Genomic DNA, 121,292 nt, shown 5'->3' with positions numbered 1-121,292 from the left:
AGGATTTAATCATTTTAGACAGACCAGGTGGTTGTTGTTTGGTTAACCCTGTGTCACATAAGCATCACGCAGACTCAGGTGAGTGCTGTTCGTGACAGTTATATCCTTTTTATTTGTTATATCAAGCCACAATATTACACTATGGCTATAATGTCCAGATTTTGATGTTCTATAGACATTTTATCCATCTATTTTTTGATTGTGACATGCTCAAGTATATGATGATTTTTTACTCAATAAGAACAAAGTAACTACATTTACGGACATCCTCCAATTTGTTCAGTTCATCTGCATTATGCTTTGTATGCTATTGAGCCATCTTGCAATGTTTTGTATATGAAGATCAATTTATTGTATACATGTTTTATTATTTATTTATATGCTGTGAATGTGACCATATCTTTTAGGTTTGGTATTTAACTCATTCCCAATTGTATTTCATTTATCAAAGTGGTATTGTATTTATTTACCGGCTAACATTTAAATAAATCTAATATTGGTGATTCTGCGCAGATCATTTGCTTGTTTTGATCTATCTGCTGCATTTGATACCAACTTTATTTATTTTTATTCTAATAGCCGTTTTTGTCTACACATTAGCACCAGAGATTTAATTGTTCTACCCAAATCCAGACAACAATTGTATAGCCATTTCTAGTGTATGTCAAGCCACAGTCAGTCGAGGGAGGGACCTTAACCATCTTGGAACCTCGTCTATGTTACGCCATTTAACGAGAGTTCATGGCAAAGTGTTGGAAAAGCTGAAAGTTCTTCCCAAAAAATACAAGCACTCCATCATCAGCTAAGACCCTCCGGTCACTGACATCCCGACCGCTACAAAATACACCCACCACACCACACCACACCATCCTCATCAATATCCTCAGTAGCGCTCGGAGTTAGCCCGGCATCCCACTTAAGGCTAGATGACTCCTGCACTATTATTGATTCCTCTGAAGAAAGCGTTAGTCCCACTGCTACTGCTGTTGCTGCTGCTGGGGGTGAATCGTCATCCCAGAGGCAGGTCAAGAAAATGAGCAGTCCTACATTTCAGCAATTAACTGTGAAACAATCATTTGCGAGGGGAAGCAAATATGACAGCAGTCACCCAGTCGCCAAGCGAATCACAGACGCCATGGCCGCAATGTTAGTGTTAGATCTGCGTCCAATCTCCACAATAAACGCAGCTGGTTTTTCACAGTTAATTGAGGTTTTGTGTCCGCGTTACAGAATTCGATCGCGACACCATTTCTCCCGTAAAGCAATTCCACAACTATACCAAAAAGTGTGTAAAAATGTAGAGATTGCCGTGAAAAATGCCATTCTGCCCACTGTCCACTTAACCACAGATATGTGGACAAGTGGAAGTGGCCAAACCAAAGACTATATAAATGTGACAGCCCACTGGGTTGGTCATTCACCTTCACCAGCAGGAACAGCAGCAGCATGTACACCACTACGTAACATTGTCACAGGCAGGCCACTCTTTGTATCACCGGCTTCACTAACAGGCATACAGCTGACAATTTGTTACGCAAACTGAGAGATGTGATTGATGCATGGTTTATACCACTTGGACTCTCCCCAGGGTATGTAATTTCTGATAATGCCAACAATATAGTGCGAGCATTACAGCTGGGTGATTTCCAACACATTCCCTGTTTTGCTCACACCATCAACTTGGTGGTGCAGAGCTTCCTACAAAATAACCGTGAGGTGCAGGAAATGCTTTTGGTGGCCTGTAAAATTTCAGGCCATTTCAGGCATTCAGCCACAGCATGTAGGAGATTACAGCAGCTCCAAGAGCAGTTTAACTTGCCCTGCCACCAACTTAAGCAAGAGGTTGTAACTAGGTGGAATTCCACCCTGTACATGCTTCAGAGGATGGAGGAACAGCGCAAAGCCATCCAAGCATATTGCACAAGCCATGACATTGGGAAAGGAGGGGGGATGTATTTCACTCTTGCACAGTGGGGAATCCTTTCAGTGCTGTGCAAGGTGCTGAAACCATTTGAAGTTGTGACGTGTGAGGTGAGTGCAGACTCTGCTAGTTTGAGCCAAGTCATTCCTTTAATTAGACTATTGGAAAAGCAGCTTGAGAAAATGAAGGAGGAGCTGAAAGCAAGCAATTCAGCAAAGTATGCTGGCCTTGTTGATCAAGTACTTCATTCGCTTCACAATGATCCTCGAGTTATTAAGATTTTGAACTCGGATCAGTATGTTTTGGCCACTGTGCTTGATCCAAGGTTTAAGACCTACTTTGAGTCTTTACTTGTAAATGAGCAAGATGTGAACTTTTGCAAGGAGCTATTGCTCAGCAAGTTGGCCGCTGAACTGGGCCTCGGCTTCACGATGGGTACTCCTTCACTTTCTCAAGCTGCTGCTGCTCGTAAAAAATTAAATTTCCCAAAAGAAGCAGGGAAGACGCAGGGGGCAGACCAGAACAATTTAACATCTGGGCTGGTTTGAAGGATTTTTCTAAAAAAATGTGTCACTTTGCCCATAACTCCATCCAATACGAGTATAAACATGCAAAGGATGGTGGAGGATTACTTTCAAGAGGTAGTTGATATGGAAATGTCAGACAGTCCCTTTCCATACTGGGAAGAAAAGCAGGCCATTTGGAAACCCATGTACAAACTTGCTTTGCAATACTTAAGCTGCCCACCCTCCAGTGTGTACTCTGAATGAGTGTTCAGCACAGCAGGGAACTTAGTTAGTGATCGCCGTAGAAGGTTATGTCCCAAAAATGTGGAGAAAATGATGTTTATAAAAATTAACTACATCTTCCACGAGGAAGGCCTTCACCATGCAAGACATCCAAGCACTGACTGTTCTCTAATGGCGGATTCAAGCGGCGATGAATTGATAGTCTGTGATGATGATGTACACACTGATGAGGGTGAGGATGAAGCTGAAGATGATGACGATAACATCTTTTTAAAACTTTCTATGTAAGTGTAGGGTGCAATCTACCCCCAAAGAGGAAAGGGACTTGTGGCATTTCCATATCACGTAGCGTCTTGAAAGGCTGCTGTTTGGGCAATTTATCCTTAAGGGTAGGGCGTCATAGACAGAGTGACCCCAAACTGGCTTTGTCCATTTCTCTTAATATTGTACAGTCTATAACGGCTGAATTTTTTTGTATTTTCGACAAGTTGAGGGGGGTCCTAGAGAGCCAGAAACCAAACTGGCTTTGTCCATTTCTTTATATATTTAACTATAAGTGTGGGGTGTAATATACATCCAAAGACGATGGCTGCATTGCCAATATATAAAAATGGAGAGAAAAAAAAAATCTGTTTTGTGTGTACAATAAATGAAAGCCTACCTACCAGGAATTAAACTGTTTTTTGGATGATTTATTACCTCTACAATTAGATTACTAATCTTTGAAACAGTTGGAGCACTAAAGTGGGTTATTTTAGGCCCAAAAACATTGATTTTACAACAAAATAGCAAAACAAAACCAAACAAAACCAAAACCAAAACACGAAATGGCGGTTTTGCAAAACCAAAACCAAAACACGACGGTAATCCAGATCCAAAACCGAATCCAAAACCAAAACATGGGGGTCAGTGACCATCTCTATGGGAGAGGTTAAAGGGGTTTACGATGGCCTGGGGTTTATGATGGCCTGGGGTTAGAGTGTTCTTGGAGGCTAACATAGGTAGGCGTGGGATGCCCCTATCTTGGTGATACATTCGGGGGAATGATTTGGGTTGCTGTAAATCCATGGACCTGATGTTATTGCTGCAATCTGACCTAGCTTGTGTCCATACCTTCTGGCCTGCCCTTCTCGCGTTTCTTCCCTGAAGGGCGTGGTGCAGTTGTGATCTGGAAGATAGTTTGTCCCATGTTGTCCCGGTTCATGTGCTCTTTAGGTGGCTGGCGGATGAAGTACCCACCCGTGCCCGTCCCTCTATAGGCCGGTTGAAGTTCACTTGAGCGATGAGGGCACTGGCTTTGTTTGTAGAAGACATGTAGGAGTGTAGCATAGGGAAGTGTAGGTATGGTGGCGGGCCACGGCTCTTAGAGTTCCGGGCGTGGCCGAAAAATGCAGTACAGTCGGCGGCCAGTGGTTGGGGCGCACATTACGGTAGAGGGCACGCTGAACCCGCCTCTCTTCGAGTGAATCGGCTATAGTCTTGGTACAGGTACCGCCCATGTGGGTTGCCCTGTGGTTGCTTTCTGTCTAGCCCAGAGGATGGGCAGGCTCTTTAAACCCGGGACGCGGTGTCCTGCTAAGGTGCACCTGGGGTGTGATTGGTTGTCCCCCACTTGAACCCAGGGATTTTATTGGTTGTCCCCCAGTTGATGAGGTCCCAATGGTTAAAGCTGGGACAGTTGGGTTTTCACTGGCAGACGTCCAACTGACTGCTGTCTTCTTCATCACCATATTTAAATAAATGATTTAAATTTGCCACACCCCGGTCTTGTGTCAGTTATTTAAGGTTATAGTTAAATAAGTGTAAGTGTAAGAAAGTAAAGGAAGTCATGATATCAGCCATTAAGCCTTTTAAGAATTGCTAACCGTTGTTAAGGAAACAAAGCTTTTCTCTACATTACTGGAAAGGATTTTGCACGGGTTACCAAGGATTCACATATCGTATTTTTTACATCTAAGTTTATTATAGTAGTGGGTTTTAATTAAATTTAATTAAGTCACTACCACTAATTTTCTACTCCTACTTAAGCTAGTTTTAACTCCTGACAGGTCATTGCTTCCACTGCAACCCCACTCTTGACACACATATTACCCAGATTAGCTTTTTTGTTAAAGATCATTCTTATTTTCTTGAAGTGTCTCTTTTGCATTGGAGCCATTCATGGACACTGTATGGATGTATATGTGTACTGCATGTAAAGAAGAGACTTGTTTGGAAGCAATGCAAGGAGATGCCTATGTGGGAGTGGCTGGGAGAGAATGGAGCTGGCCAGGTAATGAGACAAGTAGGTGTAGAATCCTCAGGCCACGTTTGTACTGCACCAGGCACTTGCTTGGTGGGATACCAGAGGATGAGGTGATAAAGTTTTATCGCCTATCCTCCACTGCAATTTACAATATTTATGAGAAAGGTAACATGAGTACAGCGCAAATGCAATAATATATCTATATCATCATCACCATTTATTTATATAGCGTCACTAATTCTGCAGCATTGTACAGAGAACTCACTAACATAAGTCCCTGCCCCATTTGGGCTTACAGTCTGAATTCCCTAACACACACACACACAGACTAGGGTCAATTTGTTAGCAGCCAATTAACCTACTTTATGTTTTTGAAGTGTGGGAGGAAGCTGGAGCACCCGGAAGAAACCCCATGCAAACACGGTGGGAACATACCAACTCCTCACAGATAAGGCCATGGTTGAGAATTGAACTCATGACCCCTGTGCTGTAAGGCAGAAGTGCTAACCACTTAGCCACAGTGTTGCCCATCTCTCTCCACATTTTGATAAATTAACAGGACAGATTTTGGACCTGGCAAAGAATACATGTATAGATGGAAATATGATGGCTGATAATTTATGCTATGGGAGTTAGAGAACCATAAAGGGGTAAGTAGTGCAGCGGTAGTGGCTTCTGTGTCAGGTAGCATATCTTATGCAAAAGTAGTATATGGGGGCAAAAATAATAAAGCACACCACAACTTTTAACTCAGCCTCAACCATCAGTAACTGGGCAACCCTTAAAGCGTAGGAATGTAGTGCAAATGAAATACATTGGTAAAGAATCACCCCCAAGTCGCACAGATTTCTTAAGTTTGCTATTCTCGCATTTTGGTTTCAGAGCAATAGACTTATTTGCATGTATCCACCCTGTAAATACCCTAGAGTACGATATAAGTTTTATGTCATATCAGGGGCTTCAGAACTTCTGGACAAAATGGGCCGGGCTAAAGGGTATCGCCCCATGGTTAAACTTCTAAGCCATCCCAGTAACCCGGCAAGAGAGGGCTAAGATCACAATATTGGTTCGCAATGAGTCTATTCCAGTGGCAGATCTGACATATTGGCTGCATCGTTATGCAGATATAATATCTCCTTTAGAGAAAGTTCCTGGCCCCAGCTGCCATGTCTGGTCGTCAGCCGTGGTCCATCTGCGATGCATGGAGGCTGGCCCAAGGCACATTCCATCTGCGGCATTTATAGGTCATGATCGCTTTCAATGCTTTTAAACTGGCTAGCCGAGGATGTGCCATCGCTGCGGTGGCTTCCGTCACCTCAGCATGAACTGCCCCACCATAAAGTGTGGGCGCTGCGGGGGGCTGGGCCACGAGGCCAAGTCCTGTACGATCATTCGGTGTAACCTGTGTGGATTGGATGGCCATCCATTCAGTCGGTGCCCCCAGGCCTTTCACAACAGTTCTGAAATATCGGATAGGGAACTTGTTCAGTTGGGAGATCAGATGGAAGAAGAGAATAGTGTACCAATAGGCGCTCCCCTTCTTCCCTCAGTATCTGGTCCTGCCTTGGAATTGGCTCAGCTAGACCACACAGCAGCTATTCCATCAGGTCAGGCAAGTGAGGAAAATTTTGAATTTCAGAAGAGAAAGCATAAGAAGGGTGGCACGAGGAAAGAGAAAAACGATGAGCTACTGTTGGTTAATCGCTACTTGGGATTTTCAAGTGATGAGGAGATGGCGGGGGATGTTCTAAGGGATGACGTGGGCAACTTGGTCTTTAGGTCTAGGAGTGAGAGGAGCAGAAAAAGATCAAAAATGTTAGTTCCCTGTGAGCCACAAATAAAATACATGAAGCCTAAAGATAAGAAGGTTAAGAAGGGTAAGGAGTCATCGGAGGTAGTTTCAGGGAAAGAATTTCTTAAAGTCCCGCCAGATTCTGGTTCTAGCTCTTTATATATAGAAGAGTTGTCCCCGCCCCTCCTTGTAACCTCTTCCCCTCTTGTATCTTCGAGTCTTCCTTCCCCCTCTGTTCCCTCTTCCCAAAGTTTTACTACCTCTTTGGATGCATCTGTTTCCACTCTTGACCCGACTCTAATCCCTCCCCCATCAGCACCGGATCCAACCTCTGGTACTCCAGTACTAGGGCCTCTTGTTTCTTCAGGTCAGGTCCCATTTTGTACATCAGTTGGTGATTTAAGCTCTCCCCCTGGGGGTAAGAAAGTTATAGATTCATCTGGTTTAGATTTGGGTAAAAGTATTAACCTTTCTTCCAAGGGGAAGGTAGAATCGGCCCCAGCATCAGAGAAGGCTAACCTTGTTGGTGAGGAAGTTCTCCTTTCGGATGAGGAATCCATCCCAGTTGGGGTCAGTGTAAAAAGGTGGGGTTCATCTGATGAGGACTCAACCAGGCAAGTGAAGAAGAAGTAATCAGGGTCCTACTTGTATAACTCTGAATGATGGCTTCCCAGCCCATAAGATTTGCCACCATTAATGTGGCATCCATTCTGTCCGAACGTGCTCGTTACATGGCCTTTCATTTTTTCAGCACGGTTGAGGCAGATTTTTATTTTTGCAAGAGACCAGAATAGGTCAGTTAGCTGACCTACATAAAGTCAAAAGAGAGTGGAGGCGTGGGCCTTCATACTGGCCTCTTGCGGCCAAGCCGTACAGTGGGGTGGTGGTCCTTTTTACCGACATGATAACTGTCCAACGAGTTATAGAGCTCCAGGTAGGTAGATGTATGGTTTTGGATGTCAACCTGAGAGGACACGACCTGAAATTGATCAATATCTATGGTCCACAAACCAAATGAGAAAGGAAGTGTGTTTTCAGGGAGATAAAGCCATATCTTTTTTCAGCCCGGCAGATAGTCTTTGGTGGTGATTTTAACAACATTATTAAGACCAAAGACGTTCAAGGGCTTCTCTGGGCTATGACTCCATTTTTCTAGTAAGTATGGCAAGACAGGCGGGTCTGGTGGATGTGCATGTTCGCCATTTTCCAGAACTCATGGGTTTCACTTATTATAGAGGTAGCTGGAGGTCTAAAATAGATAGGTTTTTTGTTAAGGAGAGCTCGAAAACTTTGGCTCCTGAGCTACAGTCAGTAGAGTTCTCTGACCATATTTACCTCAGTGTATCCTTGAATGCCTCAGAGACTTTTCAGAAAGGTAGGGGCCTTTGGCGCCTGAACTCTAAGCTCCTAGAGGAGATAAGACAGTCCTTTAGAGACTTCTTTGAATCCTAATTGATGCTTTTGGAGGCAGGGTGGAGTAGGTCAGAGTGGTGGGAGATATTTAAAAAGAGTACCCGGGGTTTCTTTCGAGACCTGGTAGCTAGAAATAACTTGCTAAGAGAAAATACCTATTCAGCATTAAGAAGGAAACTGGGATTCCTGATCTCTGAAAGGGAGATGGTGGGGAAATCTCCCGAGTGAAGGCTCAGATGAGAGAGGTGCAATATGAACGGTTTGCTTAATTGGTTCTGGAGAGGGATTACGGGAAGTACCACTTGCCCGACCCTTACCTTAACTGCAGGAAATTGGGAGATATGAAAGAGGTGAGGGGCCTGTACGATGCTGGGGGTGTCCTCAGAGAAAACAGGGAGGGCATCCTTGGTGTTGTGCAGTCTTTCTACTCTATACCATTTCCTGAGGGAGACACCTGGTCTTGAAGATCTCTGCAGTTTGCTTGAGTCTTTGGGCTGTGAGATAACGGTGGATGAAGTCAGAATGGCCATAGACGAGTTGTCTGAAAAGAAATCTCCAGACCCGGATGGCTTAACCTCCGAGTTCTTTAAGATCTCTGTGGACATTTTGGCTCCACGCCTCGTGGAGGTTTTTAATGAGAGACTGGAAAGAGGTTTACTACCTCCCTCCATGAGGGTTTCCGCACTTATTTTGCTGTCCATAGGGAAGGATCAGTTGCGTATTGAGAACTGGCGCCCCATAGCCCTTCTCAATGCCAACAGAAAGATTTTGGCAAAGTTGCTTTTTAATAGACTGATGCAGATCTCCGGTCAAATGCTTTCCCCCCCTCACAGCATTGCACTGTGAAAGGCCAAAGTACCTTCAGTGCTGTCCTGGGGGTCCGGGGGGCGAGAAGTGGGGAAAGTATCTTTAATCTCTGGATCAGTCGAAGGCCTTTGACAGGGTGGATCATGAGTACCTGTGGGCTCTACTTCTGAGGTCTTCTAGTGCGGGTGGTGAATTAGCTTTGTACTATTTACTGGCAGGCCGAGAGCTTCCCTCTTGTGAATGGTTGGGTAGGTCCATCCTTTGTGGTCAACTCTGGAGTAAGGCAGGGTTGCCCCCTGAGCCCCTTCTTGTATGTGTTTGCAATAGATCCTTTTATTCGAAGGATTGAAGGCGGCTCAATAGGAGGGGTGCTGTTGGGTCCAGAGTGTCCTTTTGAAGGTGGTGGCCTACGTGGACGATGTCACTGTCGGCTTGTCGAGTCCTGCGGAAGCAATGGAGGTAGCAACTCTGGTCTGCAGGTACTCCGAGGCCAGTGGCTCGAAAGTAAACCAGGAAGAGAGTGAAGTTTTCTAGATGGGGGAGGAAGGTGGTCAGTTCGACCTTCCGGACAGCCTTCCCCGGGCCAGTAGTAAGATCAAAATTTTAGGAAATCAATTCGGACCTGGTGATTATGTCAAACAAAACTGGGAGATAAAACTGGAGGAAGCATTTCGGAAAGTGGAGAGCTGGAGGAGGTGGAAGCTTTCTCTTAGGTAAAGAGTAGACCTTGTGAAGACCTACCTGATCCCGGAGTTTCTGTATATTAGCTACGTGTGCCTTTTGCCACAGTCTTTATGGTCTAGGTTTTATGCAGTTTTCTTCTTTTTACTTTGGGGGTATAGGCTGAACCTGATCAAGCGAACTGTGACCTACAGATCGAGGAGGGATGGTGGACTGGGCATGGTTAACCCAGTGCTGTTCTTTCTAACAACTTTTTTAAAGTTGCACCTCAATAGTCTCTTTCTTGAGACTCCTCCTCAATGGGTAGGTGGCCTTAGGGTCTGGGTGCATCCCTTTCTTAATGTTTGGATGGAAGGTGGAAGGGTGAGGACCTTTCGGGTCTGTCATGGGTTTCTCCCAACCTATGCATCTCTAGGATTGAAAGTGACAAGGAGTTGGGGCCTGGAGGTGGGGGAAGTCTGGAACTTCTCTAGAAGGGAGTTGGAGAGGAGAGTCCTGCACTTTCATTTCACTGAGAGACTACCCAGATGATATATGCTCAGAAGGTCTTTCCCTGGTTAATTCCTGGAGAGTTCCTCTGAAGTTTTGTGACATTGCCTTTCTCTCTTTCCATGGGAGACTCTATGTAAGAGGGAATCTGAAGTATAGAAGTGCCGATGATCATGGTTGTCCACGGGAGTAGTGTCAGGGGAAGGAGGAGACTATGGACCACTTCTTGCTTGAGTGCCCCTTTAACATAGAAATTTACAGGAGAGTTTCCAGGTCTTTGGCCATCCCTTGCCTTTCGGGGCTCAGTTACCCTGAATGGGTCTATGGTGCATTCAAGGATAGGTGGCGGGTTTATGATTTTGGCACCCTTTTTTTAGTTAGCTTAGTTACTAGATACTTCACTTGGTTTGTTGTGATGTTTGGTGGTTGGGGGTGGTTTGAAGTGTTTCTTTGTGTGGTTTTTGATGTGGCTTTAAATAATGTATTATATTTGTTTTGGTTTGGTTTGTTTTGGTTTATTTGGTGTTGGCACCCTTCTGATTTTATGTTGTGCTTTTATCCTGTTATTTATTATGGACTAATGCTGGACTTTACGGGATATTTCCCATAATATTTATGTTCTTTTAATTTTGGGTGTCTCATCGTGTATTGGTTGGTTATGTTAGTTTGCAAGCTTTAAATAAACAATATTTCCAGCCTCATTCTGGTTTCAGCAGCTGTTGTGTGCAGTAGCATTTTTCAGAGCTCCTGAAAACCAGTGATCCCTGGGACAACACCCAGGGAAGCATGGAGGATCCTGGTTGAGGATTGTAGGAGACTCCCCAGGCTTAGGGGCCTAGTCCAGGCCCAAGCCAAGCAAACCAAGATCATGCTGGATTTTTAGCCGGGAGAAGGCAGTAAACATTTGATACTTAGCCTGTGGAAGATAAGGTACCTCCGGATAAAGATTTGAGTGGAGAAGTAGTTACTAAATCTGCTACAAAATCAGGTATATCCACCCTGTCTTTACAGCCTATGCAAAGTTTGAATGCAGCAAAACAAGATCATGCTGGGATTTCAATGGAAGTAAAGCAGGGGAATTGTTGTGGTTTGAATGTGGAAGATAAAGATCCTGCTAAGGGAAAATTAGGGTCTGGAAAGAGCATGAGAGACGCTGATGAGACTGTGTGTTCCCCTTCATTATCTGTGTTGCTTTTGAGCAAAGTGGAAGGAACAATGGGCAGTGAAAAGCAGCTTGTTAGTAAAACTCAGTCTGCAGTGTTTGACAGTGATATGGCTGGTGAGGGGTTAACCAGTCAGCCTGTGTGTAATAAAGGTTATCCCGACTGCACCATGTACTATGTCAGTAATGGAAATTCCCCAGGCTCCTGAGGCAGCCCCTGTGGCAGGAGTGTCAGACATTGCAGATGTTAGAAAAAAATTGGCTATTCACCATGAAGTGGTCACTGCAAAAGTGGAATAACCAGTTTCTGGACAAAGTGAAGCAGTGCAAGCCTTACCTGACAAAAAGCAATCCAGTGCTGGCAGAGAATCTTCTCCGATAAAGAGTGTGGTGCTGCGGCAGTCGTGGATAATATTAAACTAAGTGCTTCAGATGTCTATCTTCCAGAGTCAGAGCCCAGCGGTGTTGAGGAGGCAACAGTAAATGAACAAATCCAAAAACTGGAATATGAAATATTAAAGCTAAAAAGGCAAATCCTGCAGAAAAAGAGAAAGAGGAATAATGCTTATAGTAGAGACCGAGCTGCTATCTCCTTAGAGATTGAGATATGGATGCAACTCTCAAAAGGAACGAACAGCGGCTACAAGCTTTATTTTCAAGTATGCAAACTGTGGCATCCGAGGAATCTATGTCTGAAAGAGAGGACTCCTCGGTAACCTTGCCTGTCAATTTGCCAGCCTCAGAGACTGTTACAAACTCTGTGTTTCTGTATGATAATATCAGGGTCTTGGAGGGAGAACCACCAGTGAAGGAACCGGTGGGGACTGCAGGTGGTGTGGGGGAGAGCGTAGGTGTGACCACAGTTACTGTGGCCAAGCCGGGATTCACTATCCCCAAGTCATTTCCGGCAGAAACTGGAAGTCCCGCTCCCGGTATCCTGAGCGCGGCTATGGCAGATAATGCCGTTCTGAGTCCTCCTTGTGTAAGCCTGTTATGCATGGTATGCTTAAGCACAATTGGTGGAAGTGGTGTTATAATTATCTATTTATATATCTATAAAGACAATACACTCTCTCTGGTTTATCTATTCTCCTGCTCTAAGTTATGGAGCCCTTCAAGACTAAAGTTTGAAAATTCAGGACCTTAACATTGATGTGTTTTGCTGGTTCATACATCGGGTACACATAAATATTATCACCTTTTGTATAAGGGAACATTTCCAAAATACTACACTATTAGGCGCCCTGTTCCTTCTTCTTTCTTGTAAACTCTAATTAAATATTTTTCTATTATATTTATTTTTACCCTTATATTTATTTATTTCATATTTTCTTTTATTTTTTTCTATTTTCTTTTGATTGTTCTTTTTTATTTCTATTTATTTTCCTGCTATTTTATTTTCTATTTTTTTATGCTTATCTTTTTTTATTCTTCATGCTTTATATATATATATATATTCATTTTCTCTAGGTTTTATTTTTATCTCTATTTTTAGTTGATATATTTTCACTTATATTTATAGATTTGAATATTCTACAAGTGGTCAAGTGCACATCCTTTTTACAGACCTTAATTTACTCCATTTCTCATTACAGACCAACTCCCTGCACATTGCCCCAGACCGAGAACACAACTGCGCCATGGAAATCCCCCTGAATAATATTTTAAGTTAGACACGAGCTGGAACTCTTATCATCTTCACCTAGGCTGCAGTCCACACACCTTATCCAATTACAGCACAGGCAATTCGAACCATTGAAAATTGCACTTTGAGAATGGGGATGTCAAAGGAAGAATAGATGGACAGCCATTGGAGAGGGTTGGGATCTGTGCATTATATATGCAGCAGTAGCCGTTATCTTTGCGTAATATACAGCAGAAATTGGGTGGAGCGCTGTGCAACATATGTCCAGTAATGGAGGAAGTTTTATCTCTGTACAATATTTGGTCACAACATTTTAAGATGCAGGTTTGGTGGTTCCCTGTGCAATATTCACTGTGAGTTCTCTAAGCAGTATATATAGCTATCAGTTTAAGGGGATCTCTGTGTACTAAATGTCCCACAATTGGAAGTGAGTTCTGTGCTATATACAGCCATCAATTTAGGGGGGATGTCTGTGTGTTACTTTGAAAGAAATTGGGTGGATTTCTGTGTAATGTACAACCAGTAAATGGACAATGGTGAATTCTTTGCACTATGGCTTGAAACTGAAGGGGGGGGGGGGGGTTTCTGTGCAATAAAAGGCTAGCGACTGTTTTTTTTGGGAGGAGGGTGGTCTCAACCAGTACACTGCACTAATTTAAACACATTCAATTTTTTATTATTATTTTGTTATTTTTGCTTAGATAATGCATAATTTGCTGGGCTCTTGCAATGGTTGCTTAAAGGACACACTGCCAGTCACCTTGCTACTTCTATAATGACTGCAGGATAAATAGCAGATGACAGGGTTATAATTTTACTCTCTCCTGCAGTAGGAAATCATGGAGACTGGCAAGAGGAAGAGAACCATGAGTAATCTTTGAGCCAGGAGTTGAGGTGAGATCCTTCTCACTGCTATTCTAGAATGGTGCCACCCAAGACAAAGTTCTAAGTTTGTTTCATAACTACAAATGTTTAGGATATCATTGGTGTGTGTCTGTTCAGGAGCTATATTGTGCATGAACTGTGTCTTATATACACTGCACATTGGAATTGCAGAATCTGATATTATTTCAGTACACTACAGTTTTAAGTGATGATTATTTCCTTCAATTAAATAGTCTTATCAAACCATGTGTGTCAGTATATTTGATGATAGCTTCAACATACAAGCTTGTCCAGAAAGAGAAGAGATGTTAATTTTACATGGTAGCTCTCTTGTTAGGAATTCACAGGGATATGATTGTTGTAATAAAAACAATATGGAGGTGATTGCACGTGACTATATTTAATGCAATTTAACACAAGTACATTGGATATTGCACTAATCAAAAGAAAATTGGTGAAAGTACAGGTTCTGAGGTAATGCAGGAAAATAACAGTCTTTGTGGAAATGCAAGAATTTAACAATGTGTCTGTGGCAATGTTGGAATATAACACAGTATTTATTTTGAAATCACTGCAGATTGAACAATGATAATTACCACAGTCCATGTCTCAGGATACTGTGTAGAGTTATATGAATAGCATGCAGCTGTTCCACTCGTTAGTGGCAGTTGCTGTGGATCATCACCCGCTACCTATCCAGTGTACTGCCGCTGATCACCGCTTACCTGTTCCACTCATTAGTGGTAATTGCTGTGGATCCTCATCCGCTACCTATCCAGTGTACTGTCGCTGATCTCCACTTACCTGCTCCACTTGTTAGTGGTAACTTTCGTGGATCATCGCTCCCTCCTCTCTAGTGTGCTGCCACAGATCGTCATTAACCTGCTCCACTTGTTATTGGTTCTACCGCAGATTCCTGCTCTCTACTTCTTCAAGTATATTGCCTCCCAGCATCATCTCATCCTGCCCCTAGTACTACTTGGGTACTACCCTCATCTCTCGTGCCAGTTCTCTATAACGTCTCACTGGGAACTTCCCTAGAGGGCCGCGACCTGAAGGGTGGAAGCTGCAAAGCCCAAATTCCCTTGCGGGGATCCCTGGTGAAAACCTTCCAATCTGTTAGACTTCACGCCTCTGGGGGGGGAGTCTAGCCAATCCCAGTCAAGACCAGCAGGATCTCACTCATCCTAGCGGATCCCTGACATTCACTTCTGGTTTTTCGTCCAGACTGTTACCTTAGCAATGTTTGGGACACTTTCAGTGTTAGCGCCGCGTCCCAGCATATGGGCAGTTTGGCTCATGCGCAAGTAGCATAATTACACTCAGCCTCTTCGGTCAATAGGAGGTGTGTTGATCTGTTAATTAGGCTACACATGGTGGTTATTGTGGCTGTGTGTGTGTGTCCTGATCTCTGACTGGATGACTTCTGTATATAAGGCAGGGAGAGTTTAGCCTCCCTGCCTGTTGTAGCACTTATTTAGAGATGTGTTGCTGACCATCTACCCTGCACCTCCTAGACACTTGGCTATCTGTGACCTGATTTCCCTGTTGTGACCTTGACATTTTATCTGGACCCTGCTTGTTTGCCTGTGCCTTTTGACCTCTTGCCTGTTTCCTGAATTTCTCCATGTTTGTTTCCCACCCTGTACCTTGACCTTCCTGCTTTCTACGGACCGCGACCTAGGCCTTTGCCTGGTTTAATCCTCCAGTATTACAATTTCCAACCCTGCGTGGCGGATATCTTGATAACTTCAACTAACAGAGTTAAGTCCTTTGGGTATCTGAGTACCTCTGAACACATCTTGTTCTATGGGAAAGGCTGCTGCTAAAGGTGCAGACCTCTACTAGTCCAGATATAAAATCTTGTCAACAGTTTCATTTTTTCTTATATTTATCTGGGGGTATGTTTCTATCAACAGTGTGACACTATGTTAGGTTCTCTTATTTATCATGGTTGATTAATTAATTTATTGTAGCACTTTTCCTAAATGGGCATTAGATGGCATACATATTTATTTACTTGATTAAAATGTATTTGTTTATTGTCTTTTTATTCCTATATTTTATCTGGTAGTTCCTTGAATCAATTTCACCAGAGAGATATATTTGTTCCCAGAATGAAGACTTTAAAATGTGTCCTTCTGATTATGTTTCACCTTATTTCTTTGAATCTGTTTGTACTACCCAAATATGGTGGTTTTATACAGTGGTGCCATTGTTAAATCATTTTTTTACTAAGATTTCCTTCAATTTTTAGCAATTCAATCAGACCCAGCCTTCAGCCTCTTTAGCTTGTTAACAAGAAAAAAGAGGAGGGAGGAAACAAAAATATATTTTTAATAATTATTATTTATTTTAATAATGAATGTATGAATTGTTTCAATTTTCAAAGAGAACAAGAAGTAAGGTATAATTTACCCAGTAGAGCGCCAAATTAATATACTGTAGTGAAATTCTGAAGGTATTGTGTTGTTCTTTAGTTTGTTAGTGTGCCATTTGAAATCTACTACTAGCTTGCGCTTAATGTTTCTTATGCTGATTTTATTAAGGCTGCAATCCTTTTCTTAGATTATCTCATTTCTTTTTAGAAATTCACTAAGACCTAAATTTCAGCCTCGTTAGTTTGTTGATGTGCCATGAAATTATAATTCTAGCATGTATCAAGTTCTCTTTAGTCTGATTTGATTGAGGCTGCCTTCATATAATTTCTGCTTCTTCCTTTAATAATGATAGCAAAGGTCTGAGTGATGTTTTACTCACATCATCAGTCTCCTAGTTCATTGTCATAAGTTTAAGGAAATTGCAACATACACCGATCAGACATAATATTAAAACCACTCAAAAGTGAAGTGAATAGCATTGATTATCTTGTTACATTGGCACCTGCCAGGGGGTAGGATATATAAGGCAGAATGTGAACAGTCAGTACTTGAAGTTGATGTGTTGGAAGATAGAAAAATGGGCAAGCGTAAGGATTTTTATGACATTGACAAGGGCCAAAATGTGATGGCTAGAAGACTGGGTCAGACTATCTCAAAAACGGCTGGACTTGTGGGATGTTCCTGGTATGCGGTGGTTTGTACCTACCAAAAGTGGTTTAAAGAGGGAAAGCCAGTGAACCAGAGACAGTTTCTTGTGTGCCCAAGACAAATTTATGCACGTGGGGAGCGAAGGCTAACCCGTCTGATCCAATACCACAGAAGAGTTATTATAGCGCAAAATTGCTGAAAAAGTTAATGCTGACTATGATAAAAAAGTGTCAGAACACACAGTGCATCGCAGATTTCTGTGTAACTCCAGACCAGTCAGAGTGACCTGTTCACTGCAAAAAGTGCCTACAATGGACATGTGAGCACCAGAACTGGACCAAGGAGTAATGAAAGAAGGTGGCCTTGCCTGATAGTTTACATTTTCACCAACATCATGTGGATGGTCAGGTGCATGTGCATCATTTACCTGGGGAAGAAATGGCACCAGGATGCACTATGGAAAAAGGCAAGTCGGCAGAGGCACTGTGATGGTCTGGCCAATGTTCAGCTAGGTAACCTTGGGTCCCGACATTCATGTGAATGTAATTTAACATGTACCATCTACCTTGTTGAAGACCAAGTAAACCCTTTCATGACTTCAGTACTCCCTGATGGCAGTGGCCTCTTTCAGCAGGATAATGCACCTTCCACAATGCAAAAATGGTTCAGGAATGGATTAAGAAACATAACAAAGAGTTCAAGATGTTGACTTGGACTCCAAATTCCCCAGATCTCAATCCAATTAACCATCTGAGGAATGTGCTGGGAAAAAAAGTTCGACCCATGGAGTGCCCACCTTGCAGCTTGAAGGATTTAAAGGATCTGTCACTAATGTCTTGGTGCCAGATAACACAGGACACCCTTAGAGGTCTTGTGGAGTCCATCTCTCCATGGGTCAGTGCTGTTTTGGTAGCATGAGAGGGACCTACACAATATTAGGCAGGCTGTTTGAATGTTGCGGTTGATCGATATATTTTCCTTGATGATCAACAACAGAACAGAACAGAACTCGTTTTTCTTCTTATTTTTCCGTAAATATATTGTCAATTATTCGTACCTAATTAAATGTATTTTGAATTATCAACTGGTAAAAGTATTCACATACAAGGACATACATTGCCTTGAAAAAGTCAACAGATTTTTCTATCTTACAAATGACAATTACACGGTTTGTTCCAGACAGTATTTTTATTGCAAACCAGTAGACTCTTAAAGTTAAATTTTAAACTCATAGTTCATTATTTGTCTGCACCTTTTTTTAATAAAAACTGAAATATGACACTTGCATAAGTATTCGACCCCATGTACTGTGGAAGCGCCAAGATTACAGATACAAGATATTGCCCTAACAGTTAACTTTTATTTAGCCTCTAACTGTAAACCATTTTAAAAGGTCTGCTTTTATGAATCAAAGAACCTCTAACCCAAATAACATTGAACAAACTGTGAATCTGAAGGAATGATATGAAAATGAAGACCAAAGCGCATTCTAAGAAAATTAAAAATACATTTATAGGCATGCACAAATAGGAAAGAAAACTACAAAATAATATCCAAGTGCTTGAATTTCCCAGGTAACACTGTTGGATTAATTGTGAGGAAATGGAAGCTGCATCTTACGACCCAGGCACTGCCTAGAAAAGGCAGTCCCACAAAACTCAGAATCAGAGCAAGCAGGAGACTTATGAGCGAAGCCACAGAGAGGCCAATTATCATTTTGAAGGACTTACAGAGTTCAGTTGTTGAGACTGGATTGAAGGTGCACCAGTCAACAATATCAAAGCGCTCTGCATATAACTGGGTGACTAAAAAGCCATTACTGATGAGAAATCACCTCAAAGCACATCTTAAGTTTGACAGAAAACATCAGAGGGGTCCAGCTTAAAAGTGGGATAAGGTTTTGTGGTCAGATGAGAATTTTTTTTCAGCTTTTTGGCTCCAATTCAAAATGCTATGTGTGGCGCAAACCTAACACCGCCCGTTTCTCAGCAAGCACCATTCCAACAGTGAAGTAAGGGGGTGGCAGCGTCATGTTATAAGGATGTTTTTCCTCAGCGAGGACTAGGCATCTTGTTAAAATTGAAGGTCGGAAGAATGGAGCAAAATACAAGGAGATATTGAAAGAAAATCTGCTTCAGTCTGCTAGAAAGTAAAGCCTGGGAGAAGGTTCACCTTGCAGTGGGACAATGATCCCAAGCACAAGGCCAAAGCAACATTGATGAGGATTAAAAAAAAGTTAAATTTAATACAATGGCCAAGTCAAAGTCCAGGGGATAAATGTATTAACCTCGGATTCTAGCAAATCAAGTCTTGCCTTTAAACACATTGCCACTTTAAATTTTGCCAGCAACGTTGCTGAATATCAGCAATTTGCTAGAATCAGAGATTAATACATCTACCACAAGGTCTCAATTCAATTTGGAATATGCGGCACTGATTGAAAGTCCACAAGTGTCAACCAACCAACCTGGAGCAAATCTGCAAATAGAAAAGGTCAAAAAGTGGACAAAAATCACCCCCAAATTGTGAAAACGTGGTAGAAAATTACCCCAACAGACAAAGTTATTCTACCAAGTAGAGTCTGCAAGGTTTGAATACTTAATGTAAGTGAAAAAATAAATAAATCTGCAGACAAATAATGAATTATGAGTTTGAAAATGTACTTTAAGAGCCTACTGGTTTGGAATAAAAATTATGTGTGGGACAATAAGTGTGTCATTTGTAATACAGACAAATCTTTTCTTTTGACTTTTAGAATGTTGCATACATTTGCAAGCCGCTGTATCCAGTGTGAATAAAACTGGTTTTCGTTATGACCTTATGTTGCACATACGCTTGTGCGTATACAGGAGACTGCTCTTTCTGTCTAAGCACAGCAAGTACCGTGTAGGCATTTCATTCTTGTACCCAGATTCAAATGGAAACATCTCAAGAAACGCTTGAATTTGAATACGGTCGCAAATACACTCAAGTTCTGTGCTCTTTTTTTAAAACACAATTTACGCGCAATTTGCATTGGGTCTTGAATCCGGCCCTATTTTGCAAAACCAGGTATCAGGAACCAGGAGACAACAAGTTGGGAAGCCAGGTATCAGGAACCAGGATACTGCTGAATACAGAGCCAGGAACTGATTGATGCAAGGCCAAAATCACAGACATGACACAGGAAGCTAGCATGTAATGCTATCACTGACAATGAGTGCAGGACAGCTGAGAGCTTATAAAGTGCAGCCTTCCAATCAACCCTCAGAGAGAGTAATACCTGCACTGTATGACAGATCAGGGATACATTACTCCCCTTCTTTTGCCTCCCTCATTCCTTCTTCAACCCTTCCCCCCCCCCCATTTTTCTCCTCTGCAGACAGGTAGGTCCAGGGAATATTTCAGAATTAGTAAGTGCTGTCACTGTCTTTGGGGATATTGAAGTCTGTGGGGGTGTATATGTGGTGTATTAATGCCATGTGGGGTTTGGTTTGTGGTGTTGTATTTGGGAGGTAGAGTATGTGGTTCTGTTCATTAGTTGTAGGGGCTGGTAATATAATGTGGGTTTAGTGGGACTATTAAAATATTGTATATTGTAGCAGCTTTTAATGCAATGTGGGATCTGTATGAAATGTGGGGACTATTTAATGTTGGTGTTTATTAAAGGAAATATACCTATTTTTAAAAACTTGCAATTACTTTGAAATTGGGACTGATTGAAGGAAAATATACTTCCTTATTAAGTGTAATTGCTATTAAATGAATGTTGGAGCTTGTTGAAGGAGGTGCCTATTTATTAAACATGAATGCTATTAATTTAATGTCTGTGCTCCTTAGGAAGGATAATTTCTAATTATTAAATGTGGTTACTATTGATATAATACCACGGCTGGTTAGGGGAAGAATGTTTACTCGTTCCTCAGCATTCCAAAACTAAATAGTATCTGTTCATTTCCCAAAGAGGGCCCCAACATTTCAGGATCTGGACAAACAGTTACAAAGCTGAAGACACTAGCAGCAGGAAGTGAAAGCTACAAGAAGATGTAGGAGAAAGCAGCATACCCAGCCAACTGTCCGATTTTGGGCCATTGTCCTGCACTGTCAGGAACCTTGTCCCAATTGCAGGGACAGTTGTGAGGTATGTCCAGTTTCACACTACTCTACTGCTAATGGAGGAGCTGCATGTACCCAATTCACTCCTGCTTTGTAGTGCATACAATATAGACCAAGAACAGTCATGTGCTGCACCAACCTCTATTTCAGCAGCTTGAGCTTCTCCAATCAGGATTGAGCACATATGCTCAGTGAGCAATTGACTGTAGGGGTAGATTGTCAGCAGTTACATTGCATTAAGGACCTGTATGCAGACAATTATTTATTTTATTGAATCTAGCCACAAATTCCACCATTTTGCTTCAGCAAACCTGATGTTGATTTGCATGACAGCCACTATACATTTTACTGCACATTTGATAGCCTACCCTTCCTTAATCTTATATAGTGCTCACATGGACGCACCCTCAACACTCCACACTTTAGACCAGGCCTGTCCAACCTGCGGCCCTCCAGGTGTTGTAGTTTCACAAGTCCCAACATGCCCTTCCAGCTATCAACTGGTTGTCTACTGGCAAAGCATGCTGGGGCTTGTAGTTTCACAACACCTGGAGGGCCGCAGGTTGGACAGGCCTGCTTTAGACACCATTCAGTTTTGTCTAGTTATTTTCCTCCCACTTCACCAAAATTCTATCTTGCTTTGCAGATATCCACATACGCTTAAAACATATAATAATGGTGGTGTTGCTATTACCACATAAGTGTGGTAAATACAAATAAGCAGGAAATGAGACTGTTCTCTCAACTCTTGAAGCATGTGCCCTTGTGCTGATCTAAAGCCAATACAGTTTAAAAATGTAAGACCTTTAGAAGAACCATAACACAACATGTCAGTGGAAGAGACATTCACACTCACAAATATCTAAACCGCATGTGGTTTGGCCAAATTGCATCACAAAATGGGATGAAAAATATTTGACTTTACTCATTTCATAATGTAGAATAATGTAGCATAGTGCAAGCAGTTATAGTGCTATGTAACACTACAAGTGCCAGCATGCACTGAAAGCCCATGACTATTATTGAGTGCCTCTGCTTGTAGAACTACAAGAGTCAGCATGTACATGGCCAACAGTACATGCTAGCATTTATAGTAAAGATGGGCTCGGTTTTCGGGAAACCGAGCCCATCCGAACTTAGGGTATCTGAGCCGGCTCGGTACCATTGCGAGCGTTCAGCCATGGAAAAGAGGCAAAACGTCATCATTGTATCTTCAGGTCTCGCGAGACTTTCATTCTATAAATAACGCCCGCAATGGAGATCCAACGCCATTTCACAGAGAGACACTGAAGGGGTAGCCGGGTTATTAGCAGTCTCCAGTGCAGTTAGGCAGCATTATTAATGCAAGTAAAAGAGAAGTGTTGGCAGTGTTCTTCCAAGTCTTCAGTCACATTGTACTGTGCCAGAGCTCACCCAGAAAAAGGAGAGGTGGTGCTCTTTGCTTTATGAAAATGTAATAGGCTGGCATTGTTGTTCACAGGGCTCACAGAGAAACAGAAGGGTTAACAACAGTGTTCTTGTCATTCTTCAGTTTCAGTGTCATTGCCTACACAGAAATAATAGGGAAAGGAGGGACATAATAGAAACTTTTAAATATATAATTATTAAAGGTTTTTTAACAAGTTACAGGAGGGTAACATTCTTCAAAGGAAGAAAAGTACTAGAACACGATATGTACTGAGGGAAGTAGATTCAGAGGAAATTGGGAGAAAAAACTAGCTAGCTTCCTTCTCTCAGCTACATCCCAGCACTGCAATTTACAGTCACCATTCTCATCCTCATCAGTGTGTACATCATTGTTGCTCACACAATATTAATTATTACTAGGGATGTGCACCGGCGACTTTTCATGTCTCGTGTTTTGGATTCGGATTTTCTTGATGTTTTGGGTTCGGATTTGTTTCGCAAAACCCCTGCCGAAAGGTTTTGGTTCGGATTTAAGGTTTTGGATTCTGATTTTTTTTGAAAAAAGCATAAAAAGTTCAAAAATCAAGTTTTTGGGCTTATTTTCACTCCTACGCTATTATTAACCTCAATAACATTCAATAACAATCATTTCCACTAATTTACAGTGTATTCTGAACACCTCACAATATTGTTATTAGTCCAAAACGTTGCAACGAGGTATCTTTCTGGACTGCGTAGTGGAGTGGTCCCCATGATATAATAAGAAAACCATCAACTGGTCTTAATCGCACCACAAAATGTACCTGGACTGCGTTGAGGAGTGGTCACCACAATATAATTTAAAAACCCTGAACTTGTATGATTCGCACCAAAAAAGGTACCTGGACTGCGTAAAGGAGTGGTCACCACAATATAATTTAAAAACCCTGAACTTGTATGATTCGCACCAAAAAATGTACCTGGACTGCGTAGAGGAGTGGTCACCACAATATAATTTAAAAACCCTGAACTTGTATGATTCGCACCAAAAAATGTATCTGGACTGCGTAGAGGAGTGGTCACCACAATATAATAAGAAAACCATCAACTGGTCTGAATCGCACCAAAAAATTTACCTGGACTGCGTAGAGGAGTGGTCACCACAATATAATTTAAAAACCCTGAACTTGTATGAATCACACCAAAAAATGTACCTGGACTGCCTAGAGGAGTGGTCACCACAATATAATTTAAAAACCCTGAACATGTATGAATCGCACCAATAAATGTATCTGGACTGCGTAGAGGAGTGGTCACCACAATATAATAAGAAAACCATCAACTGGTCTGAATCGCACCAAAAAATGTACCTGGACTGCGAAGAGGAGTGGTCACCACAATATAATTTAAAAACCCTGAACTTGTATGAATCGCACCAAAAAATGTACCTGGACTGCGAAGAGGAGTGGTCACCACAATATAATAAGAAAACCATCAGCTGGTCTGAATCGCACCAAAAAATGTACCTGGACTGCGAAGAGGAGTGGTCACCACAATATAATTTAAAAACCCTGAACTTGTATGATTCGCACCAAAAAATGTACCTGGACTGCGTAGAGGAGTGGTCACCACAATATAATAAGAAAACCATCAACTGGTCTGAATCGCACCAAAAAATGTACCTGGACTGCGTAGAGGAGTGGTCACCACAATATAATAAGAAAACCATCAACTGGTCTGAATCGCACCAAAAAATGTACCTGGACTGCGTAGAGGAGTGGTCACCACAATATAATAAGAAAACCATCAACTGGTCTGAATCGCACCAAAAAATGTACCTGGACTGCGTAGAGGAGTGGTCACCACAATATAATAAGAAAACCATCAACTGGTCTGAATCGCACCAAAAAATGTACCTGGACTGCGTAGAGGAGTGGTCACCACAATATAATTAATAAAAAACCCTCCACGGGTCTGAATTCCCAAAAAAAAAATTCTGGACTGCGTAGTGGGGTGACCCCGGTACCCAATTTGATACCGGGGCCACAATATAATAAATACACCCTGCCTCAACTGGTCAGAATTCCACCAAACAAGTATCTGGACTGCGTAGTGGGGCGGACCCGGTACTAAATTTGGTACCGGGGCCACAATACCTCCTCCAAGTTCCAAGTGTAGTGTTTATAACATATTAACACTACACTAATTCTAGCACGTCAATACCTCTTGTTTTAAATAATGACAGGGCATTTAACTTTTGATTTAATTTTTTGAATTTGTTGACATTTTCTTTTACTTTTTGAACATGGCAAACGACTGTTGAATGGTCACAAAAAAAGAGTTGCAAGATGGAATTGTCCTTGGGCCCTCCCACCCACCCTTATGTTGTTGAAATAGGACATGCACACTATAACAAACCAATCATTTCAGCGACAGGGCCTACCAAACAACTGTGGCTGAAATGATTGGTTTGTTTGGGCCCCCACACCAAAAAAACAATTCATCTCTCCCTGTACAAACTAAACAGGCTCTACTGAGGAAAGATGTCGTCCTCATCCTCAACCTCTGATTCCTCTCCCCCTACAGTGTGTACTTCCTCCTCCTCACACATTATCAATTCGTCCCCGCTGGACTCCACAACCACAGGTCCCTCTGTACTATCTGGAGGGCAGTGCTGTACTTCATTGAGGAATTGATTATTCATTTTTATAAACATCATTTTTTCAACGTTGTGAGGAAGCAACCTCCTTTGCCGCTCACTGACCAGGTTCCCCGCTGCACTAAAAACTCTTTCCGAGTACACACTGGAAGGGGGACAACTAAAGTAAAATAGAGCCAGTTTGTACAGGGGCTTCCAAACTGCCTTTTTTTCCTGCCAGTAACAATATGGACTGTCTGACATGTCTATTTGGATGGTGTCAGCAAAATAATCCTCCACTATTTTTTCAATTGTGACAGCATCCAATGCAGCGACAGTAGACATGTCTGCAATGGTTGGCAGGTCCTTCAGTCCGGACCAGATGTTATCAGCATCCCCGCCAGCGGCTCTTTTAGGAAAACTGAGCTGTTTCCTTGCAGCCATAGATGTGGAAGAAAATGAGGGTGGAGCTGTTAGCATGTCACGGTCCTTTTCAGAGGACAATCTCCTGACCAGCAGGTCTTTGCACCGCTGCAGACTTGTGTCCGCCGGAAACAGAGACAAAACATATGCTTTAAACCGAGGATCAAGCACGGTGGCCAGAATGTATTCCTCTGACTTTAAAAGAGTGACCACCCTCGGATCCTGGCAAAGCGTACGAAGGGCTTCATCCACAAGAGCTACATGCTTTGTTGGATCGCAATGCTTTAACAGCTCCTCCCTCACTTTCTCCAGCTGCTTCTGCAACAGCCTGATCAGGGGAATGACCTGACTCAAGCTGGCAGTGTCGGAACTGACTTCTCGTGTGGCAAGTTCAAACGGCTGGAGAACCTTGCACAACACGGAAATCAGTCTCCACTGTGCTTGACTCAGGCGCATCCCCACTCCTTTGCCTATGTCGTAGGTGGCTGTTTAGGCCTGAATGGCCTTTTGCTGCTCCTCCATCCTCTGCAGCATATAGAGGGTGGAGTTCCAGCGCGTCACAACCTCTTGTTTGAGGTGATGGCAGGGCAGGTTCATGGTTTTTTGATGTGCCTCTAGTCTGCGGTAGGCACTGGCTGAATGCCGAAAGTGTCCAGCAATTTTGCGCGCCACCGCAAGCATCTCCTGCACACCCCTGTCACTCTTGAGGTAATGCTGCACCACCAAATTAATGGTGTGGGCAAAACATGGGACGTGCTGGAAATTGCCCATATTTAATGCCCGCACAATGTTACTGGCATTGTCTGACACCACAAATCCCCATGAGAGTCTAAGTGGGGTAAGCCACTGTGAGATAATTTCCCTCAGTTTCTCTAATATGTTGTCAGCGTTGTGCCTCTTATTAAAGCCTGTAATACACAATGTTGCCTGCCTTTGCACGAGCAGCCATTATGTAGATGCTGCTACTGATGCAGCTGTTGCTGTTGCTGCGGAAGGGGATGCATCTACCCAGTGGGCTGTCACAGTCATATAGTCCTTCGTTTACCCAGAACCACTTGTCCACATGTCCGTGGTTAAGTGGACAGTGGGTACAACCGCATTTTTTAGAGCACTGATGACACTTGATCGTACTTCTCTGTACATTTTTGGTATCGCCTGCCTAGTGAAGTTGAATCTCGACGGGATTTGGTACCGTGGACACAATACCTCCATCAACCCTCTAAATCCCACTCCACTGATGGCGGACACCGGGCGCATGTCTAACACCAACATTGCAGTTACAGCCGCAGTTATACGCTTTGCAATAGGGTGACTACTATCGTATTATTTTATTTCTATATATGTATATTTGTATTTGGGTAACTTTGCTTAAGATTTATTGATATCTGGAATGTTGTTCCGTCGTTGTTTTGTATTTGTGTTTGAATATTTTTTTATATATTTTTTTATATACTCACCATAATTTCAAACAGAAACCTTTTTAAAAAGTGTATTTTTTAAATATTGTATTTTTTGTATTTTTGTATTTTTATATGCATATGGTATGTGTGTCCTCAGAAGGAATGATGTAGGATCGCACAGAACCTTTTCAAATAATCCTGAATTAAATCTATAACAGCAATTTTAGCTGCTTTTATTCCCCTCGAGCTAATAAGAATTTATATCAGGACATTTTTTTTTTCCTGTTAATAAAGTTGATTGTTTATAATTTCCGTATACCGGAAGTTACTAGGGTTTTGGAGAATATCCAAGCCTCGTTTTTAGAATATCAGGAAGTAGTTTGGGAATTTCTACGGCACACGCATACACCGGAAGTGACGAGCGTTTGGAGATACGCGTATACCGGAAGTGACGAGTGCTTTTGGATCACATCCAAGCCTCGTTTATGATAGAGAAGGAAGCAGGGTGGAGTTCACTATGTGGTACGTGACATAAACAGGGATATATATAGAGGCGATATGACACTATTATCCTACCTTGAAAAAGACTCTGACCTAGAGTCGAAACGCGTTGGAAGGATAAGTGTGAGCGGGATTCTGACACATCAGGGACTGATACTGTGGAGGAAATTTCCATGTGAATATCCTGAATCTATCTGGTATGAGTACACACATTACCATTTGGGGATATCCTTGATGTTTTATATGTACAGGTCTCTGTTTGGAGATAATATTAAAAATGGTGTTTTTATGATAATGCACCAGATTGGTTTTTATTTCTTTTTATCTGGCACATCATGCTATTACTCTGTGGAGGAATTTGAAAGCGGTACACAGAAAGGATCACTTGAGATGCTTTATTAAAGCCAACATCTTGTAAGCATATACCTTTGGGGGAGATGGTGTATTAAAGTCACAAGAATAACGGTGGTATTCCTTCGTTTCCATCACGAGGTTGAAGAATTCATTCTACATTCTTTTTCCGGGAACTTTGTGGACTTTTACATGTTTATTTATAACAATCTGCACTATCATTTCTCCATTTATCTTATGTTTCCATGAGTCTGATGTTCAGACTATAGGAACTCTAATTGAGGAGAGAGATAAGGGTCATCCAGTGAAGGGAGTATAGGAGTCCCTATCTCCTGTGAGATGTGAAAAGGTGCGCGCTAAGTATATGTTAATTATATTTATGTATTTTGTGGTCATGGCAAACGACTGTTGGACGGTCAATTGTTTTGTGAAAGACTTAGCGGTCTTACGACTTCCCCCCAGCAGCAGTGGCAGTAGTAGGCGTACCGCTGCAGGATTCCTCGGATGAATCCCGTATTGAAGAGGACTCAGTCTGGCTGCTGACTTGGGCTGCAGGACTGAATCTGATAGAGATCGTGGAGGAAGTTGACGAGGAGGGTGTTGCTGGTGTGTATCCAACTGGACCACGGGATTTAGGTGTCCCTGTACCGATGACGGTCCTAGCCTCAGTTCCTGAACTAACCACTGAACTATGAAGGTTATTCAGGTGACGTATAAGGGAGGATGTCCCTAGGTGGGCAAGATCCTTACCCCTGCTTATTTGAGCTTTACATAAGCTACATATGGCCATACATTGGTTGTCCGGATTTGGATAAAAATAACTCCAGACCGAAGAGGTGCATTTTTTGGTCTTCTGACCAGGCATGACGATGGGCTTTTTCATCCCATGGACATCAGCTGTTTCCTCCCCTGGTGCCTCATTTTCAATAACCACATCACCATCCTCATCAAGTTCCTCCACAGCGCCAGCTACATCATCAATAGCCTCCTCCCGAGCCACCTCTTCCCGTACAGTGATGGGAAAGTCAGGCTTGACAACCACCAACACCCTTGGACTCGCCTTGGGGATTTGTGATAATTTCTCTTTAGAAGGCAGAGTTGTTTGCTGTTTTGTTGCTGACAGCATAACTCTCTTCAATTTTTTGTAGGGGGGGGAGGAGGAGGAGGGCTAAGATCCTTGGGTGAAGCTGAACCACTAGTCATGAACACGGGCCAGGGCCTAAGACGTTCCTTGCCACTCCGTGTCGTAAATGGCATATTGGCAACTTTACGTTTCTCCGCAGATGATTTTAAGTTTCTCTTTTTGCTACTTTTTGAGAACTTGGGCTTTTTGGATTTTACATGCCCTGTACTAGGAGATTGGGCATCGGGCTTGCCAGACGACGTTGATGGCATTTCATAGTCTATGTCATGACTAGTGGCAGCAGCTTCAGCATTAGGAGGAAGTGGGTCTTGATCTTTCCCTACTTTATCCTCCAAATTTTTGGTCTCCATTATATGTAGCACAAGATACTGCAGAATGTGTGAACTTGGTAATATTGCAGTACCAATGGACTTATACTGCTGGATTGGTTTTGCAAATTTTGTTATAATTCCTTTTTTTTTTTTTTTTTTATAATTTTTTTTTAATTTTTTAAACACTTGGGAATAATGGGGAAATAACTATGCCCTTAGAAGCACAGAGCACAGGACACAGCACAGGGCCCAGCAGCACCACTGAACTCAAAATTGACAGAGCACAGCACACAGCACCACTGGACTGATACTGCAGAATGCGTGAACTTTGTAATATTGCAGTACCACTGGACTTTTACTGCTGAATGTGTGAACTTGGTAATATTTCAGTACCAATGGGCTTATACTGCAGGATTGGTTTTGCAAATTTGGTTGTAATTAATTTTTTTTTAAATAATTTTTTTGTATTTTTTTTTATAACTTTTTTTAATTTTTTAAACACTTGGGAATAATGGGGAAATAACTATGCCCTTAGAAGCACAGAGCACAGGACACAGCACCACTGGACTGAACAGGACACAGCACAGGACCCAGCAGCACCACTGAACTCAAAATTGACAGAACACAGCACACAGCACCACTGGACTGATACTGCAGAACACAGCACAGCACAGCACAGAACTAAACAGCACAGCACGAGATCTACCAGGACAGAGGACCACCTAACACACCCTCCCTCTACCCTGATCAATGACCGAGTTAAGATGGCGGCGACTAGCGGGGAATTTATAGGATCCGAGTATCGCGAGATCCGACAGCGGGATTATGGCTCCGAGCCTCGGTTTCAAGTTTTCATTTGGCGCCAATACCCGGATCTGTCTCGGATCCGACTCGGATCGGCAACATTCAAATCCCCGTGCGCTCATCTCTAATTATTACATGCTGTAAGACTATATTACAGAAGTACTTTGATGTACTTGCCAGCAAAGGACTTTCTCATGGAATTTGTAGTACATATTAAGCCAAAGCTGTCATGGTTTTGGGTCAATTATTTTAGACTAGAGCAGATGTTGAAATGTTGTGCAGACTTAGGTATCACCACAACCGGGTCTCTTGGTAAAGCTAATTTTTTTCTAGCTGCAGTCACAATAGAAACTGAAGGAGTATACCTTGTGGTGTCATGTACCACTTGAGCTGTCAACTGGCTGACCAAAAACTCATTGCATCTCTTGAGATTTGTGTCATTTGGAAATAAATATAACACATAACTCTTAAACCTAGGGTCAAGCACAGTCGCCAAACTGTAGTGATCCGATTTAAAAATGTTGATAACGCTTAGATCCTGGCAAAGCGAATAAAGTACTTGATCTATCAGTCTGATATTCACAATTTTTTTTCCAAAAGTCTAATTAAGGGAATCAAGGTAGCTGTGCTGAACTCACTTTACAGTAAACTTTTTATATTACTTTCAAGACCGTAAATAACACTGAAATTATTCTCCACTGCGCTGGACTAAAATACATTCCCCCTTTTTTGCCATGAGGTGTAGATTAAGCGTGGCTTGCCTGTCGCTGTTCCTCCATCCACTTAAGCATACAAAGGGTGGAATTCCACCTTTTTTACACCTCTTGCTTCAGTTGGTGACAGGCAAATTGTAATATTGTGGTAGCAGCTGCAATCTCCTACATGCTGTTGGAGAATGGCGGTAAAGTCCAGAAATTTTTCCAGCCACAGACAGCATCTCCTGCACGTCCCTGTCATCATCCTCATCTACAGCAGCTAATTATATAGTGCCAGTAATTGCGCTGCGCTGTACAGAGCAGATGAGAACTAAGCAGAAACCATTATAAGTTATGTTAGTTATGTAGATAGTTATATGATATAGTTATAAGTTATGTTAGCTCACATCAGTCCCTACCCCATTTGGAGCTTACAGTCTAAAATCCTAACATAGACACACACACACGCAGTCAGTTAACTGATTGGTATGTTTTAGGACGGTGGAAGAACACCGCAAAGACACCGTGCTGCAAGGTATTGCATCGTCATGACTGACCTTACAAGAAGATGCCTCAAGGAAAGTTGCAGAACTAGCACTCATACAGAAAGACCTGACTCTTTCCTTGCCACTGCATGTGTAATGGCATGTTGGCAATTTAATTTTGTTCTGTAGTTAACTTTGCCTTGATTACAGGTGTTTTTTAATTTACCAAGGTAATTTGTGTTTTCACTCACTTTAAAAACACTATGCACCTCAGTCTTTAACATAGGCTTTAGCAGATGACGTTGAGGAATTTCTATCATCATGACTGGTGCCAGCAGCTGCTTGGTGCTCCTGGTCTGCTCTCGATTAATGTGAATCCATATCGATGACACAGTACAATGTCAGTACACTTTAAAGAACACTGCCAGGCCTATTAATAATGCTATGGCACAATACAATGTGAGTGGAGACTTTGAAAAATAAATTCAAGGCCGATTACTTCTGTTGAAACACTGAACACTGGCAACTATTTGGGGGTGAGCTATGGCACAGTCTTTTGGGCGAAAGTATATGAAAATCATATTGTGACCTGTGAGGTGCTAAAAATTGACTGGAAATTAGTGTTATGGTTAATAATAATAATGTAGGTACAAAATAATAGCTAAATTATGTAATTTTAGCCCAAAAAGAGATATTTTGGCAAAAAAAGCAGAACAAAACCAAAACACGCGAGGGCGGTTTTGGCAAAACCAAAACCCGAAGATAATCCAGATCTAAAACCAAAACCAAAACACGGGGGTCAGTGAGCATCTCTAATTTATAGTATAACATTTGTGACACTACAAGTGTAGTGTAAAGAATAATTCCCCAAACCTAAATCTATAAATAGTATTGTCCCCTTTCATAATATTATAAATATTATTGACCACATTAAAAAAACAAAACAAATAATGATACTCCCAGCAATGAAAAAATCCCTTTTGCCACCTTAAAAAAATGCACTCATCATAAATACTTTCCGAACATCTTCATTCTGTCTTGGTTCAACATAATCCAGTGGCAAATAAAAAAAAACCCCATAAAACAAAGAAAAAAAAAGAAAAGAAAAAAAAGAGATATAATAGACACACAGCTCATGGGGATCGCCCGACATGGACTGAATTAAGCTCCAGGCATGCTAGGCTACTTAATAGCCAGACGTCCAATCAGGAGCAGTCAATTATCTTGGACTTTGAAAGTAGAAGGGAGAGTATTTTCCCATTTTTTTTTATTTATTTTTTTTTAAAAAAAAAAAACACAACAAAAACAAATCAAAACATACAATCTAACCAGAAAGATAGCCCAAACCACATTCTGGTTAATCTATGTCACCTACCAGAACCATATCTGATAACCCTGCTATTTTGCAAACCGCACATTCATAAATCACACGGTTTGTATACTTGCTCTTTAAAACAATTGGGCTGATGGTTTCCAGTTTACAAACACGCAAGTGTTTGTGCAGATTAGCCTTTAGTAAATCCTACGTTTTCAAAACGGCACATAAACTCATCACAAAACGTGGTTCTGCAAAACCAGTTTGGCAAATGTACACCTTTATCTTTTATGCAATAAAGCTTATGATGCATCACTTTGCACAGTTCTTCTCATGTAATGATGAAACCGGAAAAATGTTCAGTATCACACATATTATCTGTGATAAAAACCCCTCTGTACACATAGCTACTGTTTGCATTAGACCAAAACACATATAACATTGGCATTATTGGGATTATTTAATATAAGCTATGTTCTGATGTCTTAGGAAACAGTTAAAATGAACACAAAATGTATTATTATTATCTCTAAAATATAGACATACAGAGTAAAAAAAAATATTTGATTAATACATTGAAAGCACTAAAATATATAACATTCTCATTATTTGTGTATTATTGACAGTTCAACAGTTTTTAGGTATGTTATACTAGGGTGTTAATTTCCATTGCAATAACTTTTCAGATGAGGGATGTGCAGTTCTCACCACCTTTGATATGTGCATACAGACAGATGTGTGTTTCTCATGTGTTGGACTGGATTCCATTCAACTTAATGCACAAGATCCTTCTCAGCACATATAAAACCCATTAAAAACACACCTGCATTTTATTTCCATTTACAACGTCTTCAGAAGTACTCATTTTAACTTCCTGAGGTTTTTCCGAATACATACAGATAGTTGCAGTAATTGAATTGTGTTATAAAATCCCAAATTTTAGATTAATTTACTGTTAAGATACTTTTCTTATTAATGTGTTTTTTCAATTACGCAATTAAGAAAATGTGGAAAATACTTCAAATTTGTAGTGAATCTTCAAACACTTGTAAAAAGCTCCAGTTTTGCTATTTGATTAACCATATATGCACCATATAGTAGAGCTTTGTTACATTTCAGTCTTTTAGCCAAACTGCTGCAAGCAAAATCACAAAGCAAAAAAAACAGAGCACAAGCGTTGTCAATGGTGATTTAGGATCATGTTTTGCCACTCGTGTTCTTAGGGGCTTTTCAATGCGTTCCCATTGGGTCAAAATAGCTTCTCGAGCTCCAGACCACTTACTTGGACCAGTCAGACGGTACTGATAAGAATTGCAGGGTCCAAAAAAAACTTTGAATGCCAAAAGTGGGTCTGTCAAGAACAACTGGAATATGTTTGGTTTCACGCCTATATCTGAGGCTAGATCATCCAGGTATGTAATGTAATCTGTACGTCGAAAATTATTTTCAGCTGTTGCAAACCTTAATGGATAACAGAAAGTAATATCAAAATTTAAATGAACAAAATTTATTCCTAGCATAGTTGTCAACAAACATAATGCTGTTTAGGCAAACCCTCATGCACTAGTGATGTGATTGCAGAACTTGTAAGCAGAGAATATGAATAGATGGTAAGAATAGTTTCAGCATGCAGAATAAGAGGAATTATACTGTGCAACTGGTCAATAATGAACACTAGGCACAATCTGTAAAACCTGCCATTGTCTCTGGACATTGGGGACTGTTGGTGACTAAATTCCATCTATGTGCTTGACCTGACTTCTACTTCATATCATTTCTTAGTATGCACCTTGCTCACACTTGCATACATATTTATATACTGTTTTTATTATTTTCTTGATATTCTACAGTAGATGGTATATTATACTGCTCAATATTCATTTTTATGTGAGAAAAAAGTCTCCACCGCAAAATGGGAATTTCCGATTGTGAATAAAACATTTTTAATTTTATGACATTTGTCTTTTGTAAGCATTATGCAGCATTATAGTTTTTCTAAGAATAGATTGTGTGTAGGGTCCTCATCTCTTACATCCTGAAATCAAGGACCCTGGGCCACCCTCTTTCCAAAACAATGACCTAAAACCTCAGCAGTTTTCTTGTTGGAGAATGGCATCAATTGGGTCTGCATACCTTCTGAGTAAGTTGGTATTCAGCAAATTACAGTAGCACACTAATGTACAGACTTTAGTTGCTTGTGTTATTCTGAAAACTGTTTATACATTTGTTTCTAATTTTAGTATAGGTCACAGGATTTTCAACCAATTTAATTAGTGTGGCCAGAAATGGAAAACTATATTTGGAAAGTGGAGGAGCCGGGTCCTGCCATTGCCACCTAATACCTGTAATGTGATTGTCGCCCTTTTAAGAGACGTCAATCCACACTGACGCAATTTTCTGCTGTCTGGGTATATAGAACGCATGTCAGATATGTTGCCTGTCACATTTTTGAGCAAGTGTGTATTTTCTACATGTTGCTCTCCAGTTTGCGCCATTTTCCTGTCTGTGTATCTGTTGTTGCGTTTTTAGTCTTCGGAATCATGTACCCCACCCATTCAATAATAAAAAATGATTGTCTCTACCTAAAAACGTACAAATATCCATGCAGAACAGCTGCTAACACCTAACCACTGAACCTCAAATCATCCAATTTCTCCCTTCCCATTTAAGTAATCTTCTTTTATGGAACCATAGAGACACTCAAACTAAGTTATGCCCAAGACCAACTAGATCAACAATACTAATTAAAAACTCACTCTTAGCAACAAAATATTAAATCCATATACCATTATATGCAAAGAAATGTATAAGATAGAGACTACATTTAACTTTAGCTGTTGAGAGCCAACATGTACAATTTCTTCACTTTGCATGGATATCATTTACAAAATGTAAATGATATCCATGCAAAGATATAAATATTGTTTCTTCCCCTGACCTTTCTCATCTTCCCCTGACCCTCTCATCTCCATTTAGAGGGCTGCAAAGTAGGTACAGGTCATACATACATGGAGCCAAGATAGGAGGGCACTAGTTGTGCTGTCCAGGAATAAATAGGGGATTAGGATCATGATCTCCTCATGCCTTAAATTTGAGAACAGTGTTGGAGATATTGAAGCATCTGCAGGTATTTGAATGGACCTGCAGACTCCATCCTGTACCCAGAGAGAAATGGGTCAATCATTTGTTGCCCACACTACAAGGATGTGCATTGGAGGACTACCATGGAGTGCCCGCAAAGGACTGTTCAGACTATAATATAGTAAAAATATTCCTCCTTAAACGGTAAACTATTACCCCAGAGACGTACAGACAAAAGATCTGGGACTTTGCCAAGAACTCTCACATCACCCTTGAGCAACACGCCAACACCAGCTGTGGGAGTCTGCTAAAAAAGTGGATGCGTGCAGCTGGTGCCCAGACCGTGGAGGATGTAATATAAGTAGTGTGTCAAGAAGAGTTTCCTTGCTGGTGTGCACTGGAGGTGAGAGAATGGATGCTGGATAAGAAGCCAGCCACCTTGGGAGGACTTGTTAAGCCACACTCTCAGAAGAGTCAGGCTACCAGCCAACCCTAAAAGGACCATGCAATCAGGGGGACACCTCTCTTTTACTCTCCTCTAGAAGTAAGTATCCTCTTATCCAGGTACCTCATGGCAGAGTCCAGGCTGGACAAGTGCTGTGCTGCGGGAAAATCAGTCACCTGAGAATGAACTGTCCCACAGTGGCAGAGGAGCAGAACCTGGGGCATCATGCAGGCAAGGAAGTGTTAGTCCCAAACCAGCAAATGCAAAGGCCATCCTAGACTGGCCCTTACCCACAACCCAACAACAAGCATTGGCCTTCTTAAGAACTGCACGGCTCTACAGACATATTGTCCCAAACTTTAGCACTGTAGGAAAGCCCCTCACAGATCTTACTAAGAAACAACCCCCGAAGACAGTAGACTAGACATATGCATGTCATCTGGCATTCCAGTCATTGAAAGAGGCCCTAGGTGAGAGCGTCAGTGCTGATGTTGCCAAATTATGAGAAGGATTTTATCATATGAACTAAAGCATCATTCAGTCTGGAGGGGCCAGATGGGCTGGAGGTGTGGATGCCACAATTGAAAAAGAGTGTTTGGCAATGGTGTGGTTCTAGGTGTCAGTGAAGGAATCAGATGGTGGCAGAACACCATCATTTAATAGGGGTGTATATGAGATAAGGAAAAGGGATCTAGAGGCTTAGAATTAAGATACTTTATGAAAAGTGGTACGTCTAACTGAAAGAGAATGGGACTGCCCAACTGACCCAATGCCTGCACCATGCCACCAAGGGGCAGGAATCACCTATTGTCTGAGCCTGAGACAAGGGCCATGGCCACCAACATACAGGAGAGCTTGGATCAAGGGTTCATCATGGAGTCAGGTCCCTGGTCAGTGCAGGATTCTTTATCAATGTAAAGATGGATAATTCTCTAAGACATTACATTGATTGTTTTGGGGACTCAAACAAATCACCATAAAGAATTGCTACTCCCTCTCACCGATCTCTGACATCTTTGAGAGTATCTTTAAAGCCACAATCTTCACCAAATTGAACCCATGAGGAGACTACATCCTGATCTATTTCCAGGAGCAGGTGACCTTTAACACAACTGATGTCCACTACAAATAGAAAGCCATGCTGTTTGGCCAGTGTAATGCCACTGGAAACAGTGGTCCTCATCTACCTTGATGATATCCTCATTTTATTCAGCACACTTGAGGAACATCACAGCTACTTGAGACAAGTATTGCACAGGCTCCAAGATAAATTATTATTCACCAAGATGGAGAAGTGTCACCTTCTTTTCAAATCAACTCAGCTGAAGTTAACTACAACTTTGGCAACCTGGAGGTACTGGCCATCAACATGATCTATTAGCAGGCATGTTGGGTGCAATTCCTAACCATATTTAAATTCATTTAACATGCTAACCTAGATCTAGCAACATGTAGTATGAAACACTTCCAGCAGATCTCTCTCCTGAACAATCCATCATAGAGGGAAAAGTCACAATACATCCTGGCTTTATTCTGGGAGTGTACATCTTTTTGAAGTAGCTGGGAAGGATCCAAATTAAAACAGCAACACTCACCAAGGTGCATAAGGCAATGTACCCTATACTCTAGGCCAGTGTTGGCTAACCTATGACACTCCAGGTGTTGTGAAACTACAAGTCCCAGCATGCTTTGGCAATATATAGAAGCTTATTGCTGGAAGGGTATGCTGGGACTTGTAGTTTCACAATACCTGGAGTGTCACAGGTTAGCCAAAACTGCTCTAGGCTCTTGATGCCCCCGCCCACAGAGGCCATGGACAAATGTCTTTACAAATTTCATAATCAAGCTTGCAGCTCTCAATGTAATAACTCCATCCTGGTGGTAGAGAGTTGCATCTCCAAGCAATTTTTTCACCATGAAAAAAAATCCCATCGGCAATCCAACTTTTCACCAAAGTTGTATTCTGGCTGCTTGAACTTCCTTTTAGAGGGTATGCTGCAAAGGATTTGGAATTTCACTCTACAGATGGAGCATATTAATCAATCCCTCAAGTACTTTCTATGGTACTTTGTCTGGGATGCCCAGGATGACAAGTCCCAATTGATTGTGTGGACAGAATGCTCATGGAACAACCTTGTGAAGGACTCCTTCTACTTGATCCACAATTACACCAGATGGTCATCCCATCTTCCCTTCACCCCTCTGGGGTTCAACCTACAGACAGGCATGTTCAGAATCTCCAGCTAACCCAGCCATGTCGTTCTACATAGCTACACTATGACATGATTTATATACAGATCAGCCACAACAGTAAAACCAATGAATAGTATTCATTATCTTGTTACAATTACACCTATCATGGGGTGGGATATATTAGGCAGCAAGAGAACAATCAGTTCTTGTAGTTGATGTGATGGAAGCAGAAAAAACGGGCAAGAATAAGGATCTGAGTGAGTTTGACAAGGGCCAAATTGTGATGGCTGGAAGATTGGTTCAGACCATCTCCAAAACGTCAGGTTTTGATTAGTGTTCCTGGTATGCAGTGGGCAGTACCTATTAAAAGTGATTCAGGGAAGGAGAAATAGTGGACCAGCCACAGGGTCATAGGTGTCCAGGGCTCATTGCGTGTTTGGTGCTAAGGCTAGTCCATCTTGTCCAATCCCACAGAAGAGCTACTATAGCACAAATTGCTTAAAAAGTTAATGCTGGCTTTGATAGAAAGGTGTCAGAACACACAGTGCATCATAGCTTGCTGTATATGGGGCTGTGCACCAGCAGACTGGTCAGAGTGCCCTTGCTGAACCATGTCCATCGCTGAAAGTATCTACAATGGACATGTGACCACCAGAACTGAACCATGGAGCTACGTAAAATGGTGGCCTGGTCTGTTTAATCAAATTTTGTTCACATCATGTGAAGGGCCGGGTTTGTGTGCATCATTTACTTGGGAAAGAGAACACCAGAATGCACTATGGGAAGAAGGCAAACCGGCGGAGACAGTGTGATGCTCTAGGCAGTTTTCAGCTGGAATCCTTGGGTCCTGGCATTCCTGTGGATGTTATTTTGACACATGCCACCTGCCTAAACATTGTTGCAGACCAAGCACACACATTCATGGCAACATTATTCCCTGATGGCAGTGGCATCTTTCAGCAGAATAATGCCAAGTGCAAAAATGGTTGAGGAATGGTGTTGAGGAACATGACAAAGACTTCAAGGTGTTGACTTGGCCTTCAAATTCCCCTGATGCCATTCCGACTGAGCATCTGTGGGATGGAAAATCAAGTCTAAGCCATAGAGACCCCACCTCACAACTTGCATAACTTAAAGGATCTACTGGCTGAATGGGTCATATGAGTTTTGGCAGCAGGAGGTGGACCCATACAGTATGAGGCAGGTGGTTTTAAAGACACATACATACGTAAATGTTATTAGTAAGTCTTGCATGTCACAGCAGTTAAAAAAACATCATATAAATCATGCAAAATTAAAAATAATTTATACTTAAAAATAACAATATATTTGTTATAGTCAAAATGTTACTAAATATACTATTTATTCCTATGTATTAGCCATTTTTAAGTATTAAATAAATAAATGCTGTATATTTTATCTCACCATTTCTTTCTCAGTTTTTCATCCTTTAGCATTTCTTCCTTGATTTTTTCTGCATTTGGTAGTTTGTGTAATCCTGAAAAATAACATTATTCTATAAAAATTAATTACTGAGATATTGTTTAAGACAAAGTTTGAACTATTTATTTTTCAATTATTTTTCTTTAAGTTTGTTAATTATTATTATAATTACCAATTCCTTACCCTTAAAAAGTCTAGTAGCCCATCGAGACTGAAGTTCAGCAATGACCATGGTTGGCCCAACTGGAAGAATAAAGGCAATGAATGCTAGCGTGGGCTTTTCAATGCCTAGAGGAATGATCTTTTTGTAGAAAGATCCTTTGTTTTCATCCTTCTTAACAATTGATTGATCCAGAAAAGGGAAACTGTAGTCATATCCTATGGCTAAGATGACAACATCTAGATCATTCACAACAGAACCATCTGCAAAATGGGCTGATGTCTCGGTGAATGCTGTCACTTCTGACTTGATAATAATTGAGCCTGACAGAACACGGCTTGGAAGCTCTTCATTTACCAAAGGCTCCTTCCATTCAATGCTACGATAAAAATATATTTTATACCATTAGCAAAAAATGTAACAAATAAATGTAGAAAGGAATGCAACATTCAATTATTCAGTAAAGCAAATTACAGTAAATTTTCTACTCACTAAGTGGTGTCCCAAAGGGTACTGCAGAGTATGTAAAGATGGTCACTAAAATATTAAGGTTTCTGGTGCTAAATGCAGGTAATGAATGGGCTAAGCATGTGCTTGATTAAATTTCTAAACAGGATGAGTTACCAATAAAACCATAAAAGTGGGTATTAAAGTTGGACAGGCCAAAATATTTTACACTTGGGTCAAGTGGCTGGAATACATAGGATTGGCTTACTGTGCCTGGCAGATGACCATGCTCACAGCCTGGTAGCAATTAGCTGCTGACCAGATTTTCAAGCACACTAAAAAAAAATGATCTCATCAACCTCCTTCAGTTAATTCCCAGGCTTGTCAATAATTTTAGACCATTGTCACACTTACATTGGCCCAATTTGCCAATATCGCTGTCTGTGTGTCTGGCTTTGGTACTTGAAAGGAAAAATGAAGTATAGATAAGTACTGCAACTGTGCTTCAGTGTTAGTGTTATAGAATTACTTACTTATTAGCCAATGTCTCTGTGTCTAGAGTTGCATGTACCATATAGGTAAACTAAAACTATGCACATGCCTAATACGCAATTGTTAGGGGGGGTAGCTTTGAAATAATTTTATGCTAATTTGATTTGCATTTTCCCCCCATTTAATTGTCTTGTTTTTTTTACCAGAAACTTCTTTTTCCCATTAAATTTAATGGAGGAGGGAGTAATGGATAGTGAGCATTTTGAGAAAAAAATAATTACCTTAGCATGCATCTACTCATAATCCTTAGGATATTAAAGTATAAAACCCCATCTAAGGCCATAGAATAGATATTTTTTGGATAATAGTTTCAAAAGCCATCACTTGCTCCTATAATTTCTTCTTTTTTCCCCAAAAATTCACCATTTAGTTGTGGCAATATTGACTACATTGAAATTTGCTGCTTCATCTACAGTAAAAAAATATGAAAAATCCCTATATATTCAGTAGCAAAAGCATTCTAATAGAAATTATTACTTCTAATTATTGATTAAAAATGTCCTCAGGAATAAAAATACCCCATACTTCAATTTACCCCTCAGGTTCTATGTTGTACAGTTCATGGTTAAATTGATTATTCATGTATTTCTTTATCATCCATCGGGATACAGCTGCTGGCACTAAGTTTTGGATCCAGTTTTTAAACCGGCGCAGAAAAAACAAATCATAAGGTAATCCTCCTTTTCCAAGTCGTTGAATAATCCATATTCCTTTTCTGGTGCTCAGGTATACCTGCAGAATAGGATACATAGGTGAGATTAAATACAGGTATATGCAGTAACCTATCACCAATACAAAATGACCAAAGGTAATCGTGCAATATTAAACAAACATACTATTATATTAAATTAGATATTATAATATATTTAATAAATATTGGGGAAAAATATAAAAATAATCAAACTTTACAATTTGTTTAACGTGGAAAATCTATATCCTTTTAATTATATTTGTTAATATTCTAAAATTCTCCTTCTATTTTGTGTATATTATATTCTGGGTATAGGCATACATTGCTAACAAGAACATCACCAGGGCTATTTCTCCATTTAAACAATAAAATGTTTTTCAAAATACATTGAGGTTCTGGTACAAATTTATCGATCAAAATGCTCAAATTATAGCAGGAAAAATAAAATTCTATAGGTTCAAGTGCCATGCTTCTATTTCCATAATTTTACCTGAGTGTGGTCATCAAATATTTTTTATTTTGATTGAAATATCATCTTCTTAACGTTTGCATATCTGACATACCTAATGGATAAGATTTGGTGCCACAGAATGTAGAACAGGGGTGCCCAAGTCTTAAGTGAATGTAGATCGCAAACAAAAAATGCGATAGGGAGGATGGCTGAAAACATTCATAAGTTTTTATTTGTTCAATTGAACCCAGTGAAATAGGTGTGTTTGCTTTATGCAAATTCAGGCATGGTTTATGTGGATGTGACTTTACACTGGAATATTACATGAATAAAATGGAATTTGTTACCAGACACTAGTAATGTTAAGATATCTCACAGCTCTAGAGTTCAGGAATTACAGTGAGCTGGTCACCTACCCAGGAGGGCCATCTACCTCCAGTTAGAAGGAAGTTCTAGATACAGGCAGTACCCAAATAGGAATTCCTGAAAGGAAACCCAATATTTTGGGTTCTCCAGCTCCGCCCTGTCCTGGTTCACCTCTTACCTTGCTGACCGTACCTTCTCCGTCTCCACCTCTGGATCTATCTCCCCCCTCCTCCCTTCCAGTAGGGGTCCCCCAAGGCTCTGTTCTCGGATCCTTACTGTTCTCTCTTTACACCTCTTCCCTGGGTGAACTCATCAGCTCCTTTGATCTCAAGTACCACCTTTATGCGGATGACACCCAACTCTACCTTTCCTCTCCCGATCTCTCTCCCTCCCTCCTCTCCAGGGTGTCTGCATGCCTCTCCGCCATCTCCTCTAGATTCCTCAAACTTAATCTCGCTAAAACCGAACTTATTGTCTTTCCCCCCCGCTCATTCCCCCTCCCCTTCCGACCTTTCTATCACCGTTCTCAACTCCTCTATTTCCCCTGTTCCCCTGTTCCTCAACTTTGCTGCCTCGGCGTCACCCTTGACTCCTCTCTCTCCTTTGCCCCTCATATTCTCTCTCTCGCTAAATCCTGCCGCTTCCAGCTGCGCAACATCGCACGCATTCGGCCCTTCCTCTCCCAAGATGCCACTAAAGCTCTTGTCCACTCTCTTATTATCTCCCGCTTGGACTACTGTTACCTCCTCCTTACTGGCCTCCCTCACTCTCATCTCGCTCCCTTTTGCTCCGTACTCAATGCTGCCGCTCGGTTCATTTTCCTTTCTCGCCGCTCCTCTTCTGTCTCCCCCCTCTACCAATCCCTCCACTGGCTCCCCATCCCCTACAGAATCGTGTTCAAGCTCCTCACTCTTACTTTCAAGGCCCTCTCCAACTCCACTGCTCCCTACATCTCCAACCTAATCTCCATTCACGCTCCATCCCGCCCTTTGCACTCGGCTAAGGACCTCCGCCTCTCTTCCCCCCTGGTTACCTCCTCCCATGCTCGCATCCAAGACTTCTCCCGCGCTGCCCCCTCCACTGGAACCAGCTCCCTCGCTCCATCAGAACTTCCCCCATCCTGTCTAGCTTCAAACGGGCCTTAAAAACCCACCTCTTCCTTAAAGCCCTCCAGTCCCCCACCTAATTGACCTCCTCCCAGTCTCCCCCTACCCCCCTCCCACTCCTGCCATCCCTCCTGTCCCCCTCTTACCTCCCTCCTTTTCATTCTCCTCTTCCCCCTCTCCGTCTCTGCCTCTGTTCTCCCCATTCCCTCTTCCTACCATTGCGTCTCTGTCCGTCCTACCCTCTCCTTCTGTTTTCCACCACCTTAACTCTGCTCTTCAGCTCCTTGTCTCTTCCACAAGGTCCTCCTGCCCTTCTACCCCTCTCTCTACCCCGCTTGGGGCTCTCACCTCTCATCTAGCTGTACATTGAGCTTCGGAGTTACTGTGCTTTTTGTTAACTGTACCGTGCTGTCTCACCCTGTATCGTGTTTCTGTCTGTCCCTGTACGGCGCTACGGATAGCTAGTGGTGCCCTATAAATAAATAATAATAATAATAATAATAATAATATTTAAAGAGAAAAGAAGAGAAAAAATAATTCTGAAATGGAGGCCCTCTTATGATTCACACAAAAAATAATGTATTAAAATATTTCAAGACATTTTCTAGCAAAATATTAAAAATATGTCATAAATAATTGTAGGTTGATAAGACCCCTAGAACCTCCTTTCTAATAGAATGCTATGTGTTCACCAATACTTGGTTAACCCTAGGACTTCACCCATAGGGTTTATCAGATCAGGGTATTTGTGGGTTTGACAGTCACCATCTTCCCCATCTGTCACTTTGAAAACTTGAGGTGTGTGCTTGTTTGAACTGTTCATAGTTTCACTTATCCCATTCTTGTACCCTCTAACCATAGATACCCCACTACCAGGGATGGACTCAAGCTTAATCACTTTGTTTTTAAATGTAGCCATGAGTGCAGCACATAACTTATTTGGGCTACAAACTCTGTTTTTCTGTTTCCTGGTCAGTTATCGACTCCCACAAAGAGGACAGGAAGTCTGGAAAACTGGCAGCTGCAGCGCCTTTCACATCATAAATGCATGCAAAGGGTTAAAACAGGGAGTTGCTATTTGTGAAGTTGGATTAATCTCTGCAGTAACTAGTTTGAGCCTTCATTGTTCTCCAGAAGAGATCTGGGCACCATATCAGCAGGGGATAACTTCACATGGGACTGCTCAATTACTCCGCCCAGCTCCATCCCCTAGACACCTCCCAGCCAATCCTAAGGTAGCTGACCTCAGAAAAACCTTGTAGGGTGCAATTCTCCCAGTGGGAATTGTGGACTAGTTAAAAGAGTCCCTGCAAAGGAAGATCTGGATGTTCTGGAATATCCTGAGCTTGGTATTGGAGTTCTGTCTCCTACCAATGCGAATTTGGATCACAACTCTGCATTTTTGACTAAACATCCTGCAACAGTGAAACTCTGTTCCAACAGGAGCTGCTCGTGAGTCTGTCCACTTGGTGTGTATACAGAAGGGTGACTAGGGTCTAAGACTTCTACCATGTTTGTAGAGAGTGGAAGGCCAAGCAAGTTGCATATTTACAACTTGACCCAGAGTTAAACAGTTCCATTAAAAGTATTGGAAATACAGCTTGGCTAGAGAATTATTGAAGTTTGGTCCAGCTAAACTATTAATATTAAACTTTATAGAGGTTAGGAGATCATTGACACTGGGATGCTGTAGGTTTTTTTTTTTTTAAGCCTGATGATACCTTGGTAGTTGTTTAAACAGTTGATATGGTTTTCTACCGTTTACAGTTGTCTTTTACCTTCTGTAAAGAATGTATATTTTGCATCTTTCCTCTCTCTTTGTCTGTGTGGTCCAATAAGGTTCTTGGTGCAAAATAAAGATGCAAGGTCCACAAGCAGGGATAATAGGCTGAGAACAGGGACTGGCTTATATAAATATACTGTTTGTTCTGGAAGACCACTCCCAATTAAATGTGAATTGTTTAATAAATGAAGAAAGGGAGACCCACATATATTCCTGTGTGGATGGTACAAGTTTTTTTTCTTTTGAAAATAGTCCTATGATGTCAGTTTCATGAGCTCTACCCACTTGTTCCCTCTCACATATCAGATGTCACTCAGTCCCAATATCTGAACTAATATGGCACAATATATCCCATTCCTCTGCCTACCAGTACTACCTAATCTGAGCTGCTCAGACTATTCACTGATCAGCTCACAGAAGGACAGGCAAGGTAAAGCATTACCTAGAGATTCCCTACTCGGCAAACTCAAAATCGATGGTTAAAGTGTGCTGTGTTACTGGGGTGTCAACAAAACCTGTATGAGTCACAAAAAAGCCTTGTCAGGCCACATACATCCCAGCAGCTGCCCCCCCCCCCTGATATAGAACATTAACTTATTTCTAGAGATAAGCAAACATCCCTTAGTTGTCTTTAATGAACTATACATATAATTAGCTCAACAGCAACATTGGAATCAATCTGAATCTATAGTGGCTTGTTGGAAACACAACAGTATAGAATGTGGTGTTGCTGAAATGCTGAGTTTGCAGTGCTCACTTCTCAGTGCAGAGCCTCCACCCAAGTCTTCTAGCTGGTCTCTGTGGATGGTCAAATAGTCATTACACCACTGGTCCCAGGATATAATCCTATACGATGCTACAGCTTCCTAGTAAATGTCAGAAACTTTTAGAACTAGCACGAGAGGTCTTCAGCCGCCTTTCCCGTAGAGTGGGATGCACTCACAGGTACTTGGATGACCCCAGAACTTAACTCAATATAGTAAAAGCTTATGAGCAGGAAATGGCAGCACAAAGATAGGAGAAATGGGGCTAAGCGCACCCCCCCCACATCCACTCAAGAGACAGCAATAATTTAATTAGTCACATGCCCTGACTGCCTGTCACTAGCGTCAGAGTTAGTACACCCCTTCTTGGGCACTGCCTCTGCTTCAAATCTTATGAAGTCCCCTTTACTCCGGGATGGATGAAACTTACCCCGGGGGAATGATTTTTCAGCCCTCCCTCCGCCTTAAAAATATTTGAGTTCCCTTTTTCAATTCAGGAGGGCAACATTACGGCACAAAGCATATAAGTAAAACAAAGTAAGGAAAGCCCTGCTCTTGGCAATCGATGAATACTCTGGCAATATATTGTATTGTGTGTGAAGCCTTTGAAGGATTTCAGTATAGCTAGAAATTTGTAAAAGAGAAAAAGACACGCTTCTTTAAATGAATGAAATGTGTACAAGTGAATAAAATCATTTGAGACAGCAGCCAAGGACAAATGAGACCAATGTGCAAACAAAACAAAGTTATTGTCTGGCACTCACAAACAAACAATATATATAAATCACTACGTATCAGCATATACAGAAAGGAGAATTTTGTGCACAAGATAGCTATATGGGGATTAAGCTCACCTGCCAACATCAAGGCATCTCCTGTAGGCGAGTCCCTAAACTGGTTATACAAATTTATATTCAGGGTGTCATAATTAAAACATTCTCTGAGCCTCCATCTTATAAAGTATGCAGCACCTGGAGGGAGTGGTCAACTCCCAGAAACACAAACTAGAAATGAGTAAAAGAGAAAAAGGCAGGCATAGCAGATGACATTTTTTGTTAATTAGAACATAATATATAACACTTTGCTGGGGTGTGCAGCTGCGTGCTCACCATCACACACAAGCACCCTTTTTTAAATATAGATTTCACTGAATGAATCTTTCGAAATGGACATGTATTGAAAAATCGAATAAAATAATAATTCGATTTTTTTGGTGGGGGTGCAACTGCTGCTTAATCTCACAGACACCCATTTTTTTCATAATTATTTCAGTTGTCACTACCTCACACAAGATTAATTTCACTAGAAAATCTTTCAACTTTAAAATAAATAGATCCATTTTTTTGGGGGATTCTGCTGTTAACAGTCAGACAGCAAAAGCACACTGTTTTTCTCCAAGAAACAAAAATATACTACTTACTGCAGAATGATATCTAACTCAGTCTGAATATATTGTCTAGAACGATTATATATATATTCAATGCATTAACCAGCAGCCACTTGTCTGTGTAAAGTCTATTTAGGATTGAAATTAAAATCAATGCATCAGCAATCTATTCTAAATTGACTAATCTCTACAGAACTGCTTTACAATAATATACATGAACACTATTTTCAGAGCAGAGTACTGCAGCTAACTTCCTCCCTACACGCTGTTCGTTCTAAAATGGCACTTGAGAAAATGAGGGAGGACTATATATACAAAAGATTGCAATCCAAAACGCGCTTGTGTTTTGCAAACATTTTTTCCTGGAAATGATATTTTGCCTCAGTTTGAGATCTCTATTTGCCAGGAGAAACTGAGCCACAAATCAAATTGTATTCAATTCTGTTGCAACATGTTAAACTGACAATAGTAAAAGACAATTGGACTTAGAATAATCTGTCAAATGAATATAGAGATCTTGCAAATTACACAGACTGAATGACAGGAACAGCTGTCGCTAAATGCTGGGATAACAACCTCTACTGTCAATATGTAAAAAAGAATAAACCTTGCAGCTATGTCAGTAAATGATGGCACATCTTTGACAGATCTTCAACCTGAATGAAGAATAGCAATAACAGCAATCACTCAAGAACCAGTTCTTTCACTTGGCTAGCTAGAGCAAATAATCATATCAACATAAGCAAATGTTGGGTAACATTAATGCACTTGTGTCATGTGCAAGCTAATGTTTAGGCATAAATCTGCAAATATATGTTTGTGTATTACTTCCTAGAAATAGTGTGACCTGGTGCTCTTAGAAGCTGTTAAATCAATGGGTTTTGTGGATGTTAAACCACCCAGGGGGGCTGGTAGATAAGGATAGCACCTTATACCATTTATGGCAGGATGGCAAATGTGAATGCCTTTGAGGAGATCTCTTGCAAGACAATGAAATCTCACACATGTTTGGGAGGCCCCAGACAGGCCGACTGCAGAGACTGGGTTGTATGTTAATGACAGATTCAAGCTGAATAAGGGCACAGGAAAAGATCATATCATTTTCTCCAATATCATACATACCAGAGGCATGTGTGGTATGCAGATGAAGGGAAACTTAGGACCTGTTGTGTGAAGGTAAAATCATGTTCGTAAACCATACTGTTGAAAAGTTAGGACGGTGTAAAGAAAACTTGACTTAGAGGTATTCAAACAGCAAAGTCATAAGACCCTAATTTGCATTCTCCCCTCCTGTTGGTTCTGACCGCACAGGGAAGGGGGCTGGGGGGCCCTGTAGCTTGACTTTAAAACTGTATTGAAAATGTAACCCTGGGTTCTTCTTCTGAGGGAGTTTAATTGAAGAGGTTCCATCTTTTCCTGCTCCTCCCGGCACCACAAACTTGATTCTAAGTGAGGTATCAATTCTGTGTTTTATCCTTTTTATTTTATAAGAAACAATTGCACTCTATTTGTATGTCATTTTATTATCTTTTTATCTTAAGCATTGTGGATGTATTTTCCATATTAAATTACACTTAATAAGTTCTAGTCTCTGTGTTCTTATGAATTCACGCGACAGTTTGGTCCAGACGCTACCTAATTGAAACTGTGCAAACCTGGTGGTTTAAGTGAACTCTGATTAAAGTAAATGGTGTTGGATTAATGCTAGGGAGAACCGAAGGCTTCCTAAATAAGAGTGTCAGCTCTTATCCGAAAAAACCTTGGTGGTGGTAATTAGTATCGCAAAGCTAGTGTGTGGCATAGATAGGGAAGTATTTAATCATTTTAGACAGACCAAGTGGTTGTTGTGTGGTTAACCCTGTGTCACGTAAGCGTCACGCAGACTCAGGTGAGTGCTGTTCGTGACAAATTGGTGGCAAGCTTGTGGGATATATATTTTAATTATTTTTTTTAAGAACTTAAGTGAATTAGGGTTGTGTGATCCCTGAGAGAGGAAATACAGACTAATTCACCAGAGACTGAACTCAATGCTTAAAACATTATAAGACATACAGCAATTGTTTCTTTCCCTCCCCTTCTCTTTTTTTTCTTATCTTTTTTTATTTGGCATTAAGCGGAGGAGATGGCGGCTGCATATAAACGCTTGACAAAGGAGGCGCTGATTTCAGACTGTGAGGATGGAGGAATTCCCACCAGTGGCAAAAGCAAGGAGCAATTGATTGAAGCTCTTGTGCAGAGGGATCAGCAACTCACAGCTGTGTCCGAGGAAGAGAATAGCCAGAACTCAGAAGTGGACCTGACTGTGGGTATTCCTCAAAACCAGGGACTGTTAATTTCGGATGATTCTAATGGTTCATGTGTGGACACTGCTATGGATGTTTATTTGCAAACTGCCCTAAAATATTTGGGCCCAGCGGACATTACAACTAAAATGCAACTCATACAGCAGTTCCAGGAGAAGGAAGCTGCTGACCGTCAGGAGAGGCGCGCTGCTATGGAGGCAGCGGAGCGCCAAGCAGAGCGACAGGCAGAAAGAGAATCTGCCGAGCGAGAGGCAGAGAGGAGATATGAGCTGGAGCTTGCGAAGCTCAAACGCCAGCCAGAGACCAGAGATGCTGGTATCAGCAGACCCCGTCCTGAGAATTTCCCTGTATTGAAAAAAGATGGGGATTTGGATACTTTTTTGCGAGGTTTTGAAAAGACATGCAGACAGTATGGACTGGCCAAAGATCAGTGGGCACAATATTTAACCCCTGGTTTGCGAGGTAAAGCATTAGAGGCCTTTGCAGATCTTCCACCTGAGATGGACGGAAATTATGAGGCAATCAAAAGTGCCCTGTTGCAACGTTTTAACATCACCCCAGAGGCGCATAGGCAGAAATTCAGAGATTTAAAACGCAGTGCCTCTGACACATATTCAGGACTTGTGGCCCAGCTGTGTGCTTCATTCAAACAGTGGGTTGGAGGGCTACAGATCACCACCTTTGATGCTTTGCAAGATTTGATGATCCAGGAGCAGTTTCTGACTTTGTGCCCGGCTGATGTGAAGGAATGGGTAGTGGATCGGGACCCTACATCATCTGCGGAAGCAGCTAGACTGGCTGACAAGTACACTGTCACCCGGGCACCTGCAGCTAAAAGAGGAACTTTTGTGCCAGGGCAGTCGGCCTGGAAAGGGGGCCGGCCAGGAGGATCAACGCCACCCCCCTCAACGCCATCACCCACTGTTTCTTCATCTTTTGGGAGAGTTGGGGCAAAGCCTGCTGTGGGAGACACCCGCAGGTGTTTTGTGTGCAACCAGGTGGGGCACATTAGTACCGCTTGCCCAGAGAAGAAGACCAGTTCACCCTCCGCTGGGGGGGTACCTTCCCTGCAATCTTCACCAGCTGTCCTCTGTGTTGCGGGACCAGAAGGGGGCCGGAAGGACAACCTACAAACAGTCACTGTGGGTGGCAAGGTAACTGTGGGGTTAAGAGACACTGGTGCGGATGTTACGTTAGTTCATTCAGAACTGGTAGGGTTAGAGGACTTCATTCCAGGAAAATGTATTTCTGTGAAAGGGGTTGGTGGAATTCACCTAACTGTACCTGTAGCCAAAGTTTACCTTGATTGGGGTGCTGGAAGAGGTATAAGGGATGTCGGGGTCTCAGATAATATGCCTATAGATGTGTTACTGGGGACAGATTTAGGAAGAATGTTGTCTCAGTATGTCTGTAATGACGATGTCCATGCCACCCCTGTTACTGTGTCAGAATCAACTGAAAGTACCAAAGTTTGTTCCCAGGTAGCAGGAGGTGACAAGGAAAAGGTCTGTTCAATTGCACCTGAAATGTGTAAACCAGGATGTGACAGGGACAGGGAATGTCTTATTATATCTGATGTAGGTAATGATGCTAATGTCACTGTGTTAGAATCAGCTGAGAATACCAACGTTTGTTCCCAGGCAGCAGGATGTGACAGGGAACGGAAATGCCATATTATACCTGAAGTGTGTAATGATTTTAGTGCCGCCCATGTTACAGTACCAGAACCTGCTGAGAGTAACCACGTTTTTTCCCAGGCACCAGGAGGTGACAAGGAAAGAGAATGTATTATTGTACCTAATGCGAATAATGAGGATAATGCCAATAACAGTATTGTGTTAGAATCTAAACCTGTTTTTACACTGACATCTTGTCATGGGATGGGGACAGCGGATACTGTGATTGCAGATATGGGCATTAATACTGGTATAGATAATGTGCTTTCTAGAAAAGGGACAGATGACCATGTGATTAATTCTGTTGTGCTAGAGAAAGACAATGTTTCTACCCAGGTAATATGCTCAGAAGATGTTGTACAAGGTAACTGGCAGGGAGGGCAGAGGGAAGATGTATATTCTGTGCCTGAATCAGCTGCACACAGAGCGGGTGAGCATGTGGGGGAGACACATAGTCCTGACCAACGGGAAGTAGCGAGGGACAGCAATCCTTACATTGCTGCTGGGACCTGTAGTTCGAATGTTCCCCACTTAGATCTACATCTGAGTTCTGACCATTCCTCTGAGTTGCCTATAGAGACAGGGGAGTCAGTTGCTAGCCCACACTCACTTATCCAGCTATCTAATGGCTTAGAGGAAATAGATGAGGGACCCAAACTCCCTGTTACACTACACCCCCAGATAGATGAGTCTAAGGGGGAGCGGAGTGTCCTGTTCCTTAGACCCTCCGATCAGAATCACATAGTGTATCCCACAGACGGGGAATTGGGTAACGGGGAAGCAGGGCAGAGTGGACGTAGGTATTCCGCTGTGCCAGGATTGAAGGGTTCCCATTTACAGGAGTTCTTGTGGGAGGGAGATGTTCTCTCAAGCAGCACCCACAAAGACACACAGTCAGTGGAAGGTGCAGAGAGCGTAGGTAAGAATGCAGAGGTTTGCCCACAGCTATTGCAGGACCAGAAGTTCCAGCTGTCTGAGATAGTTAAGCCCTTCTTAACCCCTCCCCCCAGAGAACCTATTGAGGCCCAGCTATCAGCTATTCCATTTGAACCTGGTGGGATCTGTGGGAGATGGCTTGGGCTATGACCTGTCAGTCAATTCCCATGCCATCTCTTAAAAAGGGAAGGTGTCATGTGCAAGCTAATGTTTAGGCATAAATCTGCAAATATATGTTTGTGTATTACTTCCTAGAAATAGTGTGACCTGGTGCTCTTAGAAGCTGTTAAATCAATGGGTTTTGTGGATGTTAAACCACCCAGGGGGGCTGGTAGATAAGGATAGCACCTTATACCATTTATGGCAGGATGGCAAATGTGAATGCCTTTGAGGAGATCTCTTGCAAGACAATGAAATCTCACACATGTTTGGGAGGCCCCAGACAGGCCGACTGCAGAGACTGGGTTGTATGTTAATGACAGATTCAAGCTGAATAAGGGCACAGGAAAAGATCATATCATTTTCTCCAATATCATACATACCAGAGGCATGTGTGGTATGCAGATGAAGGGAAACTTAGGACCTGTTGTGTGAAGGTAAAATCATGTTCGTAAACCATACTGTTGAAAAGTTAGGACGGTGTAAAGAAAACTTGACTTAGAGGTATTCAAACAGCAAAGTCATAAGACCCTAATTTGCATTCTCCCCTCCTGTTGGTTCTGACCGCACAGGGAAGGGGGCTGGGGGGCCCTGTAGCTTGACTTTAAAACTGTATTGAAAATGTAACCCTGGGTTCTTCTTCTGAGGGAGTTTAATTGAAGAGGTTCCATCTTTTCCTGCTCCTCCCGGCACCACAAACTTGATTCTAAGTGAGGTATCAATTCTGTGTTTTATCCTTTTTATTTTATAAGAAACAATTGCACTCTATTTGTATGTCATTTTATTATCTTTTTATCTTAAGCATTGTGGATGTATTTTCCATATTAAATTACACTTAATAAGTTCTAGTCTCTGTGTTCTTATGAATTCACGCGACAGTTTGGTCCAGACGCTACCTAATTGAAACTGTGCAAACCTGGTGGTTTAAGTGAACTCTGATTAAAGTAAATGGTGTTGGATTAATGCTAGGGAGAACCGAAGGCTTCCTAAATAAGAGTGTCAGCTCTTATCCGAAAAAACCTTGGTGGTGGTAATTAGTATCGCAAAGCTAGTGTGTGGCATAGATAGGGAAGTATTTAATCATTTTAGACAGACCAAGTGGTTGTTGTGTGGTTAACCCTGTGTCACGTAAGCGTCACGCAGACTCAGGTGAGTGCTGTTCGTGACAACTTGTTACATATCCTGGGTTATGTGAAAGTCTTTAATGTATGAGGCAACAGATAATACATGCAACAGTAGTTTTATCTGATGCAATTAGATGAGTTGGTAATAGCATGTGTACTAATGAATTATTTTATTTATCAGTCACCAGGGAGACAGGGCTCTGGGCAGGCTGCTGCAGCAATACACTTGGAACAAACCTCTTCTTGCTTGCGGTCCTTTCTGCTCACCTGTGGCTCACCCAGTCTAGGAGACTCCCATCTTGTCAGAGGCTAGGTTTTGTCAGGGCTCACCTGGAGGTTCATTGATACAAGTCCTTTGTAAAATATTCCCCACAGTATGTACACACTCATCAAACTCAGAAGGGAACATACTGTCCAAATCTCCTCACTGGCTGGACTCTGACCAGTCTGTATGCTCTGCTCCACCACCTCTGTCACAGGCTCACCCTCCTGCAGCTACTGAAAACTCACCCAGGATGACTGTTGCCCATCCACTCCCAGGCTGCTCCTATTTATCGCCTCACCTCTTTTGATTGGCATCACTGGTTCCTTGAGTAGGCTGTGCCTTTTCCTTATTTTTCTCATGCCCCATTATCTGGCATTTCTAACATTAGCCCAGCAGCTACAGGGAGTCATAGTTAAATGGTATTTTTTTTACCACATTTTCACGAATCAACATGATAGGTTTTTCTTATGTCCTATGTTTGTTTACTTCTAGGCTATTATGGCTTGTCTGCTGTGTAACTCTCCCGCACAGGACTTCTGTGAACAAGCACAAGATTGAATAAGCGATAATGCAGCTGAAGTTCTCTATAAAACCCACTTCTTTCTGTATACCTGGATCATTTTGTAGCCCGTCCTCGGGTCTAAATTCAAGCTCCTGTCTGGTTTATCTTGTGCTCTCCATTCTGTTTGTAGTCCTAGAGGTAAATGTATCAAGGTCCGATTTTTTTAGCGTTTTAAAATCACGGCAAATTGAGGGTGTAAACTGCGATTTTTACTCTGATCTTAAAAATCGCTGGTCATCTCTGGCGATTTGCTGCGATGTCAAACACTCCCGTGTTTAGCAAACTCTCCTGTGTTGTCCTCATCTAGCTGCGAGATTAGTAAACACATCACTGTTACACAGCACTGTCTATAGGTCTGGCAGCTGTCAAATTTTTAAAAATAGATAAACTTTTTTTGTTTTTTTTTGTGGAATCCCCCCGCCAGAGCACTATTAACCCTAGTGCTGCCAGCCTAATACTGGTTGCGTGAAAAATCGGAGAGAAAATTTTCGTAGGGTCCTCCCTGCCCCCCCCGATTTTCACATAACCAACACTAGGCAAACCAGCCTGGGGTGGGTGGCACTATAGCAGGGGGACACACGTCAGGTGTCCCCCTGCCATACTGACAAGCCAACCCCAGGCTGTTCAGCGCTGAGCTGGATTCCCTAGGGAGTAAAGTCCGCCAAAAAAAATGAGCGGGCACCCCCTCTAGCAAGAACTAGCCCAGTGCTGAAAAGAAATAAGGCTCTTCCTACACCCCTGGCCGGTGGGTGTAGGGTAATAAACGGCGATTATATAGTTAAAAAAACAAACTGACACCATTGTGTTTTGTGGAACTACTAGTCCCAGCCAGCCCGGACATCCCTAAACAGTGTGGGCATGCTGATGCTTGTATAACTACAAGCACCAGCATACCCATGGCCACCAGGGCATTTTGGAACTTGGAGAACCACAAGTGCCAACATGCCCTGACACCAAAGGCTGGCTGCGTACTGTAGTTCCACAAAAGAAAATATAAAAAAAAACACAACACCCTCTTAACAACCACATAATTTTATTAAAAATAATAAACCCCCAATATACTCACCAGTGATATTTCCATCTGTCGCCAGTAGCTTTAACCTAAAATGTGTGAAAACCAAGTCCAAATAAATTTGTATCCAAAGTCCGGCTTGTAAATGTCCCAAATAAATTTGTATCCAAAAGTCAATGCTTGGAAAAATCTTCAGTTCTTCTGGCCAGGAAGATACCCTCGTGGGAAAATCCCTTATACTATAAATAGACCTCGCACATGAGCTAAGTTCATTGCGTATCATAGCTTCTACATTGTAGAAGCTGTTTTGTGGCATCTGATATTATTTTTAATCTTTTTCAAACAAATCTGGCACGTTTGATTGCTATAACATTTCCCTCAGAAGTTCCTCGTTGAGGATCATGAGTAGTTGATTGTGTGTTCTTCACAATTGTACATGACTTTACTGTCCGTGGCATATATTGTCTTGAGGAAATGTGGGGCTTGATGAGTGTTTTTCCAAGCTCTTCCAAAAATATTCTCTGCTTTGTAAGTTTCTTACTGTTCCAGTTGGGGTTTATGCAAGTCCATAAGACAAAGGCATTGTATGCACGGATATCACTGATATTATAAAATATTATCAGTGGCCAGCAGTTTGTTTTCGGTTTGTTTTACGCATAAACTATAAAAAAAAAAATGAAAACAATTTTTTTTGATCATAACAACTATTTGCCAAAAAAAATAAAAGTCATAAAATATGGAAATCATAATTACATAAATAACAAACTAACACAGAAACAAATTTCGTTTTGGGTCCAATAGACCCGAACAGAACAGCAGGGTTAAGGTGTTACAGTCACCTGACTGTCCTGACTTGAAGACCCATGGATCTGCAGATGTAGTCCACTGGTAGAGAACGTCAACTCAAAGCCAGTCACTCTGCAGCTTCCAGTCATCAATCCCCAGAATGAAAAACCTTTCCCCTTGAGTGGCTCCTTATATCCAGGGTCAAGTTTTTACACTGCTTTCCCCTCCCTGGGCAAACCCCTGGCTCTCTCCCTCTTAAAACATTGGTGGGTGCTGGATCAGGGGGTTGGAGGGAGGATTGGAGATGAGCTGTGCTTCCACAGAAGCTCCCCTGCTGGGTTGCAGACAAAATGTCTGGACTAGTCCCGTGGAGTACAATGGATACTAATTGGCCTTCCCCACCTTCAGATATAGGATAGCAGCCAACCCCTCACCTGTGTCCTGGAACGTGATCCTTACCCATAACCAACCTGGCTTCACTTTAAGAACAATGAATAACAGCTTCACTGCAATATCAACGATATACAATAAAAAATATACATATTTACAAATGAGCTACAATGTCCCCTTATCCAGATGTAATTAGACACTGCATTTGTATTTTGGTGATCTGGGGAACATAAACAGGGCTATAAAAAGTACATTTTGTAAAGCTAAACATTTTGTGAGAAAAGATGGACAAGCCAATTGAGGGGATATCAAGCTCGTTTTGTCACAAACTTTAATATGAATATGGGCGGAAATACGTAAAAGTAGTATATTCTTTTCAAACAAGTGAAATACGCACATGTTTGCGTTCTGACTTGCATCAGGCCCTAAGTATTTTACTCCAAAAGTGTAGAAAAAGCCTCCCTGCATAACACCCCTTTATCTGCATTGTGCCATCAATACTCCACTCCCCACTCATGAACTATTTTTTCCTATCTTTATTCCTTCACTGTAACATCCTCAAGCTATCACCAGAAAATTAAAAATTCACACATCTTACGATCATTTTTTTTTATCTCTTTCATCTCCTGCTTCTACCTGTTGATATATTGCCAAATCCAGCCACTCCCACATCTTTTCTGATTCATTGCACTATAAAAATCTAACAAGCTTCAAACACATCCCCTGTCTCCCATCTCTTTCAAATCATTTTAATGTGCCCTTTTGAATTTATGCTCTGTCTGTAACAAACAATTCCTCTCTAACAACCTCAACCTTCTGGCAACAACTGAAACAAGGCTCACACAACCAGACTGTGCCTCATCTGCAGAAATTTCACATGGCGGTCTCCACTTCACCCACACCCCTAGGCCGGAAAGTAGACAAGGAGGTGGGGTTGGACTACTCCTTTCATTATGTATATTATATCTCTATCTCTATATATTTTTTTAAAGGCACCACAAAACCCTGCATGATCAGACAGTCAGTTACAAATCATACAAAAGCACATAAAAAGACAATAGGTACAGATGAAGTTGACAAAGGAGGTGCAGATGGGAGCCAAAGTATGGAAAAGACCCTGCTCATGATGGATTACAGTCTACTGTAGAGGGAGAGGGCAATTCCATGGACTATAGTAGCTACTATAACTGTAATATGGAGTGTGCACTGCGAGAGTGTCCACTCCATTGCACACACAATTCTACCAAATGTCCCATCAGTCACATTCCCATCTTTTAAAGTACATACTATCCAGACTTCCACCCCATTCTCTCTGTGTGTTTCTGTGATTTATTGTCTCCCTGGATCATCCCAACATTTATCTTCCCGGCTCCCACATTTATCCTCTAGCATTCTCACCATAATCCTGGATAATTTGAACATCTCCATTGTTTATGCACATTCTCTCTATCCTCCACCCTCTGCCTTTTCTAGTGGAGTGACTCATCAGGAAAGTTATTGCGTTGATATTGTTTTCTCTAGAGCAGCATTTTCCAAACTGTGACCTCATCGTGGCTCCCTGGAGTGCCAAGACGAGGTCACAGGGGTGCCGTGGGCCGGTGGTGAGCAAGATGGGGGGGGGCAAGCGCTCCCCTCTGCCTGCCACCCTTCCCCTGCTTGGTCGCCGTCCTTCCAAAAAAAAAAAAAAAGAATCTAGTCGAGGAGCAACAACAGAAGAAGTCAGAGTTAGCCATAGCACACTTAAGGGACATTATGCCGTCAAAACTTTCTGACCAAGTAGAACATTGGTGAAAGTCTCTTACGTCTAACGGCTTCCTTACATGTACTGCTAATGGCCACTTCTTTCGAAATGCTCTAGATGAAGTCAAACATACTTCTAATGTGTCATCAGCTCTCAAGTTTCTAACCTCAAACACCTCTTTATACCTATAAATCTCTTCTCAGCGCTACCATCAATGCCCAAGATCTTGCTTTCTACAAGATTGAAAAAATCAGGTGGTAAATGTATCAAGCTGAGACTTTTCCAGCGGATTTGAAAAACCAATCAGATTCTAGCTATTATTTATTTAGTACATTCTACAAAATGACAGCTAGAATCTGATTGGTTGCTATAGGCAACATTTCCACTTTTCAAACCCGCCGGAAAACTTTCAGCTTGATACATTTACCTCCATCCTCAAGCAACAACGTGTTGAATTCCTTCCCTGCACCCTCTGGCAACTTCTCTTCCTTTGATCCCACAAATCAACTCACTTCTTATATCCCTATCTGATTACCTGTCCACTTGGACATATCACTTCCTAAATCAGTTGATCCCTGTCTCCACAGGAGGCTGCACTGATGAAGGATTAAAACAGTTTAAATCAATGATTTCAGCACTGAATCTAAATAATATTACTCATGTCTAAGTCTTCTCAACCTCTCTGCTGTATTTGACACAGTTGACTACTCTTTTCTCATATAAACATTTCAGGGCACAGCCTGTTCCTGGTCTTTATTCTACTTATCAAATTGATCTTTCAGGGCCCAATTCATCTTCAGAGGCAAGTCCATTTGAGTGTCGTATCTTGCGTGAAATAGCTCTGCACATGCTCAGAAACAGATATTATGCCACTGTAAGCAATTTCATGCAATTCATAACTGAACGCAAATGACACTTATGACTGCCTGCGACACAAAGGAGGACCAGGGGAGAGTGGATGGACATTGGCAATGTACAGTAAGGGTGCACCAATGCAGATGCAGCCGATTCAGTCCTGGGATCTTTCAAGTATTATTATTATTATTATTATTATTATCATCCTTTATTTATTAGGCGCCACAAGAGTTCCACAGCGCCGTACACAGCACAAACAGTAGACTAAACAAGGTGAAACATTACAAACGGTAAACAAAAAATACCAAAACTTCAGAGACTCCAGGCAGGCTAATGCAGTAAAGACGGAGCAAAAGAGCAGGTCTGGAGAACAAAGGGAAGAGGGCCTTGCTTAAATGAGCTTATATCCTAAGGGAGGGTAGACAGATCTCAGGCACACAGGGAGCAAGTTGAAGTAAGTGGGGAGAGAACAGGGGGGCTGGAGGGAGAGAGGGGAAGAACAGGCGGAGGAGATGAGGGGTTAAGTGGAAGTTTGGTAAGCCTTTAGGAACAGGTAAGTTTTGAGTGCCCTCTTGAAGGAGGACAGATTGGGAGAAAGACAGATGGAGCGAGGGAGATCGTTCGAGTGAAGGGGGGGCAGTACAGGAGAAGTCTTGGATTCTGGATTGGGAAGAGGTGATCAGAGTGGAGGAGAGGCGACGGTCATTGGCTGAGCGCAGGGAGCGGGCAGGGGTGTGAATGGAGAGGAGGTTAGAGATATAGGGAGCAGTAGACTGGGAGAGAGCCTTGTAAGTGACGGTCAGGAGTTTGAAAAGGATTCTGTAAGGAATGGGGAGCCAGTGTAGGGCAAGGCAAAGAGGGGAGGCAGACGAGGAGCGGCGAGAAAGGAAGATGAGTCTTGCAGCTGCATTGAGTATAGAGCGGAGGGGGGCGAGATGGGAATGGGGAAGGCCGGTAAGAAGGAGGTTGCAATAATCAAGGCGGGAGATGATGAGTGCATGGATGATAGATTTTGTGGCATTTTGGGAGAGGAAGGGCCGGATGCGGGCAATGTTGCATAGCTGGAAGCGACAGGCATGGGCAAGGGATTGGATGTGGGGGGCAAACGAGAGAGAGGAGTCGAGGGTAACAACCAGGTAGCGGAGTTGGGTGACAGAGGAGATGGTGGTATTGTTAACAGTGATAGAGAGGATGTGGTGGGTGGGGAGTCTAGGGGGAGGAAAGACAATCAGTTAAGTTTTGGAGATGTTAATTTTGAGAAAGTGCGCAGTATGTGTTTTTTTAGCCAGCTACAGGGCAAGTGTAAGTGCCAACTGATAGTGATGACTGACATGTCATAGTCATTGTATTAAAAATTACACATATGCATGCAGCTAGCTAGCAAGGAACTTGTGTATGCAAGTAAGAGACTATAAAAAGGCATTGAATGTACAGTACACATTAAGAACATTCCAATTTATGTATTTACCATTTAAAAAAAAAAGAAAAAAAGAAATTACAAAAAAAATGAAATAATTTTTTACAGATATTTTTATTAAAGATTATGGTATTAAGAGTTGTTAATTTATTTAAAAAAAAATTACTTTGTGCATGAGTTCTGATAGACCTTATATTGCACATATGCATGTGCATACCCTGCACTCTGTTCTGTCTACATATGGAAAGTAACATTTATCCAGGATGTACTTACACCCAGATTAAAATGGAAATTTATCGCGAGATCCGCTTGTATTTGAATATGGTCACAACTACACTTAAGTTCTGTGCTCGTTTTTTTAAACGGAAGTTGCATGCAGGTTGCGTCCTAAATTGAATCAGACTCTCATTGTTCATTTTTCTGGATCCATTTCCTCTTTGCTTCCTTTATTTGTTGGAGTACCACAAGCCTCAGTCCTAGATCCACTGCTCTTTTCTATCTAGATCAATTCTCCTGGAAAACTCATAAGCCCCTTTGGATTTCAGTTTCATATATCTGTGTATAATAAAATGTATCTATCCTCTACAGAACTCTCACCATCTGTGTTGGCCTGTTTTATTAAATGTCTTCTTGCTGTTTCATCTTGCATGTCCTCTCCCCACTTCAACCTTACCCCTCTAGCTTTCTGCCTAGGTTTGACTGCTTTTTACTTGACTCAGAACAGTCTTTTTTCCCCCCACATCCAAATCTGTATCCAAAATCCTGTTATATACATATAAGAAACTTTGTCAGAATATGCATGTATCTCACACTAGACACTGCAAAATCTTGAATTCATACATTTATAATCTTCCGCATTAACTGTTGCAATTGCCTCTTTCTGATCTTCCCTCCAACCAGACTTTCACCTCTACAATCTATTTTGAATGCAGCGGCTAGAATAATTTTCCTCGTAAAATGTTCCTCCACTGCAGCTCTGTTCTGTCCATCCCTACTTCGGTTGCCTGAACCAAATCCATTATGAAATACTTCTACTAACATAAAGAGCATAAGTACACTCCACCAACATACAACTCTTCACTTGTTTGAAAATATCTACCAACTGGAGATCAGTGCTCATCCACACCTCATCACCTGCTCGCACTCAGTTACAGGACGCCCACTCTGTGGAGTACTCTCCTTCGCACAACAAGACTTTTCTCTAGTTTTGACCACCTTACATTGGAAAGCCTTATTAGGATACTTTTAGAGAGGCATAGCGGAGGTCAGCAATGCAAAAGTAGGTGCATGATACCAGAAAAAGGAACAGGACTTTGACCTTGCAAAAGTCTGATGAATTATTTTGCATTTAGTGTTGCACCAATCTGCAAAAATGAGTACTTGATAATTTATCATGTATCTCATAAAGAAAAGTATTGTATACAATAGTCTATGGTGTCAAATTAATAACATAATGCCATAAATAGAAAAGGGTTGCAAATGTTTTCAGGATAATAGAGATTATAAGCACAGTAGTGGTCAAATTCCCTGTATACATGCAGCAATGTATCTTGGAAAGAACAATAGTATATATTGTACACAGTAAGCTAATGCCATTATAAGTGTATTAATTAATTCAGGTCGAAAGCAGATATTGCACTTCTGCATAAGTATAAATGCGCAGCACAAACAGAAGAAGCAAAATTCATTAAGACGAATGGAGAAATCAAGCATCTGTTACATTACACACTGGCTGAACTGTTCACCTCTAATTTTGTCATACTTCCAGGTACAGATTAAAATTTGTCGGTACACCAAGGCATTAACATGTGGGAGACCCTTGCAATACAATTAATTGATTAAATAAATTAGCCTTCTCCTATTACTGTACAGGACTAGGAAAAGATTGTTGGCTGATTTGGAGATACTTAACTCTGTTAGAGCAGCCTATTTCCTATTGTCTGAAACAACATTCCTTCTAAAATCAATGCTTTTATCAATGCTTCTGGTGTCATGGCGTACAACTACAACACTGAGATGCAATATCATATAACCCTTGGGTCTCTGCAGGGCTGGATTAAGGTTTGTGGGGGGGATCCTTAATTGTGAGGGTCCCATGGGAGATCATCCCTTTTGACACACCTATGATACCTCCCATTATCCTTCAATATTGTTCAAATTCAGTGAGCCAGGTTTGTAAGTTCAGAATGTGCCAGATTGTGTTGTTTTTAGAAATCAAATGGGCTTCCTCTGTTGACTGGACTGCTCTGCACTCAAAGACTACAAATAGAGATGTTACAATTAACCGTATGACCCTCTTTTATTAGAAATCACAGCTGTCAATTGAAAATGAATAAGAACACAATTCACTTGTTATTTAATGAAAATATGAGTTCAGTGAAATGTACCTGGGAGGCTTTTGTACTCAGCTCTGTTGAGATATCAACTCCAGTGTTACCCATTCCAACTATTAATACTCGTTTACCATCAAATCCAATTGGCCTCTTGTATTCTTTACAATGTAGAACTTGTCCTTTAAACTTTTCAATACCTTTATGGAAACAAAGCAATGACCGCCCTACTAGATTATACCGAGTTGAAAATACAGTCACAATGATTACAATAAATGGCTTGTACTTTGGAACATCAAATTTATGCAATCCTTTTTTCAGATCCTCCAACATGACCTTAATTAATGTGAAGCTACCTATGGTGAATTATTTAGTTGACAATAAAAAAAAGCACAGTTATTAATTAATTTAAACAGCACAGGGTAACTGCCACAGTAATTTAATTGGGAACACAGGGAACAAAAAAAAGTTATTGTACTTAGTTTAAGGGGTCATTTTGAAAGGCCTTCTTATTTGACATCTCAAAATAAACTTATTTTTTTTACAGAATCTTTTCATACAAAAACATGAAACAAAGTTGGGATTTTTTTCTACTACTGTACAGCCTTTGTACTATAATTGTGCATGTTGATTATTTTTTACTAGCCTTGAGTTTACTTTTTCTCTTGAACCCGAAAACAAATATTGTTAAAACAAGGTTTCCAACATGTGTAGAGTTATTATTATTTATTATTATTAATTTTTATTTATAGGGCGCCACAAAGTATCCGTAGCGCCGTACAGGGACAAACAATGGCACAGTACAAGGTCAAACAGCACAGTACAAGTAACAGTAAGCACTATAACTCTGGGGGCTCAGGCACAGCATGAAAGAGAGGGAGGGAGGGGAAAAGTGAGTATCGGCAGGTAACTATGGCCCAAGAGGGTGGGCACAGATGACAGGTTGAGAGTCACTGAGGGGAGCGGAGAGAAGTGAGAGGAGACAGAGGGCAGAGGGACAGAGAGGAGGTGAGCAGAGTAGCTGGAGAGCGCAGTTAAAAGTGATGGAAACAGAAGGTAGGAGAGCCCTGCTCAAAGGAGCGAACAATCTAAATGGAGGGGAAGACAGACAGACACATGGATGAGACGGAGAGACGGGAGAAACGGAGACAGAGTCGAGGAAGGGGGAGAAGGGAAGAAGGGATGAGAAAGAGAGGTAGCCGACCGGTGGGAGTTTAGGCATTAGTTTAAAACTGAACTGTCATCGTCATGCATAAAGTCCAAATAAATGAATAATCCCATTCACAGTATGTAAGTAACATGATAACCTTTTGTTGGAAATAAACAGAGATTTTTATGGTGCGGCTCTAGAGAAGGGTCTACAATGCAGCACAGAATTACAGGGGATGTCCCACCCCTACATTCAACAATATACACAAAAAACACTGGCGCAGAGTATAACCTGATGATAAAGTAATAGATAATATTGAAATAAAAAATAAAAGGTTTAGGTGAGTGAAAAATGGTACTTTATATAACAATAATAAAAAACATACAATAACCAGTGCACTGATATAATTACAAATTGTATGTCAATATATGACTAAACACAGAATTTTACATATTCATATAGGTTGACTAGCTGAACAGCTGCAACCGTAATGTAACATGCAGTCCTGAATTTCCAGAGTGCCTGCAATTGTATGGTATTCTCTTAATGTAAAATAACCAAGGGGCAGGGGCAGGGGCAAGCTGTACTGGGGAAATCATTGGTGCTTCTGCCCCCCGGGCCGCCCCATAGTGGGCTACCATAAGCTGGGTCACCTGCATTTTTTATTTCTTTAAAATGTTCCTAATAGGCGGCCGAGTCAAATCTTGCCTCCTGGGCTAAAATTTGCCAGCTCTGCCCTGCTGCATAGTATATTAGATGTATCTGAACAACTACACTGCGTATCATGGTCTTTGAGATTTCAGTCATCATCCTTATTGTCATGGTGATGACTGTCACGCTAATGTAAATTAAAAAATAAATAATTTTTAAAAACGTATTAGCCTGAGCTGGTTGTTGCTATTTTTATTGGGACATACAGTGTGGGGTTCCCGCCCGCAAAATGCTGTGACCAACACCTGGTCACACTATAACAGGGGAACCCACATTGTGGGCTCCCCACGTAATAGTAGGACACAACCGCAGTCTGTTCTTTTAAGATTTCTATTACAGGAAAATAGGCTAAGAAAGTAATAAAACTACAAGCAGTCTTAGAAATTAAATGTGAAAAGGAATCATAATTATATGGAAAGAGTTCTTAACATTTTAAATAATACTTTACCAAAATGTGAATATTATTGTTATTAAAGAGACCTATGGGGCTCATGTAGATTTGGACACAAGTCTGCTTTATTTGCGTAAAAAAGCCAATTCCATATGCAAATCTGGTAGCATTTTACACTGGCATCTCCTTACGACTGTGGAGACAGAATAGGAAATGAAGGGACAGCCAAGTGTAGGCAGAGTACAGGAGTGGCATGTTCACGTAACTGCAGCTGAGATAGGACTGGATGCAGATGCATATACACCTGTCAGGAGCTGTATCTTTTGTGCACGCTGCAGTGCTGGTGCAACGAGATGCAATGATGACGCCGATCGACAAAACTGGCTAGTCGCTTCTGAATGGATGTTTAAGGAATCGCCTCTCAAGCTGATTTTTCTTAATTCATTAGTGCGGCTGCTATATTATATGAAGTTGCATCCGTCTATTTGCATGACTTACTTGATATTTCTATTTGGACTGCGATATAAAAGGATTTTGAAAGCAAAAAAACCAGCAGAAATTTATATTAAATTTAAGTTCACTAAATTTAAATGAGTTTAGTCTGTACTTTTACTTGTACTTGTATTTCATTATATTTTATAATAGTAAGTGTGACTTTCGCATTTATTAGTAACACTGTTAAGAAATATTCTCTCTTGTGTATTTGACACTTCATTACATTATTAAATTGTGTATGAATAGGAAGATATCGCCCATATCTACTACTATCACTGTCAGTCCCTATCTATGCTTTCTCTGCACTGCATTTGCTGATCCTGATGTAAATCTGGTGCATATGCTAATGTTATAGAGTTGGACATTTGCTCCATCTGGTGCATGTATCTTTTCCTGCTAATGTTCAGGTTGCAGATTCATCCAACTCTACATGAGTCCCATGTTCTTTTTGTTTTCAATTTTTTTAATGAGGTGAAGTGGGGTGAAGAGTGTTTGTTGAAAATAAGCTCTTTGAAACATGGGACATACCGGAATGTTGAATTTATTAGGGAAACATAGTATATAAGTTGCCTTTTCTGAGGACCAGCAACACATTTTAGATTTAAGCATTCTAAAAATTACCTGGAAGGGTGTTCCCTGGTAACACCGGTTGCGCATGTTGACCGGTGCAAACTATAACTGCATCAAAGATGTCTGTCTTTTTGTCTCCATTCATTTCTGTAGTAACTAACCATTGTCCAGTAATAGGAAAGTCAGAATGCTTCTCCACTCTGCAAACTGCTGTCTGAGCACAAACACAACCAAATAAGCAATTTCTTAATGTTTACATCTGGATATTAAGTAGAATGCATTAAAAATGCACCAGGGTCATCAACACACTAAAAAAATGCAAACTTTATTTTGTGCAAAACTTTGTGTTATGAATATAATTTAGAGTACACCTCATCCTTATTTAGGATTTTCTTCTGCCCAGCCTTTTGGGGGTATATTTGCAAAACTGCGAGTTTGAAAAAGTGGAGAGGTTTCTTATAGCAACCAATCAGATTCTAGTTGTCGCTTATCTACAAAATGACAGGTAGAATCTGATTGGTTGCTATAGGCAACATCTTTACTCTTTCAAACCCGCAGTTTAGTAAATATACCCCTTGATCTTTCCCCAGTGACAGAAACATTCATGTTGCGAAAAAGTAAAAACATAGCTTCAAAAGTGCTTAAAGTAAAACATTTGGATCCCATCTATATTTAGAATTTTTTTTCTTTCTTCTCCTAAAATACTGCTTGTTTGACCTCCTTGTATGTCTTATAGAATATAGGAACATAAGTGAATGACACTGTCATTATTTCAGATTTTTACATTTTAAGATTTTATTTACATTACTTGTGTGCATAGTAAAACAATTATGCTATTAAAGGCTTCAAAAGAGAAAAAAAAAAGACATAAGATTGAAATTATTGGATGAAATGTAATTACTATGACATCTAAGTTGGTGTAAAATCCAGGTTGTTTATTGAAGGGAAACAACATTTTTAAACCACTATAACTATTGACTCTGTTCTATACCTCTCTCTATAAGTTAGGATTTCTGTATAATTTGTATATCCATCTATCTTACCTTGAATTTGATGTATTTCAACAGTTTAAAATTCTCAGCATACAACTTGATGTATTCATAATATTTGCTATTGGGTAGGAAGTTGGGAAAATCATCTGGCATCGGAAAGTCACTGAGACACATTATTTCTTTGGAAACATTGGTGACCAATGACCAATAGATGCTGGCTCTTCCATCCTCCACTCTATCCTAAAACATGGTATTTGTAATGTCAATAAGATACACAGTAGCAGTTTATATTTCTAACATTTAGATTTTTAATATGTTATTAGTAAAATCAATAAAGCAGAACTGAACTCACTGCGAACTTCCAGAGACCCCCATAGTCTTCACTTCTTTCAAAGCAGGTGGGTACCAGTCCTTCTTCCAGACATGCTTTGATAGCTCCTAAACCGCTGATTCCAGCACCAATGATTGCAACAGTCTTAACCATTGTATTATCTACAGATTGAAGAAAATACTGTGTGTTTGTTTCTTGCATTCAACTGAATCACATGGTTCAACCAGTAGTGAAGCACCAAGCACAGATCATAACAAGGTCAATAATGTACATACTGCAGATATGATCATAACTGCTCTATATAATGTAATTACCACTATACTTTGCACAGATAAGTAACTTATGAGTAACTTATAAAGTACTATCCTGGGTGCAAAACATGTACTTTCGATGATATGCATTTATGTACAAGTGTCATGTGTTTTATGTAACTGCATTAAATTTTACAACAAGGAATGAAGCTGTATAACATGATGTCAGCAGTTGTAGGGGCTGCAAATTATGCATTTTATGATGAAATCAGCTTAACATATCAGATTCTTTGTAGAAAAGTACGGGGTAGATGTACCCATGTCCTCGATTTGTTGCCACATGCAAAAATGAGTTTTTTCTTATCTGGGACAAGGTATTTAAATAAGATGTAAAGGATGGAAATAGTACATAAATGGGGAATTGTAAAGTTAATGGTTGGCCACATAGGCTCCTTATCTCATTAAAAGCACTGTCTTATTTTACAGGAATTCAGAGGTTGGCAGTAAAAAAAAAAAAAAAATCGGAAACATCTTATATTGTCAAAAAAGACAGATTTTTTTTCACCATCCAGGTACAAGTAAAAAGCATTTGTATTTGCACAAATAGCCATATAATAGAAATAGTTAAACACATAAAAGTACACTTTCAACCAAACACACCTGAACTTAGCCAAGCCAGCTCGATAGTTTCGCGCGCCCTCGGAATTGAAAATGAGGCAAAACATCATTGATACGTTATCAGTTCTCGTGAGTTTTGGATTTTTTAAGTAACATCCTCTACGGTGATCCAGCGCCATTTCACAGAGAGACACAGAAGGGGTAGCATGGTTCTTGACAGTCTCTAGTGCGGTTGGGCAGTGTCATAGCTAGAAAGAAAGAGGAGGGGTAGCAGTGTTCTTCAAAGTCTCCAGTGACATTCTACTGAGTTAGAGCTCACACAGGAACAGGAGAGCTTTATTGCTAATTGTCATTGCTGAAATAGAAATAATAGGGCTGGCAGTGTTCTACAAAATCTGCAGTCACATTGTACTATGCCATAGCTCACCCAGAAATTGGAGGAGTGGCAGTGTCCTTGTTACTCTCCAGTCACATTGTTCTTGTCACTCTCCAGTCTCCGTCATGACGATACTAATCCCTCTACTTCATGTGCTAAAGCCTATGTTCAAGTGCATAGTGGTTTTAAGTCAGGCAAACAAAAATGTAAATAAAAAGCTTTTACCTTTTTAAAGAAAAAAAAACCCTCTCTAATAAAGGTGAAAGTTGACTGTAGAAAAACATAATATTCCCAACATGCCATTCTATCCAAAATATTACCAAGCATACCAGCATCTTCTAGCTCCCTTCTCTCAGCTAGATCTCAGCACCTACAATCTACACAGTCATCATATTCACCCTCATCAGTGTGTACATCATCCTCAAACAATACCAATTCATCCCTGCTTGAATCCACCATCACAGAAGTCTGTGTACTTTGATGTAATTGCCGGTAATGGCCTTCCTCGAGAAATTTGTAGTTCATTTCACAGCAGAACGGTCACGATTTTTAGGCAATTCTTTTAGACTAGACCAAATGTCAATGTTGTGCTGACTCATCTGCATCACCTCTGGGTGTCTTGGGAAAGCTAAGTTTTTTCCTAGCAGCAGTTGACTGAGAAACTGAAGGAGGCGATGTCGTTATGTCAAGTACCACTTGAGCTGTCAGCTTGCTGACCAGGAGCTTATTGCATCATTTGAGATCTGGGTCAGATCTTTCTTGGAAAGAAAGCGAAGACATAGCTCTTAAACCTAGGGTCAAGCACAGTTGCCAAAATGCAATGGTCCGATTTCAAGATGTTGATAACTCTTGGATCCTGGCAAAGTGAATAAATTAATCAACAAGTCCAACATAGTTAGCAGAATTGCTTTGTTTCATATCCTTCTTCAATTTCTCTAGTTACTTTTCAAAAAGTCTAATTAGGGCAATCACTTGACTCAAGCTAACAGGTGACTACTTTTAGTGGTTTCAGCAGCTTGCACAACAGGGAAAGAATTCTCCACTGCGCTGGACTAAAGTACATTCCCCCTAAATTCTATTCTTCTTGCAGCTGCTGCATTCTCCTACATGCTGTTGCAGAATCCCAAAAATGATCCTAAATATTTCGGGCCACAGACGGCATCTCCTGTATGTCATTGTCATTTTTTAAAAAGTTCTGTACCACCAAGTTTATTCCTGTGAGCAAAACAGGAAATGTGATGGAATTTCCCTGCTGTAATGCTCTAACAATATTGGTGGTGTTATCAGAAATCACATCCTCAGGAGAGTCCAAGCAGGATAAGTCATGTTGCAATGACATCCCTCAGTTTTTAAAACAGGTTGCCTCTTAGTGAAGCAGATGATACACAGAGTAGCCTGCCTCTGAAAGATCTTTGGTTGTTTGCTAGATGCTGCTGCTGTTCCTGCTTCTGAAGGCAATTTACCAACCCAGTGGGCTGTCACATTCATATAACCTTTAGTTTTCCCATTTCTGCTTGTCCCCATATCTGTGGTTAAGTGTAAATTAGGTAGAATGGCATTTTGTAGCCCAATAAGTTTCTTATTTGTAGCCTCCTGGTACAGGAGAGGCATTACTTGTCTAGTAAAATGGTGTGGAGATGGAATTTGGTAACGGGGACACAGGACCTCAATTAACTGTCTTATTCATGCTGCATTAATGGTGGATATTGGACGCAGATCTAAAACTACTATAGTCACCATGGCGCCTGTCATCCGCTGTGTGACTGGTTGACAGTTGCCATACTTGCTTCCTCTTGCTAAGGATTGTTTAACAGTCAATTGTTGTAAAGTACTAGTAGTATTCTTCTTGGCTTGCTTCTGGGTTGAAGATCTAAGCCCAGCGCAAGAGCAGCAGCAGTGGACCTAACACTCAAGGGTTCTCTGAGGAGCCCTGGATAAGTGTCATCTCGCCTTAGAAACTTGGATGCAGGACTAACTCCTATCACTTGAGAAGATATTGATGATGAAGGTGTTGGGGGTGTAGATTGCAGGTGCTAGGATCTAGCTGAGAGAAGGGAGGTAGTTGATGCTGGACTGCTTGTTGTTATTTTTCAGCATAAGTTTCTGATTTACACAAAAGATTTCCATGAACTCACTTCAAATGGCGTAACATGGATGAGGTTCCTAGATGGTTAAGGTCCCTACCTCTACTGACTGTGGCTTTACAATGCTACAGATGGCTGGACAACTGTTGTCAGGATTTGTGTAAAAATAACTCTACACATAAGAGGTAGATTTCTTGGTCTTATGTCCAGGCATGACAATGGCCGCCTTTTTATCACTGGTAATACCTGCAGTCACTACAGTTCATTAACAGCATTGTTTGCTTAGGTGCCTTAAGCCCATTGTTATGTTGTTTTGTAGGGGCCTTTACACACCAACCACTTTAGTCATAAAAGTTGCAATCCGTGTCGCTGAAGAACTTGCTTTGTTAAACTGTACATGTCCTTTTTAATATCTTACATAAGGGTGAATGCGAGGGTCCAAGGACAATTCCATCTTGCACCACTTTTCTTTTCTGCCACTGCTGTGTGGCAATGTTTCCTAGATGTGCTATGAACTGCCGTGTGTTTGTGTCGTTGCTCTTTTGCTTAGCATGCAGCCAGCTCGCTGCAGTCTTTGTCCGAGAGTGGATGAAAATAATATTGTGACCTGTTAAGTAGTCAAAATTGACTGGAAATGTTTGGGAATTAGTGTTATGGAGGTTAATAATAATGTAGGAACAAAAAAAGAAAAAAAAAAGAGCAAATTTATGTGATTTTAGCTATTTTGTATAAAAAATAAATAAAAAAAATACAGATCCCAAACAATAACAAAGACACGCAAGGGCGGCTTTGCCAAAACCTAAACACAAAGTTGATCCAGATCCAAAACCAAACCACAGGGGTCGGTGGACATATATATATATATATATATATATATATATATATATATATATATATACATACACACACACACACACACAAATATACATGCTTGAAAAGCTCAAATGGTTTAAAAATGCCCTTGGATTTCTTCATTTCATTGGTCACAAACATGTACAGTGGACCCTCACTTTAAGTTTATTTTGCGATTAGAAATGTGTAGCTTGCGTTTACTATTTGTACTTCGTGTTCACCATTCACTTTAGACAGTCTCATTTCAGGTTCACCATGATAAGTTGAGGTTTGCCATTCTCCATTTAGCTTTTGCTGCTCGTGTTACAATTAGTGTTTTTACATAGTTTTAAAACTATTTAAATAATATTTTTAAAAAGATTTTTCAAACATTTTTTAATTTGAATTGTGAATTAAAGTTTGCTGTTCATTGTGCACAATTATTAATTCGGTCCGTACATGTGTATGCTAGCTTGAATATGGTCAGAGAGGCTCAATCGTGGCCAAACAGGCTCAACTTTCTCAATTTTATCTCAGTGTTCATGAAAATTTTAACATTTTTGTGCCAGTTTGACGAACTGCTTCGAGAAACTATATGCGAATGATTTGAGCATCTTTACTTACAATGTTTGCCAGAAGTTATAAAAACTTTGGACATTTAGTGGCTGTTCCACTGTTAATCAGGTTAATCAGTATCCAAAGTGTTCCAATGAGGCACATTTTGGGAAACATTACAATAGGAGGGTGAAGTTCTCTAACTAATCAATCAGTAATTTAGTCCTGCATCTAAGATCATGCAAAATGTCAGTAAATTGTTAATAAATGGACAAAATGTCAAAGTAAAAAAATTATGCAGCGCAAAAAAATAAATAAACAAAAAAAGTGTTAATAAAATGGTCATTCATTGAATGTAAAATTGACAATAATAAATATAAACATAAAAACAAAACAAAAACAACTTAATTCCAGAATCCAAGTGTGAAAAAATAAACCAATGAAAAATTTTAGTAAAGGGTGCATTCAATGGTAGAAAGTCAATAAAATCAGCATTAAATGTAAAGATGTCAGAATGTAAGGTGTATAATTATTCAGAGGAAGACTTGAATTGATCTTTAAATCTCATAGCAGTGGAAGTTATTTTAGGCTGGTTCACAGTGGGACAGCTGCTAAATGTCCAAAACTTTTATAATCTCTGACAAATATTGTGCAGTTTTTTTATCCTAATTACTTCTAAAACAGTCTTGATTTACCCTCACTCATAATATAATTAGAACTAAAGTAGTTTCCTCAAATATTCTGAATTTATCTGGATGTATGCAGTATAATGGGTCTATTTATTGAAGGGAGATAAGCCCCTGTGGAAATGGGAGGATTAAGGGCTTCTGCCTATCCACCAAAGGTGAAGACTATCACTGGTGGGTTGCCGTCCAAGGGGAGCTCCTGCATTGCTTCTACCTTTATATTGAACTTGTTTCGGTACCTAGTGAAACAGTCTTACACTATTATTGTTTTACTATATATCCTATGGTGGCTACTGATGACATATTTATATGAACGCATACGAGACATTGATAGCCGGAAAGTTGTGGCAATAGAAAGAGGGATCGAATTGCAAGTTGTCAACAATTCTTGATCACCTATGACAGATAATATGGGCGGGGAACACAGTTGTTACCTTTATTGAAAATTGCTGGCAATTAGCCCAGTATTTAAACAAGCAGTGGAGCAGATGCACGACATCTCCTTGAGAAAATCCATTTGTTGAGGACGAAACGTGTTGGAGGCATTTATGCAGATCTTGATGACCCAGACTGTACAGACAGGAGCAACGGGTCTCAGAACTACAACATATGGACTCTGGACTCCAGATTTTAAAGAGCGTCCAAGCACTGCACAAATGAGCTGTGGCCACAGATGGACAGCAGCATGTTCGAGGAAGTTGCAGCAGATATACTTGCCAGACACAGAGGACAGATGAAGGATTAGGGTAGGACTTTAGCCCCGATAATACCTATTGTCACGGCAATAGGGTTTCTGGGATCCGTTCGGGACCCCAGGGACTAGCTGTGGCAGGAGTATATTGGAAACTGGGGGGCTGGATAAATGTCTTGCTCATAGAGCTTGCTTGCAGGTGCAAAGAAAGTGAATCCACACGAGGAATAACTACCAAGGTATTTATTTCAGCAGTAGAATGAAGTTGAATTCACACGAATGGTTAATGGTTTGCAATTCATGTAATAGCAACAGAAGAGGTTGAACTCACTGAGAAAAGTCCATAATACAGCAGCAAATGAGTTGAATTCACATGAATGGTTATGGTGGAGACCTGTACACAGCGGGAGAATAGAAGTAGTAATCCGGATGAAGCTGAGTACACATGAAGAGTAGATCTCTGTATTCAGCAGGTAGTTTGGAGTAACAAAACAACATCCACTGTAGATCTAGAACCGGGAACTAGGAAGTGTTGCAATGGCAACTTGCTGAGTGTAGGAGGGGACTCTTCTAGTCTGTAGAGGAAGCCAATTGGAGAATGGAATCAGGTGTTCAGACTCAGCAGGAATTTTAGCAAATGTCTCACCCAAGATGGCAGCCTCCATTGCTGCAGACAGAAGACACCTATCTTTAGAAGGAATGAGTAATGGGAGGTAACTGTACACTTACCAATCCGGACTTATCCACAAATTGAGAAGGTATTCATTCGAGTCAACATTGCACATCCATTATAGATTTTATTACTTTTGCAACTATGCCAATTGGTTGGAATGGGCATTTAGAGAGATCGGGGAGATTAGAGTAAGTGTCCAGCATTCCTAACAGAGCATATTAAGGATCCTATATTGTGGCATATTCATTCATTGATCCTTTCCTTCTTCTGCATGAACAGTTTGCGGTCATGTGACCTACTGATTGGGAAAAACAGGGTGTGTTCTCTATTTGCCCAAATAGCCTAAGCAGCGGACCTGCATGGTGCAGGTAAGCATATCCTCCATACTGCATTCTGATTTTTTAATGCATTGATATGCTTGCACATAGACGATGTTGTATTGTTTCCATTTCTTTGCAGACCTCTGTGGGATTAAAAACACATCTTAACGAGACATATGACTGCTAGTATCTCACTTTGATCATAGATTCGCTATCTACATTGGCAATGAGAGGAGAACATTCAGTTCTTTGAATTTTTAGAGTTTGTATTCTTCGTTCTTATGATCCTTTAATAAATATTTAAACATCCATAGCTGGTCTTATGGTATGTCGCTAGATAGATTGGAAACATATGCGCAGTTAGCAAGTTCCACAGATCATTTAGTGCTGTGTGCTGGGATAATCTTTTACCTGTACTACTTCTAGAGAGATTAGGGCTGCTCTAGATAGCAAGCAGCACACACATGCATCTTCTGGGTAGAGATGAGCGCACTCGGATTTTTGAAATCCGAGCCCACCCGAACGTTGCCGATCCGAGTCGGATCCGAGACAGATCCGGGTATTGGCGCCAAATTCAAATCTGAAACTGAGGCTCTGACTCATAATCCCGTTGTCGGATCTTGCGATACTCGGATCCTATAAATTCCCCGCTAGTCGCCGCCATCTTCACTCGGCATTGATCAGGGTAGAGGGAGGGTGTGTTAGGTGGTCCTCTGTCCTGCTTTATCTCGTGCTGTTCAGTGCTGTGCTGTGCTGTGCTGTGCTCAGTCCAGTGGTGCTGTGTCCTGTGCTCTGTCCTTCTGAGGTCAGTGGTGCTGCTGGGTCCTGTGCTGTGTCCTGTTCAGTCCAGTGGTGCTGTGTCCTGTGCTCTGTGCTTCTAAGGGCATAGTTATTTTCCCAATATTCCCCTGTGTTTAAAAAAGTAAAAAAAAGTTATTTAAAAAAATACCAAAAACCAATTAAATTTTTTTTTAATTACCACAAAATTTGCACAACCAATCCTGCAGTATAAGTCCATTGGTACTGCAATATTACCAAGTTCACACATTCAGCAGTAAAAGTCCAGTGGTACTGCAATATTACAAAGTTCACACATTCTGCAGTATCAGTCCAGTGGTGCTGTGTCCTGTGCTCTGTCCCGCTGAGTTCCGTAGTGCTGCTGGGTCCTGTGCTGTGTCCTGTTCAGTCCAGTGGTGCTGTGTCCTGTGCTCTGTGCTTCTAAGGGCATAGTTATTTCCCCATTATTCCCAAGTTTTTTAAAAATTTTAAAAAAGTTATAATAAAAAATAAAAATTAAAAATTAAAAAAATATATATAATTATAACCAAATTTGCAAAACCAATCCAGCAGTATAAGCCCATTGGTACTGCAATATTACCAAGTTCACACATTCAGCAGTAAAGGTCCAGTGGTACTGCAATATTACAAAGTTCACACATTCTGCAGTATCAGTCCAGTGGTGCTGTGTCCTGTGCTCTGTCCTGCTGAGTTCAGTAGTGCTGCTGGGTCCTGTGCTGTGTCCTGTTCAGTCCAGTGGTGCTGTGTCCTATGCTCTGTGCTTCTAAGGGCATAGTTATTTCCCCAATAATCCCCTGTGTTTAAAAAAATAAAAAAAAGTTATTAAAAAAAATACCAAAAACTAATTAAATTTTTTTTTAATTACCACAAAATTTGCACAACCAATCCTGCAGTATAAGCCCATTGGTACTGCAATATTACCAAGTTCACACATTCAGCAGTAAAAGTCCAGTGGTACTGCAATATTACCAAGTTCACACATTCTGCAGTATCTTGTGCTACATATAATGGAGACCAAAAATTTGGAGGATAAAGTAGGGAAAGATCAAGACCCACTTCCTCCTAATGCTGAAGCTGCTGCCACTAGTCATGACATAGACGATGAAATGCCATCAACGTCGTCTTCCAAGCCCGATGCCCAATCTCGTAGTACCGGGCATGTAAAATCCAAAAAGCCCAAGTTAAGAAAAAGTAGCAAAAAGAGAAACTTAAAATCATCTGAGGAGAAACGTAAAGTTGCCAATATGCCATTTACGACACGGAGTGGCAAGGAACGGCTTAGGCCCTGGCCCGTGTTCATGACTAGTGGTTCAGCTTCACCCACGGATCTTATCCCTCCTCCTCCTCCCCCCCTACAAAAAATTGAAGAGACTTATGCTGTCAGCAACAAAACAGCAAACAACTCTGCCTTCTAAAGAGAAATTATCACAAATCCTCAAGGCGAGTACAAGGGTGTTGGTGGTTGTCAAGCCTGACCTTCCCATCACTGTATGGGAAGAGGTGGCTCGGGAGGAGGCTATTGATGATGTAGCTGGCGCTGTGGAGGAACTTGATGATGAGGATGGTGATGTGGTTATTGTAAATGAGGCACCAGGGGAGGAAACAGCTGATGTCCATGGGATGAAAAAGCCCATCGTCATGCCTGGTCAGAAGACCAAAAAATGCACCTCTTCGGTCTGGAGTTATTTTTATCCAAATCCAGACAACCAATGTATGGCCATATGTAGCTTATGTAAAGCTCAAATAAGCAGGGGTAAGGATCTTGCCCACCTAGGAACATCCTCCCTTATGCGTCACCTGAATAACCTTCATAGTTCAGTGGTTAGTTCAGGAACTGGGGCTAGGACCCTCATCGGTACAGGGACACCTAAATCCCGTGGTCCAGTTGGATACACACCAGCAACACCCTCCTCGTCAACTTCCTCCACAATCTCCATCAGATTCAGTCCTGCAGCCCAAGTCAGCAGCCAGACTGAGTCCTCCTCAATACGGGATTCATCCGAGGAATCCTGCAGCAGTGAGCCTACTACTGCCACTGCTGCTGTTGCTGCTGTTAGTCGGTCATCTTCCCAGAGGGGAAGTCGTAAGACCGCTAAGTCTTTCACAAAACAATTGACCGTCCAACAGTCGTTTGCCATGACCACAAAATACGATAGTAGTCACCCTATTGCAAAGCGTATAACTGCGGCTGTAACTGCAATGTTGGTGTTAGACGTGCGCCCGGTGTCTGCCATCAGTGGAGTGGGATTTAGAGGGTTGATGGAGGTATTGTGTCCCCGGTACCAAATCCCGTCGAGATTCCACTTCACTAGGCAGGCGATACCAAAAATGTACAGAGAAGTACGATCAAGTGTCCTCAGTGCTCTAAAAAATGCGGTTGTACCCACTGTCCACTTAACCACGGACATGTGGACATGTGGTTCTGGGCAAACGAAGGACTATATGACTGTGACAGCCCACTGGGTAGATGCATCCCCTTCCGCAGCAACAGCAACAGCTGCATCAGTAGCAGCAACTACAAAATGGCTGCTCGTGCAAAGGCAGGCAACATTGTGTATTACAGGCTTAATAAGAGGCACAACGCTGACAACATATTAGAGAAACTGAGGGAAATTATCTCCCAGTGGCTTACCCCACTTAGACTCTCATGGGGATTTGTGGTGTCAGACAATGCCAGTAACATTGTGTGGGCATTAAATATGGGCAATTTCCAGCACATCCCATGTTTTGCCCACACCATTAATTTGGTGGTGCAGCATTACCTCAAGAGTGACAGGGGTGTGCAGGAGATGCTTGCGGTGGCGCGCAAAATTGCTGGACACTTTCGGCATTCAGCCAGTGCCTACCGCAGACTAGAAGCACATCAAAAAAGCATGAACCTGCCCTGCCATCACCTCAAACAAGAGGTTGTGACGCGCTGGAACTCCACCCTCTATATGCTGCAGAGGATGGAGGAGCAGCAAAAGGCCATTCAGGCCTACACAGCCACCTACGACATAGTCAAAGGAGTAGGGATGCGCCTCAGTCAAGCGCAGTGGAGACTGATTTCCGTGTTATGCAAGGTTCTGCAGCCATTTGAACTTGCCACACGAGAAGTCAGTTCCGACACTGCCAGCTTGAGTCAGGTCATTCCCCTGATCAGGCTGTTGCAGAAGCAGCTGGAGAAAGTGAGGGAGGAGCTGGTAAGCCATTGCGATTACACCAAGCATGTAGCTCTTGTGGATGTAGCCCTTCGTACGCTTTGCCAGGATCCGAGGGTGGTCACTCTTTTAAAGTCAGAGGAATACATTCTGGCCACCGTGCTCGATCCTCGGTTTAAAGCGTATGTTGTGTCTCTGTTTCCGGCGGACACAAGTCTACAGCGGTGCAAAGACCTGCTGGTCAGGAAATTGTCCTCTGAAGAGGACCGTGACATGCCAACAGCTCCACCCTCATTTTCTTCCACATCTATGGCTGCGAGGAAAAAGCTCAGTTTTCCCAAAAGAGGCGCTGGCGGGGATGCTGATAACATCTGGTCCGGACTGAAGGACCTGCCAACCATTGCAGACATGTCTACTCTCGCTGCATTGGATGCTGTCACAATAGAAAAAATTGTGGATGATTACTTTGCTGACACCATCCAAGTAGACATGTCAGACAGTCCATATTGTTACTGGCAGGAAAAAAAGGCAGTTTGGAAGCCCCTGTACAAACTGGCTCTATTTTACCTGAGTTGTCCCCCCTCCAGTGTGTACTCGGAAAGAGTTTTTAGTGCAGCGGGGAACCTGGTCAGTGAGCGGCGAAGGAGGTTGCTTCCTCATAACGTTGAAAAAATGATGTTTATAAAAATGAATAATTAATTCCTCAATGAAGTACAGCACTGCCCTCCAGATACTACAGAGGGACCTGTGGTTGTGGAGTCCAGCGGGGACGAATTGATAATGTGTGATGAGGAGGAAGTACACACTGTAGGGGGAGAGGAATCAGAGGTTGAGGATGAGGACGACATCTTGCCTCAGTAGAGCCTGTTTAGTCTGTACAGGGAGAGATGAATAGCTTTTTTGGTGTGGGGGCCAAAACAAACCAATCATTTCAGCCAAAGTTGTTTGGTAGGCCCTGTCGCTGAAATGATTGGTTTGTTAAAGTGTGCATGTCCTATTTCAACAACATAAGGGTGGGTGTGAGGGCCCAAGGACAATTCCATCTTGGAACTTTTTTTTTTGCATTATATGACCAATCAATAGTCGTTTGCCATGTTCAAAAAGTAAAACCAAATTTAAACAAATTCAAGAAATTAAACCAAAAGTAAAATGCCCTGTCATAATTTAAAACGAGGTATTGACGTGCTCTAAAACTACTGTATTGTTGTTTATATTTTATAAACACTACACTTGAAAGCTTGAGTCTTTCAATAAAAAAGTAACTGTCCATTGCACGAATATTTGCAACAGGGACAATTTTAGGGTTAAGAAAGTCAACTAATAACACTTCGACGCTGTCTGTCTTTATAAACACTACACTTGGAAGTTGGAGGAGGTATTGTGGCCCCGGCACCAAATTTACTACCGGGGCCACTCCACTGTGCAGTCCATATTTAGGTGTATCAGATATTAAACAACGGTGACAGTTGATGCCCAATTTTTAAATTATATTGTGGCCTCGGTACCAAATTGTGTACCGGGGCCACCACACTACGCAGCCCATACCCTTTTTTGGTAGAATTCTGACCCGTGGAGTGTTTTTTAATTATATTGTGGCCTCGGTACCAAATTGTGTACCGGGGCCACCACACTACGCAGTCCATATCCTTTTTTGGTGGAATTCTGACACGTGGAGGGTTTTTTAATTATTTTGTGGCCTCGGTACCAAATTGTGTACCGGGGCCACCACACTACGCAGTCAAGATATATAGATGCGTATCATAGATAAAGTACATTCAGTGGTGTGGGGCAAATTTAAAAATATTCAAAATGCACTGACATTATCAAAATCAAGAGGTTTTCACACGCTGAAACTCCAACATGTATATGATGGAGAGGATGGAGGAGCAGCCGTATGTGCAGTGTAATGCAGACCTGTTGAAGGTTTTTTATATATTTTATTGTGGTGCCCAGTGCCCACTACTCTACGCAGTCCAGATACTATTTTTGGGTGTAATTCTGACCTGTTGAAGGTTTTCTATATATTATATTGTGGTGGCCAGTGGCCAGTCCTCTATGCAGTCCAGATACTATTTTTGGGTGTAATTCAGACCTGTTGAAGGTTTTCTATATATTATATTGTGGTGGCCAGTGGCCAGTCCTCTATGCAGTCCAGATACTATTTTTGGGTGTAATTCAGACCTGTTGAAGGTTTTCTATATATTTTTTATTGTGGTGCCCAGTGCCCACTACTCTACGCAGTCCAGGTACATTTATTGGTGCGAATCATACAAGTTCAGGGTTTTTAATATATATTGTGGTGACCCACTCCTCTACGCAGTCCAGGTACATTTATTGGTGCGAATCATACAAGTTCAGGGTTTTTAATATATATTGTGGTGACCCACTCCTCTACGCAGTCCAGGTACATTTATTGGTGCGAATCATACAAGTTCAGGGTTTTTAATATATATTGTGGTGACCCACTCCTCTACGCAGTCCAGGTACATTTCTGCAGTCACATTGTACTATGCCATAGCTCACCCAGAAATTGGAGGAGTGGCAGTGTCCTTGTTACTCTCCAGTCACATTGTTCTTGTCACTCTCCAGTCTCCGTCATGACGATACTAATCCCTCTACTTCATGTGCTAAAGCCTATGTTCAAGTGCATAGTGGTTTTAAGTCAGGCAAACAAAAATGTAAATAAAAAGCTTTTACCTTTTTAAAGAAAAAAAAACCCTCTCTAATAAAGGTGAAAGTTGACTGTAGAAAAACATAATATTCCCAACATGCCATTCTATCCAAAATATTACCAAGCATACCAGCATCTTCTAGCTCCCTTCTCTCAGCTAGATCTCAGCACCTACAATCTACACTGTCATCATATTCACCCTCATCAGTGTGTACATCATCCTCAAACAATACCAATTCATCCCTGCTTGAATCCACCATCACAGAAGTCTGTGTACTTTGATGTAATTGCCGGTAATGGCCTTCCTCGAGAAATTTGTAGTTCATTTCACAGCAGAACGGTCACGATTTTTAGGCAATTCTTTTAGACTAGACCAAATGTCAATGTTGTGCTGACTCATCTGCATCACCTCTGGGTGTCTTGGGAAAGCTAAGTTTTTTCCTAGCAGCAGTTGACTGAGAAACTGAAGGAGGCGATGTCGTTATGTCAAGTACCACTTGAGCTGTCAGCTTGCTGACCAGGAGCTTATTGCATCATTTGAGATCTGGGTCAGATCTTTCTTGGAAAGAAAGCGAAGACATAGCTCTTAAACCTAGGGTCAAGCACAGTTGCCAAAATGCAATGGTCCGATTTCAAGATGTTGATAACTCTTGGATCCTGGCAAAGTGAATAAATTAATCAACAAGTCCAACATAGTTAGCAGAATTGCTTTGTTTCATATCCTTCTTCAATTTCTCTAGTTACTTTTCAAAAAGTCTAATTAGGGCAATCACTTGACTCAAGCTAACAGGTGACTACTTTTAGTGGTTTCAGCAGCTTGCACAACAGGGAAAGAATTCTCCACTGCGCTGGACTAAAGTACATTCCCCCTAAATTCTATTCTTCTTGCAGCTGCTGCATTCTCCTACATGCTGTTGCAGAATCCCAAAAATGATCCTAAATATTTCGGGCCACAGACGGCATCTCCTGCATGTCATTGTCATTTTTTAAAAAGTTCTGTACCACCAAGTTTATTCCTGTGAGCAAAACAGGAAATGTGATGGAATTTCCCTGCTGTAATGCTCTAACAATATTGGTGGTGTTATCAGAAATCACATCCTCAGGAGAGTCCAAGCAGGATAAGTCATGTTGCAATGACATCCCTCAGTTTTTAAAACAGGTTGCCTCTTAGTGAAGCAGATGATACACAGAGTAGCCTGCCTCTGAAAGATCTTTGGTTGTTTGCTAGATGCTGCTGCTGTTCCTGCTTCTGAAGGCAATTTACCAACCCAGTGGGCTGTCACATTCATATAACCTTTAGTTTTCCCATTTCTGCTTGTCCCCATATCTGTGGTTAAGTGTAAATTAGGTAGAATGGCATTTTGTAGCCCAATAAGTTTCTTATTTGTAGCCTCCTGGTACAGGAGAGGCATTACTTGTCTAGTAAAATGGTGTGGAGATGGAATTTGGTAACGGGGACACAGGACCTCAATTAACTGTCTTATTCATGCTGCATTAATGGTGGATATTGGACGCAGATCTAAAACTACTATAGTCACCATGGCGCCTGTCATCCGCTGTGTGACTGGTTGACAGTTGCCATACTTGCTTCCTCTTGCTAAGGATTGTTTAACAGTCAATTGTTGTAAAGTACTAGTAGTATTCTTCTTGGCTTGCTTCTGGGTTGAAGATCTAAGCCCAGCGCAAGAGCAGCAGCAGTGGACCTAACACTCAAGGGTTCTCTGAGGAGCCCTGGATAAGTGTCATCTCGCCTTAGAAACTTGGATGCAGGACTAACTCCTATCACTTGAGAAGATATTGATGATGAAGGTGTTGGGGGTGTAGATTGCAGGTGCTAGGATCTAGCTGAGAGAAGGGAGGTAGTTGATGCTGGACTGCTTGTTGTTATTTTTCAGCATAAGTTTCTGATTTACACAAAAGATTTCCATGAACTCACTTCAAATGGCGTAACATGGATGAGGTTCCTAGATGGTTAAGGTCCCTACCTCTACTGACTGTGGCTTTACAATGCTACAGATGGCTGGACAACTGTTGTCAGGATTTGTGTAAAAATAACTCTACACATAAGAGGTAGATTTCTTGGTCTTATGTCCAGGCATGACAATGGCCGCCTTTTTATCACTGGTAACACCTGCAGTCACTACAGTTCATTAACAGCATTGTTTGCTTAGGTGCCTTAAGCCCATTGTTATGTTGTTTTGTAGGGGCCTTTACACACCAACCACTTTAGTCATAAAAGTTGCAATCCGTGTCGCTGAAGAACTTGCTTTGTTAAACTGTACATGTCCTTTTTAATATCTTACATAAGGGTGAATGCGAGGGTCCAAGGACAATTCCATCTTGCACCACTTTTCTTTTCTGCCACTGCTGTGTGGCAATGTTTCCTAGATGTGCTATGAACTGCCGTGTGTTTGTGTCGTTGCTCTTTTGCTTAGCATGCAGCCAGCTCGCTGCAGTCTTTGTCCGAGAGTGGATGAAAATAATATTGTGACCTGTTAAGTAGTCAAAATTGACTGGAAATGTTTGGGAATTAGTGTTATGGAGGTTAATAATAATGTAGGAACAAAAAAAGAAAAAAAAAAGAGCAAATTTATGTGATTTTAGCTATTTTGTATAAAAAATAAATAAAAAAAATACAGATCCCAAACAATAACAAAGACACGCAAGGGCGGCTTTGCCAAAACCTAAACACAAAGTTGATCCAGATCCAAAACCAAACCACAGGGGTCGGTGGACATATATATATATATATATATATATATATATATATATATATATATATACATACACACACACACACACACAAATATACATGCTTGAAAAGCTCAAATGGTTTAAAAATGCCCTTGGATTTCTTCATTTCATTGGTCACAAACATGTACAGTGGACCCTCACTTTAAGTTTATTTTGCGATTAGAAATGTGTAGCTTGCGTTTACTATTTGTACTTCGTGTTCACCATTCACTTTAGACAGTCTCATTTCAGGTTCACCATGATAAGTTGAGGTTTGCCATTCTCCATTTAGCTTTTGCTGCTCGTGTTACAATTAGTGTTTTTACATAGTTTTAAAACTATTTAAATAATATTTTTAAAAAGATTTTTCAAACATTTTTTAATTTGAATTGTGAATTAAAGTTTGCTGTTCATTGTGCACAATTATTAATTCGGTCCGTACATGTGTATGCTAGCTTGAATATGGTCAGAGAGGCTCAATCGTGGCCAAACAGGCTCAACTTTCTCAATTTTATCTCAGTGTTCATGAAAATTTTAACATTTTTGTGCCAGTTTGACGAACTGCTTCGAGAAACTATATGCGAATGATTTGAGCATCTTTACTTACAATGTTTGCCAGAAGTTATAAAAACTTTGGACATTTAGTGGCTGTTCCACTGTTAATCAGGTTAATCAGTATCCAAAGTGTTCCAATGAGGCACATTTTGGGAAACATTACAATAGGAGGGTGAAGTTCTCTAACTAATCAATCAGTAATTTAGTCCTGCATCTAAGATCATGCAAAATGTCAGTAAATTGTTAATAAATGGACAAAATGTCAAAGTAAAAAAATTATGCAGCGCAAAAAAATAAATAAACAAAAAAAGTGTTAATAAAATGGTCATTCATTGAATGTAAAATTGACAATAATAAATATAAACATAAAAACAAAACAAAAACAACTTAATTCCAGAATCCAAGTGTGAAAAAATAAACCAATGAAAAATTTTAGTAAAGGGTGCATTCAATGGTAGAAAGTCAATAAAATCAGCATTAAATGTAAAGATGTCAGAATGTAAGGTGTATAATTATTCAGAGGAAGACTTGAATTGATCTTTAAATCTCATAGCAGTGGAAGTTATTTTAGGCTGGTTCACAGTGGGACAGCTGCTAAATGTCCAAAACTTTTATAATCTCTGACAAATATTGTGCAGTTTTTTTATCCTAATTACTTCTAAAACAGTCTTGATTTACCCTCACTCATAATATAATTAGAACTAAAGTAGTTTCCTCAAATATTCTGAATTTATCTGGATGTATGCAGTATAATGGGTCTATTTATTGAAGGGAGATAAGCCCCTGTGGAAATGGGAGGATTAAGGGCTTCTGCCTATCCACCAAAGGTGAAGACTATCACTGGTGGGTTGCCGTCCAAGGGGAGCTCCTGCATTGCTTCTACCTTTATATTGAACTTGTTTCGGTACCTAGTGAAACAGTCTTACACTATTATTGTTTTACTATATATCCTATGGTGGCTACTGATGACATATTTATATGAACGCATACGAGACATTGATAGCCGGAAAGTTGTGGCAATAGAAAGAGGGATCGAATTGCAAGTTGTCAACAATTCTTGATCACCTATGACAGATAATATGGGCGGGGAACACAGTTGTTACCTTTATTGAAAATTGCTGGCAATTAGCCCAGTATTTAAACAAGCAGTGGAGCAGATGCACGACATCTCCTTGAGAAAATCCATTTGTTGAGGACGAAACGTGTTGGAGGCATTTATGCAGATCTTGATGACCCAGACTGTACAGACAGGAGCAACGGGTCTCAGAACTACAACATATGGACTCTGGACTCCAGATTTTAAAGAGCGTCCAAGCACTGCACAAATGAGCTGTGGCCACAGATGGACAGCAGCATGTTCGAGGAAGTTGCAGCAGATATACTTGCCAGACACAGAGGACAGATGAAGGATTAGGGTAGGACTTTAGCCCCGATAATACCTATTGTCACGGCAATAGGGTTTCTGGGATCCGTTCGGGACCCCAGGGACTAGCTGTGGCAGGAGTATATTGGAAACTGGGGGGCTGGATAAATGTCTTGCTCATAGAGCTTGCTTGCAGGTGCAAAGAAAGTGAATCCACACGAGGAATAACTACCAAGGTATTTATTTCAGCAGTAGAATGAAGTTGAATTCACACGAATGGTTAATGGTTTGCAATTCATGTAATAGCAACAGAAGAGGTTGAACTCACTGAGAAAAGTCCATAATACAGCAGCAAATGAGTTGAATTCACATGAATGGTTATGGTGGAGACCTGTACACAGCGGGAGAATAGAAGTAGTAATCCGGATGAAGCTGAGTACACATGAAGAGTAGATCTCTGTATTCAGCAGGTAGTTTGGAGTAACAAAACAACATCCACTGTAGATCTAGAACCGGGAACTAGGAAGTGTTGCAATGGCAACTTGCTGAGTGTAGGAGGGGACTCTTCTAGTCTGTAGAGGAAGCCAATTGGAGAATGGAATCAGGTGTTCAGACTCAGCAGGAATTTTAGCAAATGTCTCACCCAAGATGGCAGCCTCCATTGCTGCAGACAGAAGACACCTATCTTTAGAAGGAATGAGTAATGGGAGGTAACTGTACACTTACCAATCCGGACTTATCCACAAATTGAGAAGGTATTCATTCGAGTCAACATTGCACATCCATTATAGATTTTATTACTTTTGCAACTATGCCAATTGGTTGGAATGGGCATTTAGAGAGATCGGGGAGATTAGAGTAAGTGTCCAGCATTCCTAACAGAGCATATTAAGGATCCTATATTGTGGCATATTCATTCATTGATCCTTTCCTTCTTCTGCATGAACAGTTTGCGGTCATGTGACCTACTGATTGGGAAAAACAGGGTGTGTTCTCTATTTGCCCAAATAGCCTAAGCAGCGGACCTGCATGGTGCAGGTAAGCATATCCTCCATACTGCATTCTGATTTTTTAATGCATTGATATGCTTGCACATAGACGATGTTGTATTGTTTCCATTTCTTTGCAGACCTCTGTGGGATTAAAAACACATCTTAACGAGACATATGACTGCTAGTATCTCACTTTGATCATAGATTCGCTATCTACATTGGCAATGAGAGGAGAACATTCAGTTCTTTGAATTTTTAGAGTTTGTATTCTTCGTTCTTATGATCCTTTAATAAATATTTAAACATCCATAGCTGGTCTTATGGTATGTCGCTAGATAGATTGGAAACATATGCGCAGTTAGCAAGTTCCACAGATCATTTAGTGCTGTGTGCTGGGATAATCTTTTACCTGTACTACTTCTAGAGAGATTAGGGCTGCTCTAGATAGCAAGCAGCACACACATGCATCTTCTGGGTAGAGATGAGCGCACTCGGATTTTTGAAATCCGAGCCCACCCGAACGTTGCCGATCCGAGTCGGATCCGAGACAGATCCGGGTATTGGCGCCAAATTCAAATCTGAAACTGAGGCTCTGACTCATAATCCCGTTGTCGGATCTTGCGATACTCGGATCCTATAAATTCCCCGCTAGTCGCCGCCATCTTCACTCGGCATTGATCAGGGTAGAGGGAGGGTGTGTTAGGTGGTCCTCTGTCCTGCTTTATCTCGTGCTGTTCAGTGCTGTGCTGTGCTGTGCTGTGCTCAGTCCAGTGGTGCTGTGTCCTGTGCTCTGTCCTTCTGAGGTCAGTGGTGCTGCTGGGTCCTGTGCTGTGTCCTGTTCAGTCCAGTGGTGCTGTGTCCTGTGCTCTGTGCTTCTAAGGGCATAGTTATTTTCCCAATATTCCCCTGTGTTTAAAAAAAGTAAAAAAAAGTTATTTAAAAAAATACCAAAAACCAATTAAATTTTTTTTTAATTACCACAAAATTTGCACAACCAATCCTGCAGTATAAGTCCATTGGTACTGCAATATTACCAAGTTCACACATTCAGCAGTAAAAGTCCAGTGGTACTGCAATATTACAAAGTTCACACATTCTGCAGTATCAGTCCAGTGGTGCTGTGTCCTGTGCTCTGTCCCGCTGAGTTCCGTAGTGCTGCTGGGTCCTGTGCTGTGTCCTGTTCAGTCCAGTGGTGCTGTGTCCTGTGCTCTGTGCTTCTAAGGGCATAGTTATTTCCCCATTATTCCCAAGTTTTTTAAAAATTTTAAAAAAGTTATAATAAAAAATAAAAATTAAAAATTAAAAAAATATATATAATTATAACCAAATTTGCAAAACCAATCCAGCAGTATAAGCCCATTGGTACTGCAATATTACCAAGTTCACACATTCAGCAGTAAAGGTCCAGTGGTACTGCAATATTACAAAGTTCACACATTCTGCAGTATCAGTCCAGTGGTGCTGTGTCCTGTGCTCTGTCCTGCTGAGTTCAGTAGTGCTGCTGGGTCCTGTGCTGTGTCCTGTTCAGTCCAGTGGTGCTGTGTCCTATGCTCTGTGCTTCTAAGGGCATAGTTATTTCCCCAATAATCCCCTGTGTTTAAAAAAATAAAAAAAAGTTATTAAAAAAAAATACCAAAAACTAATTAAATTTTTTTTTAATTACCACAAAATTTGCACAACCAATCCTGCAGTATAAGCCCATTGGTACTGCAATATTACCAAGTTCACACATTCAGCAGTAAAAGTCCAGTGGTACTGCAATATTACCAAGTTCACACATTCTGCAGTATCTTGTGCTACATATAATGGAGACCAAAAATTTGGAGGATAAAGTAGGGAAAGATCAAGACCCACTTCCTCCTAATGCTGAAGCTGCTGCCACTAGTCATGACATAGACGATGAAATGCCATCAACGTCGTCTTCCAAGCCCGATGCCCAATCTCGTAGTACCGGGCATGTAAAATCCAAAAAGCCCAAGTTAAGAAAAAGTAGCAAAAAGAGAAACTTAAAATCATCTGAGGAGAAACGTAAAGTTGCCAATATGCCATTTACGACACGGAGTGGCAAGGAACGGCTTAGGCCCTGGCCCGTGTTCATGACTAGTGGTTCAGCTTCACCCACGGATCTTATCCCTCCTCCTCCTCCCCCCCTACAAAAAATTGAAGAGACTTATGCTGTCAGCAACAAAACAGCAAACAACTCTGCCTTCTAAAGAGAAATTATCACAAATCCTCAAGGCGAGTACAAGGGTGTTGGTGGTTGTCAAGCCTGACCTTCCCATCACTGTATGGGAAGAGGTGGCTCGGGAGGAGGCTATTGATGATGTAGCTGGCGCTGTGGAGGAACTTGATGATGAGGATGGTGATGTGGTTATTGTAAATGAGGCACCAGGGGAGGAAACAGCTGATGTCCATGGGATGAAAAAGCCCATCGTCATGCCTGGTCAGAAGACCAAAAAATGCACCTCTTCGGTCTGGAGTTATTTTTATCCAAATCCAGACAACCAATGTATGGCCATATGTAGCTTATGTAAAGCTCAAATAAGCAGGGGTAAGGATCTTGCCCACCTAGGAACATCCTCCCTTATGCGTCACCTGAATAACCTTCATAGTTCAGTGGTTAGTTCAGGAACTGGGGCTAGGACCCTCATCGGTACAGGGACACCTAAATCCCGTGGTCCAGTTGGATACACACCAGCAACACCCTCCTCGTCAACTTCCTCCACAATCTCCATCAGATTCAGTCCTGCAGCCCAAGTCAGCAGCCAGACTGAGTCCTCCTCAATACGGGATTCATCCGAGGAATCCTGCAGCAGTGAGCCTACTACTGCCACTGCTGCTGTTGCTGCTGTTAGTCGGTCATCTTCCCAGAGGGGAAGTCGTAAGACCGCTAAGTCTTTCACAAAACAATTGACCGTCCAACAGTCGTTTGCCATGACCACAAAATACGATAGTAGTCACCCTATTGCAAAGCGTATAACTGCGGCTGTAACTGCAATGTTGGTGTTAGACGTGCGCCCGGTGTCTGCCATCAGTGGAGTGGGATTTAGAGGGTTGATGGAGGTATTGTGTCCCCGGTACCAAATCCCGTCGAGATTCCACTTCACTAGGCAGGCGATACCAAAAATGTACAGAGAAGTACGATCAAGTGTCCTCAGTGCTCTAAAAAATGCGGTTGTACCCACTGTCCACTTAACCACGGACATGTGGACATGTGGTTCTGGGCAAACGAAGGACTATATGACTGTGACAGCCCACTGGGTAGATGCATCCCCTTCCGCAGCAACAGCAACAGCTGCATCAGTAGCAGCAACTACAAAATGGCTGCTCGTGCAAAGGCAGGCAACATTGTGTATTACAGGCTTAATAAGAGGCACAACGCTGACAACATATTAGAGAAACTGAGGGAAATTATCTCCCAGTGGCTTACCCCACTTAGACTCTCATGGGGATTTGTGGTGTCAGACAATGCCAGTAACATTGTGTGGGCATTAAATATGGGCAATTTCCAGCACATCCCATGTTTTGCCCACACCATTAATTTGGTGGTGCAGCATTACCTCAAGAGTGACAGGGGTGTGCAGGAGATGCTTGCGGTGGCGCGCAAAATTGCTGGACACTTTCGGCATTCAGCCAGTGCCTACCGCAGACTAGAAGCACATCAAAAAAGCATGAACCTGCCCTGCCATCACCTCAAACAAGAGGTTGTGACGCGCTGGAACTCCACCCTCTATATGCTGCAGAGGATGGAGGAGCAGCAAAAGGCCATTCAGGCCTACACAGCCACCTACGACATAGTCAAAGGAGTAGGGATGCGCCTCAGTCAAGCGCAGTGGAGACTGATTTCCGTGTTATGCAAGGTTCTGCAGCCATTTGAACTTGCCACACGAGAAGTCAGTTCCGACACTGCCAGCTTGAGTCAGGTCATTCCCCTGATCAGGCTGTTGCAGAAGCAGCTGGAGAAAGTGAGGGAGGAGCTGGTAAGCCATTGCGATTACACCAAGCATGTAGCTCTTGTGGATGTAGCCCTTCGTACGCTTTGCCAGGATCCGAGGGTGGTCACTCTTTTAAAGTCAGAGGAATACATTCTGGCCACCGTGCTCGATCCTCGGTTTAAAGCGTATGTTGTGTCTCTGTTTCCGGCGGACACAAGTCTACAGCGGTGCAAAGACCTGCTGGTCAGGAAATTGTCCTCTGAAGAGGACCGTGACATGCCAACAGCTCCACCCTCATTTTCTTCCACATCTATGGCTGCGAGGAAAAAGCTCAGTTTTCCCAAAAGAGGCGCTGGCGGGGATGCTGATAACATCTGGTCCGGACTGAAGGACCTGCCAACCATTGCAGACATGTCTACTCTCGCTGCATTGGATGCTGTCACAATAGAAAAAATTGTGGATGATTACTTTGCTGACACCATCCAAGTAGACATGTCAGACAGTCCATATTGTTACTGGCAGGAAAAAAAGGCAGTTTGGAAGCCCCTGTACAAACTGGCTCTATTTTACCTGAGTTGTCCCCCCTCCAGTGTGTACTCGGAAAGAGTTTTTAGTGCAGCGGGGAACCTGGTCAGTGAGCGGCGAAGGAGGTTGCTTCCTCATAACGTTGAAAAAATGATGTTTATAAAAATGAATAATTAATTCCTCAATGAAGTACAGCACTGCCCTCCAGATACTACAGAGGGACCTGTGGTTGTGGAGTCCAGCGGGGACGAATTGATAATGTGTGATGAGGAGGAAGTACACACTGTAGGGGGAGAGGAATCAGAGGTTGAGGATGAGGACGACATCTTGCCTCAGTAGAGCCTGTTTAGTCTGTACAGGGAGAGATGAATAGCTTTTTTGGTGTGGGGGCCCAAACAAACCAATCATTTCAGCCAAAGTTGTTTGGTAGGCCCTGTCGCTGAAATGATTGGTTTGTTAAAGTGTGCATGTCCTATTTCAACAACATAAGGGTGGGTGTGAGGGCCCAAGGACAATTCCATCTTGGAACTTTTTTTTTTGCATTATATGACCAATCAACAGTCGTTTGCCATGTTCAAAAAGTAAAACCAAATTTAAACAAATTCAAGAAATTAAACCAAAAGTAAAATGCCCTGTCATAATTTAAAACGAGGTATTGACGTGCTCTAAAACTACTGTATTGTTGTTTATATTTTATAAACACTACACTTGAAAGCTTGAGTCTTTCAATAAAAAAGTAACTGTCCATTGCACGAATATTTGCAACAGGGACAATTTTAGGGTTAAGAAAGTCAACTAATAACACTTCGACGCTGTCTGTCTTTATAAACACTACACTTGGAAGTTGGAGGAGGTATTGTGGCCCCGGCACCAAATTTACTACCGGGGCCACTCCACTGTGCAGTCCATATTTAGGTGTATCAGATATTAAACAACGGTGACAGTTGATGCCCAATTTTTAAATTATATTGTGGCCTCGGTACCAAATTGTGTACCGGGGCCACCACACTACGCAGCCCATACCCTTTTTTGGTAGAATTCTGACCCGTGGAGGGTTTTTTAATTATATTGTGGCCTCGGTACCAAATTGTGTACCGGGGCCACCACACTACGCAGTCCATATCCTTTTTTGGTGGAATTCTGACACGTGGAGGGTTTTTTAATTATTTTGTGGCCTCGGTACCAAATTGTGTACCGGGGCCACCACACTACGCAGTCAAGATATATAGATGCGTATCATAGATAAAGTACATTCAGTGGTGTGGGGCAAATTTAAAAATATTCAAAATGCACTGACATTATCAAAATCAAGAGGTTTTCACACGCTGAAACTCCAACATGTATATGATGGAGAGGATGGAGGAGCAGCCGTATGTGCAGTGTAATGCAGACCTGTTGAAGGTTTTTTATATATTTTATTGTGGTGCCCAGTGCCCACTACTCTACGCAGTCCAGATACTATTTTTGGGTGTAATTCTGACCTGTTGAAGGTTTTCTATATATTATATTGTGGTGGCCAGTGGCCAGTCCTCTATGCAGCCCAGATACTATTTTTGGGTGTAATTCAGACCTGTTGAAGGTTTTCTATATATTATATTGTGGTGGCCAGTGGCCAGTCCTCTATGCAGTCCAGATACTATTTTTGGGTGTAATTCAGACCTGTTGAAGGTTTTCTATATATTTTTTATTGTGGTGCCCAGTGCCCACTACTCTACGCAGTCCAGGTACATTTATTGGTGCGAATCATACAAGTTCAGGGTTTTTAATATATATTGTGGTGACCCACTCCTCTACGCAGTCCAGGTACATTTATTGGTGCGAATCATACAAGTTCAGGGTTTTTAATATATATTGTGGTGACCCACTCCTCTACGCAGTCCAGGTACATTTATTGGTGCGAATCATACAAGTTCAGGGTTTTTAATATATATTGTGGTGACCCACTCCTCTACGCAGTCCAGGTACATTTATTGGCGCGAATCATACAAGTTGATGGTTTTCTTATTATATATATTGTGGTGACCCACTCCTCTACGCAGTCCAGAAAGATACCTCGTTGCAACGTTTTGGACTAATAACTATATTGTGAGGTGTTCAGAATACACTGTAAATTAGTGGAAATGCTTGTTATTGAATGTTATTGAGGTTAATAATAGCGTAGGAGTGAAAATAAGCCCAAAAACTTGATTTTTAAACTTTTTATGTTTCTTTCAAAAAAAATCCGAATCCAAAACCTTAAATCCGAACCGAGACCTTTCGTCAAGTGTTTTGCGAGACAAATCCGAACCCCAAAAATAATGAAAATCCGTATCCAAAACACAAAACACGAGACCTCAAAAGTCGCCGGTGCACATCCCTACTTCTGGGTAGAGCGTTGATTGTATTATTATTTTATTAATAGCCCAGTGGATTAACTTGACTGTTTTTTCACTGCTGTTTAAGAACAGAATCAGCAGCTGAGCACCTAAATGTATTCTTAATACTGTAGATATCAATATGAGACATTACCAAAGTATACAGAGGAATTTCTTACTCTGACCAATTCTTACAGTTTAAAATAAAAACAATAAATTAGTGTTTTCCTAAAACGGTGGTGTACTGTTTTCACCGATTTCTCGCTGGACCCAAGACCCCACAAACGTACTTTAGGCACAGAGTGGTTTTATGGAGACAGTTGCAAGCACTGAAATGTGGGCTTGCATCTATGTTCTCTATGAATAATGCCAATAAATAGGCAGATTTGTGTGCAGAGATGTTTGCACTTTTATAAGTGATCTTAACGCTCTTACATCATGTATGAGTAACAAATCGAGAGCAACAGCAAGCTCAGTCATATGAATACAACAGGAAATAGGCCCATAATTGCAGTCTAATTAGATAGATACGCTTCCTTATACAGATGGGTATGTAAGTCATACTTGCCAACTCTCCCGGAATGTCCGGGAGACTCCCGTATTTTGCGAGAGTCTCCCGGACTCCCAGGCGAGTGTGGCAATCTCCCAAATTCTGCCCACTTCACTAGGAAGTGCCCCACTTCGGCGCCCCGCCCCCCGCACGCCCACCTGCTGCAGAGAGTCTCCCGGACACCAACTTAAAAAAGTTGGTAAGTATGATGTTAGTGTGATGATAACAGGTAAATGTCCAGTCACAATTGACCTTCAATAGCTGCTTAAGAGAGACATATCAATTAATATATATTGTGAGACATTAAAGGTAATTACCAAAGCTGCAAAAATATGCGCTTGTAGTGCATACATTTTTCAGAAATGCACCTGTTTGATCATCATGCACTTACATAGGTGCATAGCACCCAAGTTATGCATTTTTTAAAGTATTTATGCACAAGCACTTCATGCAACCATTTTCTGTGTCCAGAACTAGGAGGGTTCACATCCAAGGAAAATTGAAAAAGTCACTTCACAGACCCACCTATTATTACTTTTGGAACAACCCACTAATTGATTGCAATATCGCTTAACATTTTAATTTATCTTCTAAAATACTGTTTGTTGTGACCCCGTTTATATCTTAAACCACATTCGAACTGTGCGCATTTCATGTGTCATATTTGGACTATTTAAAAGTTGTTGTTTTTTTTTTTTTTAAGTGGTTTAAAAAAAAAAAAAAGTAAAGAATATAGGTAGACATTCAAGAATGTGTAAAAATTAAGTCAGTTTGCTGAAATAGAAATATGGAATGACCCGAAACCTTCACCCCTTAAAGCTTAAATTTTGCTTCTTGCAACACAAGATTTTTCGATTTTGCATGTGGGAGCAATACAATGCCTATTTCTGTATCACTCACTGAGCAAGAACTCCCTGTTCTGCCCACCTCCACTAATTAAAAAATAATAAATGTTTTCTATCCCTACTGTTGCCACAATATTGATAAGAAAAACTATATTTTATTTTGTGCAAATGAGGACAAAAACACAGAAATAGGTGTATAATGTTACAACTAAGTATGAGAGGAGTCTGCATTTTTACAGCCTCATAAATGACCCTTAGCATCAGTAACATTAACCTACAGTTAAATATTAAGAATAAACAAGCAGTATTTCAGTAAATATTTCACAGCACAAAATGAACAAAAAGTTGGCATTGTGTTGTGTATATCAAACTTAAATATAAATAATGTTACATTATGGACTAGGAAACATTCTATAAAAACATTTTAGTGTTTCAGCCAATTCTGTAATCTTCTAATCTAATCTCACTATGTGTTCACATTTTTTTGGGCCAATGCCACACATGTGATATCTTACATAACATCATACACTGAATAGGATCACATTTCATTTTGTGTAGTTAATCCAGTCTTGGTTAACCTATGACACTCCAGGTGTTGTGAAACTACAAGTCCCATCATGTTTTGCCAATATATAGCAGCTTATTGCTGGAAGGGTATGCTGGGACTTGTAGTTTCACAGCACCTGGAGTGTCACAGGTTAGTCAACACTGAAATCACTCATCAATGGCTGCCCATCAGTAACAGAAATTGTGAAACTACCATCGACCTGGGTGGTGTTAAACCATGGACCTCTGTTCCACATACTTTTTCCAACTCTGATAATGTCTAACACTAATATGTTCATTTTAAACTCTTTCTTTTGATTAAAATCCACAGATATTTCCTCACTCATACTCATACTTGCCAACCTTATGTTGGCCGAGTCCGGGAGATTCTGGAAGGCTAGAGGGGTGAATGGGTGGAGGGGGCAGGGCTTTACAATTTGCAGCATTTTGGCCCCTCACCGCAAGTTAAGTCATTTGAATATAACAGGGAATGGGTCCCTGCCAGGGGCGGATTAGTGATTGGCCTTACCGGGAGGAATCCCAGGAGGTCGGCACCCTAAAGAGGCCGCCAGGAGGCCGCTTCACTAAGGAATTATTATTATTATTTATTTTTTTACAAAGTACACCCTGCGCGCACCAGCGCTGGGTGGATGGTAGTCGGCAGAGGGGAGAGTGGGGGGGGGAAGGCGTCGAGTTGCCGATGGGGTTGTTAGAGAGGGGAGCAGTGCGCCGATCAAATACATTGGTGGCCAGTAGAAAGCAACAGCCAATCGCAAGGCTGCCTGTTGCTTACTGGGGTCCACAATGCTGTGAGGTCGGACCAATCCAGAATTTGTGTGACTAAGTGAGACATTCAGGATTTGGTCCGACTGCAAGGACAGTTAGGAGGTAAGTCACGCTTCCCATTGTACTGCTTGAGAAGGCAGAGCTGCGTGTACTTCACAGTAGTGCACACTGTATTGCCTGAAATTAATCCAGCTCTAAATAGAGGAGCGAGATGCTGCGCGCTGCCAGGTAAGTGAGGGGAGCCTGCTAATATATATAAAAACTATTGGGATGGGGCTGCTCATTATATTATAATGTGTGTGTAATAAATATAAATATGTAATAAATATATATAAATATATACACACACACACACACGGAGGGGCTGCAATAGGAGAGATGTGAGGGAATGGGGAGGCTGCTATATTACTACAATGTGCGAGGGATTAGGGGTGCTAAGTTACTAAAATGTGTAAAGTAAAGGGAGGGGGGGTCTTAATATGTGAGTGTGTGAAAGGTTATACATTTAATGGTGGAGTGTAGGTGGGGGCTATTTATTTAATGAGTGCTATTTTATTTTTGAGGCTATTTAAATTTAATATTAGGGCCTAAAAATTTAAAGCGAGGTGACGGGACATTTAGTTTAATGTTGGGATGGTATAATGTTATTAAATGAGTATGAGGCTGAGGTTGGGTAGGAAGACTGTTTATTAAATGTGAATATGAATCATTTAATGCCGAGAATGGTTGTGGGAAATGGTTATCTTTTAAACGTAAATACTACTAATTTATTGCTGGGGCTGTTTAGTGGGAGGGACATAGGTTTATTTATTAAATGTGTATACTATTAATTTAATATCAGGTCTGGTTGGAGGGAAATAGATCTATTTATTAAATGTGAGTACTATTATTTTAATGTTTGGGCTAGAAGGAGGCCTAATTATTGAATATGGGTGCTATTGATTTAATACTGGGGCTGGTTTGAGTTTTCTACATTTCATATATCCATTTTTTTCCCAAATAGAGTCCCCAACATTCCAGTATCAAGACAAGCAGCAACTGATCTAAAGACACCAGCAGCTACAGATGGTGTAAGTGACAAGAACAGGTAGGAGAGAGCAGGACAGTCTGCCACCTGTCCTGAATTTGTCGGGCCAATCCAGAATCTGTGTGACTAAGTGAAACATTCAGGATGTTTCAGGACTGCAAGGACCGTTAGGAGGTATGAGGTTTGTACTGCTTGAGAAGGCAGAGCTGTGTGTACTTTACAGTAGTGCACACTGTATTGCCTGAAATGAATCCAGCTCTGGTGATACTTTAATGGTTCTTGCATTTATCCCATTGTCTGCCTTAAATCTTGCACAGGTCCCATTCTCAAATCTTTTTGTAGAACATATGGCTAGCCCCCATTGTACTGACAATATCATTAATCCTTCCTCCTTTGCACTTACTACATCACCAGCAAACCCTTGATATTCGCTCTCCCCTTCACTTATGCCATTGTTAGCCCCCACTGTACTGATCTCATTGTCAATGCTCCCTGCACTGTTATTAATTAAAACCATCTACAATCACAGGGCACATTTAGAGCTAATAAACAAATGTTACAAAAGAAGTGTTTTGTTGCAGATGCTTAAAGCATTTCACCTTGATCACACCTAGAAAGCCATTTATTATAGGAATTACTTTAAATGCATTTTTCTGAAACGCACAGTACACATATATATTATATAGAGAGAGATTTGACTGTTAGGGGAAAGATGCAACAGTGCGTGAGGTGCTTATATGCTGCTCTGACCGTCTGATCAAATACGATTGTATCATAATAGTTAAACTTATTAAACAAAGTCAAATATGTTTCTATGTAGGTAATTTTGGAAGGATGTGTTAGTAGGCAATTAAACAAGTTGGAGCACAGAGGCATAAACCAGTTGCAGATGATGCAAAAGGATTAATGTAATTTTATAACACAGGACTGGCTGCTTTTTCCTGCATTGCTTTAGAAATAACCCACTGTGTATTAAGTTATCACATCTAGGTTTTCCTAAATATTACTACAACCAAATTCAAGTACTTCCAAATATCACCCACTTTTGTGTTGGCCCCACCTACAGTTGATTTGGTCCCACCCACATGATGCCACTTTAATAATTTTTTCCAGGGCCACTTTCAGTTCCCAATACGATCCTGGTCCCTGCCCATAACTGCAGTCTAATTAGATAGATACACTTACATATACAGATTATGTAAAACCGATGATAGCAGTTAAAGGTGCAGAAAGTGCAGTCATGCATGGCCGTTTATTTAATAGTTATAGATCAATTAATAATATTTTTGAGACGTGAAAGGCAGTTTTCAAAGCTGCAAAAATGTGAGCATTTTAACAGAAATGCATCCGATTGACCATCATGCACATACATAGGTGCACACCCAAGAGCATTGCAAGAGTAACTAAATAAAACAATTGAAATTCATACTACTGGTTTTAGTTTCATAGAAGGATTAGCATTATCAGTACTGGCTGTTCTTTTTGAACACTGGCTACTGGATAACACAACATCTATTGGTCACTGAGAATATTGGCCTATACTGTTGCATTTACTATTTGTAAATAATCATATGTCGGCAGTAATCCTTTTAATTTGCTTTTCTTTAGTTTATACAGTGAAATATATTTTATGTATAGGAGTAATTGTATCTAAATTAGTGTTTACTTACATTTACTACTTAACAATAGAGATTTAAAATGAAATGTCACCTGTATTTTCCTTTATAAAAGTTTTGTTAACATAAAAATCACTAAGCATTATCACGTACATACTCACAGTTGGGCAATGTTACCTGCAATTTTTTTTGTCCCTTTCTCAATTCCAGATGAGTCAGCTTTCAACAACTGTATGAAACTGAATGAGAGAAAGGCAGAACAAACAAGGTAGTCAAACAAGATTATTTTTTTCCCCCAATGAGCTTAAGTAACCAGTATGAAGACACATCCCATTTAATATTTGTGCTGCTAAGAAAAAACATGTTGTCAGCTTGCTACATATGTAAGATGTGCAATGCTTTTAAATATAATTTTAAGGGGCCGGTGAATGTATAATACAAGCTTATCCCAAAAAATATATAATATATATATATATATATATATATATATATATATATATATATATATATATATATATATATATATTACTATTTGCGCATATGAATGTTTCCATATCATGAGATAAATTGAGCTGTCTGATATTCTTCCTATATGTAATTTTGTTATACATCTCCCTATAAACTATTTACCTATATGATGTGCTTTGTAACCCATAGAGGTGGGTACTAATTTCATATGCACAAAAAACTGACACAAAGAATTCTGACATGAAAATGCCTACACTAAAAATGATGACAAGTAGGAAATACCGAACTTTTCAAACACTGACAGGCAAGAAATCCCGACAGCCTAAATAACTACATGTAAGAAATCCAGACACAAAATACCAACAGTGTGATTGCCAACAATGAAAATTCCGATAGTTACACTGCCGACATTAAGAATGCAATGCGAGCAGGTCCAACCCACCAGCTGTACACTGTTAAAAAATAAAACAATTAACAAAAAAAAACAACAAAGCAAAAAGAGTGTGGGGTCCCCACTATACCCTCTATTAACCCTAGAGCTGCCTGTCTACTGCTGGTTTCCGTGAAAACAGGGGAGGAGGGGGGGGTGCATAGGGTCCACCCCAGATTTCATGAAAACCAGCACTAGGCCAAGCTGCCGAGGTGGGTAGCACTATAGCAGGGGGACACGCAGCAGGGGTTCCCCTGCCATTATGTCAAACCAACCCCAGGCTGTTCAGCACAGGACTGGATTCCCTAGGGAATGAGGTCTGCAAGAAGATTGTGCGGGCCTCCCCTCTAGGAATACCATACTTGCTTGCTCTCCAGGAATTCCCGGAACGCTCCCGGACTCCTTGAAGAGTAGGCAAACCTCCCGCATTCGCCGAAATTCACGGCATTGAATGACAGGGGCGGGGCTTAGTCACATGATTGAGCCCCATCCTTGCAATTCAATGCTGTGAATTTCGGCATCTTATAGTGGGGGCAGGGCTATGGTGATGCGACGATGTCACCACGCGCCCCCTCCTACCCCCTGTCACATGACTTCTCCACTGGAACTCCAGGGGGAGAAATTTTAAAAGTTGGCATGTATGAGGAATACCCAGCCCAGTGCTGAAAGCACTAGCGCTCTCTCTACACCCCTGGGACAATGGGTGTAAGGCAACAAAGTTTGAGTAATGTAAGAGTAAGTGAAAAACATTATTTTACTTTGTGGAACCAGCCAGCCCACCAGATTTTCTGAAACATGTCCCCTAGCAAAGCGTTTTCTCAAATGCCCTTTTTTGTGCAACATTCTGTTCTTTAATTTGCTTATTAGCCTGTGGTAAATATCCGTCAGGCACTTCCTGGCACCCCCACCCCTCTCAGTGGCTGCCAGGGTATTAGTAATAGGTAACAATGTTACAAATTATTGTGGAACTACAAGTACCAGCTACCCCTGGCAGAAAGAGCTGTTAGAACATGTAGTTCACCAATAGCTAGAGATATCTCTGAGGAAGTTGCCCGCTGGCAATGAAACGCGTAAGATTGGGGGCATTAGGCAGCTGCCTACTGATGGTGCCGGCCCTGAAGGAGCATAGTGTATGACAGTGTGTACATTTGACAGTATTTCGGGGTCCTATTACCCTACTACAAAGTGGTGGCAGTGATTAGATGTGTGAAAGGCGAGTGATATTTTGAGTGTGGAAATCCTGTTTTACTCTTTGCAGTAACTTCCAAAAAAAGTGCTCACCGTAAAAAAAAAAAAAATGCCAGGCACCCGTGCTATAGTCTGGGCTGGATATCACTAAAGTAAGGCGATAGAGTGGGCTTTTCCCTGAAAGAGTAGCAACAATTTCCAGGTTTTGCTAGGCTGTGCTGGTCTCATCATAGCAGGGTCCCACTGCCACAATGTGATGCAGCACTAGCCCATCCAGAATGGAGCTAGAATCACTATGGAGATCCATCCACAAAAGGAGTTGAAGGACCCCACCTAGAACCAACTGTTGCTGTGGTAATTAGCCATGATCAAACTCATGTGAAATGTATGTTGGGTTCAGGATGCCCGATTGGCGTCTAGCCCATGGAGTGAAAGGACGACATACCAACAAGACTTACTGCCTATATGTCAAAATAAATATCCTAATTGAGATCATTCATGCAAGATTTAATCAGAATGTAGGGATATGAATACAGCAATTGATGCACAAACATAGCTGAGCGCAGGCACCAGATAACAAATATGGTGGTCGGGAAGTGTAGATTTAGAAAATAAGGAAAATAACTGAGATCTAAACATATTCTGTATGCCACAATCGGAACAGAGCAGTAGATGACTACTGACAGACAGTCAATTGCAGTCAGGGGCAGGCTGAGCTGGGTGGCAGGGGGGCATCTGCCCCCTGGGCTGATCCCATAGTGGGCTACCTTGGGCTGGGTCAATTGCAAGTTTTTACCTTTAAAATGTTCCTAATAAGCTGCTGAGTTGAGTCTTGCCCCCCAGTCTAAATTCGCCAGCCCTCCCCTGATTGCAGTCCATTGAAACAGCCATATACCACAATGTAATTAGGTTAATCGGCATGCAGTAACAACAACCATCATTTCCAGGACTTAGGACATAGTACCTCAGAGCCTCCAGATCACTTTTGAACTAACTAAATTTTTGGGTAATAAATTATATTTGTTACAACCATACTCTGTCAATGAATTTACTATATCTGCTGACACCAATCAGATGTGCAGTAAACAACAGAAAAAGAGGATGTCAGCAATTTGCTAGATTTAGTCTATTCAAGTGGAGCCGAGAGCTCAATGCAAAAATATCTTAACATTGCCATTTATCTTATAATGCTATACAGATAGATCGTTATCTTTCTGTGAGAACAGTGGAAGACAGCTGTCACGCACACTGAACATTAGCAGTTTTGCTTAAGCTGAAGGTATAAATGGGATAGAGATCTCTGTATCACTGTTGATTTAAACTCATGGATGGATATCCTGAAGTTTGGACAAATAGTGGAGAAATCATAATGTGATGTACTCTAAAGATATGAGGCCAATTCACATACAACAGTGACAATGATCAGTCTCAGGATTTGAAATCTTAGCACTTGAGGTCTCTTTAAATGAATGAAGTCTCCAAATGACAGACGATGTCTGCTAAAACGAGCTACACTACAGCGTATGACTTCGATTGCTGATGTGGCATAGTAACACTCTCAATTGAACTAATGAATGGGGATAAGAGTAATTTACAGCTGGGTTGAGTTTATTCAGATAGTGGAGAAAATTACAACACTACCAGCAGCGTGTTGGATATACTTGCCTAGCTATATATGTTCAAATGGAGGTGATAACAAGTTACAGGTGCATATACAAATAATGAAATTGACATAGAGAACCAACTTCAGGGACATTACATAACATTTTAGAGGAGAAATAGTAATTGCTAGGCAAAATAAACTTTATATCCCATAGATAAACAATGGCTTTGATTCATTTCACCAGAAGTATTTGATGATTGTGAAAGTAGTAAAGCCGAAAACTTTAACTGATAGATAATAATGAACCACGGTACAACAATAAGAAACACATTCTCTCTGGTGACAGATTATTAGTTTGTTTTGATATTTATCTCTTATGTGCATAGCTCTATATGCTTCTAAAGATTTGAGGATGTACAAATGAATCCAGATATTGGAAAATACACCAATGAATTAACAAATAGTAACTCACTTAATGGGCTGTAGTTCAATTAATTTTAATATCACTAGTTACACTAATATTTTCACCTTTTTTCACAACATCACTTAGACTGATATATTACATATATCTTTTAAGAAAATAAAAATAGGGGGATCTGTTAAAAAAAAGTACATGTATAGTGATTGATTTCTTTCTAAAAAAAAGTTAGAATTTTAATAGTTATAGTACATGCTAGTGGATTAGGAGTGCCTGTTTTGTGCAACATTCTGTTCTTTAATTTGCTCATTAGCCTGTGGTAAATATCCGTCAGGCACTTCCTGGCACCCCCACCCCTCTCAGTGGCTGCCAGGGTATTAGTAATAGGTAACAATGTTACAAATTATTGTGGAACTACAAGTACCAGCTACCCCTGGCAGAAAGAGCTGTTAGAACATGTAGTTCACCAATAGCTAGAGATATCTCTGAGGAAGTTGCCCGCTGGCAATGAAAAGCGTAAGTTGGGGGCATTAGGCAGCTGCCTACTGATGGTGCCGGCCCTGAAGGAGCATAGTGTATGACAGTGTGTACATTTGACAGTATTTTGGGGTCCTATTACCCTACTACAAAGTGGTGGCAGTGATTAGATGTGTAAAAGGCGAGTGATATTTTGAGGGTGGAAATCCTGTTTTACTCTTTGCAGTAACTTCCAAAAAAAAAAAAGAAAAAAGAACTCTGGAGGTACACTTGTGACACTCACATTCTCAGCACACATGACACATGTTAACACTATAAACAAATGTGTACTTTAACCTATGCAGGCTTAACTATACATCTTGTTTGTAACATTCCTAGCTGATCTTATATTTTCAACAGATAGCATTTCCCACATGTAAAAATGCATATAAATGCTCAAAATTGGTGTTCGATAAGTGATTCGCATGCAGTATACCCACGGTTGTGAATGCATCCGTAATGCAAGCAGTACACAATATTTCCTCTTCATTTCAATAGTCCATTCATTTTAAGGTCGTTCCAACGTGTGCATTACATACCGCACTGAAATTAATGCAGACTTTTTTGGTCGTAATCAAAAGGGAAATGTTTCAACTTTGAAACCCAAAGAAAAAGATAATAATTGTTATAATCCAAAGAAATATATTCCATACAATAGGCACACTTCCATTTTATGACATTGTACCATTCATGAGCTACGATTTTGAATAACTCGCTACTATATCAATACTATATCAGAATTCTCAAAAAATCATTAAGTCTTCTTCCAATTTATACCATACATTGTAAAAGTCATTCATTAACAAAATTAAGATACCCATAATAAATAAAATAATAAATAAGTGCTCACCATAAAAAAAATAAAAATGCCAGGCACCCGTGCTATAGTCTGGGCTGGATATCACTAAAGTAAGGCGATAGAGTGGGCTCTTCCCTGAAAGAGTAGCAACAATTTCCAGGTTTTGCTAGGCTGTGCTGGTCTCATCATAGCAGGGTCCCACTGCCACAATGTGATGCAGCACTAGCCCATCCAGAATGGAGCTAGTATCACTATGGAGATCCATCCACAAAAGGAGTTGAAGGACCCCACCTAGAACCAACTGTTGCTGTGGTAATTAGCCATGATCAAACTCATGTGAAATGTATGTTGGGTTCAGGATGCCCGATTGGCGTCTAGCCCATGGAGTGAAAGGACGATATACCAACAAGACTTACTGCCTATATGTCAAAATAAATATCCTAATTGAGATCATTCATGCAAGATTTAATCAGAATGTAGGGATATGAATACAGCAATTGATGCACAAACATAGCTGAGCGCAGGCACCAGATAACAAATATGGTGGTCGGGAAGTGTAGATTTAGAAAATAAGGAAAATAACTGAGATCTAAACATATTCTGTATGCCACAATCGGAACAGAGCAGTAGATGACTACTGACAGACAGTCAATTGCAGTCAGGGACAGGCTGAGCTGGGTGGCAGGGGGGCATCTGCCCCCTGGGCTGATCCCATAGTGGGCTACCTTGGGCTGGGTCAATTGCAAGTTTTTACCTTTAAAATGTTCCTAATAAGCTGCTGAGTTGAGTCTTGCCCCCCAGTCTAAATTCGCCAGCCCTCCCCTGATTGCAGTCCATTGAAACAGCCATATACCACAATGTAATTAGGTTAATCGGCATGCAGTAACAACAACCATCATTTCCAGGACTTAGGACATAGTACCTCAGAGCCTCCAGATCACCGTTGAACTAACTAAATTTCTGGGTAATAAATTATATTTGTTACAACCATACTCTATCAATGAATTTACTATATCTGCTGACACCAATCAGATGTGCAGTAAACAACAGAAAAAGAGGATGTCAGCAATTTGCTAGATTTAGTCTATTCAAGTGGAGCCGAGAGCTCAATGCAAAAATATCTTAACATTGCCATTTATCTTATAATGCTATACAGATAGATCGTTATCTTTCTGTGAGAACAGTGGAAGACAGCTGGTCACGCACACTGAACATTAGCAGTTTTGCTTAAGCTGAAGGTATAAATGGGATAGAGATCTCTGTATCACTGTTAATTTAAACTCATGGATGGATATCCTGAAGTTTGGACAAATAGTGGAGAAATCATAATGTGATGTACTCTAAAGATATGAGGCCAATTCACATACAACAGTGACAATGATCAGTCTCAGGATTTGAAATCTTAGCACTTGAGGTCTCTTTAAATGAATGAAGTCTCCAAATGACAGAATATGTCTGCTAAAACGAGCTACACTACAGCGTATGACTGTGATTGCTGATGTGGCATAGTAACACTCTCAATTGAACTAATGAATGGGGATAAGAGTAATTTACAGCTGGGTTGAGTTTATTCAGATAGTGGAGAAAATTACAACACTACCAGCAGCGTGTTGGATATACTTGCCTAGCTATATATGTTCAAATGGAGGCGATAACAAGTTACAGGTGCATATACAAATAATGAAATTGACATAGAGAACCAACTTCAGGGACATTACATAACATTTTAGAGGAGAAATAGTAATTGCTAGGCAAAATAAACTTTATATCCCATAGATAAACAATGGCTTTGATTCATTTCACCAGAAGTATTTGATGATTGTGAAAGTAGTAAAGCCGAAAACTTTAACTGATAGATAATAATGAACCACGGTACAACAATAAGAAACACATTCTCTCTGGTGACATATTATTAGTTTGTTTTGATATTTATCTCTTATGTGCATAGCTCTATATGCTTCTAAAGATTTGAGGATGTACAAATGAATCCAGATATTGGAAAATACACCAATGAATTAACAAATAGTAACTCACTTCATGGGCTGTAGTTCAATTAATTTTAATATCACTAGTTACACTAATATTTTCACCTTTTTTCACAACATCACTTAGACTGATATATTACATATATCTTTTAAGAAAATAAAAATAGGGGGATCTGTTAAAAAAAAGTACATGTATAGTGATTGATTTCTTTCTAAAAAAAAGTTAGAATTTTAATAGTTATAGTACATGCTAGTGGATTAGGAGTGCCTGTTTTGTGCAACCTTCTGTTCTTTAATTTGCTTATTAGCCTGTGGTAAATATCCGTCAGGCACTTCCTGGCACCCCCACCCCTCTCAGTGGCTGCCAGGGTATTAGTAATAGGTAACAATGTTACAAATTATTGTGGAACTACAAGTTCCAGCTACCCCTGGCAGAAAGAGCTGTTAGAACATGTAGTTCACCAATAGCTAGAGATATCTCTGAGGAAGTTGCCCGCTGGCAATGAAACGCGTAAGATTGGCTCTCCATGTTTTTTTGTGTTTGATTGCTCATATGCCGTTTTGAGCCTTTGGAGATACAAAGATTACTATAGCCAGAATAATCTCTATTAGTTTTGTCGAAGTCAGTAAATTGGATAAAGTCATTTCAATTAAAGTCTAGCAAACTTGGTTGTCTTTGTTTGAAAAGATGCGTACGGTACGCATCGACGTACAAGGGCACGCTACGGCGTGAAAGGGCGTACGCATCCACTACACGTGGCAGCAACAGTAATTGGTCTTTTACCATACATTCGCACAAACACGCATACTTATAAAATAGTACACATTAATGGTAGTTGCAACACATAGTCAGTTATGTCGAAATATAGTAGTATTTATATGTTATATCAGAGTTACATGCATATTAGTGAAATACACGGAACGGGTTAAAGGAATAACATCATGAGTGGTATCATAATGAACCTTGTTACATATCCTACTGTTTGGTTCACTCTGCGAGGGAATCGCAGAGTGCATACGCAAGTTATGAATGATAGGGAATTATGAACTACTTAAGACTAAGGAATCCTGGCGGGAAGATCAGAGCATACCCCCTGCAGAGATGACCCCCTCCTTTGGATTCCTTAGGATGAACCAGCCAATGATTGACGACCCCTTGGACATTCCTGAGACCCGGACCAATAGATGCAAGCCATACCATCTTCATTGTATTACTGTATTTGATTGTGTATATAAGCAGCAGCTTGTGATCCAGAGTGCAGACATCTTGTCCCCAGACTTCAGGATTGAATGACTGCACTGGATCCAGAGCGCCTGCGATAAGTAACGGCTGTATTTACTATTACTTCGCTTGAGCATATTTTTCCACTTATTGCGAATAAATCTTTGTGCTTTGGAAACACAAATCGAGGTTCGACAATCGTTATTGGTTAGCGACGATACGCACATTAACAATTTGGGGGCTCGTGAGCTTTGGAGGTTTCGTTGCCGATGATACGCAAGACCAACGGATTTCGGTTCCTCAACAAAGGGTGGAGACGCGTCATAAACGGGTAAGAACGCATGGTGTTCAAAACCTGAATTTTACTCTGTGTTGCGAAACCGAATGTCCGTTTTACATTATCTAGGGCACGCTAACTAGAACCTAGGGACAAAAGAGAAAACTGTTTCTTTTTTCTGTCATTGTGCGTTTTAACTGTATTGCATTGTTTAGCGTATGTGTACTTCCTGCTGTGCGTACGCGAACTTCCGGTAAACTTGCCACGTGGTTAAACAATCGTTTTGATAGTTATTATACATGCATAGTATAATTACTTGTGAAAGCCTCTGAGACATTATTACTATTGTTGGGAACTTTTGATTTTCTGCGCAGAAAAGGTGTATAGTGTGTGATGTAACGTAGATACACTGTTTTATTGTTGAGGTGCTCAGTTGCTGTCTGACGAGGCGGATTGCCCAACTGAAGGACGGTATACAGGGCAGGTATACCGAATGCGAAAACTGGGTTTTCGCAAAGCGCTACCAATAGATCGCAAGGTTTGCTAATAATTAGTATTGGTAGGCAGTGCGATCCGGTCGCACCGTTAGTGCGAATTGGTGAAGCAGCTAGGAGGAATTATACTGGAAAGGCAGGTTGATTGTATCGACTTTGCGCTCCCAGCGATAATAAACTCAGCAGATTTTTGTGGTTGAGCCAGGGTATCGAGGAGCTGATAGCCCTTGGGGCCCACAGTGATATTTCTGTATTAGGGACCCTCGCCAGGGGCGAGAAAAGCGAGTGAGCGCGGCTAAAGGAAATACGTTCACCGAGCATTATAGATCTCTAGCGGTGATTATAGCAACAGAGTTGAAATTATTAGGTGGAAAGAACAGAGCATTGCGGTGTGTCTGTATTTCACATTTGGCCGGAAGGAACAGAGCATTGCGGTGTGTCTGTGTTCCGGGTAGAAGGTATTTTGTTCAACATGGGTGCTAAGCATACGCTAGAGATGGTCAGTGTACTGCCTAAGGAAGGCCCTATTGGTTCAGCGAGGTTTCTCATGTGTAAGAAATATGGTGCATATGCAACTGTGTATTGTGACACGTGGGTCGGGATGACCAAAGCTTGTGATAGGCCTTTCCCAACAATAGGGAGTTTTAATGCAGAGGTACTAAATACTGTAAAAGATAAAATATGGTTGATCAAGTCAACGAAAAAGAGAAATAGACATAATGATTGTTTAAAATTGTGGCAAATGGAAGGTAACACGTGGCAGAGCAGCGAATGCAAACCGGAAATAGGCGTGGCGAAAAGCGCACGCGAGGCGGATGTAACCATTGAGAAGCATGGCGAACTCAGCGCAAGCGCGCCCCCGCCACCTTATGTGGCGGGAGGGGTAAGTACAGCCGTTGTTAAAACTGAAAATAGAAAAATTACTAAGTTGTACCCTGTTTTAAATCAGTTTCAATCAAGTGTATCTGAAAATGAAGATGAACCCACTGTGATTTCGGCCATTGCCCATGCTGTTAATGTACTAGAGGCTCAGCGCAAGTATGAGAAAATGGCTGAGATAGGTGAGAGTAGCGTGATCACTAGGAGTGAAAGTGTTCTAAATCTAGGGCCTGTAAATCCTATAGCGTCCCCTGAAGTTAGTGTACCAGAGAGTGTGTTCCCGGTCCGCACAATATCGGTTCCCAATGGGAAACCAGATAAGGATGGTGTAGTTCCTTTAAGAAATGTTACAATGCATTGTCCCTGGACTAGATCAGAATTACGTTCCATTATGACTGAATTCCCGGACCCTAGAAAGGAGTTAGCTAAATGTCAGAAATTTGTTAAAGACTTAGGGAATGCTCACGAACCAACCAGTAAGGATTGGCGCGTAGTGTTGAGGGCGTGTCTTCCTCCCAATACTAACATACAAAAATTTATTGGAGATTGTTTGTTGGAGGAAGATGACACCTTGACTGATGAGATTAACCAACGGAATATAGAACAAATTGTCAAACACTTAGCCATCTGTTTTCCAGTAGTGGTAAATTGGAGTAAGATTTTCACCATTAAACAAAAGGATAGTGAAACTGCCTCAGATTACTTTGCTAGAGCTATAACAGAGATCGCACGATTTACTGGGATATCCAACATAAGTGAGGACCCACATCACAGAGAGGTAGCTGTAGGGGTACTGATGGATGGCCTTAGGGAAAATTTAAAGACGAGAGTACAAACCACATTACCTAATTGGAGAGGCGTCACGGTAGACTTCCTTAGGGAGTCTGCTGTGGAGCATGACAAGAACCTTTTTAGAAAAAGGGAAGAGAAAAGTGATAAGTTAATGACGATAAGTATACAGGCTCTAGAAGGGGTGCACACACGACCACCAGCATACAACCCATATAACAGGAAACCTAAAGTGATCAGGTGTTTCAACTGTAACGAGGAAGGACATTACAGGAGAGATTGTAATAAAGAAAGACTCAATACACATAGGGGTGGGTCACATAGATATCCTCCAAGAAAGGATTCACATAGACTAGAAGACTCACATCTACCCGCGCATATTACGGCAGCAAATGCTGCGCAGGAAATCAATAGTCAGCGCTAGGGGTCAGGTCATACCTGTAGTCTACAGCCAGTGAGGTTAACTGAGAGTCAGAGTGAAGAACCAACAATGATAGTTGACATAGCTGGCAGGAAACAAACTTTTCTTGTAGATACAGGGGCGGCCCGATCTGTGATAACCTCTCCTTTCAATCTACAGGTGACCAGCAAAACTATTCCAGCTATGGGGGTGACGGGAAAAGTGTTACATTATCCTCTAACTAAACCCGCCGAAGTTACTATCGGGCCTCTGCATACTAAGCATTCGTTTCTCTTGGCTGCAGCGGCTCCTACTAACTTGCTAGGGAGAGACTTGTTATGTAAAATGGGATGTGTCATATACTGTACTTCAGATGGTGTGTTCCTAGATATACCCGAGAAGGTTGCACATGAGGTACAGGACATATTGGACACCCCTCAAAGGTTAATGTTACACTCTCCTGTTATAGAACAAAGTCCATCTCAAGTAAAGGGGATGTTGCTGGAAATACCAGGTTCCCTATGGACCAGAGATGGACAGGACACTGGACTGATGGCAAACGTAGCCCCTGTCATGGTCAATCTAAAAAGTGGTAGAATAGCTCCAAAAATCCCTCAGTATCCATTAAAACCGGAGGTGGAACTAGGGGTATATCCTGTTATTGAGAGGCTGTTACAACAAGGGATTTTAATTCGTACAGCCAGTACAGCAAATAGTCCCATTTTCCCTGTGAAGAAGAGTGGGGGGAGGGGCTTTAGATTAGTCCAGGACTTAAGGGGAATTAACAAAGTTGTTGAGAGCCAATTCCCCGTAGTGCCGAATCCAGCTGTCATCCTCATGCAGAATTCACCGTCTGCCAGTCATTTTACTGTCATTGATCTATGTTCTGCTTTCTTTTCAGTCCCTCTTCACCCTGACTGCCAATACCTTTTTGCATTCTCCTACAGGGGAGTGCAATACACATGGACCAGATTACCCCAGGGGTTCATTGACAGCCCCAGTATTTTCTCCCAAGCCTTACATGACTGTTTGCAATCCTTTCAACCCCACAATGGGTCTGTTCTAATTCAATATGTGGACGATTTTTTGTTGTGCTCTGATTCTTTTATGTAATGTTTACATGATACTAAATTGTTGTTGCTTCATCTTTCACAAACAGGGCACAAGGTGGCAAAGGATAAATTACAGCCATGTCAGACTAAGGTCAAATACTTAGGACACTGCCTCACTAAGGGGCTAAGACACCTGACAACCGACAGAATTGAGGCCATACAACACATGAGCCTGCCGCAGAGCCAGAAGCAGATTCGTACTTTCTTGGGGATGTGTGGATACTGTAGGTCCTGGATCCCAGGTTTTTCTATTCTGGCATTACCATTGCAGGAGCTAGTCTCTTCCTCAAAACCAGAACGTGTCGTACACACAGAAGAGTCAGAGCAAGCGTTCTTTAATCTTAAAGATAGTCTGACAAGAGCACCTGCATTGGGAATACCTGATTATGAAAAGCCTTTTGAGCTATTTTGTACAGAAGCTGATGGCTGTGCAGCAGGTGTCCTCGCACAGAAACATGGTGACGCTAACAGACCGGTAGCATACTACAGTGCACAATTAGACAATGTGGCAAGGTCACTCCCAACATGTCTCAGAAGTGTAGCAGCAACGGCCCTTCTAGTAAGTAAGAGCGAGGATGTAGTATTAGGACATAATTCAACCATCTATACACCCCATGCTGTATCAGCTCTGTTAAATTCAGCCCAAACCAGACATGTTTCTTCAGCTAGATTCACAAAGTGGGAACTAGCCCTGATGGCACCCTCAAACATCACCATCAAACGATGTAGCACCCTAAATCCAGCTACATACCTTCCGTATGTGTCTCAAGAGACACAAAGGGTGGGAGGTGAGGAGACCCTGGTTGATGATGAGTTAGGCAAGAATACTGACACGCATGACTGTATGGAACACCTGAATCAGACCTTTACTGCAAGGCCCGACATACGTGACACCCCCTTAGAAAATGTAGATTTTACGTTTTATACAGACGGAAGTTGCCATAGACAGACAGAGACAGGAGAGCTATGTACTGGTTACGCTGTTGTAGACGATCAGGATGTGGTAGAAGCTGAACCCCTTGGTCCACCTCACTCAGCCCAGGTGGCGGAACTAGTAGCACTAAAGAGAGCGTGTGAACTGGCAGAGGGTAAATCAGCCAATATATATACTGACTCTAGGTACGCCTTCGGGGTAGTGCACGATTTTGGGGCCCTTTGGCGTCTTAGAAACTTTACGACAGCAGCAGGTACACCAGTGGCACACTCACAACACATAAAAGGACTTCTGACAGCGATACAGTTACCCAAAACAGTAGCCGTCATAAAGTGCAAAGCCCATACCTTTGAAGAAGACCCAGTGTCATTGGGCAACAACAGGGCAGACGAAGCTGCTAAATGGGCAGCAGGGCAACCTATGATTGTATTGACTGAGACTATGATGGTTTTTCAGACATTAGACACGCAGAAATTAATTGAAATGCAAGATTTGTGTTCCCTGCAGGAGAAGGCGGTCTGGAAGGCGAAGGGATGTGGTCAAGAGTCCTCAGGACTCTGGAGGGATGGACAAGGTAAGCCTGTAGCTCCCCGAACATACTATCCAAGCCTGGCTGAAGCAGCACACGGCCTGACTCACCTGGGTAAAGAAGGTATGTGCAAACTGGTGAGAGCATACTGGTGTGCTCCCGGATTTTCCTCTCAAGCTGGTAAGAAAGCAATGTCATGTCTTACTTGTTTGAGGAAAAATGTTGGGAAAACTATTCCAACTGAGCCATCCCACATCCCTCCTACAGACGGACCTTTTCAGGTAATACAAATTGACTATATCCAACTACCACCGTGCAGGAATCTAAAGTATGTGTTAGTGTGTATTGATGTGTTTTCCGGTTGGGTAGAAGCATATCCGGCAGCCACTAATACTGCTGTGTTCACTGCAAAGAAAATTGTACAAGACTTTGTGTGTAGGTTCGGTATCCCTAGAATCATTGAAAGTGATAGGGGTACCCATTTTACTGGTGATGTCTTCCAAAATATGTGTAAACTCATGGGAATCAGTAGCAGACTTCACACCCCTTACCGACCACAAGCCAGTGGTAAGGTGGAGAGAGCAAATGGTACTATAAAGAACAAACTAGGTAAGATAATGGCTGAAACTGGGTTGGCATGGCCTGAGGCTTTGCCGTTGGTCCTCCACAGCATTCGAACCACTCCTAGACCTCTTAATCTGTCCCCCTTTGAGATACTGTTCGGACGACAACCTCATTTGATCGTGAGTCCACAAGACGACTTAAAGTGTAATAATGAAGTGACTGTACAATATCTTATAAGAATGAGTAGACAGCTGAAACAACAACAACAAAAACTAAAAATGCTGTCACCTGGTATGCCAGAGACGAACTGTCATGATGTTGAACCTGGAGACTATGTTATGATCTGCAATTTCTTACGTTCAGGTTGTTTAACAGACCGTTGGGAAGGCCCGTACCAAGTGCTGCTGACCAGTACTACATCACTGAAGGTTGCAGAGAGAGACACTTGGGTCCATTCCACCCACTGCAGGAGAGTCCATAATCCGGAGAAAGTGCAAGACAAGACTCAGACCGACGACATAGAGCTGTCACTTGTGAGCCTGTTCCGGGAGACCTAAAGCCTGCAGTTGAGACACCTGAACCAGAGACGTTGCCTCAGAACTATCTTTCCAGCGATGGAGTGGCGGTTTTTGTTTTTCTTTTGTTCCACGATTTTCCTTGTTTTTACTTTTTCTAGGACATTCTATTTTTGTGAAGGAGGATGGAGGACGGAGGAGAGTTCTGGGAGTGATACGTTAATAGGATATCCTGAGCAGCCCATTATCAAACTTGGTCCAGGGGTTATGAAAAGGTCTGCTAGCTCAGGAACTCGGAGGCAGTGTGAGGGGCTATTGTCTGATGAGTATTGTATCTGCAAGTTCTGCAACTCCCTAGTTGACGAGAGATGCATCCAACGATGCCAGTCCCCCAGTACTCTGAATATAGGCGGGCATCCTTTGGAGGATTATCACTCCCTGGTGGGTAAGGTGCTAAACCAAACTGAGTGTTGGGTGTGCTCTCACGTGCCTCAAGGGCAGCATAACATAGCACTAGTGCCATTCCCTCTAAACATATCCGAAGTACTCGAATTAAGGGGTGGGAGGCCCATAGAAGGGAGGTACAATAACACTAGGTCCCCTAGTCTGACGCTTCAACAATACTCCATAGGCAGATCTTTGCTGTGCCTAAACATATCTCATGCAAAGCGCCTGGAGAATTGGGAGGCTGACCTATCAGATCAGACAATGGCTCGCCACACTCATTTTAGAGAGAGACTCACAAGGTCACTACTAGGCAGGAATGCTGATGGAAGTCACAAGTTAGGGCGTATAACCAAACATAAGAAGGTATCTATTGGAAAAGTCTCTACAGATAAATGTGAAAATATCATTAATGCCGACACGTGTCTAGAGCAGATGGAGACACTAGGCATGGGTAGTTTTATCAAAACTCTGTGTGATATAATTCATGGGCATACTGTTCCTTATGTTCTCCCTGATGATGTGTATTTTGTTTGTGGAAGGAAAGCTTATTCCTGGGTGACTCCGAGTTCCAAGGGCTTGTGTTTCATAGCTAAACTGGTTCCTGAAATCATGACTATTACTCATGAAGAAATGGTAGATATTCACAAGACTACATCACCACCATACATACACACACAGTATGAACACCGTGGCAAGAGAAATATGATTCCTGGTGAGGAACCCATAGCTACAAAATTGATTAGTGAAACTGCTGGTTTCCAAGTTATGGTTGCTCTAGATCTCACCAGGACCGCTCGGGGAACATTAAACTTTAAATATATCCAAGACCTAGCTAAATTAATAGATAATATCACCGAGATGTATGATGACACTTTCAGGTATACTGGAAGGGAGCTACAAGCGTACAAGAAGGAGTTGGTGCAACATAGACTGGTACTAAATTATCTCACCTCTATTACTGGTGGGTACTGTGTGACACTGGCCACCCAGTTCGGTGTCAAATGTTGCACGTACATTACAAATAATACGGAAGACCCTAAAGAGGTTATAGACCGGAAGATGGATGAAATTTTGCAGCTGAAATGGGAATTTCGAAAGAGCCATAATTCTTCGTTATATGAGGTCGGGGAAAAGGTGGCGGGTTGGTTCTCATGGTTGAACCCAGCAAAATGGTTCTCCGGTCTGGGGGAGTGGGTACAGGAAATGATTGCGAGTGTAGGTAAGCTCCTTCTCCTTATACTGGGTGTCATCTTAGCAATTGGTTTAGTTGTCAAATGTGTTCCTACTGTGTTGAAGTGTGGAAAACGGTCTCATAAGAGTAACACTGAGAAAGAGACTGAAAGGGTGGTACCAGATACCGAGATCATGGTCTGTGGAGAAGTATTGTACAATCCTGAACTTGAAACGGTGATTGGGTGATAGTTTATTACACTATCAAAGGGTGGAACTGTCGAAGTCAGTAAATTGGATAAAGTCATTTCAATTAAAGTCTAGCAAACTTGGTTGTCTTTGTTTGAAAAGATGCGTACGGTACGCATCGACGTACAAGGGCACGCTACGGCGTGAAAGGGCGTACGCATCCACTACACGTGGCAGCAACAGTAATTGGTCTTTTACCATACATTCGCACAAACACACATACTTATAAAATAGTACACATTAATGGTAGTTGCAACACATAGTCAGTTATGTCGAAATATAGTAGTATTTATATGTTATATCAGAGTTACATGCATATTAGTGAAATACACGGAACGGGTTAAAGGAATAACATCATGAGTGGTATCATAATGAACCTTGTTACATATCCTACTGTTTGGTTCACTCTGCGAGGGAATCGCAGAGTGCATACGCAAGTTATGAATGATAGGGAATTATGAACTACTTAAGACTAAGGAATCCTGGCGGGAAGAGCAGAGCATACCCCCTGCAGAGATGACCCCCTCCTTTGGATTCCTTAGGATGAACCAGCCAATGATTGACGACCCCTTGGACATTCCTGAGACCCGGACCAATAGATGCAAGCCATACCATCTTCATTGTATTACTGTATTTGATTGTGTATATAAGCAGCAGCTTGTGATCCAGAGTGCAGACATCTTGTCCCCAGACTTCAGGATTGAATGACTGCACTGGATCCAGAGCGCCTGCGATAAGTAACGGCTGTATTTACTATTACTTCGCTTGAGCATATTTTTCCACTTATTGCGAATAAATCTTTGTGCTTTGGAAACACAAATCGAGGTTCGACAATCGTTATTGGTTAGCGACGATACGCACATTAACAGTTTCCACAAGAGGTCTCATATCAAGCAGATTGCTACTATTGTAGCCATTTCAAAACTTTAGATACATATGTTATGGCGTGATTACAACGATCGGAGTAGGATCATTGACATACGGGCAACTGCCATAGGATTCTGGATTCACACCACAGTAACCTGTGATCAAGCAGGAACTTTAATTCAAGCTACCTGCTACGGGAGGAATTTTCCCACTGTAGCGCTGATCTGTAAGCGCGCACAGCGCAACGGCAAAGGCACATATCAGGTGACACACCAATTATTCCAGGAATCTGGATCATACTGGAAGATCCAGGTCTCATCACAAGTGATTACTTTATGAAACAGTTTTAGCGTGGATCTGATCTATATTGAAGGAGCTGGACTCATAACAGATAAGCCTTATTTATTAATTATTTGGTACGCGGCCACTTCAACACATGAAAATATATATTATTATAATATGGTATCACACTATGTTTGGCGCTTCTCTTCTTACTGTTTTATCTAGGTTATCTGCACCTGCAATTTGGTGTATCTGGAAGTGAAGCAGCCTACTGTATGTCACCTTTTCTGTTTGATGCTATTGAGCACTTTAAGCACTTTATTGGTGATATTCACTAAGCGCCATTTGGTCTAATCACCTACACCAGAGGATGATACCACCCCCCCTGCCTGGTCACGATATATATGTATACTGTGAGTATGTGTGAGTGCGTGTGATGCTTCATGCTTGACATAAGTCAATTGGAAATAAAGTAAATCTACACCAACTTGCTATAAGCAATGCTGCTAAAGGATATTGAAGGAAATGAGGCCATATAATCTCTCACCTATATATATATATAGATATATATATATATCTATATATATATATAAATAGTGATTAGACCTTACTTCAGTTCTCTAAAATATGGAGAGATGTCCATTCCTCCCTGTTAAAGGCTTCCTCCAATTACAAAAAATATGCTGATCGCAAACGTCGAGCAATACCCAGTCTCAAACCAGGGGATAGAGTCTATCTCTTCACTCGCAACCTGAGACTTAAGGTACCTTCCATGAAATTTGACCCTCGCTACATTGGTTTATTTCCCATTGAGCGAGTCATCAACCCAATAGCTTACAAACTCAAACTTTCTCCATATCTACGAATCCCAAATTCCTTCCACATATGCTTGTTGAAACCTTTGATCCTGAATAGGTTTCATTCTGCACTTCCTAAGACTCCTAAAATCCAAACTCAATGAGGAGTCGAGTATGAAGTGGAAAGGATACTCCATTCACAGATTCGTCATGGTCATCTTCAGTACCTTATTGATTGGAGGTGTTACGGCCCAGAAGAACGAGCCTGGATTAAAGCCACTGATGTATATGCTGCACGCTTGGTCCGTATCTTCCATGAATAATTCCCTTTGAAGCCCAAGAGGTGCCCAGGGTCCACCCTCAAAAGTGGGGTATTGTCACACACCAGACTCTCAAGTTCTGTCACTTACCTGTTTGCTGCTTTTCCAAGTTGTCCCTGTGGTTCTCAATCTCTGCTGGTTTCAGACCTCTCTGTAAGATGCTGTCTCCAATCCAGAGATCCCTCCAGAATCAGAGTATGGGTGCAGCCATCTTGGATTCAGTCACATGATTCCTCTCAGCCAATCAGGTGATAACAGCCTCCATTTCAGATTCACTCCAAAACCATTTCATGGGAGCTGCCTTCTTGGATATATTTACCTGATCCATCTCAGCAACTCAGAGTGCTGCTTCTGCCCAACTGACTGCAGTCAATCAGGAATCAACAACAACAACTATAGAAGGACTTCCTGGAGCATTTACTTGTTGCCAGTGCACTGTTGTATTCCAGACGTCAATCTGGTTCCCAGCAGTTAGCAGTACCACTATCTTGTTACAGTCTTGCTACTAACCCAGCTCTGACAGTGCAGTCTGCATTTTGGCTCCAGTCCTCTTCCTGCATACCAGTGGCAGCAATCCTCTTCCAGCATTCTGCTTCCATTCCGGTTACAGCAATCCTCTACCAGCTTTCTGGTTACAGCATTCCGGTTACAGCAATTCTCTTCCAGCATTCCGGTCATAGCATTCCATTCACAGTCCGATCTAGCATTCCGGTTCCTGTTCCTGTTTCCTGTTTCCTCCCCCTGCTAGTGTAACCACCATCTGCACCAGTCCATTCACTACATGCAGAGGGACATTATCAGGTCACCAAGCTTTGCCTATGTAATCACCAGTCCAGCTCCAGAGACACAACCCAGTCTGGGTACAGCTAGAACTTCAGGCTGAGAGTCCTTATCTGGACTGTGAATCCCAACATCATCCAGATAGGCCACTGTGGGGCTGTCTGTGGGTCTTCACCATCTTTTCCATGGCACGTTAGAAGGTTGCTGGGGCTCCATGTAATACAAATAACAACACTTATATTGATAGAGCCCTTCTGGAACCTAACCTTTTTATCAGCTCATACACACGGGGCATGGGATAGGCATTGAATTTGGACACTGCATTCAGCTTACGAAAAATGCTACAGAAGCGTAGGCTGCCATCTGGTTTCGGGATTAGTACTATGGGACTGAACCACTCACTGTTAGACTCTTCTATAACATTTAGTTCTAAAATATTTTTTTATCTCCTTTGGTCTCTCGCTGGGCTTCAGGTATCCTATTTAGTTTTAAGCTAACCTTTACTCCTAGCCCTATAACAATGTGTACCCCTGGCCCTATAAAAATGTTATGTTTTATTATGGAGGTTCGGCCGGTACCTCTGAAAATACATCCCTGATTTTTAATGTGAACACCTTAGCCTCATTCTTTTGGGATGCTGACAGTGTCTCTGATAGCTTTACTGAAGGAATTAAAAGACATTGGTTATTGGTGGGCCTGGTTCAATTTCCAGGGCTAACCTATCCTTTCTGGGTTTTATTAGGTTAATATTGTAAATTTGCTTGGACTTTCTTTTTCCCATCAGGAGAGAAATGGTGAAAGAAATCACCTTAAGAGATTGTGGATTGAGGCACTCCAGTCCCTTGGAAAATATTTATTTAAGAACAAACTTTATTGAAAATTTATTAAAAATTGATGTGCCAGATAACATCATAGTCGACGAATATTAAAATAGAGAGGTGATGAAAAATAAAGATAAGTGATAGAAATAATTAAAAATACCCTTCCAGGAAGCCGGTGGTCACAAAATTGTGACACTTATGATTTATTGGGAAAGATACCCATAATTATGGACATTGTATCAGTGAGATTCAAAATAAACCAATTTATTGGGATTCAATTATCAACCTCACTTACTTTTTCCCTGACCTCAAACAGGCCCTGCTGTTTGGCCAAAACTTGCTTTCAACTCTGCCCACCAAAATCAGAACTTTGTCCCTGTGGTTAAAGGTACGCACATGGGTGTTCCTATTATACACCCTCTGTTTAGTGCATTGGGCCTGTTCCATGTGCTCCCTGACAATCAGCTCCTACATCTGAGACACGATGAGTCATTGATGGCTTCCTATCAATGACTGTCGTGAACATAGACAGCTTGCAGTTATTTATAAGGAATAATTCATAACTGCAGTGTAAATAGGTGATATCAAATGAATCCATTGATAAGTTTAAAGTCTAAAATTTAAAGACAGAGAGTCTGATGTAAATGTGTTTGATGGCTTTGCACATACCAGTGTGAGAAGATAAGCATGCTACCTTTAGCAGCTTCAAAGATCTTTTACTGTTAGTTTTAGACACTTGAATAGACTTTGTGGGGTCGATCCCAGCTGGAGGTCCTGGTAGGCAGCATGTGAAAGCCTATACAGGTATATAGAAATATAACCTTCAAAGGAAAATGTTGTCACAGTTCATATTTTGGGAAATCTGGGTGGTACTCTATACTGAGGAGCAGAAAACACACCAGGGTTGTGAATGACAAGTATGGGGGGTATCCGTGAACAGCTAAAATCACATATCTTTGGAAAAACAATGTCACATTGTCATAATTCCATCTTGTTTGGTATTTAAATGTGCGGGAGATTATGACCGGTTTATTGAACAGGGAGTTATTTCTCTGGGAAATATCTGTGAAGAATTACCAACAGGTCATGACTTTGGGAATATTTGTGAGCAAAGTATAGTGACACCCAGGGGACATCCCTGCCCCCTATTAGCATTAAACACTGCCCCTGTGAAGACCGTCCCATATCTTGTTGCTTAAAAACCGGTGTTCTGAAAGAACAAACTGTCAGACTTTTTGGGAAATCAATTCACATTGATAAGCTGTCCATCTTCTTAGCCAAATTTCCCTTGGCCAGAATACAATTCATGTAAGTGCAAATCTGAATGTAACCCTTTTTATTTTAACTGTTTTTGCTTGTTCTGTCAGTCTATTAATTGTTTATTCATTATTTTTCTTTATATCTGAATGCCCTGTATTTTTGTATATTACGGGGCATATTCAATTCTCGGCGGAAACGGCGAAAATACCGCGGTATGTGAGCTAT

General features: G+C 41.3%; 1 protein-coding gene across 3 annotated transcripts; it reads right to left on the bottom strand.

Annotated features, from left to right (window-relative positions):
* Nucleotides 1-32,862: 32,862 nt before the first annotated feature.
* Nucleotides 32,863-99,214, bottom strand: LOC142099235 (dimethylaniline monooxygenase [N-oxide-forming] 2-like). Of its 3 annotated transcripts, XM_075182482.1 has the most exons (10): nucleotides 99,130-99,189; nucleotides 68,343-68,548; nucleotides 67,453-67,592; nucleotides 67,152-67,340; nucleotides 66,160-66,322; nucleotides 62,849-62,991; nucleotides 41,223-41,419; nucleotides 39,712-40,067; nucleotides 39,511-39,583; nucleotides 32,863-33,827 (listed from the first exon to the last, which is right to left on the bottom strand). In XM_075182482.1, the coding sequence occupies exons 3-10, from the start codon at nucleotides 67,582-67,584 to the stop codon at nucleotides 33,482-33,484; spliced, it is 1,599 nt and encodes a 532-aa protein (XP_075038583.1). In that variant the 5' UTR covers nucleotides 67,585-67,592; nucleotides 68,343-68,548; nucleotides 99,130-99,189; the 3' UTR covers nucleotides 32,863-33,481. The 3 variants fall into 3 exon arrangements, with proteins under 3 accessions (XP_075038583.1, XP_075038582.1, XP_075038584.1); XM_075182481.1 differs by lacking the exon at nucleotides 68,343-68,548 and having other exon boundaries at nucleotides 99,130-99,214; XM_075182483.1 differs by lacking the exon at nucleotides 68,343-68,548 and having other exon boundaries at nucleotides 99,114-99,191.
* Nucleotides 99,215-121,292: the final 22,078 nt, after the last annotated feature.

The sequence above is a fragment of the Mixophyes fleayi genome, chromosome 8, assembly GCF_038048845.1.
Source record: "Mixophyes fleayi isolate aMixFle1 chromosome 8, aMixFle1.hap1, whole genome shotgun sequence".
NCBI classification, from domain to species: Eukaryota; Metazoa; Chordata; class Amphibia; order Anura; family Limnodynastidae; genus Mixophyes; species Mixophyes fleayi.
The sequence above is the reverse complement of the archived record's forward strand: the minus strand, read 5'-3'. Positions and strand labels throughout refer to the sequence as shown.

Excerpts from the sequence above, each read along its gene's own strand:
- LOC142099235 (XM_075182481.1), bottom strand. The coding sequence starts at position 67,584 with ATGGTTAAGACTGTTGCAATCATTGGTGCTGGAATCAGCGGTTTAGGA. Across the intron at positions 41,420-62,848 it reads TGAGTACAAAAGCCTCCCAG|GTATACCTGAGCACCAGAAA; the intron begins GTACATTTCACT and ends CCTATTCTGCAG. Across the intron at positions 33,828-39,510 it reads GAAAAACTGAGAAAGAAATG|GTTTGCAACAGCTGAAAATA; the intron begins GTGAGATAAAAT and ends TTATCCATTAAG.